This window comes from Microcaecilia unicolor, chromosome 2, assembly GCF_901765095.1.
Source record: "Microcaecilia unicolor chromosome 2, aMicUni1.1, whole genome shotgun sequence".
In the NCBI taxonomy this organism is placed as follows: domain Eukaryota; kingdom Metazoa; phylum Chordata; class Amphibia; order Gymnophiona; family Siphonopidae; genus Microcaecilia; species Microcaecilia unicolor.
In genome coordinates this window covers 254,105,697-254,228,171 of record NC_044032.1, presented here as the reverse complement: position 1 = coordinate 254,228,171, position 122,475 = coordinate 254,105,697, and the positions used below count along the sequence as shown (strand labels likewise).

At 44.8% G+C, this 122,475-nt stretch overlaps 1 protein-coding gene across 2 annotated transcripts; it reads left to right on the top strand.

Annotated features, from left to right (window-relative positions):
* The first annotated feature begins 18,335 nt into the window (after positions 1 to 18,335).
* LOC115463444 (NACHT, LRR and PYD domains-containing protein 3-like) lies at positions 18,336 to 113,946 on the top strand. 2 transcript variants are annotated; one of them, XM_030193939.1, is made up of 11 exons: positions 18,336 to 18,371; positions 32,797 to 33,082; positions 41,959 to 42,000; positions 48,187 to 49,909; positions 79,128 to 79,292; positions 80,658 to 80,828; positions 94,295 to 94,468; positions 95,954 to 96,124; positions 96,826 to 96,993; positions 109,621 to 109,668; positions 112,328 to 113,946. In XM_030193939.1, exons 2-11 carry the CDS (start codon positions 32,806 to 32,808, stop codon positions 112,401 to 112,403), a joined length of 3,015 nt encoding a protein of 1,004 aa, XP_030049799.1. In that variant the 5' UTR covers positions 18,336 to 18,371; positions 32,797 to 32,805; the 3' UTR covers positions 112,404 to 113,946. The 2 variants fall into 2 exon arrangements, with proteins under 2 accessions (XP_030049799.1, XP_030049800.1); XM_030193940.1 differs by lacking the exon at positions 18,336 to 18,371 and having other exon boundaries at positions 32,835 to 33,024.
* The last annotated feature ends 8,529 nt before the right edge of the window (positions 113,947 to 122,475 follow it).

The following is a 122,475-nucleotide window of genomic DNA, read 5'->3' as shown; positions in this document are numbered from 1 at the left end:
TTCCATTACCGTTTTCATCTCCACCACCTCCCACGGGAGGGCATTCCACATATCCACCACCCTCTGTGTGAAAAAATACTTCCTTAGTCTGCCCCCCTTCAACCTCGATTCATGTCCTCTAGTTCTACTGCCTTCCCGTCTCCGGAAAAGGTTTGTTTGCGGATTAATACCTTTCAAATATTTGAACGTCTGGATCATATCACCCCTGTTTCTCCTTTCCTCCAAGGTATACATGTTCAGGTCAGCAAGTCTCTCCTCCTATGGTTTGCAACGCAAATCCCATAAAATTTTCGTAGCTTTTCTTTGCACCGCTTCCAGTCTTTTTACATCTTTAGCAAGATACGGCCTCCAAAACTGAACACAATACTCCAAGTGGGGCCTCAACAACGACTTGTAGAGGGGCCTCAACACTTCCTCTCTTCTGCTGGTTATGCCCCTCTCTATGCAGCCTAGCATATACACACTCCAGCTCATTTTCGAAGGAGATCGCCGGCCATCTTCCGACACAAATCGGGAGATGGCTGGCGATCTCCTGAACCCGGCCAAATCGGTATAATCGAAAGCCGATTTTGGCTGGCGCCAACTGCTTTCCATCGCGGAGCCGGCCAAACTTCAAGGGGGTGTATTAGTAGGGTAGCGAAGGCGGGATGGGGGCATGCTTGGAGATGGCCGGCTTCGCCTGATAATGGAAAAAAGAAAGCCGGCCTTGACGAGCATTTCGCCGGCTTTACTTGGTCCCTTTTTTTAAGGACCAAGCTTTAAAAAGGTGCCCCAACTGACCACATGACCACCGGAGGGAATCAGGGATGACCTCCCCTTACTCCCCCAGTGGTCAACAACCAAACCCCTCTCACCCAAAAAAAAAAAAAAAGAAAAATATTTTTTTGCTAGCCTCAAATGTCATACCCATCTCCCTGACAGCAGTATGCAGGTCCATGGAGCAGTTTTTTGTGGGTGCAGTGCACTTCAGGCAGGTGGGCCCAGGCCCATCCCCCCCTACCTGTTACATTTGTGGTGGTAAATGGGAGCCCTCCAACCCCCCCAAAACCCACTGTACCCACATGTAGATGCCCCCCTTCACCCATAAGGGCTATGGTAGGGATGTAGATTTGTGGGTAGTGGGTTTTGGGGTGGTTTTGGGGGGCTCAGCACCCAAGGTAAGGGAGCTATGCACCTGGGAGCTATTTTTGAAGTCTACTGCAGTGCCCCCTAGGGTGCCCGGTTGGTGTCCTGGCATGTCAGAGGGACCAGTGCACTACAAATGCTGGCTCCTCCCACGACCAAATGCCTTGGATTTGGCCGGGTCTGAGATCGCCGGCATTAGTTTCCATTATCGGTGAAAACCGATGCCGGCCATCTCAAACCCGGCCATCTCTGACATTTGGCCGGCCCGAACCGTATTATTGAAAGGAAAGATGGCTTGCCATCTTTTTCGATAATACGGTTCAGAACTGCTGTTTGTGGCGCCGGCCAAATAGATGGCCGGCGCCGTTCGATTATGCCCCTCACTGTGCCATAAAAAAGTGAGCCCCTAAATATGTCACAATAACAACCGCAAACCTACACCGAATTAATTTTATGCATATTTATTCATTGTGGATATCCTGAAAACCAGACTGGCAAGGGATACTCCAGGACTGAACTTGGGAAACACTGCCCTAAGGTATGTGGATGAACTGACCAACTTCCGCAAACTACTAAAAACCCATCTCTTCGACAAGATATACCACAAAGATCAAAACATGTAAAACTCCCACATATATCCAGAAATGTTAAGAATGCCTTTTGTTATATCACTATCATGTATTCCATTACCATGTAACCCAAAATCCTTCTGTAATACCAAATGTCTATTCTCTTCTCATTTCCACTATCCATGATGTATTGTAAGCCACATTGAGCCTGCAAAGAGGTGGGATAATGTGGGATACAAATGCAATAAATAAAATAATAAATAAATAAATAATAATCACAAGGCACTGAGAGCATAGTTCCCTTTAAGAGCTAGGCTCAAATGAGCAAAAGTTTTTTTTGTATGCAAAAATTTCATTTACATTTCCCTGTTAGTGTTACTTACTATTATGCAATATGGTAATTCATTAAAGAATGCATTAGATAATATATTTATTGAACTGGCGTATATATTTTAACTACTGAAGCCCCACAAGAGTGTGAAGTAGAAATGTTACCTGTTTATATGATAATGCAAATGTAAACTTCTATGATGACATATTTGATGTTGGTATTCTGTGTAATATTAAAAGGTAAAAATAAACAAACAAATGGAAAATAATCTAAATGATATTTTCTGTTTGAATATCTGATTTATTATTAAACTGTTGAAAATAATTTAAAATGGATTATGATGATCCCTGGATGTGTTTTATGCTGACATTACATGAGTAAACGTTCCATTTCCTTTAAATAAATTACATCCAGGGTCCAATACTGTAACGATACTAAGAAGACAGAGAGTCAGAGTGAAAGTTAAACTTAAAGGCAACTGGCAAGAAAGAGAGTTATGGGGCTCATAATGGAAACCATTTTACCTTGATTTGTTGGCATTCTCTCCTCATTTTTAGCTCAACTAAACGTACAGCTATGCTTAATAAACAGCTCTTCCCCACCAACCCAGGACAAAATCAATCATAGGGTACATTTAGAAGAAATCATTAATGCTGTTATTATGACAAAGCTTTCTATTTTAAAAATCCTACTTTGGAGCCTGCATATGATATGCATATTTATTACCAGCCATGGGCTTTCATCTACACTTATGAAATGAACTGTTTATATAACCAGTGATATCTTGCATCCAAGTACAATTTAGGCTGGAAGAGCTTTGTAGAGCTCTTGAGAGACAAGGCTTTGCAAATTAGTAATCAGTCCTTTTATTGTTAACGCTGTCATGGCCATGCTGAAGGAGCTGCAATAGGCCCATCTGCTTATTTGAAACCTTTTGCCTCTGCCTCTACCTCAACAGCTAGTAACTCCACACCAGGGGCGTGACCAGACTTTGGCAGGGGGGGTTCCAGAGCCCAAGGTGAGGGGGCACATTTTAGCCCCCCCAGCACAGCTGACCCCCCCCCCCCCCCCGCCGCCACCACCACCTTTGACCCCCCCCCCCTGGCGCCAACCCTTTCAACCCCCTCTTCACGCCGCTGCCGTCGGGTACCTTTGCTTGCAGGGGTCCCCAACCCCTGCCAGCCGAAGTCCTCTTCTCCGGTCCGGCCGCGTTGCTGATCTGCAAGGGCAGGCTTCTGTTTCTGTGAGTCTGACGTCCTGCACGTCCTCTGGTGTTGATTGTTAAGGGTTCGCATCGGAGAAGAGGACTTCGGCCCCTGCCAGCAAAGGTAGCCGACGGTGATGGCGGTGAGGGAGGGTTGGCGGCAGGAGGGGGGTCAAGGGGGTTGGCGGCGGGGGGACCAGGGTCAAATCTATGGAGGCCCATGCCCCCGTGGCCCCACGTAGCTATGCCCCTGCTCCACACACATTCTCTCCATCATTTTCAGAAACAATTTAAAAACTGGTATTGAAGGTGGTGTCAAATAGGAAGGGAGGGAGTCCAATCAAAGTGCAGATTGAAGTTTTCATTTGCCCCGCAAATGCTGCTACTGACACTCACTTAGATGTCACATATCCACATTTTGTGTATGACTTTTTGAAATAGCTTTGGTCTCTCCTCATCCATTTGATTTGTAATACTTTTATTTAATCTTTCCAATGTCAGCCAACATCTACCGCAGCTGAACAAACAGTGCCTGAATTAGAACCGTATTTGCAGGAGAGACCAAAAAACAGATCCAAGATGGCGGCGAATAGTGAACACCAGGAAGTGACACTGTGGGTGCCACCATCTTGCTAACTGTAAGGTAGAGAAATCATTAACACAGCGTTTGTGTTGGTATAGATTGAGTCTGGACATGTTCCTGTATCTAAATAGAATTATATTTGGTTATTCAGCTTTAGTATCAATTTCTAGGTTCCACAGGTGAAACAGATTGTAATGTCCATCTTCATCCTGCTTCATCTTATTAGTTTTACAAAGGAATGAAATTGATGGAACTATTTCATGTAAACACATCTATGCTTTCAGTTCATTAAGAGCAGGCTTGTCCAACCCGTGGCCCATGGGCCAGAACTCGACCCACCAACCTAATTTTCTTGGTCTGCAGAAGCTCCGGATGGTCATCCGATAGGATTTATTTCTCTGCTGCAGCTGGTTTCACCACGAGGTTGCGAGCTGCACGACACCGGAAGTTGAGGCTGTTCCTGTGGTATGCCTGAACTTCTGCTGTCGCATGGCTCAACCTCATGGTGAAACCAATTGTGGCAAAGAAGTGGATCCTGTGGGAGGACTTTGTTTGGAGCTTCTATGGGCCACTCACGGTAGGGAAGGAAGTCTCCATCTAAGGTGAGTGGTACGAGACAGGGTGAAGGTGGTGTCTGGCAGGGTGTTAGTTATGTCCCCATTGGGATTTGGAATTTGCTGCAAAGATAAGTGCTCAGCATTTTGATATCATCATGATCCTCATAAAAATACTTATCATTATCCACTCACTCGCTACCATTCACGCAACACTCAACTTCCCCCCAACGGATATTAACATTATACCAGTTCTTCAACATCACATAAGATCACCTAAATATATCACAACCCCATGGACCAACAATAATCATAGAAACCCTCCAACTTCCAGGCATTCATCCTCAAAATCAGGAGCAAGTTCATCTAAAGCTAAATCACCTAAAATAAGACATCTTATTAAAATTTGCCCTTCATCTTCATCAGGGCCGTGCCTAGGGTCTCTGGCGCCCCCCTGCAGACTATCAGTTGGCGCCCCCCCCCCCCCCGTGTGGCACAAGATGCAAAGGAAATAGGAGCTGAAAGATGGAGTGCATCTTTGTGGGACTGCTCAACAAATAGATCACAAATAATTTTTTATGATTTTTAACCGTGAAAATGATCGCTCACCACTTGCCACATTGACAGGAATTGTCAGCAATATTCTTAGAAACAAATTGCTATACATTGCAAAATAAGATAGCAGATGTAAATTCTCAAAGTGGACATATTCCAAACGCTAAAATGAAAATAAAATGATTTTTTTCTACCTTTGTTGTCTGGTGACTTTCTTTTTCCGATCATGCTGGCCCAGTATCTGATTCTGCTGCTATCTGTCCTCTTAACTCCGTTTCCAGGGCTTCCTTTCCATTTATTTCTTTACTTTCCTCCTTTCTTCTTCATTTCTTGCTCTATATCCATTTCCAGCAATTTCTCCTCTCTCCCTGGGTCCTGTCCTTCCATCCATGTCCATCCATGTCCATCCTTGTCCCTCTCTGCCCTTCCCTCCTCCATCCATAGCCAGCAATTCTTCTCTCTCCCTCCCCTCCATTTCCAGCAATTTCTCCTTTCCCTGGGCCCTGCCCTCCCATCCATGTCCCTCTCTGCCCTTCCTTCCTCCATCCATAGCCAGCAAACCTCCTCTCTCCCCTCCCCTCCATTTCCAGCAATTTGTCCTCTCCCTGGGCCCTGCCCTCCCATCCATGTCCATCCTTGTCCCTCTCTGCCCTTCCCTCCTTCATCCATAGCCAGCAATCCTCCTCTCTCCCCTTCCCTCCATTTCCAGCAATTTGTCCTCTCCCTGGGCCCTGCCCTCCCATCCATGCCTCTCTGCCCTTCCCTTACCTCAGCTCCGTGCCCTGGGGCCTTTAAATCTTTTACCTCCGGTCACAGCAGCATGAGTGAAAGCGCTGCTGACGTCTCCCTTCCCTTCGCGCTCATTGGTTCCCTCAGTGTCCCGCCTTCTTCTGACATCAGAAGAAGGCGGGACACTGAGGGAACCAACAAGCGCGAAGGGAAGGGAGACGTCAGCAGCGCTTTCACTCACGCTGCTGCAACCGTCGAGCCTCAGAGGTAAAAGGTTTAAAGGCCTCAGCGACGTGGAGCTCAGGTAAGCGGCGAGGGTAAGCACCGCGGTGGCGCCCTCCAGAGGTCGACGCCCCCTGCGGTGCTTACCCTGCTTACCGTATCGGCACAGCCCTGATCTTCATATGCCTGTCCGAATTGGATACACCACCGCTAGATCAGTAGTTAATAAAACTGAAACCTTCATAGACTGGATTACATCAGACAACTTGAATCTACTGTTCATAACAGAAACCTGGGTCTGTGATTCTAAAGACCCCATCATACTTGACTTATTTCCCCCCCCCCCCCAGTTATAAAATATCTTATTGGCCTAGAAAGGACAAAAGAGGGGGAGGCATTGCACTCATCCATAGAACTAACTTCTCCGCAGAACCCATCTCAGAGTCCATCTCACCAGAAATAGAAATTGCTTCAATTAAACTCTTTAACTCCATATTATGTGACCACCTAACCTGCATACTGTTTTATAGGCCTTCCAACAACTGGAACATTAGCCAAACTACATTCATGGACTTTATTTCTAACGCATGCATTAGCAGTTCCAATATATTATTAATTGGAGACTTGAACCTTCATCTAGAAGACTCCAACTTTGTCCATACTTGAGAATGTATTGACTTCCTTCAATTATGTGACTTTAATCTACCCCCTATGCAACCTACCCACATCAAAGGCCACTCACTTGACATCATCTCCTTTAAACACTCTTCAGACCAAAACTTCCTCATCTCAGACATACATTGGTCTGCTTCACCTTGGTCTGATCATTACAGAGCAACCCTATCCTTATACTGGCATAAAAAGGACCAAATTTTAACATGCGAACCCTTAACAATCAACACCAGAGGACGGATCAACAAAGAAACCTTCTGGCACCAAATCTATAATAACAACTGGTTAACACATCCCAATTCAAGTCATTTCCTCACAGAATGGGATAGCAGGTGCAAACTCATTCTGGATAAAATAGCACCTTTACACTCCAAAACTCTACATAGAAGCAATCCTTCTCTTTGGTTTAACAACATTTTAAAAAACCTCAAGTCGCAAACCAGGAAACTCGAAAAGATTTGGAGTAAATAAAAAAACAACCTTACCTTCAATGCATGGAAGCAATCACAAAAAAACTACAAGAAAGTCATTAAGAAAGCCAAAAGATCCTATTACACAAAGAAGATTACAGCCACTGGAACAGACATAAGAAAACAATTTCAACTTATAAAAAATCTTCTTAACACCGATCCAGTTACAACATCATCCTCAAACTGTCCATCTGCCGACCAATTAGCCAATTATTTTAAAGATAAAATCATCAACCTTTGCAATGCAATCCACCAAGACAATGCCATTATTGATAGCTTTCTTGACAAACTAGATCCAGACATGGACGGGATTCCGGCTGACCGATCCTGGACAAACTTCACCCTTCTTACCACTGAGGAAATTTCCACAACAATATCATCTTAAGTAGAGAGGTGTGGTAGCCGTGTTAGTCCACTCTTAAGGTTCTCAATAGAAATCAAACAAAATAAAACACGGAAAAGAAAATAAGATGATACCTTTTTTATTGGACATAACTTAATACATTTCTTGGTTAGCTTTCGAAGGTTGCCCTTCGATCTGACGAAGAAGGGCAACCTTCGAAAGCTAATCAAGAAATGTATTAAGTTATGTCCAATAAAAAAGGTATCATCTTATTTTCTTTTCCATGTTTTATTTTGTTTGATTTCTATTGATAACCACAACAATATCCAAACTCTCTAAGTCCCATTGCTACCTTGACCCTTGCCCTAACTACCTAATGGAAAACCCTCCATCACGTTTCATTACAGACAGTGGTGTGCTGGTAAATTTTTAACAACAGGCTCTCTCTCCGGGCATAGCCAGCCCTGCAATTTGGGTGGGGGGGGGGCAACACACTTCTCTCCCCACTCCCCCGTGCAGGCACGCTAGGCATTCATTTGCTGGCAGGGATGCTGAGCCCTGCAAACTAATAAATGGACTGCCACTGCTCCCCACTGCTTGTTTCTGGCTCTATGCAGCATGCCAGGACTTATTGCGTATTCTCAGAGCAAGCACAAGAAGTCCCGGCATGTTGCTCTGAGCAGGAAACAAGCAGCGGGGAGTAGCAGAAGTCTATTTATTTGGGTGGCGGGACTTGGCAAAAACAAAAAACTGTATATTATGTAAAAAATAATTCTTCAAAACCAGCTTTTTTGCTTTAGTTTTTCTGGGTTTGATCCCTCAGGTTTAGAATGATATTTATTATATCTACATAAGGGAAGCTTTCAAATAAAATTAAAAAGCTGTCCAATAAGTAAAACAAAAAAAATCTTTTGTCCTCCACCTTTTGAGGCACTGCCTATCCAACTAAAACTGCTTTAGACTTGTTACAGATGGACCAACAATAAAAAAAACGACAACAGATTTGCTTGGTTTGTTTTAAGTGTACTGGATGACGGCTGCACGGGGGGGGGGGGGGGGGGGGGGGGTGGAAACAAAGATTGAGTAAATTGCTTCCTTGCTTACAGTGGACTAGATAGGATCACTTCCGCTCCTGTCTATTAAACCTCCATGCAGCAGCTCATAGGTTTGATTGCTTAGTTTTGAATGAATGGCAATGATGGCTGCGCAGGGGCATAGAAACAGAGATTAAGCAAATTGGGTTCCTTGCTTACAGAAGTGGACTAGATAGGATCACTTCCACTCCTGTCTATTAAACCTCCTCAGAGCAGGTCAAAGGTTTGCTTGCCTTCTTTTGAGTATACTGGATGACGGCTGCACGGAGTAGAAACAGCGATTAACCTAACTAACTGGCTTCCTTGCTTACAGTGTGTGTGGACTAGATAGCCTCACTTCCATTCCTGTCTATTAAACCTCCTTGCCCTGAGGCCCAAAGTCTGGAAGACTGGGGGAAGGGGAGAGGTTTGAGGGAGGAAGCAGATGCAGGGAGGATAAGAAAGGACAAAGTTGAACAGGGAAGAAGGAGGAGACAGAGAGATCAGAATGATACTGGAACGCGCAGGGGAGAGAGAATCAGGCACTCCGTGCAGCAGTGTTTGTGGAGGCAATGCTCCCCTTCACCCTCCAAACCATTCACTCGTCCTCCCCCTCGGGCCCAGCCCCAAAGCCTTTTATTATCTAACTGCTTCTTTCTGTCTTACCGGTAAGACGAAGTGTGCCTCTTCTTCAGCAAGGTCTCTGGCTGTGCCAGCCCAGGGCTCTCCTCTCAACCTCTCAGATCGCGGGGAGGGTTGCAGATGGCTGAAATCTATCAGCACAGCAGTATCAGGACAGCAGCTGGGCAGCTAAGCTGAGGTTGTTGGGTTGCCGTGGACCATGGGGCTGCTATCAGGAATGCTGCAGATTGAGGTGAGCACACTGAACCTCCTGCCTGCAGTACACGTGCAGCACGAGGCAGGGTAAGGTTGCCAGACACCACGCATGCACGCACGAATATCAAAAGTCACCTGATGTTGTGTTCTTTGGGCATGCGTGCCTCCCAGGCGTCCCAGCTGCAATTTATGAAAAAGAAAAAAAAAAGTCCCGGCTGACAGCACAACAACCGGCTCGCAAAATTGTTCTACATTTAACAACAGGCTCTGCAGAGCCGGTGCGAGCCGGCTCCAGCACACCACTGATACAGACCTTACCACTCACTTAAACTTCCTCCTTCAACAGGGATCCTTCCTCACCAAACATGGTGACATACTACTTACACCAATACCTAAAAACATTAAGAAACCAGCAGATGACATCACCAATTACCGCCCTGTGGCCTCCATCCCTCTACTGACTAAACTGATGGAAAACAGAGTAACCTCCCAACTTAACGAATTCATTCAAAAATTCTCCATCCTACATGAGTCGCAATCGGGATTTCAACCTGCCCTCAGCACAGAAATGGTATTACTCATCTTAATGTCTAAATTCAAACTTGAAATTTCATTTGGAAACAGCATCCTCCTTCTGCAGTTCGACCTATCTAGCGCATTTGACATGGTAAATCATGATATTCTTACAAAATTACTTGATAAACTAGGGATTGGCAGTAACATCATTAAATGGATAAAGGGTTTCATCACCACTAGATCCTACCGTGTCAAATCTTCCTCATCAATCTTGTCTCCTTGGTCATCAGAAAGCGGGGTACCCCAAGGATCGCCTCTATCCCCGATCCTTTTTAACCTTATGATAATCCCTCTGGCCAAGTCCCTATCTAAATCAGGACTCAATCCCTTCATTTATGCAGATGATGTCACTATATTCATCCCCTTCAAATCCAACTTAGCAGAAATGTCCGATAAAATAATCAAAGGAATGAACATTCTAACCTCCTGGGCCATCGCTTTCAAGATGAAATTGAATAAGGAGAAAACTCAATGTCTAATCCTCTCATCCCAGTATTCTACACTCATCCCAACCACACTCAACATCCCAGATGTCAATATTCCCATATCTGACAACCTAAAAATGTTGGGAGTAGTTTTAGACAATCATCTAACTCTGGAAAATCATGCAAAAACTACGATAAGGAAAATGTTCAATATGATGTGGATGCTGAAACGAGTGAAATAATTTCTTCCCCTGAATACCTTCCGTAATTTGGTTCAATCCACTGTACTTACCCACGCTGATTATTTCAACAGTATTTTTATCGGATCCAAGGCCCAAATCCTGAAAAAACTTCAAACCGCCCAAAATACTGCAGCCAGACTTATTTTTGGTAAATCACGATTTGAGAGCACAACACCTCTCCATGAAAAGCTCCACTGGCTCCCTATTACTGAACGAATATATTTCAAGGTCCACACGTTGATTCACAAGATTATCTATGGAGAAGCCCCAGGTTACATGTATAATTTGATTGACCTTCTGGCAAGAAATGGTTCAAAATCTTCTCAAACTTATCTCAATCTTCACCTCCCCAATTGCAAAGGACTAAAGTACAAAACATATTATGCATCCAACTCAGTCTTGGGCAGCCAACTCTGGAATGCCTTACCAAGATCCATCCGATTAGTCAATGACCATCTACCTTTTCGGAAGCTGCTGAAAACTTACCTCTTCAAGCAAGCCTACAATAAGACCTGACTTAAACTGCGAGTCCATCTACACTACCTAGGTCAGACTACGAAGACTAAATCTGGAACATATCCCCCGTATAATTCTTCTAGTACAGTCCTCTTCCTACACCTCCCTATACATTACTACTACTACTATAAATCATTTTTATAGCGCTACTAGTCATACATTATAGTACATCCCTCTTCTTCCCTCCCTTTCATTCTCCCATTATAAACAACACGCTAACCCCATTACACACCCATCTCCCATTCCCTACCTCTTCCATCCTCCTTCCTGCCCATCTCACCTAGCCACATCTAACGATCACTTCTTTATTTACTATATTATATTTACTATGTAAGCCGCATTGAACCTGCTAATGAGTGGGAAAGCGCGGGGTATAAATGTTACAAATAATAATAGTTGCAATTTTGACTTTTTCATATAGACCACTGATAACTTTCTTTTTGAAAAAAAAATGATATCTAGTTGGGAATGGAAGGGGCAGGGGAGGGTGGCTCCATGTTTCTATCCAGCTGCAGTGGGTATTGGAAGCAAGTTCAATAAAGCTTCTGGGCCAGTATGACCTGCAGAAAATTGCCAGTGGCTTCAATTTTTTTTCTGTTGAACTCCTGGTATGTGGGTTAAAAGTATGGCACCCATATCAAACTTCATTTCTTGACTGAGGTCAGATGCTGCATATCAAATACATAACCTCATCATAGGAGCCAACTTTTCAAAATTATTGGGGGTGCTAAGCCCGGTGGAAATAACCCCTCCCTGGACACATACAAGGAATTTTCTCAATATTGGGGGTGCTCAAGCACCCACAGAGTCAGCTCCTATGAACCTCATAACTGCCTTATTGACTGCCAAGTTGCCCCTCTTTATTGTGTCACCACAGACCCTACTTGCTGTACTCTGAAAATTGGGTAGTGTGTCAGCATTCCTTCCCATTACTCATTGCTAGCTGAAAATATTAGCTTAGGGTCTTATTTATTCTGTGTTTGTAGGGAAATCATTTGATAAATAAGGTCCTTAGTGTTTATAACAAAACTGAATGCATTACTGTATGAGTTACTGTTAATAGATTTTCTAGTCAATGTATTATATCTATCAAAAAACACCCAATGAGTGATATAACTTCTGAGGAACAGTGTACAAAGAGAAAGTCACTCTTAGATGGGGATTTTGTTTTTGTCAATTTTATTGATAATTATAACACCATCCATTGTGTAATTAGATTACATGGGGTAATCTGACCCCATGTATAAGCGGGATATAAGACCGAGAGGGGGGAGCAGGGGGGGGGGCAAAATTCCTTGGGCCCTGGGTCTCTCTTTCTCTCCTGCTCCTGATGAGACCCGGGTGATCGCGTTCCGACAGGAGAGGAGAGAGACAACTCTGGTGCTGGTCCCCCCCTTGCATTGCCTGCATCAGGCCATACATGCTCAGTTTTGAGACCGAGCATGTGTGACCTGAGGAAAGCAGCTGCAGGGGCAGGCAATGCTGAGCAGAGGAAGGAGCCATGCTGCCTGCAGCTGGCAGGGCCAGCCAAGGTACTTTGGGTGGGCGGGCAGGGGCGATGATAATTCTGTGTGGGGAGGGGCAGCGGTGGCGATCCTGGGGGAGCGGCGGCCCTGCCCCAGGCCCGGCTCACTGCCGCGGCGGCCCTGGCTGGCAGGTATCCTCAAGTCCCACCAGCTGAAGAAATCCAAAGTAGACCTGATCACTTAAAGCCCAGCTGTCAGTGGCTTAAAGTTCCACTGCTGTCGCCAGCACCTTGTGCAAGAACGGAGCATGCATTCTCATTGGGCCTGAGTCAGTGGCAGAATTTTGAACTGCTGACAGCTATGCTTTAATTGATTGGAGTGGCTCTGGATTTCTTCCGCTGGCAGAGGTTTGAGATCCACGCCTCCCATCAGCTAAGGTGGTAGTATACATTTTAATTGGGGGGGGGGGGGGGAGCCAAGGAAACAGAAGTGGAATGCCTGTAGTAGCCACCCAGAATTTTGGTTTTGGCTGTGCCACTGGGAGATGTGTAGTTGTTATTGGCAATTCAGTCATCAGGGATGTAGATAACTAGGTAGCTAGTAGACATGAGAATTTCCTGCTAGTGAAGTAGTGGACCAAATGCGTTATCTAAATAGGATTGTCGGGAGGGGCCAGCTGTTATGGTACATATGGGTACCAGTGACATAGAAAAGTGCAGGAGAGAGGTTATGAAAGTCAAAGTTAGTTATTTTAGATAAGAAATAAAAATCCAGACCTTCCAAAGTAGCATTCTCAGAAATGCTTCCGATTCGAAGGGAAAGACCCTAGATGCAGGTTGAGCTCCAGTGTCTCATTCTATCTGTAGCGCCCCCTTACAGGGCGCTCCTGGATCTGGGTCCCAACTTAGCTGGAACCTCCTGAAGGCAGTCTCCATCAGTCCCTTACTCACTTGGCGCATGGTGCCTCCACCTGGGGAAGAAAAGCATTGGTGAGATTATGCTCTTCTCACACCCCTTATACCAGCCATGGCGCATATAAACAGACATCATTGAAAATATTATACTAGTATAGAAGAAAAAAAATAACATGATTTTTTTCATTATAAATAATTTCTGTAAGCTCTTTCAGCTCCAGTATACCCAATGCAAAATAAGACAGCAGATGTAAATTCTCAAATTGGACTTATTTCAAACACTAAAATGAAAATAAAATGATTTTTTCTACCTTTGTTGTCTGGTGACTTTGTTTTTCTATCCATATTGGTCCCAGTCTCTGATTCTGCTGCTCTCTATCTGTTCTCTTAACTCCGTTTCCAGGGCTTCCTTTCCATTTATTTCTTTACTTTCCTCCTTTCTTCTTCATTTCTTGCCCTGCATCCATAAGTAAAAGCTGGGTCCTCCTCCGTGGAATTGACTGGAGTAGGTATAACATGGATCCAGCTTTTGCCTATTTTCTCCATCCATGTGCAGTTTTTCTCCTCTTCCCTTTCACTCATCTCCATCCATGTGCATCTTCTTCTTTTTTCTTTCCTCCCCTCCATCCATGACCAGCACTTCTCCTCTCTCCTCCCCTCCATCCATGTCCAGCACTTCTCCTCTCTCTTCCCTCCCCTGTATCCATATAAAGCAATAATTCTCTTTCCCCTCTCCTCCATCCAAGTCCAGCAATTCTCCTCTATCTCCTGCTCTCCTTCTCCATCCATTTCCAGCATTTCTCCTCTCTTCCCTGCTCTCCCATCCATGTGCATCTCCTTCCTCTCTTCCCTCCCCTGCATCAATGTCCAGCATGTCTCCTCTCTCCCCTGCCCTCCCATGTCCAGCGATTCTCCTCTGTCCCATCCTCCCCTGCCATCCATTTCCAGCGATTCTTCTCTGCCTCCTGCCATCCACATCCAGCGATTCTCTCATCCCTGCCCTCCCCTCCCATCCATGTCAGCAATTCTCTCTTCTCATTCCTGCCCTCCCTTCCCATTGATGTCCAGCAGTTCTCTTCCCTGCCCTCCCCTCCCATGTCCAGCAATTCTCTCTAACCTTCCCTCCCCTCCCATGTCCAGCAATTCTCTGTTCCCTTCCCTGCCTTCCCCTCCTATGTCCAGCAATTCTGTTCCCTTCCCTGCCCTCCCATGCCCAGCAATTCTCTGTTCCCTGCTCTCCCCTCCCAGCAATGTCCAGCAATTCTCTGTTCTCTTCCCTGCCCTCCCATGTCCAACAATTCTGTTCCCTTCCCTGCCCTCCCATGCCCAGCAATTCTCTGTTCCCTGCTCTCCCCTCCTTGCAATGTCCAGCAATTCTCTGTTCCCTCCCAGCGATGTCCAGCAATTCTCCATTCCCCCCCCTCCCAGCGGTCCAGCAATTCTCCGTTCCCTGCCCTCCCCTCCCAGCAATATCCAGCAATTCTCTGTTCCCTCCCCTCCCAGCCATGTCCAGCAATTCTCCGTTCCCTGCCCTCCCAGCGATGTCCATCAATTCTCCATTCCCTTCCCTCCCCTTCCAGCAATGTCCAGCAATTCTCTGTTCCCTCCCCTCCCAGCCATGTCCAGCAATTCTCCGTTCCCTGCCCTCCCAGCGATGTCCATCAATTCTCCGTTCCCTTCCCTCCCCTCCCCTCCCAGCAATGTCCAGCAATTCTCCGTTCCCTGCCCTCCCCTCCCCTCCCAGCAATGTCTAACAATTCTCTGTCCCCTCCCAGCGATGTCCAGCAATTCTCCATTCCCTGCCCTCCCCTGCCAGCGATGTCCAGCAATTCTCCATTCCCTGTCCTCCCCTCTCCCATGTACAGGAATTCATCTCGGACTCAGCAGCGCGAACGATGCAGGCAGCGATTGAAAGAGGCTGTCTGCATCGGAGCTTCCCTCTGCGAGTCCCGCCTACGTTGTTACAACTTCTTGTTTCCGCATAGGCGGGACTCGCAGAGGGAAGCTCCGACGCAGACAGCCTCTTTCAATTGCTGCCTGCATCGTTCGCGCCTCTGAGTCTTAAAAAAAATTAAGTGCAGGACTCGCCGGGAGGGTCGCCGGGGCGGGGGTGCAAAAAAGGTGCTGGTACGCCGTACCGTTGTGTACTGGCACAAAAAAATCACTGGCGCTGAGACATCCAGGCAGCAATGTCAGACAGGCAGGCTGATACTTTGGCCTGGATTCCTGCTGAGATTTCTGGTGTGGAGAGGTAGATCTGGGAGTCATCAGCGTAAAGATGATACTGAAAACCATGGGATGAGATCAGAGTACCAAGGGAAGAAGTATAGATGGAGAAAAGAAGAGGTCCCAGGACAGATCCTTAAGGTACACCAACTGACAGTGGGATAGCCTATAACTCAGATCTTTAGAACCAGTAATTTATAGTCTTTCACACCTTTAAAACCTTTTCTGTCTTGCTTGCCATGGTAATAGCTGTAAGCTCTTCCCTGCTGCTTAGTTAAATCATTGTGTAGGCATGGCTAATGTTGCCTAGGTCCCTCCTCTCCTTAACTTGCAAGTTCACCCTCTCCCAGTCCCCTCATTCCACTAGAGACTTCTTGGGCTGGTGGATGCTGTGCTGGACTTCCAGGCTGGATATGCCTGTTTCTTCTGCTTCTTCCTGGAAACTTTCACTGGGCTCTGAGGACTGGCAGTCCTCCTGAGAATTGTCCTCCTCCACTGGGCTCCTAGTGCTCCGCTGGGCTCCTGGTGCTGGCTACAACCAGGGAGCCTCCTCCCTTGCTGGGCCCCTAGTACCAACTGTACCACAGAGTCTTTGTCGCTCGCTGGTCCTTTCTTCAAGATGAACCTCTAGGGTTCTCCCTACTGGGGTTCAGGCTTACCAGCCCTTAACAGAGCTCTGCAATCACCAGTACCAGGATTCTCACTAGTGGGCTACCGCTGCTCTTCTTGGCCCTAGGCACCGATAATGTCTCTGCAGGTCATTTTATTCTGTTCTGAGCTTCTCCCAAAGGCCTCCTTGCCTGCAGGTCTTTGAGCAAACCTCTGAAAATCCCAACTTCACTTGAATTAGCCATTGCTTCTGTTCAGCTCCCGATTTGGTTCAGAGATTTGTTCGATGACCGGCAGTTGTGTTAACCACAGAGTTATTCATGGACATGCACACTGATTTATATACCACTTCTAAATGCTAAGACTTTGCAATGATAGGACTTGAAAAGGAGAGTGGATTTTCCACACAAATAAATGACACTCTAGTGAATGAAAAGTGCATTCTTAGCAGGAATAATGTATTTGTGAAAAATTTCAGTATTACAGTTATTTCATTATTCAGGTCGGATAGAGCGTAAAGTCATTTTTAAAACGGTGTAATACATGTATAATTTTAAGATGGTTGTGTGATTTGGCAACAGTTGGAGTGATGATGGTGTGAGTAATACAGTGAGGGGAGGTAATTCCTTTGTTACGGGTTATTCAAGTTTTATGTAAAGATGTTGTCTTTCAATAAAGAGTTATAAGGGATTGAGATGGTAGCTCAGAGGAGCATGCATATTTATTGAGGACAAGCAAAAAAGCCTGTTTCTCCAAAAATGAAACAGGCCCTAGGACGGCTATCATCGAAGCGATTTCTCCTCTCTCCCCTGCCCAGCGATTCTCCCCTGCCCTCCCCTGCCATCCCATCCCATCCATGTCCAGTGATTCTCCTCTGCCCTCCCACCCCATCCATGTCCAGTGATTCACCCCAGTCCCCACCTGCCTCTCTTTTAAGCACCCGAGTTCCTGTTCAACCCCAGCCCTCACCTGCCTGCCCTCTTCTCCCACAACAGCCCTCCTTTCCTTCCTGCCGCTCTTCCTTTAAAACTTTTATACCTGAAGTCGCAGCGGCGTCAGTGAAAGCGGCAGGCTCGGCTTGGCTTGCCTCCAGCCTTCCCTTCCCTCTCAGTGTCCCACCTTCCTCTGACGTAATTTCCTCTTTCCGCGAGGGCGGGACACAGAGGGGAGGGAAGGGAAGGTTGGAGGTGAGCCAATTACGTAGTAACTCATTTGCATACGGTTACAAACCCAGACAGCCAGCCATCCAGGGACACAAATTGACAAATTATTATATAGAAGATATCCTGAAAATCTGGCTGGCAAGGTATGTCCCAAGGACTGGGTTGAGAACCCCTGCTGTAAGGTGAGTGCAACAATTACTTAGTTATTTTATTTATTTATTAGGATTTATTTACTGCCTTTTTGACGGAATTCACTCAAGGCGGTGTACAGTAAGAATAGATCAAACGTGAGCAATAGGCAATTACAGCAGTAAAATTATTCAAAAACAATACAAAGTATGGCATGGTATACTATTTACAATGTCAACACAATACGTAATAGAACATTATAGGTGATAGTGAAGGGTAAAGCAAAGATGTAACATATAGAAGGGTTAGAAAGTAAGGTGATTGATTTAAAAGAAAGTTGTACATGAGATCAGAGAAATGGTTAAATGTTATCTCAGCTAGGGTAGGAGTGGATAAACATGTCCTGCTGCAGTATGTGCAGCCTGAGTACTCCTTGTGTGTGTGTTTGAGTGAGACTAATGAGTTAGTTACTGTCTTGTGTCTGCATCAAGAGCCCCCCCATTTCCTCAAGCAGTTTATTCCAGGAGTATAATCTTTCATTTCACCAAAACCCCTGGGGGGGGGGGAGGGGGGGGATCAAATGGAACTTTATTAAGGGACTGTGTCAGTGCTGGCTAAGAGAGAAGAGTACCCACACTCCATGCAAGGCTACTGGGCTAAAGTCTAATTATAAAGAAACATTGTTCTTCCACATTTCACTGCTGTACACAGAAACAGGGATCGGAGCCAAAGCCATCAGTCAGCACTTCCGCATTTTATTCTTCAGACTTATGTAAGTATATTTCATTTACATTCAGCAGAAAAAGAGCAGTGCTGCAGGACCTCTTCTAACCTGTAGGTAAGTTGCCAGCATAGGATATGGCACCTCAGAACAGGCACAGAAGCAGTTCAAGCTGGACACAAAAATGTACTGCAGAATCTGCATGATAGAAATTCCATGGGAGGAGGAGGGAGAATAGTGGTGGGGGTAGACTACCAGTATACTAGACGGCCAGACTGAACAGACAGATGATGAAATGCCAACAGAAATAAGGGAAACTAACAACATTTGCAATATAATAATAATAATGGATTATTTCAATTACTCCAGTACTGACTAGGTAAATGTCAGAAGAATGAAGAATTGTAATAGTGGGTCAGACCAAAGATCCATATTCTAGCTCAGTATCCTGTTTTCAACAGTGGCCAGTCCAGGTCACGGGTACTTGGCAGAATCCTAAAAAGTAGCCAGATTTCTTGCTACATACCCCAAGGCATAAGCAATAGCTTCCCCCAGGTCTACCTTAAGAAGGGTTTAAGGACTTTTCTTACAGGAATTTGTTCAAATCTCTTTTAAACTCAGCTACGCTAATTGCTGTTACCACATCCTCCAGCAACAGGTTCCAGAGCTTAACTATATGTTGAGTGAAATTTTATGTTCTGCTATTTGTTTTAAATGCACTGCTTAGTGACTTCAAGATGTGTCCCCTAGTCTTTGTTCTATTTAAAAGAGTAATATTAGATGGAAGCACACAGAACAACCAAACCTATATGATTCAGTCAGTTTTCACAGTACAATTAACCCAACAAAGAAGCTGAAATATAGATCAGAATGATTAAAAATACATCCCCTAAGGGACAGAGAATTATTTTACAACCCTTGTATGTGTGTGCCTATGGTATGTACGTGTGCATCTGTATACCAGTATTGTGTGTTGTGTTTGTGCCGTGCACGTGTTGTATCTGTAGGGAGGTAGCTGTAGGGGGCTGAGGGTAGTTGCAGGGTGGTAGTTTTGGGAGTGGGGCAGTTTAGGGGATGAGGTACTTGCAGGAGGTAGTTGGGGTAGTGGAGTAATTGTAGGGGGTGGGGGCAGTTTGGAAGGTGTGTGCTAGTTGTAGGGGTGTGTAGCTTTAGAGAGTGGTGGCAATTTAGGAGTGGTGGAGCAGTTGTAAGGGTGAGGTTTTGGGAAGTGGGCTAGTTTGGGGGTTGTTTTTTTAGTGGCGCGGCAGTTAGAGGTGCTACTTTTGAAAACTGGGCACCGTTTATTTTATTTATTTATTATGTATTTATTTCATTTATATCCCACATTATCCCAATAGATCAGGTTCAATGCGGCTAACAACTTATTGTGAATAACATTACAAAAAGTGATGTGGGATAGTATACATTAAGTAGTAATAACAAAATAAATGAGGATTGAGTATTACAATATGTAATATGGAAACAAATGCTAGACGCAAAAAGGAAACAATTTATAGTCATTCATGTATAGTAACAATTATAATGGAACTGAGAAATTGAATAATTATACAATTAGGGGTTTAAATTAATTCTGATCATCCATGAGAAATTGCTTAAACAGAGAGGCTTTGAGGTATTTCCGAAATATCAATTAATTAGGTTCCCATCTGATGAATTTCGGGAAGGAATTCCACCATTTGGTACAGTGGTAAGGGAAGCCTGGCATGTAGATTGACATGTAGATCACATTTTTGCAACTGGGATAATGGAGGGTTAGATAATCTCCTGAACCAGGGAGGGCATTGCGCAGGAGGTGATCAATTAACGGTTGCATATAATCACGGGTTAAGCCATATAGAGTTTTGAAAGCAAATGTACATAGTTTGAATGTTATTCTGGCTTTGATTTATTTAGACTTTGCACACACCTTTTTCAGTAGTAGCTCAAGGTGAGTTACATTTAGGTACATTGGATATTTCTGTGTCCCAGTAGGGCTCACAATCTAAGTTTGTACTTGAGACAATGGAGGGTTAAGTGACTTGCTCAAGATCACAAGGAGCAGCAGTGGGATGTGAACTGGCCACCTCTGGATTGTAAGACCAGTGCTCTAACCACTAGGCCACTCCTCCACTTATTGATGTGTGGGTTTATGTATTTTGATTCATATTCTGTAATGACTTCTTTTTAGTTTATTAACCACATTGAACTCAAACTTGTGTGGAAAAATGTGCGGTACAAATGTCAGAAATAAATAAATAAGGGTGCTCCTCCCATGGCCATTGGTAGCCAGTGTAACTTTATAAGCAAAGGGGCTGTACTTTCAAATCTTGCAGCTTTATAGACTAATCTGGATGCTGTATTTTCAGTCGTCCACAGTTTTTTCCAAGGAAGATTCCTTACAGCCAGCATAAATGCCATCGCAATAATCAAAAGTGTGATAATACTAATGTTTGTACTAAGGTTCTAAACATACCATTAGGGAAGAGATGTCTGATTCTTTTTAGTTTCCACATTGCTTTAAAGGTTTTTGTGATGATTGCTTGGACTTGGATGTCGAATAATATATAGGAATCAATTATTATGCCAATGTATCTTTAGTTGGGACTCCAGTGGATAAGCAACATTGTCAATTGTGAAGCTGTGACCGTTTATGACACGGTGAGAGTTAGAGAATAACAGAAATTTTGTTTTCTCTCTGTTCAATTTTAGTTTAAAGGTGGAGCCCAACTCTCCATCAGGTCTAGATGGATAGCATTTCTCCAATAGAATTTATAACCATGGGCATCAAGCACCTTTCCTAAGGCGGACATCATAATATTTATTTATTTTTATTTATTTACGGTAATTTGATATACCGCCTGAACTAACAGGCAGACCTAAGCAGTTTACAATACTAATAAATAGCAACAAATATGATAGATATGAGAAATGAACTACAGATGGGAAAGTAAATAGCGCACACACACTAAGAAGGAGTAATACATATCCATACAGGGATGGTGCAAACAAGGGTAGAGAAGTGAGAGGAGCAGGGGATGAATCTGAATCGACAGCTGTGATCACAATCAGCTAACTTGGAGGATCAAATATTGGGATGCGCTGGGTGGGGCTTAACTACCATTCTTCCTCAATGCCCTGGCAAACCCTAATGCCAGCTTTGAGCTGGCATAGGGTTTGTCGTGGGAGGAACACCCTTTATTTATTTATTTATGACATTTGTACCCCACACAATTTTGAGTTCAATGTGGCTAATAAGCTAAAAAGAAGTCATTACAGAATATGGATCAAAATACAAAAACCCACATATCAATAAGGAAAGAATCATAAACACATAAAGAATTCAATATTAAAGCATAATGGGGAGGAATGGAAGTGGGAGATTAGGCACCAGGATCAAAATATTTTGAAAAGGAAAGACTTCAAAAACATACATAAAACCAAGTAATCATGTTGGGATATTATAGTTTTTGGCATGGAATTCCACCATTTAATCCCTTGGTATGAAAAAAGTAGCTGAATATATAGATTTGTAAACAACTTTCTTACAGATAGGAAAATGAAGATGCAGGTAGACTCTTGTACCAAGGATTAAATTGCGAGAAGGCAAAGTAACAAGGGGCAACATATAGTCAGGGGCAATACCATACAAAATCTGAAATATGAGAGCACAGAGTTTGAATACAATCTTGGCCCTAATGGGAAGCCAATGCAAATGTACCAGCAAAGGAGTAGCCCTCTAAAAGCATGGCAGTTTGCAGTTTCCTTATGATACATTCTGCATAGATAAAATTACAATAATCAAATTGGGTCAAGACAAGAGACTGGACAAGTAATCTGAAAATATCAATTGAAAAAAGGGTCTAATACGCTTTAGCTTCCAAAGAAATTTAAAAGATTTAGTAACCACCGAGGACACCTGAGATTCGAAGGTTAAGTGCCAATTGCTAAAATTGCTGCAGGGATCATGGTTGTCAGGTAAAATGAGTTTTAAGAGGTAGGGCAGGTGATGCTCAGAAGTCAGATTAAATTCCAAAGCACACTTAAAAATCTAAAAGAAAGAAAAAAAGCTTGTACCCTTAGCTTAAGGTTCAGGTTTTAACCAATTCTCTCTGCAAAGTTTCCTCAGCAAAGTGCTGTTGAAAACTGCCAGATCCCAACATGCAAATTACAGATACCCTTTGCCTTAGAACATTTACAGCTTAGAATGCAGCAGTGCAAGCTTCCTCTCCCCTACTCCAAAGGAACTCTCTGTCCTACAGATTCCAGGCTCTGCATCCCTGTGTTCAGCCCTAGCAAGCAAATTCCTACATCACACCCCCCCCCCCCCCCCCCCCCCCGACCTCTTCCTCCATCTTAAACCCAGAGATCATTGCATATTGAATAGCTTGTGCATGAAGATGGAATTTGAATTTCTTTTCATGTGAGGATTTCAAGATCTTTTCAAGATTTCAGTGAGGATATCCTGTTTCCTGATAAGTTTATCTTAACTGTTGTTGTACTCTGCCTTGGGAAGCTGGTGTAATAAAGATGATAGAATATATTGAAATTAAATGGAAGTAAAATTAAACTCACCTTTCATTGGGGCACATGGAATCACATTTTCACATCATCTCATTTGTAGGAATTTACATTTTAGATACACAAATGGATTATTCTGTTTAGTGGTTTTATAGGTCAAAATAAAAATAAATATTTTCTTAATGCAGATCTCTTTTGTTTAAACATAACTAAATGGGCTATAAGCCCCTAATGCAGTTCATTGGCTTTCTTATATTCTGTTTTAGTGGCCTTTACCAGGAGAAAAAAAAAATCTCCGCACGAATATAACACGTGCTAGAGTGCCTCTATAACTAGCCCCTCCAAATGACACACTGATTACGATTTACAACAAATTACTACTCTACCTATATTCCGTTCCGTTGTTATTCGTTTTCTGTGTACATCCGTATACTGCACAAATTGGCATGTTTGAAAATATAAGTGAGATTAAATACAAATGCTACCAACAATAAAGAGTGACAACATGGATGCAGCAGCTCATAGGTTTGCTTACTTTGTTTTGAGAGTATGGCGATGATGGTTTCACTGGGAAGGGAAAACTGAGATTGGATAGAGACATAGAGGGGCACTACTGGAAAGGGGGGAGGAGATAGGGACACAGAGGGCACTATTGGAAAGGGGAGAAGGAGATAGGGACGTGAAAAAAGGATGAGATGGGAGACAAAGAGGTAATTTTGGAAAAGGGGAAAGATGGTAGCACAGATCAGTGCCAAATAGATGTAGAGAAGGAAAGGAAGAAGACAAGAGGAGAGAGAAGAAATGGAAAGGCCAGCTTGGAAAAGAATTTGTAAGGCTGACTCATGGAACATGGAAAAAAAAGACTGGGACCAGCCAAATTCCCAAACAACAAAGGTAGAAAAAAAAAAACCATTATTTTTATTTAATACTTTGTAAGGATTGAGATGTACCTGCTTTGTAAAATGTATATTTTTCTATGTTTATTTTGCAAAGTACAGGAGAAAATGCTTTTCTGTTTCTTTTTACCAGTATTGCACTGTTTATAGAGTCTGGTTTTCTTGGGCAGAGAGGAGGGGGGTCTCTATTTCAACTTTTGTTGTTGTTTTTTGTGGCTCCCTATTCTGTATTAGATTGGTAGGATGGAATGTTGTCACAGTTTGGGTTTCTGCCAGGTGCTTGTGACCTGGGTTGGCCACTGTTGGAAGCAGGATACTGGGCTAGATGGACCTTTGGTCTGACCCAGTATGGCTACTCATATTATATAGATGAGGGTCTGTTCATGTTCTGCATGTGCAACTGAGGTGAAGAATTCTGCTAGCATGTAGTGTCTGTGTAGGAATGTGTAACAGTGCAGCTTGTTCCAGTTTCCCAATAGTAGGTATATTGGTGCTCGAGAACCCAGTGTAATATATATTGCATTGTCTTTTCATAGGTGGGTTTGGGCTGTTATGGGGTGGTAAGTTTTGTGTTCTAGGGCAGTGTTTCCCAAGTTGGTCTTGGAGTACCCCCTTGCCAGTCAGGTTTTCAGGATATCCACATTAAATATGCATGAAACTGATTTGCATATGCTGCCTCCATTACATGCTAATCTTTTTCATGCAGATTCATTGTGGATAGCCTGAAAACCTGAATGGCAAAGTGCCTAGCCCTATTTGAAAGTGGGCTCAGCCACTCTGGGGCAAGGGTCGCCTTTGGTGGTCCTTGTCAACCAAATTAAAAATCCTGAAGACTAGTGGTCTCCACATCCTGTAGAGTCACCACACAAAAGCCCATCTGATTTAAACAAGGTGTCTAGCACTGGAAGGAATGTGTGTGCTATTCCTGAGGTGATGGTCACAATTTGAATATTTTTACTTTGTAGTTAAGAAGACAGGTTGCCTGCTCTGGCCACTCCAGGGACCTCTTCTGCATCCTGCCTCCTGATGTAACTTACTGATTCCTTGTAGGCAGGACGCAACAGAGACAGCCCATATTAATCAGTGCCCGCCACAGTCCTTGAGCAACAACACAGACACTGCTGTCTAGCTGCCACCAACCGGCGCCTATTTTATAAAAGTCTGCTCCCCCTGAGATCAAAACCTGGCTACGCCTCTGGTCCCCGCGCTCATATATATTTTGCACCCCCACCTTCACATGTTTTCGTGGCTGTTACTTTCATTCCTGACCGTGCTGCTTTTGGCCTATTCACTATCAGAATACTGTACCAATTTCCCTAGTTTTAGCATTTCGCGACCACAATATGCTATCCCTGTATGCTATCCCTGTACTAGTCGGTAATCATCCTGCTGGCTCTTCGATACTGTTCACCGTTGCTTCCTCGGGTTCTCTCCTATGTTCATCCACTTTGTTTTGCTCCTTGTGTCAAGAGCTTGATATGGTTGGCCTACTAAATTGCAGATCCTTACGCACAAAAACCTCTCTCATTCATAACTTTTTATTATTTCTTCTGGGCTTGACATACTCTGTCTTACAGAAACCTGGATCCGAAATGGTAAGGAAAGCTACTTATTTGAATGTCTACCGGGTGATTTTGATATCCTTTCCCTGGGTGGAGTGGCTTAGCAATTCTCTACTAAATTCCAGTTAATCGAGTTAGCACCTACATTTCCTATTCTAAGGCCTTAGTAGCTAGAGTCTGCATTCCTAATCATTTTATTTTTGTTCTATGCTATTGCCCACCGTCTCTGACCCATGCTTCATGGGATTCCTTTTACCAGTTTCTTGTTGACACTTCCGTCTGTTACTCAGATGTCCTGATCTTAGGATATTTTAATATCCAAGTTGATATTCCGCAGAATCCCCAATCGAGGCATTTTCTTTCCCTGCTATCCAACCTGAATCTCAGTCAACTAGTTCATTTCCCCACCCATCAGAAGGGCCATATGTTGGATCTTGTTGTGTGTTCTCCAGATTCCTCTCCTATGCTTGATTCCTTCAGCTTCAGCACCATTCCATGGACTGACCTCTTGGCAGTCTATTTCACTATTAAACCCTCTCTTCAGATACCTGAGCCATCTTCCTCTTCTCATTGGTATAGGCACCTTTCCCAGGTTGGCCCACAGGCAATCCCCTCATTGCTCTTTTCTTTTCCTCCGGACTTTACCACCCAAGATCTTGACTGTTATGATCCTACTGGGACAAGCATGGTAGCAACAGGGTCTTGATCCTGATTGGCTATGTCAGGGATTGGGCTAATGACTGAGGAGGATGATGTCAGATGCAAGACGCTATTTAAGCCTACTTCTGTTTGTGTAAGACGCTCTAACATTAATTCCTTCAGCTGTGAGCTTATCTTCTGATCCTCCTGTGTCTGTGCTTGTAGTGCAGCGTGGGTTCTTTCTTTGTGTGGTTAGCCTTTAACCCTTTACTTTCTGTATCTGCTGTTTGAGTTTGTGAGAGCTTGCTCCTCTGTTTAGCTGTGATTGTTAGCTCAGCTGTGAGCTGTTCTTTTCTGTGGGCTTGCTCTTCCATTTAGCTGTAGGTTCCAGCACAGCCCTGAGCTGCCTCTCTGTGTGGTTAGCCTTTAATTCTTTACTTTCTGTATTTTCTGTTTGAGTCTGTGAGAGCTTGCTCCTCCGTTTAGCTATACTTGTTAGCTCAGCTGTGAGCTGTTCTTTTGTGTGGACTTGCTCTTCCGTTTAGCTGTGGGTTCTAGCACAGCCCTGAGCTGCCTCTCTGTGTGGTTAGCCTTTAACCCTTTACATTCTGTCTCTGCTGTTTGAATCTGTGTGGCTTGCTCTTCCGTTTAGCTGTGGATTCTAGCACAGCCCTGAGCTGCCTCTCTGTGTGGTTTCCCGTTAACCCTTTACTTGATTAATCTGTTGTTTGCATCTGTGTGGCTTGCTCTTCTGTTTAGCTGTGGCTTCTAGCACAGCCCTGAGCTGCCTCTCTGGGTGGTTTCCCGTTAACCCTTTAGTTATTGTTTGTGCCTGTGTGCATGGTCTTTTGACCTTTCGTTGTGGCTGTATTTTGTGCAGCATGTGCTGCCTGGTTAGTATTCTCTTAGGGGACCTTGTTCTGTTTCTTTCCCCTTTCTTCCTGTGTGTTTGGTTTCCAGTTCAGCCTTGTGGCCCATGCGCTTGGACTCTGTTACGTGTGGGTTCCAGTTCAGCCTTGTGGCCTGTATGAGTGTTCTATCTTTCCTTCCTGGTGGTGCTATCTGGTTTCCCTGAGCATGCTGGGATTTATAGCCTTTGTGTCTCTGTGCTAGCATAGGCTCAGTTTACCCTAGGCCTCAGCCTAGGTCCAAGGGCTCACGTCCAAACACAACATTGACGATCAGGTTAACTGTCTTCACTCTATCCTGCCTTTTGTACTTGATCAGATTGCTCCACTTAAACCATCCAGGGCTGTGGCCTCTCGTCATAAGCAACCATGGTACCATAGTGGACTTTCAAGCTCATTTTCAAAGCACTTAGCCTCCCAAAGTTCCATAGAAACCTATGGAACTTAGCCTCCCAAAGTGCTTTGAAAATATGCCTCAGTGTCTTCTTAAAAAGCAACTACACAGATATGAACGTTCCTGGAAAAAGACTAAATTACCCTCCTACCTACAACTCTATAGATCTAAACTGAAGGATTATAATTTTCATCTGCGCAAATCCAAAGTGCTTTACTTTGCAGAATGCATTAGGAAAGCCCCTAATCTTACTAGAGAGATATTCTCCATTTTTCATGGACTAACTTCACCTCCTAAGGAGCCTAGTAGCACCTCCCTGCTCCCCACCGCGAACTGCCTTTCACAATATTTCTCTACCAAGGTTCAGAATTTAAAGAACTTACTTTCTGCTCCTCCCCCACCCCTCCCCCACTACAGTATCACCTTCTCTCTCCGGCACTGCCCCCTGGTCTATATTCCAACTGCAGTCCCTGTATTCCCTCTTGGTGGCCCTTACTGGTACCAAATCCATTTTCTGCGAGTTAGATCCTTTTCCCTCCTCTTGGCTAAAAATTCCAGATTTAAATCTTTTACCTTACATCCTCCTACATGTGACCAATGCCAGTCTTTCCTCAGGGCAGGTCTCACAAAGTTGGAAGTCTGCCATAGTAAGGCCTATCCTTAAGAAGCCCACCCTTGATCCACAAGCCCCTGCTCATTATTGCCTATACACTATTATCCATTTTCTCCAGTCCTTCCCCCTCCTCCTCAGCCTATGTACAGTTTCTCTCTTTCTATTCTACCCTACCTTTATTCTTTGAGCATGGTGTGTGAATTCATTTCCTATCAATATATTGTAGTTGCTTTCTTTTTCTATGCTTTTAAAAAAATATTTGTACACCACTACGATCTGTGAGTTAGTCTTACTGGTATAGCATATTTTAATAAACTCTAAACTAAAACCAAAGGCACAATTCACGCACTAGATCCAGCAATGGAGTCCCTGCTGTGTTGTGTGCGCTAGTAGGGAGCAGGTGCTGGGAAGGCCTGTCTTGCGAGCTGCCATGAACTCTACCTTTGGTCACGGGGCCTGCAATGCCGAGGCGTAGTACTTAGTAAGATCCACTGCTTTTACCTTACAGGACATACTCTCACACTGACAAGATAAATAAGTTTTTGGTTGCTAATAATAGAGGGTTCAATTGCTCAGTTGATGGGTTAGATTCCTAGCTGATTAGAAACGGGGAGTGAGGATCTGAGATCTCAAGCAGCCATCGCTGATGATGATGTCACTTCCTCCCAGATATTCTTTTAATGAAATATTGTAAGGTGGTTCTATGTATCAAATTTCTCAATGTACTCAACTAGAGGATGTGAGGGAGAGCCTTTGATTCCCTAGAGGGAGATAGCATGAATTTAACAAACTTTCTTGAGAATTTTTCAAATATTGTTAATTCTAGACCTATTCTCCTTGTCATGTTCTCTGCCAAGAAACATAAAAAATGTGATTTTGAAAGTTGTTTTTTTTTTAAAGGAAATAAATTTTATTTTGTAGCCAGAAGGTACAAATATTCTTTGATGTAGCTTGTGCCACGCAGCTGAGAAAAAAATTATTTTTTGAGTTGAAATCTAAGGGGCTTTTTTACTGACCTGAGCTTAAAAATTGAACTGCACTATTACTAGCGTGTGGGTTTCCCTTGCGCCGAGACCACTTTTAGCGCTGCTGTAAAAGGGTTGCATTTTCTATTTCCCCATTTGCGTGTGGCCATTAGTGCATGAGCACTTTCTGACACCTATTTTCTAGGTGGTAAGGGCTCCTGCACTAATCGTGCCAATTGGTTAGCACGCAGTGATGTATCTGCACTAACAGATTAGCGCTGGGCACTTCTACTCTCCGCCCCTGTGTTAAGTGTGTGCAGATGCCAAAACTACCATGGAAAGCCTGAGCGTGGCCCATGGTAGAGCACATATTAGTACTTACCGCAGCTTAGTTAAAAGAACCCTGAAGTTTCAGCAGTAAGGGGAACTTTATTTTTTGAGGTTCACCTACAGATGTTTGGTTACTTGGCAAGGGAGACAATTTGTCTTTTTTGAGCCTATTCAATTAGAAGGTTTCCATCTTTGTAAAGTATTTTCCCAGTAAACTCCATTGTTCTCTCCTTAATGTGGGCTAAATCGATGTATTTTCTTTCATTTTTATGGAATTTATAAATTTCAAAATCTTAATAAAAATAAATTTCAAAATAGAGACTATGATAAATTGAGGAAAATGGTTAGGAAAAAAAATAAAAAGATGTGTGGAAGAGGTTAAGGGTTTACATTATACGACAGAGGCCTATAAAATAATGTGTAGAGTAGAACATGTAAATGCAAAATCAGTTGTTTCCTCTTTCAAAAGTACAAGACTAGGGGATATGCCATGAAGTTCCTAAGTAAAACATATAAAAGAAATTGAAGACAAATATGTTTTCACTCAATATATAATTAAGCTCTGGAGTTTGTTGCTGGAGGTTGAGATCCGTTTTGGGTTTGGGCAGGACAAGCGATTTTTGTTGATCTCATTAGATGTAGTGGCTGCATTTGATACTGTTAGTCATGAGCTTTGTTAGAGTGGCTTCACTTTTTTGGTATTGAAAGGCAATGTGTTGACCTAGTTTTGGACTTTTTTGGCAGACCGTTCTTTTCAGGTAGTTCAGCATTCATGTGTTTCTTGATGGGTGCCTGTGATGTCTAGTGTGCTGCCAGGTTCCTGCTTGTCATCTTGCTGTTTAACCTGTTCATGCATCCTATGTGTCAGGTGTTAGCTGACCTGGGAGTCAGTTATTGCCTTTACACAGATAATTTGCAATTTTATTTTGCTGTTCCTCCGTCCTGTAGAGGAGAATATTGTTGCGTTGGTGCAGAATTATTTTTGACCGTGTAGTCCTGGATGTGTGAGAATGGGTTGACTTTGAACATGGCGAAGACACAGATCTTATGGCTCTCTTGATTTGGTGAGCCATGTCCAGTTATGGGGTTTACCTTGGATTCTGTTTTTGTTCTAGTGGTTACTTTGCTTTGTAGTTTGGGTACACTTTTGGATACTAAGCTGTCTTTTAAGCAACAAATGGCCTCAATGGTTAGGATTGTCTTTTTTAAACTGCAATTGGTATCTTGGCTTTGGAATTTTTTCTCCTCGGAGAATTTTTGTACGGTGCTGCAGAGTTATGAGCTACCTCATTTTGATTATTGTAATGCCCTATTGTGTGGTCTCTGGAACTCTGCAGCATGGCTTCTCTTGGGTTTGAGTCGGGAGGTGCATATTACGCTGCAATTGAAGATGTTATCTTGGTTACCTGTGGCACAGCGTATTGAGTTTAAGATTTTGTTATTGGTATTCCAGGCACATCAGGGTGTTGCTCTGTTGGCTTTAGTGCAGTGTTTGCAGATTTACTGCCCTCCCAGAGTGTTGTGATCTCAAGGTTTGAGCTTGCTGGTTGTCCATTTCATCAAGTTCGTTTAGAGGAAATTCGAACTGGCCCTTCTTTGTCGAATTCTCTTCCTTTGGCATGTGCTAGCTCTCTTCTGTGTCTCAGTTTAAAATGCAGTTGAAAACCTGGTTGTTCTGTAAAGTGTTTGTTTGAGCCTAGGGGAGGGGTTTCAGGTGTTTCTGGGGCATTGACTGTTTTGTATGTTTTTTAAAAAAATATGTTTTTATCTGTTTTTTTTAAATGAGTGTTATGTTGTACCCGCCTAGATGGCTGCATAGGTCGGTTATAAATCTTTTAAATAAATAAATAAATAAATAAATAAAGAAATAAAGAAATAAATAAAAGCAGTTAGTGTAGCTGGGTTTAAAACCAGTTTGAACAAGTTCCTGTAAGAATAGTCCATAAGTCATTACTAAGGTGGTCTTGGGGAAATTCACTGTTTTTCCCTAGGATAAACTCATGGAACCTAACTACCACATTTTGGGATCTTTATCTCTCCACACCAGACATCACTGCGGAAACCCAGGCCAAAGTATTGGCCTGCTTATCCGACATTGCTGCCTGGATGTCCAACCGCCACCAGAAACTGAACATGGCCAAGACAGAGCGTATTGTCTTTCCACCCAAACCCACTTCTCCTCTCCATCCACTCTCTATCTCAGTCGATGGCATCCTCATCCTCCCCATCTCATCTGCACGCAACCTCGGAGTCATCTTCGACTCCTCCCTCTCCTTCTCTGCGCATATCCAGCAGATAGCCAAGACCTGTCGCTTCTTTCTCTATAACATCAGCAAAATTCGCCCTTTCCTCTCTGAGCACACCACCTGAACTCTCGTCCACTCTCTCATTACCTCTCGCCTTGACTACTGCAACCTACTCCTCGCAGGCCTCCCACTTAGCCATCTATCCCCCCTTCAATCCGTTCAGAACTCTGCCGCACGCCTTATCTTCTGCATGGACCGTTATGCTCATATCACCCCTCTCCTCAAGTCACTTCACTGGCTTCCGATCAGGTACCGCATACAGTTCAATCTTCTCCTACTAACCTACAAATGCACTCAATCTGCAGCCCCTCATTACCTCTCTACCCTTATCTCCCCTTACGCTCCTACCCGAAACCTCCGCTCACATGACAAATCCCTCCTCTCAGTACCCTTCTCCACCACCGCCAACTCCAGGCTCCGCCCTTTCTGCCTCGCCTCTCCCTATGCTTGGAATGAACTTCCTGAGCCCATACGCCAAGCCCCCTCCCTGCCCATCTTCAAATCCTTGCTCAAAGCCCACCTCTTCAATGTCGCCTTCGGCCTCTAACCATTTTACCTCTATTCAGGAAATTTAGACTGCCCCAATTTGATTGACGGCACATTTTGTAAGCTCCTTTAAGCAGGGACTGTCCTTCTTTGTTAAACTGTACTGCGCTGCGTAACCTTAGTAGCGCTTTAGAAGTGTTAAGTAGTAGTAGTAGTAGTTAGGCACTTGCGACCTGGATCATCTACTGTTGGGAATAGGATACTGGGCTTGATGAACCTTTGGTCTGACCCAATACCAGTATAGCAATTATTTTGTTCTTAAGCTTCCTTCAGGCGTGCAGCCCCACCACAGAACAGGAGCGGCACAGACAGCAGCAGTACAAGTTTCTTGCCAAGGCCTAAAGTCCTGGTACAGCATTATTGTGAACAGCATTTGTAGTTTATTCATAATCATGAGAAAAGAGTATAAACTGTTCACAAAATATCCTTATGGGATTTGGCTGCATACATACAAGTGTGGTTACTAGCTAGTATTTTCCATTGTCATAATGAATAATCCCCCTTCTCCTAAAAAAAAAATCCTTATCACCTTCCTGCCCTATATAGTGTGCAAAGACCACCATGAAAAATATGACAGGCTATTACCAGTCACCCTGGAACAGTTAGCTAGAAAAAAAAAATAGGAGGAAAAAGAAAAGAAACTAACTTTTGTACTTCACAGTATCTCCGAACAATGCCCCCCCCCCTCCCCTCACACACATTACTACACCACTAAAGAACAGGTACCGCACACTCACTCTGCCTCACACTGGCTAAGTGCAGCACACTAGCAGTTCTGGTGTTGGTCAGCCCTGTTTTCCTCCACTCCTGGTACTCTCATTTATTTTTGCTGCATATTCTCCATCCTGTACCTTTTCCCTAACAGCTCAGCAGCATGGCTCTGAGTGCCCGGGACTTCCTGACCTCCGTGCTGGAAGATCTCCTGGAAGCTGAGCTGAAGAGGTTCAGGCTCAAGCTGTGTGAGGTGCAGCAGATGGAGGGTGCCCCATGCAGCATCCCTCGGGGCCACCTGGAGAAGGCGGATGCCATGGACATCGCAGGCCTCATGCTGAGCTACTGTGGAGACGGCCCTGCCCTAGCTTTGGCTGCACAGGTACTCAATCTCATCAACAAGAAGGACCTAGCTGCCAATCTGGAGATACGTGCAAGAGGTAGGGTGAGCCAAGTGACTTCTAGAAATAATACATGGCCATTGCAAGAGTGCACTCACTTTAAACTGGAGGTTGTAATTATTCAAATACATTAACAGGTGTTAATAAAAAGGCCCCATCAAGATTAACGGGACAGATAGCCTGTTAGACTCTGAGGGCCCCTTTTTCTAAGCTGCATACGCGCCTAGGCACGCCATATTGGAGTTACTGCCAAGTTACTGCATGGCCCTTGCAGTAATTTCAATTTTGGCGCGCATCCGCTACGCGCATCTGAAAAATATTTTTTCTTTTCTGGCACGTGTAACGGATGTGCGCCAAGTGGCATTTGATGCATGTAGGTCATTACTGCCCAGATTCTTTACCGCTAAGTCTATGGCTGGCAGTAAGGTCTCAGACCCCAAATGAACACGTGGCAATTTTGATTTTGCCACACGTCCATTTTCAGCAAAAAAAAAGAGGCCTTTTTTACAGGCGCGCTAAAAGATGGATCAGCACGCGCCTAAAACCCGCACCTACATTACTGCATGCCATTTTTCAAAGCGCCTTTGTAAAAAGACTCCTGTTTCCCTATTTTGGTACTGGAATAATCCTTCTAGGCTCTGACCTCCCTCATCCTACACTATTTCTCTATTTCTCCTTTGACTGTACTATGTATATTGTAGTTCCTTTTCCAATTGTGACTCTCCATTTATTGACTTTGTGAACCGCTATGTTGATATGTTTCGTTAAAAAGAAACTTGAAACTACAAATTCATTGTGGGTATCCTGAAAACCTGACTAGTTGAGTGTGTTTGCCACCTTCTAACATCAGTAATAGAATTTTGTTAAAGGGAGGGAGCTAACAGCTTCGGAAGCATTTGTATGTTAAGTAAAGGGTCATGAATTTATTCATTTACCACCTTTATGAAGGAATTCACTCAAGGTGGTGTACAATAAGAATAAACCAAACATGAGCAGAAGAGACAATTACAGCACTAAAAATATTCAAATAACAATACTAAGTATGGCATAGTATACTACTTACAATGTCAACACAATACATAATAGAACATTTTAATTGACAGTGAAGGGTATAAGCAAAGATGGAACATATATGTAGGTAAGAGAGTAAGAGTACCTTTCGATGGTACAGCCAAAGAAGTTTACATGCATTAATATATGCAGCTACTTTCTCTGTCCCTAGCGGGCTCACAGTCTTAAGATATGTTGATTGCTTTGGTTGCCGGCTGCCAGTATTCACCAGCACTTAACTGGTTAGTGTGGCTGAGTATCACTGCTAACTGGCCATCCCCTAACCAAGCAGGTCAAGGGTGGGCTGGGGCGGAATTAGTCAGCTTAGCCGGTTACTGGTTATATTCAGTCTGCTAAACAGTGATGATCCTAGGTCGGCTGCCACCTGGGGCGGATCACCGATGCGCACCCCCCCCTCGGGTGACAACATCCACCCCCTGGCGCATCAACCTCCCCCCCCCGGGTGCATTCTTAGCTGCTGGGAGCAGCCGCGCGGCTCTCAGCTCCGCTGGCTCCCTGCTCCCTCTGCCTCGGAACAAGAAGTAACCTGTTCCGGGGCAGAGGGAGCAGGGAACCAGCAGAGCCGACAGGCGCGCAGCTGTTCTCTGCACCCCTCCAGCAGCGTGCACCCGGGGCAGACCGCCCCCACCGCCCCACCCTTGGTACGCCACTGCTGCTAAACTATGTAAGCGCATTAAGGGGCCCTTTTACTAAGCCATGGTAAAAAGTGGCCTGCACTAGTTTTGGTGCGTGAAATTGGCGCGCGTTGGCCCATGGTTTACAGTGGCGGGATAAAGGCCTTTTTCAAAATGGGGCACTCAATGGCTGTGCATTAATATTAAAATTAGCGTGCGGCTATTTACTGCCTGAGCCCTTGCCGTCACCTGTTTAGAAGGTGGTAAGGGCTCACGCGCTACTTGTGCAATAATCAGGCAATGTGGCCGTGCTGCCAATTACCACCAGAACGCCTCCCATGGTAGAAAATAGAAAATTATTTTCTACCACAGCAAAATGCATACGCCAACTTCGGAACGACTGCCCTCATGGTAGCATCAATTTGGTGCACACTACCCACATGGTAGCTGTATCGCAGCTTAGTAAAAGGGCCCCTAAGGACAACAAAACAGTTGTCTGAACTTTATGAGCCAAGCTAACCATGTCCCTATCCCACCATTGCCCCTGTGTGTCCCTGTCCCTATACTACCTCCATGGCCTGTATCTCTTCTCTGTGTCCCTGTCCCTTCCTCCTGCACAACTCACCCTGGGGCCATCATCTCTCCCTTGTTCCCTCCCCGTCCCATGGTCTGGCATCTCTCCCTCTCTCCATGGGTCCAGTGTCTCTCCCTTCTTTAGCCCCTCCCTGAGCCAGTCTCTCTCTCTCTTCCCCTCTTATGCTCTTATGTATCCCTTCCCTGGGTCCAGCATCTCTCCCCAGCTCTCCCCCTACCCCAGTCTGTTTTCTCTCTCTCCCACAAATGAGGGAAGACCCTGGATTGGGCCAGTAGCCGCCTGTCTGAATCACTGCAGCTGCCGAACATGTATCATGGCATGTTTTCAGGACCCAGGGGGTCGGGGGAGATGCTGGATAGACCCGGGAGGTGGGGAGAGACACTATCCAGCTCATAATCAAAAGTGATCGCCGGCCATTTCCCGACACAAATCGGGAGATGGCCGGCGATCTCGGAAAAGCGGCAAAATCGGTATAATTGAAAGCTGCTTTTTTAGACAGCATCGCCGCTTTCCCGTCGCCTCACTGGCGAAAGTTCAAAGGGGCGTGTCGGCGGTGAAGCGAAGGTGGGACATGGGCGAGTATGGGCATGGCTACCAGATAGCCGGCTTTCGCCGATAATGGAAAAAAAATACGGCGTTAAGCAGTATTTCGCCGGGCTTACTTGGTTCTTTTATTTTCACGACCAAGCCTCAAAAAGGTGCCCAAACTGACCACATGACCACCGGTAGGAAGCGGAGATGACTTCCCCGTACTCCCCCAGTGGTCACTAACCCCCTCCCACCCAAAAACCCCACTTTAAACACTTTTTTTCCAGCCTGTATGCCAGCCTCAAATGCCATACCCACCTCCATGACAGCAGAATGTGTTCTCCGACAGCCTTTTCCTGCTTGTGATGTGGCTCTCGGGTGAGTGTGACACCTTTTCTGTTATTTGCACTGCAGAGTCACATCAGCAATGCATTGTGGTGGGTATAGGTATTGGTAGTTGGTAGGCTCTACTCCCCTGGTGCTTTCCCCCTGCTTACTGGGTCAGAGTGTGCCCTGTTTTGTTTCCTGTTGTAGTCCATGCGGTAGTGGCCATTTTTGTAAGCCAGTTTTAGTTCCCTTTCCTGTGCTACTCATGTTAGAGAACATAGTTCTTACCTTGAATGGTGCTGAAAGAGGGCATTGTACACCATTGTGCCAGCTCTGACCTACTGCTTATCTTAGTACCAGGGGACTCTTTGCCAGTGGGGCACAACCTCTGATTTGCAGTTAACTGTGAGTAAACTAGTTTTGGTGCGTGGATCTTCCTCCACTCCCATCCCGCTCTCTGTTGGAGTTCCCCAGGGATCTGTCCTTGGACCCCTTCTCTTCTCTATCTACACCTCTTCCCTAGGCTCACTGATCTCATCTCATGGTTTCCAGTATCATCTTTATGCTGATGACACCCAGCTCTATCTCTCCACACCAGACATCACCGCACAGACCCAGGCCAAGGTATTGGCCTGCCTATCCGACATTGCTGCCTGGATGTCCAACCGCCATCTGAAGCTGAACATGTCCAAGACCGAGCTCCTCCTCTTTCCACCTAAACCCACTTCTCCTCTTCCTCCACTCTCTATCTCAGTTGATAACACCCTCATCCTCCCCGTCTCATCTGCCCGCAACCTCGGAGTCATCTTCGACTCCTCCCTCTCCTTCTCTGCGCATATCCAGCAGACTGCCAAAACCTGTCGCTTCTTCCTCTTCAACATCAACAAAATTCGCCCTTTCCTCACTGAGCACACCACCCGAACTCTCGTCCACGCTCTCATTATCTCTCGCCTCGACTACTGCAACTTACTCCTCACTGGCCTCCCACTCAGTCATCTATCCCCCCTTCAATCCGTTCAGAACTCTGCTGCACGTCTTATATTCTGTCAAAACCGTTATTCTCATATCACCCCTCTCCTCAGGTCACTTCACTGGCTTCCGATCTGATACCGCATACAATTCAAGCTTCTCCTCCTTACTTACAAATGCACTCAGTCTGCTGCTCCTCACTACCTCTCTACCCTCATCGCCCCCTATGTTCCTGCCCGTAACCTCCACTCACATGACAAATCCCTTCTCTCGGTACCCTTCTCCACCACTGCCAACTCCAGGCTCCGCTCATTTTGCCTTGCATCACCCTATGCCTGGAACAATCTTCCTGAATCCCTACGCCAAACCCCTCCCTACCCATCTTCAAATCCTTGCTTAAAGCTCACCTCTTCAATGCTGCTTTCGGAACCTAACCTTTCGAACATATAGGCTGCCCCAATCTGTCTGACCTATCAGATTGACTGTACATTTGTCTTTTAGATTGTAAGCTCCTTGAGCAGGGACTGTCCTTCCATGTTAAATTGTACAGCGCTGCGTAACCCTAGTAGCGCTTTAGAAATGTTAAGTAATAGTAGTAGTAAACGTGCTTATTCAAATAAAGGACTTTTTCAAAGAGATTAGTCTTCAGGTGTCAACTGGTGTGCCAAAGTTATACAGCAGCAATAAGTCCTAGAGACTGTATGCAGGTCCCTGGAGCAGTTTTAGTGGGTGCAGTACATTTGTGGGTAGCGGGTTTTGGGGGGGGGGGGTGTTGGGGGGCTCAGCTCCCAAAGTAAGGGAGCTATGCACGTGGGAGCTTTTCTGAAGTCCACCGCAGTGACCCCTAGGGAGCCCGGTTGGTGTCCTGCCATGTCAGGGGGGTCAGTGCACTAAAAATGCTGGCTCCTCCCACGGCCAAATGCCTTGGATTTGGCCGGGGTTTGAGATGGCCGACATAACTTTCCATTATCGCTAAAAAACGACACCGGCCATCTCAAACCCCGGCCAAATCCAAGGCATTTGGCTGGCCGGAACCGTATTATCAAAACAAAAGATGGCCGGCCATCTTTTTCGAAAATACGGGTCTGGCCAGCTGTTTGCGGCACTGGTAAAATACATCGCCAGCCATGTATTTCGCCGGCACCGTTCGATTATTCCCCTCCACATGAACCCAGGGAAGAGAATGAGGCAGTGGGATGGATCCGGGAGGAGGGATAGAGAAAAGCTGGACTAGAATGGGGGGGGGGGGAGGGAGATGCACCCCCCACATTTTCTGCACCAGGGGTGGAACACCCCCACTGCACTGTTCTTGGTAAGCCACTGACCCCAACCTATATATTACCTCACCCAGTGGCTGTAGACAAATATCTCATGAGAGTGATTGATTCCTGGGGAAACCCAGTCTTACTGGGCTCCCTGGAGGAGCAATCTCCTCATATCTCCACTCTCAAGCAAAAATGAAGAGATCCATTTTAAAACTTCTCCCCCTAATCCTACTTGTCCACATCTTAGTTTAAGCATCTCATGTAGTATGAAATTAAAGGCTACTAAAAGATCTAATACCAGCAACATGTCTGCCCCCCCTCCAGCCAACAATGTAAAATACCTTATAGAATCTTCAACAGTAACTGATACTGACTCGTGTCCTCTTCCAAAATCTGAATGGACTTAATCCAATCTTCCATAATCTTCTAAAAATTTGAGAACAAACAACTCTATCAAGCAACTTTACCAACCAAGGTTGATTCGCCATGGGTCTATAACTTGCACAATACTGAGGGCCCCGTTTACTAAGCCGTGCTAGAGGCGCATTAGTTCTTTTAGTGCGCGCTAACTGTGTAGGCGCCTACAATATTCCTATGGGCGCCTAAACAGTGTGCGCTAATTTTGTGCACGCAGTAAAAACGCTAGCGCACCTTAGTAAACAGGGGTCTGAGTCTCTAACTTCGCTTTTCAAAACTGGCTTGACAATTGACTTTTCCCAAGAGTCATGAGGCCATCCCCATCAAGATTTTTAATTATCAACAAAGTGTAATTATCAAGATCATATGCGGCAGACTTAAGCCTTCCAAAAAAAAAGATTGTACCTGTTACACTGAAACTGGAATAAACTCATCTATTCTCTCCTTTTCTCCTGAAAATATATACTGTATTTCTTCTTTTTAATCTCCCCTCTAGCCTGTACTACTATCCCCCTTTTCAGGTCTAATACCTTTTGCATGAAAAATTCTCACTGCTAGGCATATCTATCTCGTTTATATTCCTTTTCTCAATTCCCAAAAGCCTATGAACTATGTAAAACAATTTTTAGAGACATTAATTGATGCAGATGCTTTTGTTGAAAGAAAATCTTTTAAAAAATTTGTTATGTTTATGAATATTTACAATTAACAGCATATCACAGTTTCCTCATTGCCTCTTCTTTCCTCTTCCTCCACTTCCTCTCCAATTGCCTTTTAACCATCTTAAGCTCTCTAACACTGCAGATGACAGTTTCAATTCCCCTTTCCTCTTGGATTTTCTCCAAACTCATTTCCTGTAGAGGAACACTTCTAAAACACTGTTCAAAAGCTTCCTTACAGTTCACCTTATCTGCAAAATCTTTGTCCATCTTATTATTTTCTTTATGTTGTTTTAATAACAGACATCTTACTACTACTACTAATTTTTTCTATAGCGCTACTAGATGTACTCAGCGCTGTACACATTATGGGCCTCTTTTACTAAGGCACTCTAGTGTTTTTAGCGCATGCTAATATTTAAGGTGCGCTAAACGTTAGACATGTCCATATATTCCTATGGGCATCTCAAATGTTTAGCGTGCCCTAAATATTAGCACATGCTAAAAATGCTAGCGTGCCTCAGAAAAAGACCCTCTATATGCAGGTACTTTCTCTGTCCCTAGTGGGCTCTCAATCTAAGGGGACCTTTTACTAAGCTGCGGTAAAAAGTGGCCTGCGGTAGTCTGAATGCGTGAATTTGGCGCATGCTGGGCCCTTTTTTTTACCATGGCTGGGAAAAGGGGCTTTTTTTTTTAGTGGGGTGGTAAATGGCCGTGCACCAAAAATAAAAGTAAAACACAAAAAAAAAACAGAAACAAAAAGGCGGAAGACAACCCAAAACAGACCAAAAACAAGGGAGTTAGAGCGCTTCAGGTGCTGCTCTCCTCAGGCTCTCTAGCTAGAGAGCCTGGGGAGAGCAGCACCTGAAGACCCCTGAGGAAGGCCTGCTGGCCGAAACACGGACCGTGTAGGGTCCTATTAAACTTTTCTGCCGCTCTAACTCCCTTGTTTTTGGTCTGTTTTGGGTTGTCTTCCGCCTTTTTTTTGTGTTTTGTTTTGTCTTTACGGGAGATTTGGACTTCTCTTTTTGTATGCTCTCCAAAAATAAAAGTAGCATGTGGCTATTTACTGCCTGAGCCCTTACTGCCACCCATCGACCTAGCGATAAGGGCTCGCTCACTACTCGTACGGTAATTAGTCAGCGTGCGCCGATGTGGCCGCGCTGCCGACTACCGCCGGAATCCTCCCACAGTAGAAAATAGAAACATATTTTCTACCACGGGAAACAGCACGCGCCAAATTCAAAATTACCGCCAGGTGCTCACGCTAGCCCAGCGGTAGTGTCAATTTGGCACTTGCTACCCGTGCATTAACTCTACTGTGTCTTAGTAAAAGGGACCCTAAATTGTTGGACCTGGGGCAATCCTGTTGATCAAATAATGATCTGTTCACTTCATGGCAAGTCTATCTTAAAGCAAAAAAAAAAACAAAAAACAAAAGAGGCTGCTGCACTATAACAATATGAAAAAAAAGGGCGCCCTAAAAAGACGAAACAAATAGAGTTCTGTGTTTCTGAATTTAAAAAAATCCTTTATTCATGCATCAGACTTTCATATTCATACATCAAATGACTCGACATGTCTCACCATCAGGCTGCTTGAGGGGTTGATATAATGCATATCTATTCGGGAACATATAAAAACATAATACAATTACAACCATTAAATTAATCATAAAAACATAATTTTCATAAGAAACAGAGCCAGATAACTAATAGGAAAACATTTTCCCATTATAAAAGCCCTTAGCAATGAATACCCAGTGGATCGAACCTGGTCAAACTTCGCTCTCCTCACCGTCGAAACAGTTACCCAGGTGATTAATAGGTTCTCCAATACTCACTGTAAATTGGATACCTGTCCAGCTAACTGATAAAATCCACCCCCCACTGCTTCATAGCAGACCTTACATCCCACTTAAACTACATGCTTCAACAAGGTCTCTTCCCTATTAATCTGTTGTCATACAATTTACTAATTTTAGGCAAGCTTCTTTATGTCTTTCCCCTACTAAAATAATATTCTTGTCCAACTGCCTTCTTATATAAGATATTCTCTCTCCCATTAAATCTTTCCTTGCTGTCTCCCAGAACAGCACAGGTGCAACTAACAGCTACATAACTTTCCCATTTAAATAGCAAACATTCTGAGTCAGATTTTATACCCGTTGACATGCGCCACAGGTTGCTTCTCTCCAGCCTACCACATTGAAAGGCTGTAGAAACTGGGGCATGATCTGAAATAACCAAAGGACCAGTCAAATTGTTTGAGAAAATTCTCTCTGACGTTAAATATAATCCAGCCTGCTTTGCAAAAGTGAGCTCTCAAAAGTGAGTATACTCCATTTTGGCTGAATGCAGCAGTGTCCAGACATACAAAAGAAAAAAAGATTTTTGTACACCCTAATGAAGACTCAGCCTAACAGCTCTAGTTACTGATGACCAACCCTCTACCTCTTCTTTTGTTTTAGGACTAACAGTTCCAGTAAAACCTGTGAAGGAACCAGAGATCAGTAAGTGTTTGTCACCATGGTATTAGGGGAAACTGTCCTGATCAGTTCAAGGCTCTTTATCTGTGTGTTCAATCAGGTGGTGGAGTGTAGTAGGGTTTCTGAAGCCAGTCCTAGAGTACCTACTAGCCAGTCTGGTTTTCAGGATATCCACAATGAACATAAAATTTGTTTCATGCATATTCATTGTGAATATCCTGAAAACTAGACTGGCTAGGGTGGTACTCCAGGACTCGCTTGAGAAACACTGGTCCAGTAGACTACAAGTGGAACACCAATAACTCTGGAGGATGACAAGTCCTCTCTGTGGTACTACATAACTCCTGGGTCAGACTCCATGTCGGTCTGTTGGCTTCTACAGTATAGCATCTCCTCTCTGAATTCCTTCTTCTTCCTCTGGCTTTGAACTCATTCAGGCCCCGATGATCAAAGGTAAATGTGGCTAATAGCACCAGACTAGCACTCACATTTACCTTCTCACCTATGATCAGAGGGGTCTGGCACTGCAAACAGTGCCAGTACCAGGAAATAGCGCAGAGCTCATTTAAATTTGAGCTCTGTGGTATTCCTATGATCAGAGAACAGTGCTCCAAAATAGGGGCAGAATAGTGCCTTAACCCTATGCCAGCTCAGAGCTGGCATTAGGGTTAAGGTTCCCTCTATTCCCGCCTCCCACCTCCCCATCAGGGTCAGGCAGCCCGGGCTGCCATAATGTCCTGGGGGTCCATTGGAACCCCGGAACCCCCAATCGCTGAGGCTCTGGTGGTGTAGTGCCCCCCTGCCTCAAACAGCAACATGGGGCTGGAGGTCCAGTGGAACTCCAGTCCCCCCGAGCCCCCTCACACCCAAAAAGAAATCCCTGGTGGCCAGGGGGCTGCAAACCCACCCGCCACCATGGCTCCCTCCCCCTGTACCTCTGTTAAGAGCACTGGAAGAGGAGGGAGTGCTACTCTCTCCTCCATCATGGAGGAACAGGGGGGAGGGGCGCTTGACCACCAGGGTGGGTGGCGGGTTGGTTTGCAGCCCACTGGGTCACCAGGGATTTCTTTTTGGGTGTGGGGGGGTTAGGAGACCTGGAGATCTGGTGGATTTCCAGCCCCCCATGTCCTTGTGTCTGAGGGAGATCAGGGGGACACTCGGCAGTGGCGTTCCTAGCCTGGATGGCACCCGGGGCGGATCACTGATGCGCCTCCCCGGGTGCAGCGTGCCCCCCCCCTGCGAAATGACACCCCCCCGGGTGCACGCCGCTGGGGGGGGGGGTGCCGCGGTGCACCTGTCAGCTCCAAGTTCGCTAACTTCCGGGGCAGAGGGAGCTGCAGCGAACGAGCGAAGTTAGCGAACTCACAGCCGACAGGCACGCGCCGTGGCACCCCCCAGCGGCGTGCACCCGGGGCGGACTGCCCACACTGCCCCCCCCCTTGGTACAGAAGGGAGAAGCTGGACAGGACGTATTGGGACACAGAGGGAAAATGGATGGTGGACATGGAGAGAGAGGAAATGTGAAATGGACAGAAGACCCTGTAAAGACAATTAAAAACATAGAAAAGCAGAAAAGAGACAATAAAATTATCAAATAACAAAGGTAGAAAAAGTATTTTGTTCTGAATTTATTAATTGGAATATGTCAACTTTTGGAAATTTGCATCTCTGATATTTTGCATTTTAGTTTTTATTTCTCTAGTATTGCTATATATGCAAGTCTGACTTTTTGAGGTTTCCAGATCAGTTTTTTGTTTTCATATCTCCATTACTGATCTGTGGTCCCTTGTTTGATATTTGTTGAGTGTCTGTCTATGTTTTTTGTGTGTGACCAAGGTGCTATTCTGTTAGCTTGTGGTGTCTATGTAGATATCTTATTGCAGTCCTGTTTGTTTTGTGTTTTGTTTTTTTTACTAGATGGTGTATTGGAGTTTTAGAGCCCGGTGTAATATTTACAGTGCTGCCTTTTTATGCATAAAGTTGTTGTTCTTTGAGCCCTGGAAGTTAATGCTGTTATGGTATGGTATGGTTCTGAGTGTGTTTTTACACAAGTTTGTACATGGTGTATTGCGGTGGATTGTTTTTGTGTTAGCCTTACTAAGGTAGGAGCACCAAAACAGGAGAAGCCTCTACGACGAATCCACACAGCACAAGAGAAGTAAAGGCTGACCACAGACTAAACCAACTTGGGAGGTGGTGGTGAGAAAACCCCTTATTGATTATTCAAAGGACCCGACACGGTCCGTGTTTCGACGCACCAAGGCATCTGCCTCAGGGGTCACAACTGAAATTCACAGAGTACACACGCTAAATAGAATTGCTATCAAAAGTGCTCTGTGCAATTCAAATCAAGTTTTCTCTACATACAGACACGAAGGAAAAAGAAATCACACAGCATACTGGCAAGGAAATGCACTGGAGGGCGCCTCAAGCCATGCTTACTGCCTCCCGGGTGGCTCACCTGCAGGCAACTGTCGGATCGCACCTGCTTGCCCTCAGCTCCCTGACAGCCCTCCTTTCCATTCAGCAGAAGGTGGGGCACTGAGAGGGAAGGGAAGGCTAGAGACGAGCCTGTTGCTTTCATTGCTGTCGGTGCCGCTGCAACTTCAGGTAAAATAAAAGATTTAAACCCTGCAGGAACGAAAAGGGGGGATGTTGGGGGAGGAGGGCGGGCAGGTAGGGCTGGGGTTGGAACCGGAACTCAAGGACTGAAAAGGGGGGCAGGTGGGGCTGGGGCGAGTCACTGAACATGGATGGGAGGAGAGGGCAGGGAAGAGAGAAGAAATCGCTGGACATGGAGGGGAGGGCAGAGGAAAATTGCTGGACATGGATGGGAGGGGAAAGGGACAGGAGAAATTCCTGGACATCGATGGGAGGGCAGAGGAGAATCACGGGACATGAATGGAAGGGGAGGGCAGGGGAGAGAGGAGAAATCGCTGGACATGGATGGGATGGGAGGGGAGGGCAGAGGAGAATTGCTGGACATGGATGGGAGGGCAGGTCCCAGGGAGAGAGGAGAGTTGCTGGGATATGGATGGATGGAGGGGAGGTCAGGGGATTGGAGAGTTGTTGGAAATGGATGGAAGGAGGGGAGGGCAGGGGAGAGAGAGGAGAGTTGCTGGATATGGATGGAAGGAGGGGAGGGCAGGGGAGAGAGAGGAGAGTTGCTGGACATGGATGGAAGGAGGGGAGGGCAGGGGAGAGAGAGGAGAGTTGCTGGACATGGATGGATAGGAGGGAAGAAGAAATTCTGGACATGGATGGAGGGAAGGGAAGACAGGAAGGAGATGCACATGGAGGGGAGCGGAGAGGAGAAATGCTGTGCATCGATGGAGGGGAGGTAAGACAGAGGAGGAGATGCACATGGATGGAGGGGAGGAGAGGAGAAATTCTGGACATGAATGGAGGGGAGGGAAGACAGAGGAAGGAGATGCACATGGATGGAGGGGAGGGGAGAGAGGAGAAATGCTGGGCATGGATGGAGGAAGGAGATGCATATGGATGGAGGGGAGGGAAGAGAGAGGAAGCAGATGTATAGTGATGGAGATGAGGGAAAAGGAAGAGAAAGGAAAAAAACTGCACATGGATGGAGAAAATAGGCAGAAGCTGGATACATTTTATACGTCCTGCAGTCAAGTCTGCAGAGGATGCAGCTTTTATTTATGGATGTAAGGGAAGAAATGGAGAAGAAAGGAGGAAAGTAAAGAAATAAATGGAAAGGAAGCCCTGGAAATGAAGTTAAGAGAACAGATAGAGAGCAGCAGAATCACAAACTGGGACCAGCATGATCAGAAAAACAAAGTCACCAGACAACAAAGGTAGAAAAAATAATTTTATTTTCATTTTAGTGTTTGGAATATGTCCACTTTGAGAATTTACATCTGCTGTCTTATTTTGCAATGTATAGCAATGTGTTTCTTTCTGTTTTTCTGGTATTGTGCTGCATGCAGAGTCTAACTTCTTAGGATTTCAGGTTAATTTTTGAAGAATTAAGAGGGGCTTTCGCTGTTCTGCAAGTGTGACTGCAAGGCCAAGTGTCTGAATAGGGATCTGTTCGTTAGGCTCTGAGATTTTGATAACACATTGTTTTTCAGAGTTGGCAAGACTGTCTGTTCTCCTAATTCCTGGTCCGTATGCTAATTTGGTTTGTGTCATTTTGGGTATACTGGAGCTGTAACAGCTTACAAAAATTATTTTTAATGAAAACAAAAAAACATACACATTATTTTTCTTCTCCTATACTGGTGTAATATTTCCAGTGATGCTTGTTTATATGTGCCATGGCTGGTAAAAGGGGTGTGGCTACTGTGGGTGTGACTACTGTAGGGGTGGAGTCATAGTGATCTCACCCCTGGATGGGTAGGGGCACCGACTAATAGGCTGCAGGACGGCACCAGAAACCCTTGCACCGGCCCTGGTTTCCATAGGTGTGTATGTGGTTTAGTGTTGGTAAGTGCTTGAAATAAATGAGTTTAAAATATGTAACGGTATCCACGATAACAGAAATCCATTATTATGGGCACATGAAGGCATTGTTTGTCAGTAAGAGAGATTAAACAACCATGATGAAAGTAGTGGAAAAGGTACAGTATAAGTAAGTGATGTGAATTGAAAGATCATGGGGCTGAAGGGTATAGAGAGACAAGAAGGAAGTCATAGAAAAACCAATGTCAGTGTAAGAAAAGAAGAAGAGGAAAAAAATGAGAATGATAAATGATGAGCAAGAGAGCCTGGTGAAGAAGGTAGAAGACAGAGGAAACTAAAGTGGGATCAATCTTCAGTTCTCTTTACAATATTGTAACTGCATAATCAAGTTCTAGGAGGCCAAATATATTTCTGTGAACCTACTCTATTTTGCTGTGTGATAAAACGTGTTTGCTCAAACTGTCTCCTGCTCAGGTTGTTGCTGCAGCTGCAAAATAAGTTAATATCCTTGGATTGCATTGGTGTATATATGTTCATTTTTCTCTTGCAGTATTTAGCATTGACATTAGTCTCCCCTGATTTTGTGAACTATCAAGGAGATTAGCTGAAAAGTTTGTTTCCTTTTCTTTGGAAATGAATAAATAATTTTAAAAATGTGATGCCTAGATGAGGAGAATACATAATACGAAGTGATTTTTGTGGTTGAAATTGGAATGTGCGTCTCTTCTCTCGTATTTTGCACAGTACAGGAGGAAATGTATTTCTGTTTCTATTTGTCCAGCGTTCCACTGCATACAGATTATGCCTTCTTGGGATTTCCAGTTCAGTTTTTGTCTGCATATTTGTATTTCTAATTTGTGGTTACTTATTCTGTATTTGTTGAGGATCTATGTTCTGTGTGTGACTGAGATCTCCAGCCATGCGCATGCCTAACTGGAAGTACACACCATCAAAATATGGTTCATACATTTCTGCTGGTTGGTGTTCTGTAAGAGGTGATTTATGTGCATTCCTGCTGTGTAAAACTAGGCGATTCCTTATAGAATGTGTGCCAAATTGAGCACCCCCCAATCATCTTGAAAAGTCAGCTCCTACGGTCCACAGACACACCCAGCCAGAATATTGAACATGCATAGAAAGATCTGCATGCACTACCTCCACTGTTTGCAATTATGTCTCATGTATATTCATTGTGGATATCCAGAAAACCCAATTTGTGTCCAAAGGACTGGGTTAAGAACACTATACTAAGCTCTACTGCAGGGATCTATTCTTATAGGGTCTCCTATACATCATATGGGGGCAACATGTTTTTCCCTGTATGGGACTGAAGCATCTGGAGCATAATCATCATATAATGAGAGTTTTATAAGGAAAATGTTCTTGTAAAAGGGATGACTTCTGTAGCAAAGTAATACCTGTGAAATGTTATATTTATAAAGCAGTTTATTTACTTTCAGTCCTCAAGTAATACATATGATTCAGGTGTTCGGGATATCCCTAATGAATATGCATGATAGAAATTTGCATACAGTGGAGGTAGTCTGCATGTAGACATCATGCAGATTTATTAGTGATACCCTGAAAATGCAAAGAGCAAAATATTCTCTAGAATATGAGTTCTGCAAGTGAAGTGTTCTTTGTAAAAGACATTCTATTAGTAGAATTTTTGTTACAATCAAAGTTTTGTGGAGAGGATATTGTTATAAGACTTCTTTTAAATGAGGTTGCCCTATGAGCACTCAGAGTGTAGGTTGGAAATAATAATTGTGTCCTCATCCTTAGGTTGCCAGGTGCTGTATAAAGCAGCCATCAAGCAGAAATTTGAGAAACTGAAAGACTACAACTCCCTCCCAGGGGACTGGGTGTACCTACAAGAGCGATACATTGACCTGCTCATTATCAAGAAGCACTGTACTGCTGCAGAAAAAGAGGAAGCCTTGCTATGCTATGGTCAGACTCACCTAGAAATGCTGAACAAATTCCATGAGGGAGGCTCAGCCCGTGCTCAACTAGAGACATTTCTGGACACTGAAAGGGGGAGAGCCCCCCTGGTGGTCATCCTACAGGGGGCTGCTGGCATTGGGAAGACATACACTGTGCGTAAGATGATGCTGGACTGGGCTTCAGACCAACTCTACCAAGATAGATTTGATTATGTCTTCCATCTGAACCTCAAGGAACTGGGCTGTGAGAAGAGGCTCGTTAGCCTACGTGATCTGATGCTGGCCAACTGGCAGGGCCTCCAACCCTTCTTGGACCAAATTCTCACCCAGCCTCAAAGGCTTCTGTTCCTTCTGGATGGATATGATGAACTGAAGTCTCTTTTGTCAGAGGAGGAGGAAGAGGTCCAGGCAGTGTGCATGAGCTCACAGTATCCTGCTGTGGTCATTGTGAATCTCATTTTGAAGAGGCAGCTGGTCCCAGGCTCCTGCCTGCTTATCACTACCCGTCCCACTGCCCTAGACAGACTTGAGAGCTATATTCAAGCTGACTGCTATTTGGAAGTCCTTGGCTTCCTGGAGGAAGAGAGACAGGCCTTCTTCTATAGCTACTTCAGAGATGACCAACAGGCCTTAGAGGCCTATCAGGCCATCAAAGGCAATAACACCATTTCTACTATGTGCTTTGTGCCCCTAGTGTGCTGGATCGTCTGTACTGTCCTGAAGCAGCAGATGAAGAAGGATCGCAGACTTGACGATCTTCATACCACCACTCAAATCTTCCTATACTTTATCCAGATCTTGTTACGGTATCATCACTACTACTCCCTGAAGAACTCAACTCAGGCTTCTGCCAGGGTTCTCTTTCAAAAACTTGGTTCCTTGGCACTCCATGGCATTTTGAGTCAGAAGGTCATTTTTGAAAAGGAAGATCTAGAGGCCCACTTCTTGGAGGGAGTCGAGATTCCTACCATCTTCTTGAACACAATGCTCCGGCAAAACCTCCTGGTGGAGACACTCTACAGTTTTGGCCATGTGACACTGCAGGAATTCTTTTCTGCCATGTTTTTCTTTGTTACTAGTGAGAAGACCCAAAAGCTCAACCAACTACTGGAAGAGGGACTAAAGGCAGAGAGTGGCCACTTGCTCCTCACCATTCGGTTTCTATTTGGCTTGAGCAACCCCCGCTCCTACCGAATGCTGGAGCAGTTGGTCTTTTTCCAACAATCATCTGCTACTGCTTCCTCCACCATCTCTGAAGAGGAGCTTCTCAGCTGGATTCAGAAAGCAGCTTGTTCTCCAAGAATCAATGACCCCCACTTCCATTTGGAACTCCTGCACTGCCTCTACGAACTTCACCAGGACAGCTTTGTGAGGCGGGCTATGCTTTCATTGGACAATCTTTCATTCTTGATGTTCCCCTTGAAGAGAAGCGACTGTTTAGTGCTGGCCTATTGCATCCAATGTTGTGAAACTGTTCAGAACCTGAACCTCTATGGTTGCAGCCTTGGGGTAGAAGAGGTGAGGCACCTGCTGCCGGTGCTGAAAAAATGTCTTTTGCTACAGTAAGTCCTGCTTGTTCCTTTTCCAAGGGAATTGGGGTTCCCAAACAGTTCCAGGCTATCAGGGAAAGGGTGAACCAGTCCAGGCATTACTCCCTATTGGCTATATGGATTTTTAGTTCCAGATTCTCAAGGAAAGAATTACTAATTCAAAGATGCAATAGAGACAAACTTGGGACTGATACAACCTCTCCAGATGACATGGATTGAGTTGGTTAACCATATTTACTTACTGCAAAGAGTAGCCAGTTCTCTGGGTGAAACATACTTCATGTTGGTTCAAAGTGGCCCCTTCCTTAACTCTGTCCTGCAAAACACATTTCATGAGGTTTAGTATCCATCATTCTAGAATAGGGGTTCTCAACCCAGTCCTCGGGACACACCTAACCAGTCAGGTTTTCAGGATACCCACAATGAATATGAATGAGATAAATTTACATGCACTACCCCATTTTGTGCAAATCTTTCTCATGCATATTCATTGTGGGTATCCTGAAAACCTGACTGGCTAGGTGTGTCCTGAGGACTGGGTTGAGAACCCATGTTCTAGAAAGTGGCAGCTAAGATTTAATGGTATAAAAATGCAGAATAATGCATCTGGGCTTCAAAAACTCAAGGAAGCGGTACAGTAAAGGGGATGACGTTCTTCTATGCGCAAAAGAAGCATGGGATCTGGTGTTGATTGTATCTGATGATCTTAAGAAGGCAGACAAATAGATCAGGGGCGTAGCCAGACACCCAATTTTGGGTGGGCCTGGGCCCAAGATGGGTGGGCAGAAGAATGTGATTTGGTCTCTCCCTCTCTTGCCTGCATGGTGGCAGTAATATTTGTGAGTGAGTGGGAGGATCCTGCAAGCACATGCCTCTAATGGAGAGGCTTAAGGTTAGAGCTGAAGAGATGCCAAGTTAAAATCAAGGAATACTATATTCATACCACACAGTATCACTCTGAATGATAAACACTAACCAACTTCAAAAATAGTGGAGAAGAAAGACCTCAGTTCAAGCCGTAGTTCATATAAACTGCAAAAAGAACTTTAGTGATGTACAACCATCATAGGTCTTAATAAACTCCACTTCATTACAGAAAATCAAACAGAGTGAAAAACTGCATTAGTAGCAACAGGAAAACAAACAAAAGGACAAGCAGTATAGTAATATATTCAAATTCACTGTATGTTCATTACTTATCTTCAAATGTCACCAAAAATCAAAAACTGCTCAGCTTGTCCAACAACACCCAACAGGGAATACTGGTTTCGCTTGTAGCTGCTTCAGGGGAAACCAATCCTGTATGCTGGCTGCAGCTCAAAAATAGCTATATTTAATAATAATCATCATAATAGTATAATGTAATATCCTATATAATAATTCTCACCTCCAACGTTCTGACTTGCTGCCTGGGACCGTGGCTCATTCCGAGTTGGTCTGCTAGGCTCCGTAGATCAGGCTGACATCACCGTAGCCATTATGATGTCAACTTCAGAACCTGGGGGGAAAAAAACATGCCTCACAGCTGATCCATGTCCAGAAGAGGGTTGCTGGAAATGGGTGGCTGGAGGGGGGGCAGGGGAGAGAGGAGGGTCGCTGGACATGGGTGGCTAGAAAGGGGGTAGGGGAGAGAGGAGGGTCGCTGGACATGGGTGGCTGCAGGGGGGCAGGGGTTCGCTGGACATGGGTGGCTGGAGGGGGGCAGGGGAGAGAGGAGGGTCACTGGACATGGGTGGCAGGAGGGGAGGCAGGGGAGAGAGGAGGTTCGCTGGACATGGGTGGCTGCAGTGGGCACAGGGGGAGAGGAGGGTCGCTGGACATGGGTGGCTGCAGGGGGAGAGGAGGGTCGCTGGACAGGGTGGCTGTAGGGGAGCCGAGGAAAACCTTGCTAGCACCCGTTTCATTTGTGTCAGAAATGGGCCTTTTTTATTAGTAATATAATATTTTCCAACTATCTTCATTTTTCATTTTCATAATAAGTAGACTTTAAAATAAATTTGTACAAGCATTTAGCTTAAGTATCAAGATCTCGGCAGAAATGCTGATGCAGGCCCAGGAACAGGAACGCTATCAACCAGAGAATGTGCCCACAGTGTCACCCATGGTCCCTCTCTTTCCCATCCTTTATTCAGAAGACCAAAGCAAAGGCAAACAGTCTCAAAGAGCACTTTATGCCAAGACGGAGGAAAACCAAAGGGAAGGCAAACCAGGTCATACTGATTAACTACTACTACTACTGTTATTTATCATTTCTATAGCGCTACAAGGCATACGCAGCGCTGTACACCATACACAAAAAGAGACAGTCCCTGCTCAAAGAGCTTACAATCTAGATAAGACAGGAAAACAGACAGAACAATTAAGGGTAAGGGAACAAAGAGGTGAGGATAAAGGACAGGACAAGTGAGTAATGGTTAGGAGTCAAAAGCAGTGGTAAAGAGGTGGGTTTTAAGTCTGGACTTGAAAACGGCTAAAGACGGGGCTAGATGTACAGGCTCGGGAAGTCTATTCCAGGCATGAGGTGCAGCAAGACAAAAGGAACGGAGTCTAGAATTAGCAGTAGGGGAGAAGGGGACGGATAAGAGAGATTTTTCTACAGAACGGAGTACTTGAGGGGGGGGCGTAGGGAGAGACGAGAGTGGAGAGGTACTGGGGAGCTGCAGAGTGAATGCACTTATAGGTTAATAGGAGAAGTTTGAATTGAATACGGAAACGGATAGGGAGCCAGTGGAGTGACTTAAGGAGAGGGCTAATGTGGGCATAGCGACTTTGGCGGAAGATGAGTCACGCCACTGTAAAGTCCATTCAGCAAAAAGCCCCAAAGTTCTTTCACCCAAAAGTTCCCCAAAGTTCATTCAGCAAAAAGGTTCTGCTGCACGCTTCACACTCACCCTAGCAAACCCTCACCTCAGAGCAACCTGAGGAAAGGGCCCCCTCCCATTCATACCAGCCATGAACTACTGGTATCCTCCCCACGGGTCATGCTTGAGCCCAGGGCCATGTGGAAGCTACTTCCCCAGGGGACCCGCTCAGATACTTCTCTGGGCTTTTCTCTCAATGAAATGAATTAACCGGTTCATCAAGTTTGCTAGCGGGCCCTGAGATTGCCCCTTTTCCACCCGGGCTAAGGCAGAAATATCCATGGGCTCTACCTGCATGTTGTAGTCTGGTTCACCTTCTCTAAGGGAGTCTAGTGGCCTCCTCTGGGAGTCAGGGGCATTGCAGCACTGGTTGGCCTTTCTAGAGGGTTCAGGTGATCCTTCCCAAGGATGCTGGGATTGGTAGTCCCTCCATTGTTCCCACCCAAACTGGCCCTTCCAGCGCCCTGGTCCGGAGTTCCGGCTCCTGGACCTATCTAACCCTTCACAAATGTCACAATATTCATTGCTGGATATCCTAAAAACCAGATCTGTTTACAGCTCAAGACCCACAACCTTAAATCTTCAGCTGTCAATCTTTATGTCCTTATCAGCACTAATAATGGAAAGTTGCAGGTACAACTGGCTACAAAAATAATCTATGAATCCCAAGACACATACTGCACAACCTATCTCCAGCTGATGTTTTGACACATTTTTTTCTTCTGTTCTGAAACCTCTTGCCCATTCTGTCTGGAAAACAAAATAGGGTTGTGGTGTACCAAACTGAAAAAGGACTTTACACTACATTCTGAAGGGATGCAGTGTCTACAATGTAGACTCTACATACGGTTTCAAAAGTAGGATTCAACCAAGGATTATGTAACACATTCTAAGATACTGAGCGTAACAAAATGAGTACACTGCCAGTGGGGGCAGCTTGCAATCACTGAACCACTACACGTGTAAAGAACAGTCAAAAAGAAGTGACAAGGAGTTAAAAGAATAATTTATTTTCCCTGGTATATCAATAGTGACTGAAAATCCACAAATCAGTCCCTTCCCTTTTTTTTCCTGGAAACAAGAAGAAACCTCCCCCCCAACTTATCTTCCATAGCGCTTGCCCCCTTCCCTCCAAGATCTCTTACACTCCCCTTTTCCCTAACCCCTTCCCCTCCATTTCCTTATTCTCTTGAAGACTGTTTTTCTCCCTCCGCCTTCCTGCCTTTCCTTCCCTCCCCCCCAGGGGCCTATCTACCTTACTGTCTCCCCCCTCCTCCCCCATCTCATCCATCACTCCTCCGTGCCTTTTTTCCCTACCTGCTCTTTTTTCTTCTTCTTGGCAGCTTCCTCAGACTCCAACTCCCCGTTCACATGAACCTTCTCAGGTAGGCCCACCGGTACTTGAGATTCCTCTTCCTATTCCTCCTTTCTGGACACTGCTGGGGGCGGCCGCTGCAGGTCCACCATCTTTCCCGAGAGAGGAAGCGAGATGAAGTCGACTGTGTCAGCTGTATTGAGAGCCGTTGCTCAGAGGCATGCTGGAATAGCAGGGGCTCTGGAACCTGACTGCCCATCTCTCCAATACCTCAGCTGAGTTGGCTCCATGACTAATGCAGGGCCATGGCCGAACAGGTCATGGGGTGCTGGCAAGAGGGAAGGGAAGGGAGCTAGAGCTGTGTGGCTTGATTGTTTCATAGAGCCTGGAGAAGGGGGGCTCAGTCAGGCCCTGTAAGCAGGGAGTTCCTGACTCCCACTGCACTGGAGGTGGGGGAAGGGGGTTGCAATGCATTGCAGCCTCTAGATCAGGGCAATCACACGGTATAGAAGGAGAGGGGGACAACCATGCACTCTCTCCATTGCAGCTGGCATTTGGCCCCAGCCCTGACCCCTAATAGCCTTGTCTCTGGTTGCTAAGGGTGCGGGAGACTCACCATGAGGCGTGGCCGGTGGCACCTCAGCCAGCAGTTACTAAGAGAGTGAGAAGACGATGAGAGACAATAAGTCAGAGCCAAACGAGATGATGACTCTTGCGAGGGGGGGGGGGGCGCGGGCAAGCATTTAAAAAGTTGGTTGGATCCCACCTCCCTCACCCTCCTATTAGTCAAATTTGACCTATAGGAGGGTGAGGGAAAACTGTACCAATTCACAGGTCCCAGCAATGAAAACCGCACAAAAGGTATCTACCCGTAACTTTTGAAAAATTCCCACAAGGGCTGGCCCAATTTTGCGGTTTTCCCGCAGACATGGCAACTTTGGCTCAGTCCCGCCTTCCTGTCACTAGAAGCCTCCCCATTGGCTGGATTCTACCACAGTCTCTGCACTGCAAGGAGGGGAGGGGGGGGGGGAGATTGGAGAGCCAAAAAGGGCTAATCTGTGAAAAAATCCAGCCACTTTAGCCACTATTCTGACTTTGAGCCCAATAATTTACAAAATGGTAGAATACTAAAAAATCCAAACAGCTGGCAATCCAAGGCTCCTGAGTCCTCAGCACATCTGATAGGACACCCCCCTGCCCCTAATCCTTTGAAGGCCTGACTACATTCCACTGAGGCGGGATTACTGCTTTGCACCAATCATGCTGTATGCTCTGTTGCTGTCAAGGGAAGGGACCAAGTAGATAAAAGGTAAACAAAAAAAATAGGATGTTCCTAGCAGGGCTGACTGGGTGACTGCATGCCACTGTGGGAATGGAGGATTTGTAGGGATGGGTGAGGATGGAAAGGATCTTAGCGAGTACAGGTGGATATGGGTTAAATTAAATTGCTGACCCCATGCAACTCAAATAGATATGCCTGAGGTTATACTCTTAAAAATATTAGGTAATTGTTAAACATGGAATTATGAAGATAAGGAGGAGGGTATGAGTGTGGGCAACATCAGGGTGGAATTAATAAATATCGCTCACTGAAATCTAAAGTCTATACAGTTAATGATCTGATTGCGGATAGTACTATTTATTAAAGAAGGTTGTTTTATCCTTATAGTTGAGCCTTATGTGGTTACTTCTGGGGATTCAGGTGGAAAAGAAGCATTTTGTTCTATTTGTTCTATTGTAATATTGTTCTCTATTAACTTTCATGTTGATATATTGGGAACTGGTTAATGAACGGAATTTTGTATTATTATTAAAATCCCCGCAGTGTTTCTCTCAGTTAGTGAACAAGGGCACGCTTTGGATCATTTTTATCTGTATAAGCAAGTAGCTCTTCATTGGAGCATTCAGAATTTAAAATGTTGTGACGTTCCTTAGATTGATAATTTCCTTTGAGCTTTTATATGATATGGGCAGGGGGCCTTTGAAATTAGACCTATTCAGACAGTATGAATGCACCATTCTACGCAAGATCTGATATCACTTAGATTTTTTGAAGTGTTTGACGAGGTAGTGCTGACAGATACAATGTTGGGGTCCCTTTTACAAAGGTGTGCTGAAAAGCAGCCTGCGGTAGTGTAGACACGTGTTTTAGGGCGCGAGCAGAATCATTTTTCAGCCTTTTAAAAATTTTTTGCCGAAAATGGACATGCGGCAAAATGAAAATTGCCACGCGTCCGTTTTGGGTCTGAGACCTTACTGCCAGCCGTTGACCTAGCGGTAAAGTGTCATGCGGTAACTGGGTGGTAATGACCTATGCGCGTCAAATGCCACTTGGCGTGCGCTCAATACACACGTCCGAAAATAAATTCTTCGGATGCGCGCCAAGCATGAAATTACCACAAGATCCACGCGGTAGCCGGGAGGTAACTCTATTTTGGTGCATGTTAGGCACGCGTAGACACTTACACGGCTTAATAAAAGGGCCCCTTGGCTAGTACTTGGTGGATACGTGGTACTAGACCAAAAGATTGGATTACTTCTATGAGGGCATCTACCTTTGGAATACAATAAAGTGAGAACACTTTGGTTTACAGTTCATCAACATATACTGATACAAAAATATTCTATAAGATGTACATGGAAATATATCATGCCAAAATAAGAGAAAAGGTATGCTGCTAGGAAACTTCCCTTGGAAGGAAATCAACCAAAAATGCATTTTAAGGTTGTTCAAGAGCTGTAGAATGCTGGTAGTGTGGAATGCCCTCAAAAAAGAATTACTTTTAAGGCTGCAGATTTTGCTGATGTTTTAAAATTAAAAGCGAGCATATTGCACAATCAGTTTATTGAGAAAGAGAAGGGTTTGGGTTGAAATATGTTATTTCCTGTGGTGGACGTGCCTAACAGCCTTGTGAAGAAGGTTGCGCTCCCATGGTCAGACTTTATACCAATAGCGATTAGAGAGGGTATTGTGAAATCTCTAATCCTGTTAGCTGTATGTCAGAGCCCATAGCCTCCTGGTTAATGAGGGGATGTAGTCATGAATTTGGTCCCTCTAGAGTTCTGCTGGTAAAACTTAAAAGGGAACCGATTCTACACATCTTTGAAAAAGGGAAAGGGAATGGGACTTGATATATCACTTTTCAGTGTTTTTTGTAACTACATTCAAAGTGGTTTACATGGTATATACAGGTACTTATTTATACCTGAGGTAATGCTACTACTACTACTTAACATTTCTAGAGCGCTGTATTTAACAAAGAAGGACAGTCCCTGCTCGAAGGAGCTTACAATCTAAAGGACAAAATGTCAAGTTGGGGCAGTCAAGATTTCCTGAATAGAGGTGTAGTGGTTAGGTGCCGAAGGCGACATTGGTGGGCTTTGAGCAAGGATTTGAAGATGGGCAGGGAGGGGGCCTGGTGTATGGGCTCAGGGAGTTTATTCCAAGCATGGGGTGAGGCGAGGCAGAAGGGGCGGAGCCTGGAGTTGGCGGTGGTGGAGAAGGGTACTGAGAGGAGGGATTTGTCTTGAGAGCGGAGGTTAGGGGTAGGAACGTAAGGGGAGATGAGGGTAGAGAGGTAATGAGGGGCTGCAGATCGAGTGCATTTGTAGGTAAGTAGAAGAAGCTTGAACTGTATGCTGTACCTGATCGGAAGCCAGTGAAGTGATTTGAGAAGAGGGGTGATATGAGTCTATCGGTCCAGGCGGAAGATAAGGCGTGCAGCCGAGTTCTGAACGGACTGAAGGGGGGATAGATGGCTAAGTGGGAGGCCAGGGAGGAGCAGGTTGCAGTAGTCAAGGCGAGAGGTAATGAGAGAGTGGACGAAAGTTCGGGTGGTGTGCTCAGAGAGGAAAGGGCGAATTTTGCTAATGTTATAGAGGAAGAAGTGACAGGTCTTGGCTATCTGCTGGATATGCGCAGAGAAGGAGAGGGAGGAGTTGAAGATGACTCCGAGGTTGCGGGCAGATGAGACGGGGACGATGAGGGTGTTATCAACTGAGATAGAGAGTGGAGGGAGAGGGGAAGTGGGTTTGGGTGGGAAGACAATAAGCTCGATCTTGGCCATGTTCAGTTTCAGGTGGCGGTTGGACATCCAGGCAGCAATGTCGGATAAGCAAGCCAATACTTTGGCCTGGGTTTCGGCAGTGATGTCTGGTGTGGAGAGATAATGGTGGTTAAGTGACTTGGAGGTAATGGAGGGTTATTTGACTTGTTCAGAGTCACAAGGAGCTGTAGTGGGAATTGAACTTACTTCCCCAGGATCAAAGTCTACTGTACTAACCACTAGGATACCTCTCCACTCCAATAAAATAGATATCACACTTCTATCAAAGTATAGACCAGGGGTTTTCAACCCAGTCCTTGGGACACACCCAGCCAGTTGGGGGTTTTTAGGCTATTCCCATTGAATTTAATGGGGATGTCCTGAAAATCCCACCTAGCTGGGTGTGCCCTGACAAGGACTAGGTTGAAAACCTCTGGTAAAGACATATTTCTAATCTTACATTTGTGGAAACTTACTGAATGTGTAACATTCTTACAATGTAGTCAATAATTTAAAAAGAACAGTTATTCCATTCATTTGGGTACTGTGCAGCTCAGGGGGGAAGTTGCATTCCCTTTATCATTTTGGTCACTCTTCTTTGAACCATTTCTAATTCCACTATATCTTTTTTGAGATACGGCGACCAGAGCTGAATGCAATAATCTAGGTGAGGTTGCACTATGGAGCAATACAGAGGCATTATAGTATTCTCGGTCTTATTTATCATCCCTTTCCCAATAATTCCTAGCATCCTGCTTGCCTTTTTAGTCGCCACTACACATTGGGCAGATTTCAGTGTATTGTCTACAATGACACTTAGATCTTTTTCTTGGGTGCTGACCCCCAAGGTGGACCCTAGCATCAGGTAACTGTGATTTGGATTATTCTTCCCAATGTGCATCACTTTGCATTTGTCCACATTAAATTTCATCTGCTATTTGGATGCCCAATCTTCTAGTTTCCTAGTTTTTCCACAGTCCACATGTTTTAACAACCTTGAATAGTTTTGTGTCATCTGCAAATTTAATCACCTCACTTGTCATTTGGATTTACAAAAAAAGAGACAAAAGTGGGAAAATGACCATGGACTACAAAGATGAAAAGGATAACCTTGATACCAGTCCCAGTACAGATCCCTACGGCACTCCACTATTCATCCTCTTCCATTGAGAGAAATGGCCATTTAACCCTACCCTCTGTTTTCTGTCCAATATCCAATTCCTAATCCACAATAGAACATTGTCTCCTATCCCACGACTCTTTAATTTTCTCAGGAGTCTCTCATGAGGAAATTTCCTTGAAAGCGTGGATAAACATGTGGATAAAGGTGAGACACTTGATGTACAGTGGGGGAAATAAGTATTTGATCCCTTGCTGATTTTGTAAGTTTGCCCACTGACAAAGACATGAGCAGCCCATAATTGAAGGGTAGGTTATTGGTAACAGTGAGAGATAGCACATCACAAATTAAATCCGGAAAATCACATTGTGGAAAGTATATGAATTTATTTGCATTCTGCAGAGGGAAATAAGTATTTAATCCCTCTGGCAAACAAGACCTAATACTTGGTGGCAAAACCCTTGTTGGCAAGCACAGCGGTCAGACGTCTTCTGTAGTTGATGATGAGGTTTGCACACATGTCAGGAGGAATTTTGGTCCACTCCTCTTTGCAGATCATCTCTAAATCATTAAGAGTTCTGGGCTGTCGCTTGGCAACTCGCAGCTTCAGCTCCCTCCATAAGTTTTCAATGGGATTAAGGTCTGGTGACTGGCTAGGCCACTCCATGACCCTAATGTGCTTCTTCCTGAGCCACTCCTTTGTTGCCTTGGCTGTATGTTTTGGGTCATTGTCGTGCTGGAAGACCCAGCCACGACCCATTTTTAAGGCCTTGGCGGAGGGAAGGAGGTTGTCACTCAGAATTGTACGGTACATGGCCCCATCCATTCTCCCATTGATGCGGTGAAGTAGTCCTGTGCCCTTAGCAGAGAAACACCCCCAAAACATAACATTTCCACCTCCATGCTTGACAGTGGGGACGGTGTTCTTTGGGTCATAGGCAGCATTTCTCTTCTTCCAAACACGGCGAGTTGAGTTCATGCCAAAGAGCTCAATTTTTGTCTCATCTGACCACAGCACCTTCTCCCAATCACTCTTGGCATCATCCAGGTGTTCACTGGCAAACTTCAGACGGGCCGTCACATGTGCCTTCTGGAGCAGGGGGACCTTGCGGGCACTGCAGGATTGCAATCCGTTATGTCGTAATGTGTTACCAATGGTTTTCGTGGTGACAGTGGTCCCAGCTGCCTTGAGATCATTGACAAGTTCCCCCCTTGTAGTTGTAGGCTGATTTCTAACCTTCCTCATGATCAAGGATACCCCACGAGGTGAGATTTTGCGTGGAGCCCCAGATCTTTGTCGATTGACAGTCATTTTGTACTTCTTCCATTTTCTTACTATGGCACCAACAGTTGTCTCCTTCTCGCCCAGCGTCTTACTGATGGTTTTGTAGCCCATTCCAGCCTTGTGCAGGTGTATGATCTTGTCCCTGACATCCTTAGACAGCTCCTTGCTCTTGGCCATTTTGTAGAGGTTAGAGTCTGACTGATTCACTGAGTCTGTGGACAGGTGTCTTTCATACAGGTGACCATTGCCGACAGCTGTCTGTCATGCAGGTAACGAGTTGATTTGGAGCATCTACCTGGTCTGTAGGGGCCAGATCTCTTACTGGTTGGTGGGGGATCAAATACTTATTTCCCTCTGCAGAATGCAAATAAATTCATATACTTTCCACAATGTGATTTTCCGGATTTAATTTGTGATGTGCTATCTCTCACTGTTACCAATAACCTACCCTTCAATTATGGGCTGCTCATGTCTTTGTCAGTGGGCAAACTTACAAAATCAGCAAGGGATCAAATACTTATTTCCCCCACTGTAGTAAATCTAGCTTTGCAGGTGTGGCACTGAATATTGGACCAACACCCACATAACTTTTTTTTTATTTAAAAGGTTCCCCTGAGCCCCCTCCTGCCCCCCCCCCCAGCAATGCCTCCTTCCCACCTCCCCAAGCCCACAGACAAAAAGCCCCTCCCCCCGGAACCCCCTGAACTATCCAGAGAGGCCTCCCCCAGGCCTACATATATCCCTGGTGGTCGAGCAGTGGTTGTTGGGGGCAGGAGTGCATCTCCCTCACTCCTACCTCTTGCAGCGCCACTCCAAGGTAGCTACTGCAACCTCTCGCTGACAAATAATTTCAATATTTACCCTCTTCTGTAAGCCTTAAAGGCATCCTAAATTATTGTGCAATCCATACCATCCATCTCATTTATATTGAAGTATTCCTCAGTCCATACTTTCAGATTTCTACAAAAGGATTCATCCTGTAAAAGAGAGGTGTTATATCTCCAGGACTTAGATTCCACAGAAGATGTCCATGCCTTAGAAATATTTGCCACCAGAGATTTAGAGAAAAAGATATAATCCAATCTAAAAAATTATGAGGTACAGAGTAAAACGTGAAATCGGATGAAGTATATGCCAAGAGTTCAGAAGATTCCACTCTTGTAAAAGGTATTGTAAAGCTATGGTGGCTTTCAATGGTCTAGCTTTTGCACAGGATTTTCTGTCGAAATGAATGTCCAGAGGAATGTTCATGTCACCACTCATTAAAATATAATCAGTACCAGTTAATGTTATTTGTTATGAAGTTGTTTTAAAGAATTATGGATCATCCAGATTTGGAGCATAGATACTAATAAAAGCAATTCTTTTCATATCCATCTGAAGAACTAGAATTATCCATCTTCCATCACCATCAAATAATATGGGAGAGAACGGAATATTGTAAATTCTTCGCCAGAAGCATAACCACTCCATTCTTTTTGTCCTTTGAAGTGAAAAGACCTTAAGTGAAGAAGACATACATCAATGGAAAGCTGAATGAGAGAAAGGGAGAACTCAATCCATCCAGAAAAAGTACATTGATAGCTGATGAGTACACATGTTCATCTGAGAACATTTTAAAAAATGGCCATGAACATAACTAGAGTGGAGGAGTGGCCTAGTGGTTAGGGTGGTGGACTTTGGTCCTGAGGAACTGAGTTTAATTCCCACTTCAGGCACAGGCAGCTCCTTGTGACTCTGGGCAAGTTACTTAACCCTCCATTGCCCCAGGTACAAATAAGTACCTGTATACAATATGTAAGCCGCATTGAGCCTGCCATGAGTGGGAAAGCGCGGGATACAAATGTAACAAAAATAGACAAATAACTCTCACAAACAAAATACCCTCACAATGAGGGTGTCAAGAAGAAGGGATGAGTATAAAAAGTGTATTCACCCAGGCACTTAGATACAAGTCATAGCAATCACAATACCAGGTGATTGGGAAGCATAATACATAGGCATTGTGAAAATATAATATCAGTCACCATTTGAAATGTTTCCTGAGCTTCCAAATACTGTTCAAGAAGTTTTGAATTGGAGTATAATTTAGTATAATTCAAATGAGACACTTTCATGATTGCTGCTGCAAAAAGATCATATTTAGCATCTATGGCTTTAAGGAGCTGGCGCAAATTCAAAAAGAGCTTGTGTTTATCTACAGTTCATGTGGCAAAATCTGCCATGATAGAGACACAGTGGTCATTGGGTTTTTGCGCCATGTAAGAATTGTTATACTTGAGGAAAATGCAATAATTTGCAGCTATTGGGCGTGGCAATTTCTGTTTAGGAGATGCACCTGCAGGTATTCTGTGAGCCCGTTCAAATTCAAGCAGTTTATAAAATTTAAGATCCAAATTTTTTGATATAAATTGGTCAAGAAAAGCAGTAATATGCCTCAGGTATATGCCAATGATTCTGATATTATTTCTTCTGTTCTTGTTACTTATGTCCTCCAAAGTATTTTCTATTGGCAGTATTTGCTTAAAATTAGAGCGACTGAGAGCTAAGCCATCTTCTAAGGCACTGATACTTGATTCTGCGTTGGATAGGTGAGACTCAAAGTAATTGAAACAATCCTTTAATTGTGAAACAGCTTTTATTTCTTTAATCGCAGAGTTATTCTCAGAATGGCCATTATGTGATTTGAGTGGTCTGTAATATCAATGTGCGTGCTAGCACCAACTCCATCTTTATTCAGGGGGCCACTCTTTCCCCCATTCCTCTCCCAGCCCAACAGACCCTGACCCCACTTCCTACTCAGCAGACCCTCAGACGTCTCTTTTCCTTCACCCCCTCTCTCAGCCCAGCAAACTCCTGACTTCTCTCTCCTCCAAACTTCTCCCTGAGCCTCCTTCCTCAGCAGACCCCATAAGACCCATTCTACTCCCATCTCTGCAGTCCACTGATCCCCAACCCCTTTCTGACCAACAGACCCCGGACCCTTCTCTCCCCCATCACCTTCCTACCTAGTAGCACCCAAGTTTTTAGGCTAGCAGAGAAAGAGCAAGAAGCAGCAGGAGGAAGAGAGGAGAGTTCTCATATTCAGCTGGTAGTTAATGCAGTGGTGACACTCTCCCTCATGCTGCCTCTAACTTCTGGGCCCCCATACAGTGAAGCCAGCACTCCCACTGTCACTTTTGTGTCCAAATTGAAGATTTATACTGCAACTTACTCAGTAAAATTAACAGAGGGTTTACTCATGTTTCTTTCTCCATACAAGAAGACTTTCCTAACTCATGGAAACAGACTCATCCCCTGAATGCTACCACAATGGTCACCCCTAGAGGGCAGCATCACACCAAAAGGTTCATTTCACTCTACACCCTGTCCTCCCCTCAGTCTTCCTTATGCTACCCAGTGGAAAAGCATAGGCTCTTCATGAAGGGATCTGAAAATCCCTTTTCATACATATAACTGTTTTATCATTTATTTTACTTTTGCTGTACTGCCAAATCTAATCTAAGTCAGGGCAGTTTATAATAGTCAATAAGTGTTTGTGGAGAGTCTTAGGGGGTCTTTTACTAAGGCGTGCTGGCATTTTTAGTGCGCATTAAAAATAGGCATGTGCTAAACGCTAAAGACACCCATAGGAATACATCAGTATCTTCAGCGTTTAGCGCGTGCCTATTTTTAACGCATGCTAAAAACGCCAGCGCACCTTAGTAAAAGACCCCCTTAAAGATCTCAATATGTATACTTTGGAAGGTGGGAAAGGGGAGATATTTATTTATTAGGTATATTTATACCCCGCATTATCCCACAAGAGCGGGCTCAATGTGGCTTACAAATTTACAAACAGGTACAATGCAGTGAAGGAACGGATACAATAAAGTCAAAGGTAGGGGAATGAGCATGTGGATAAGCGGGGTAGGCATTCTTGAATAACAATGTCTTTAAGGATGACTTGAAGAGCTGGTGGTCCTCAGTCTCTTTCAGCTGCTGTGGGAGAACATTCCAGGATTTTGGACTGATGTATGAGAAGCTTGATGCAAAAAGTAATTTATATTTAACATTCCTGCAACTAGGGTAGTGTAAATTGAGGTAGGAGCGAGCCGCCACAGAAGCATTTCTAGAAGGTAGATGTATCAAATCCAGCATATAAGTAGGTGCTTCCCCATAGATAATCTTGTGGGTCAACGAACAGATTTTGAAGGTAATACAGCCTTTAATGGGAAGCCAGTGCAGATTAAAACGAAGTGGGGAAGCATGGTCAAAGCGTGACTTGCCCAGTATTAGCCTAGCAGCAGTGTTTTGAGCTGTCTGGAGTTTCTTGAGGATGCAATCTCGGCAACCTGCATAGATTCCACTGCAATAATCAATATGCGATAGGACCAATCAATGAATAAGGGTTCTAAAGAGCTCTCTTGGGAGAAACTGCCTGATACGCTTCAACCTCCACATTAAATGGAACATTCTTTTTGTGATGAGTTTGACCTGGTTGTCTAGAACCAGGTGAGTATCCAACAAGACACCAAGGACTTTCAGACAGTTGGAGATAGGAAGAATGTGATCCTTAGTGATGAGGGAGGTCGGGAATCAGATATGATTGAGATACTGAAATATCTCTGTGGCTTAAATGAACAGGAGGTGAGTCTCTTTCAATTGAAAGAAGCTCTGGAATGAAGGACATAGGATGACATTGAAAGGAGACAGACTCAGGAGTAATCTGATGAAATACTACTTCATAGAAAGGGTGGTGGATGCAAGGAAAGGCCTCCCAGAGGAGGTGATGAAGATGAAGACAGTATCTGAATTCAAGAAAACATGAGACAACACATAGGATCTCTAAGAGAGAGGAAGGGATAGTAGCTGGTATAAATGGGAAGACTGGATAGGTCCTATGGTCTTTATCTGCCATCATTTTCTATGCTTCTATGTTTCAGTCTAAAAGGAATGCCAATATCTATATAGGAAAGCAAACAACATTCTTTCAGTCAGATTACCACATAAAATACCTATACACAATCATTCAGATCCATCAATAATTTTCTATATAGAGACAACAACAATTACAGTTAAAATTCATTGCTGTGCCCACTCGTCCTGATCTGATTCCACTGTTTGCTGCTTCCTGCCCTCTCTTTCTCTGCTAGCCTGAAAACTTGGGTGCTGCTAGGCAGGGATGTGGTAGAGGAGAGAAAGGTCAGGGGTCTCTTGGTCAAAAAGGCGTTGGGGATCAGGGGGATGTGGGATAGGATTTTTTGGGTCTGCTGAGCAGGAGGAAGGCTGAAGGAGAAGTTGGAGGAGAGAAGAGTCAGGGTTCAGCTGGGCTGGGAGAGGAGGTAAATAAAAATAGAAGTCTGAGGTCTGCTGCAAAGGAAGTGGGGTCAGGGTCTATTGGGGTGGGAGAGGAATGGGGAGAGTGGTCATGGTCAGAGGTCTGCTGAGCAGGAAGGGGGATTCAGGGTCTTCTAGGAATGGAAGGAGTCAGGAGAGATATAAACTGCCCTTTAAAGCACAAGTCAAGAACCTTGGGATACAACTAGACTCAACACTTATGCTGATCCCCCAAATCCAGACAACCTTTTAAGAGCTGCTTCTATAATCTACGGCAATTACACAACCTATCTCCATACATTGAGACCTTGATTTGTATCTGCCAGTTTCATGGCACAGACTGTAGAAGTCTGCCCAGCAGTAGCACCGCCTCCCAACCACTAGCCCCGCCCCCACTGGCTCTGCCACCCAATCTTCGCTAAGCTTCTGAGGATCCATTCCTTCCGAACAGGATTCCTTTATGTTTATCCCACACATTTTTGAATTCCGTTACCGTTTTCATCTCCACCACCTCCTGCGGTAGGACATTCCAAGTATCCACCACTCTCTCCATGAAAAAATACATCCTGACATTTTTCTTGAGTCTGCCCCCCTTCAATCTCATTTCATGTCCTCTAGTTCTACCGCCTTCCCATCTGTGGAAAAGGTTCATTTGCGGATTAATACCTTTTAAATATTTGAGCGTCTGTATTATATCACCCCTGTTTCTTCTTTCCTCCAGGATATACATGTTCAGGTCAGCAAGTCTCTCCTAATACATCTTGTAACGCAAATCCCATACCTTTTTTGTAGCTTTTCTTTGCACCGCTTCAATTCTTTCTACATCCTTAGCAAGATACGGCCTCCAAAACTGAACACAATACTCCAAGTGGGGCCTCACCAACGACTCATACAGGGGCATCAACACCTCCTTTCTTCTGCTGGTCACACCTCTCTCTATACAGCCTAGCAACCTTCTAGCTATGGCCACCGCCTTGTCACACTGTTTCGTTGCCTTCAGATCCTCAGATACTATCACCCCAAGATCCCTCTCCCCGTCCATACATATCAGACTCTCACCGCCTAACACAAACATCTCCCATGGATTTCTACTCCCTAAATGCATCACTTTGCATTTCTTCGCATTGAATTTTAATTGCCAAACCTTAGACCATTCTTCTAGCTTCCGCAGATCCTTTTCCATGTTTTCCTTTCCCTCCCGGGTGTCCACTCTGTTACAAATCTTAGTATCGTCCGCAAAAAGGCAAACTTTACCTTCTAACCCTTTGGCAATGTCACTCACAAATATATTGAACAGAATTGGCCCCAGCACCAATCCCTGAGGCACTCCAATTACTCACCTTTCCCTCATCCAAGTGAATTCCATTAACCACCACCCTCTGGTGGTCCCCTTTGTGATCCCCTTTGTGCATCGCTAGATGTTAGCGAGTCACTAAATTTTATCAATTGTGCATCGGGCCTTAAGTGTACTGAATAGCAAAGATTTCAAGTAAAGGCTTGTGTAGAATTGGTGGGACTGGATATGGGCATAAGCACCGAGGCCTGAAAAGTCTTCATCCCAAACAAGTCTAATGTCTGAGCCGAATTCCTAGCTCGTTTGAGGGCAAATTCGACAACCAGAGAGTGGTGAGACAGTTGTGCCCTCTTGAATCCAGGAGCCTTCTGGATATTATAATGCATATCCACCTTCTTAGGTGTTACCTGCACTGAGAGGGGAGATTCCCAGTTCTAGCATAGTAGAACCTGCTCATCCACGCCTACCCTAGCTGAGATTATTTTCATACACCTTTCTGGCTCCACATGCAACTTTCTTTGTTAGTCCCCTTATTCATTATTACACTCTCGTTACTCTGTTATCTGTCTATATTCTCCACCTTTGCCTACACCCTATGTTGTTTATTAAGATGTTTTATTGTGTATTGTGCTGATATTATAAGTAACATACTATGCCATAATATTTTCTATTATTGGATAGTTGAGATTGTCTATTGCCTATGTTCATATTGATCCTATTTTACATCACCTTGGGTGAATTTCTTCAAAAAGGTGGGAAATAAATCCTAATAAATAAATTAATGAATTAAATTAAATTAAAGTGCATGCAAATAAATGGGCTTTCGATGTGGCCAAAATTTCTTGTAAGTTAGTTTCTAAATTGGCCTTAGAAGGTGGAGGCCCTACCAATTTATGCACAGACATAAACCTTAATGATCTGGTAGGAGTATATGGAATTGTTAAGCTGCTAATTACAATGGATTTTGTTCACAGAAGGCCTTGTAAGCTAAACCTAATATCTTAAAATTCTGTAATGTACTGGTAACTAATGATAATGCAGATAAAGGGGGGGGGGGGGCGATATGATCAAACCTCCAAACTTCCCCCCAAAATTGAAGCGCAGCATTCTGTAATGTTTGCATTCTTTTCAAATTAGCTTTCTTAATTCCTGCATATACAACATTACAATAATCCAACCTGGAAATGATCAACAGGTGGAGTAAAAATGCAATATGGAAGTATCAAACAGATATTAAATTGCACGCATCTGTCGGAGGACATAAAATTCTTTTTTTACTACTTTAGAAATGTATTCAGTAAAGGACAATTGATAATCTATTACTATCTCCAAATATTGAAAATGAATCAACAATTTTCAGAGGCTGCCCAATTAGCTTTGGCAGCAAGGGAGAACGAGTTGATCGATCAACGGTCCAATAAACTGGTTTTATCCATTTAAAGGATAGAATTAAACGATGTTTCAGAAGCCATTGAGAAACAGCGACCAAGATGTGTTGCAATGGTCCAAGGTCTGGATTATGTAACAATATATATATAATAAACAGGATATCATCTGCATAAAAAGAACATAATAGGAACATAGCATTGGACCTGGATTACAAATTGCAAGTGCATCAAGTAATTTAGGAGGCTGGTAGTTCTAAAGATTCACAGTCCAGATATAAGGCTTCTCAGGTCTATAATGCAGTCTGGGGTCTAGGCACACAGGACATCAGTTCTTTAGATACTCGCAAATATATGCATAGGCTCACAAGGCTTTTTAGCCTCTCGGGTTCTCTCTTAGGGGCAGATGCAGCAACCAAACGTAAAAAAATCTAAATCGTTAAAGTCCCTAACGATTTTAAAATAACGAAAAATGCACCAAAAAAAAAAGTCACACATGCTGAGATCGGTATTGAAACGTACAATGTATCAAAGAATCACAATACCCATCGTTAATCGGCCCCCAAATCATGCGCAGAGCAGCCAAGCGTTATGTTAGCTGCTCTGCGCATGCCACAAACAGTCAAAACACAGTCAAATCACAAGCACATGACTCCCAAATCAAAACAAAAATTAAAAAAAAGGGTCGGGAGGGGGCAAGGGCGCTCATCAGGAGCGTCCTGTACGGATGGCCTTGCCCCCCCCCCCCGCTGCTCCCCACTTTCCGCCGCTCCCCCCACCCCGAAAAAGCAAAATTCAAGCAGCCCCTGCCCCCCTCCCTTCCTCACTACTCTCTCACCTCAGCTCCGCCTCCCGACATCCTCCGTCCTGTGCCCCGCCCCCTTTTGGGGTCGTCGCCGCCATTCCCCTCCTCCATCAGGCCCCCCTCCCTCATACCGGGCCCGTGCAGCGCCTCTCTCCTCTGTCCGAAGGCGCTGCACGGGCAAGAAGAAAGCTGATGCCTGCCTTCGCCCAGCTTCGATGGCGCGTCTTTCTCCTGCTGGGCCCGCCCCTGTCTGACGTCAGTAACCTACGTGGGTTACCGACGTCAGACAGGGGCGGGCCCAGCAGGAGAAAGACGCGCCATCGAAGCTGGGCGAAGGCAGGCATCAGCTTTCTTCTTGCCCGTGCAGCGCCTTCGGACAGAGGAGAGAGGCGCTGCACGGGCCCGGTAAGAGGGAGGGGGGCCCGATGGAGGAGGGGAATGGCGGCGACAACCCCAAAAGGGGGCGGGGCACAGGACGGAGGATGTCGGGAGGCGGAGCTGAGGTGAGAGAGTAGTGAGGAAGGGAGGGGGGCAGGGGCTGCTTGAATTTTGCTTTTTCGGGGTGGGGGGAGCGGCGGAAAGTGGGGAGCAGCGGGGGGGGGGGGGGGCAAGGCCGTCCGTACAGGACGCTCCTGATGAGCGCCCTTGCCCCCTCCCGATCCTTTTTTTATTTTATTTATTTATGTGTTTTCTGACGTCCTTTGGACCAATCACAGCGCTTTAGCTCTGCTAATGCGCTGGGATTGGCTCAAAGTTTGTTTATTTTTTCACTTAATGATTTTTCCTGGCACAGAGCTGTCCTAACGAGTGGTCCAGACCTCTCGTTAGATTTCCTGCCTTTTTCCTGCGTAAAGGCAATCGGAAAAGGTTAGTGCATGTCGTTTCAATGGGGTTTTCACACTAATTGCTCATCTCCATTCCGTTTTCGTTAGCTGCTGGCTTCCTCGGTAAAAGCCCTTTGATGCATGCAACGGATCAAATTTTCCTCGTTGGAGAGTCATTAAAGGCTCATTTAGCTTTAGTGCATCTGCCCCTTAGTTATCTAATTGCTCAGAACACTGAAGTGTTTCCAGAGGTCACGACTGGATTTCAGATAAGGTTCAGTGCAGACACTCCTAGCCTGTTTGAGCTTGTATCAATCTAAGCTTTTCTGTGACTCAAAAAATAGAACATTGGCTCCTAAAGAGTACAGACTCTGGTCCAAGGTTGGGTAATGCGTATTTTTGTCCTGACACAATAAGAGCAACCAGGATCATCTCCTTTGCAAAGAAGTAGCTCAACAGAGTTGCTGCTGACCAGGAGCTCTCAACTCAGTCCTCGGGACTCACCCAGCCAGTCAGATTCCAGGATATAAACAATGAATAAGCATGAGATAGATTTGCATATGGTGGAAGTAAATTTATCTCATGCATATTGTAAAGTGGATCCTCTTTTCTCAGCGGTTGCAGCTCTCCACAGCCTGAAGAACACCTTCCAGTACTGCTCCTTTTTCCCTCAGAACAATGAAGCTTTTTATTGCCTAGGAGGGGCTTCCCTCCTTCCCTCAGTTGTGGCACCAAAACACAAAACAAAGCACAGTTATCATTCACCTTTCTCAATCCGGTTAGTTTCCCAGTCCAGGCTTCCACAGCTGCTTCCTCTCCCTCCCTCCTGGGGAAGAGTGGCAGCAAATAATAATAAAAAAAGAAAAAAATACCCTGTTCAGTATAGCAGGGGTTTGCCAAAACACAGTTCACTTTTAGCCAAGCTTTACCCCACTGCTCAGTTTAGCCAGGCTTTCAAAATACAATTCAGTTTAGCCAGGCTTTTAAAACACAGTTCAGGTGTAGCCAAGCTTGCAAAACACAGCTCAGTTTAGCCAGGCTTTCAAAACACAGTTCATTCCTAGCCAAGCTTCAAAATACAGTTCAGTTCTAGCCAAGCTTTCCAAAACACAGCTCAATTTAGCCAGGCTTTCAAAACACAGTTCAGGTCTAGCCAAGCTTTCAAAACACAGCTCAATTTAGCCAGGCTTTTAAAACACAGTTCAGGTGTAGCCAAGCTTGCAAAACACAGCTCAGTTTAGCCAGGCTTTCAAAACACAGTTCAGGTCTAGCCAAGCTTTCAAAACACAGCTCAGTTTAGCCAGGCTTTCAAAAACACAGTGGCTCTGCGCGGGCTCAAAGCCTAGGGTCCCACCCTCTTGGTCAGTCATACTCCTACCTGACCTCCTCCCGCTTGACCCGGCTTGGCCCCGCTACTTCCTTGGCTTTCGCTGAGCCAGAGCTGAAAAGTCCATCGGCTCTTCCAGGGTGTTCTCCGGTTCAGTCAACTCCATAGGGCAAGGCTCACTCTCTGCCTCTCTCTCCTCAGGAGCCCAATCCATATTCTCCTCGCCCCGCCCTTCTCCCAGCTGCTCACCCTTTCTTTCATTAAAGCTCTTTGGTGGCTCTTCTTTCTCCACCCACCTGTTCCACCACCTCTTCCACCAGGTTGGAGAATCAGCCTTATTCCTTCCCCTGCGGCCCTCCTCTGGAGACTCCTGGGAATGCAGATAGTTTCTCTTATCCCCGATCTCCCTTGGGGCATGCTGGGAGTTGTAGTTCTTTATTTCTAGTTTTTTCCTGGGAAATGCCTGCCTATAACGGGGGTATTCTGGCCTATCCCAGAGTTCCTTTGGGGCCTGTCCTACATACTCTTTACATACCCCCCCCTTAAATTTCCACCCCCGCATTCTTTTTCCTCCTCCTCCTCCTCCTCCACCCGGGACAGGGCATCAACATTTCCTAAACATCGCCCGGGACGATGCTCCACCGAATATTGGAAAGGCTGCAATGCTAAGTACCATCGCATTAGTCTCCCATTATTATTCTTCATTACATTCAACCATTTTAGGGGAGCATGGTCCGTTACCAACTTAAATTTTCTCCCTTCTAAATAGACACTACACTCCTGCACTGCCCATCGTATGGCTAAACACTCCTTTTCTATGGTGGAGTAATGTTCCTCATGAGGCAGGAGCTTCCGGCTTAAATAAAGCACCGGGTGTTCCTCCCCTTCATGCTCTTGGGACAGCACTGCGCCTAACCCTCTCCCTGAAGCATCTGTTTGAAGGACAAAGGGCTTTTCAAAATCAACTGCTTTCAGCACAGGTTCCTGGCACAGGGCCCTCTGCATCTGTTCAAATGCCCTCAACTCCTCCCCTCCCCACCTCAAGTGGTCCGGATTCTTCCCTCTCAGCATGTCAGTTAAGGGAGTGGCCATTGCGGAAAAATGAGGGATGAACCTGCGGTAATACCCTACCATCCCCAGGAATCTACGCAATTGTTTCTTGGTGTTTGGTCTGGGAAACTCTTGGATGCTTTTAACCTTATTCAATAAGGGCCGGACCTCTCCCCTTCCCACATTATACCCTAAATACTTCACCCTGTACTGCGCAAAATAACATTTTTTTGGGTTCAGGGTGAGACCTGCCTCCCTAAAAGCCTGCAGCACTGCCTCTACCTGGTTTAAATGGGTGTTCCAGTCTCCACTATGTATTACCACATCATCCATATATGCGGCGGCATATGCCTGATGTGGTCGGAGAACCCTGTCCAGCAACCTCTGGCAGCTTGCAGCTGCTGAATTAAGGCCAAAGGGCAATCTTTTGAACTGGTACAGGCCTATGGGCGTACTAAAGGCGGTCTTAGCTTGTGCCCCTGACGTAAGGGGAATCTGCCAGTACCCTTTTGTCAAGTCCAGGGTGGTGAGATATTGTGCAGATCCTAGCCTGTCCACCAGCTCCTCAATATAGGGCATAGGATATGCATCTGCTTGAGAAATATTATTAAGCTGGCGGAAATCTATGCAGAATCTCCACTCCCCTTCGGGTTTTGGTACTAACACCACTGGGCTTGACCAGGGGCTATTTGACTCTTCGATCACCCCGAAGTCTAACATTTCCTGGACCTGTTTTATCACCTCCCTCCTTTTCATGGGGGACAGCCTATATGGCTTTTGCCGAACTACTTTACCCCTTTCCGTTATGATGTCATGCTCCACTAGGTGAGTATTTCCAGGGCAGGCCGTCAACACATCATCAAACCCTTTCAAGAGCCTTCCTATCTCTTTCTTTTGTACTTGTGTCAACCGGGGATTAACCCCTGGTTCACCGGGCTTGAAAATATCTCTTATTTGCGGTCCCAACTCCTCTCCCTCCTTTTCATCTCCCCGGGTCTGAAAGCCTACCCTTGCTACCCAGGGTTTCATCAGGTTAACGTGGAAGGTTTGGACCCGCCCCTTTTCGTTCGCCACCTCATATGTAAGAGGCCCAAGTCTCCTCCTCACCACCCAGGGACCCTTCCACCTAGAGGCAAACTTATGAGGATCCTCCGAGATTAGGATAAGGACCCTATCTCCTATTACAAACTCCCTCTCCCGAGTACCCTTATCATAATATTCCTTTTGCCGATTTTGGCTCTCTTCAAGCCTTTCCTGGGAATATTCCTGTAACTTATCTAATCTGGTCCTCAGATCCTGTAGGTATTCGACCACTGACTGATCGGAGGTGTCCGGGGGTACCCAGTGTTCCTGTAAAATATCTAAAATTCCCCTGGGCCTCCGTCCAAACATCAATTCATAAGGCGCAACTCCTAATGAGTCTTGCACCTTCTCCCTGTAGGCATATAGCACGAAGGGTAACAGTTGGTCCCAACCTGTCCTATCCTCGCCTAACGCTTTTTTTAACATACCCTTTAAAGTTCTATTAAAACGTTCCACCATCCCATTAGTTTGAGGATGGTAGGCCGCTGTACGGATATGTTGTATCCCAAAAGCCTCCCACACTTGCCTTAAGGTACATGACATAAAGTTGGACCCCCTGTCGGTCAAAACTTCTTGGGGGAATCCCACCTCACAAAAGATTTTTATCAGTTCCCTGGCAATGACCTTCGCTGATATGCTTCTCAACGGAATGGCCCAGGGATACCTAGTGGCCATATCCATAACCACTAAAACGTAGAGGAAGCCTCTCTGAGATTTTGTTACTGGGCCAATAATATCCATGGCTATTCTCCTCCCCGGTTGTTCCACTCTAGCAAGGGGTTTTAACGGTGCCTTAGGCAGTAGCCGGTCTGTCACCTTCTGACAGTTGGGGCAGGACTTGCAATACCTCTCCACCTCCCCATAAACTCCTGGCCAATAAAACCGGCCCAATATCTGAGTCAGGGTAGCTTGGGAGCCCTTATGCCCCCCCAAAGGGTGATCATGCGCGAGCCTTACTACTAGGGGACGGAAAGCTTGGGGGACTACTAGCTGTCTCCCCGCTTCAGAGTTCTCCCAATTGGGTACCCTGCGATATAGAATGTCCCCCTCTATCATGAACCCCGGGGCTTCCTGGCCCTCCCCCTGTCGGGCCCGTTCCCAGGCATATTCTAAAGTAGGGTCCGTGGCCTGCTCCCTATGAAACTGGGGAAACTGCTCGCTCAATTATTTCGGGGCCACTGGCAGATAACTTTCTTTTCTTGCCTGCTCCAAGGCCTCCCGTCTGCCCCTCTGCTCCTTTTTTTTCAAAGCTTTCCCCTTTCTCTCTTTTCCCGGCTCCCCTAAAACCTCCCCTTGAAAAGGAAAAATACCTCCTATTCCCTCTTCCTCAGCCTCAGGGTCTCGCCGAGCCTGAGAGCGGGTAGTGACCAACACTCTTTTTTCACTAATACACTCGGTAAAGGGGGGCCAGTCCCTTCCCAAAATCATCTCCTGTGGCAGTCTGGGCAGAACGGCAACGGCTATCTCTATCTCCCCTGTAGGCCCCTTCACGTGAACCCTATGGAGGGTATAACGAGTACTGGCCCCATGTATACATTGAATAGCCACTGCTCCCTCATAGGTATCCTTACCTCCTGTCCTCCTCTTTCTTATTTGTCCCCATAACCTCCTGGAGATCATGGACTGGTCTGCCCCGGAGTCTAACATGGCTACAATCGGTAAACCCTCAACCTCCACCTTAGCAGTATACCGAGGCCTAAACCCTTGGGCAACCTGTGAGGTCCATCCCTCTCGACCTGGGCAATCCCTCCGGAAGTGCCCAGTCTTCCCACACTTATAACAGATTTTTCCTTCATACGAGGGAGCCTTTCTTTCAGGGCCTGAGGGCACTACGGGCTTTTTACCACCCCAGCCGTAATCAGGTTTCCCCCCCTGGGGATCTGTCTTAAAGAGGGAGCTTTTGGAACCCCAGCCTCCCCCAGGTCTGGGCTTACCCCCCTCTAGGTCGGGTTCTCCCCAATGTTGGGCTTCCAAATAACACTCCAACCCGGCTGTCATGGCTTCCACCGTCTTACAGCCCCTTTTGACCAATCCTGCCCTAATCTCCCTGGGAAGGCCCTGCAGGAACTGCTCCACTACTAATTCTTGAAGAATCTCTCCCGTGGTGTGGCGATCAGGTTCCAACCATTTTTTTATCAAGTCCATCAGTCTAGTGGCCAGCGCTTTAGGGGTTTCTCCCTTTTCCCATTTAGTGGACCGAAACATACGCCTATAAGCCTGGGTACTCAGTCCATACCGGTCTTTAATGGCCTCTCTCAACCTCCCATAGTTGGCAGCGTCCCCAGGAGCCAAGTCTCTAAAGGCTCCTAGAGCCTCCCCAGATAATGAAGGCACTAACCGCATGGCCCACTGCTCTTGGGGCCACCCTGCGGCCACTGCCACCCTCTCGAAGGCGGTCAGGAAATCATCTACATTATCCTGCTCAGACAACTTTCCCCATGTAAGTGAGTTCAGGGATAAAGGTCCTACCGCACCGCTTCCTCCTGGCCCCTGTCCAGTTGCTCCGGCTCCACCGCCCCTGGGAGCCTCGATCCCTCGCTGAAAAAAGTCCTGGAGCATATTCAGCACCGGTTGTTGCTGCTCTTGTGCCACCGTCAAGGCGTCTTCCACCATCTTCCCCGTCAGTTCTTGCTGTTTCTGGAACTGCATCGTCATCCAAGCGAAGATCTCCTTGGGGTCCATCCTTGCTCCGGAACAGCGACTCCTGGTGGGGGAAAAAAAAACAGAGGACACCTCCAAGTGCGGTTTCACTACTTATGTTTCCCCTTTTACTAGGATCCCTTTATTTCCCCCAATCTAGGCCCCGCTTACCGGAACCCCAGACGGGTCTGCGCCTTTCTCAGCGTTGGCCCCTCCATCGGGCTTTTCTGTCCTGCTGGTCTTGGCCTCCTCGAGCGACAGGTCCGCGAAGCGATCCCACTCCTGACACCAATTGTAAAGTGGATCCTCTTTTCTCAGCGGTTGCAGCTCTCCACAGCCTGAAGAACACCTTCCAGTACTGCTCCTTTTTCCCTCAGAACAATGAAGCTTTTTATTGCCTAGGAGGGGCTTCCCTCCTTCCCTCAGTTGTGGCACCAAAACACAAAACAAAGCACAGTTATCATTCACCTTTCTCAATCCGGTTAGTTTCCCAGTCCAGGCTTCCACAGCTGCTTCCTCTCCCTCCCTCCTGGGGAAGAGTGGCAGCAAATAATAAAAAAAAAGAAAAAAATACCCTGTTCAGTATAGCAGGGGTTTGCCAAAACACAGTTCACTTTTAGCCAAGCTTTACCCCACTGCTCAGTTTAGCCAGGCTTTCAAAATACAATTCAGTTTAGCCAGGCTTTTAAAACACAGTTCAGGTGTAGCCAAGCTTGCAAAACACAGCTCAGTTTAGCCAGGCTTTCAAAACACAGTTCATTCCTAGCCAAGCTTCAAAATACAGTTCAGTTCTAGCCAAGCTTTCCAAAACACAGCTCAATTTAGCCAGGCTTTCAAAACACAGTTCAGGTCTAGCCAAGCTTTCAAACACAGCTCAATTTAGCCAGGCTTTTAAAACACAGTTCAGGTGTAGCCAAGCTTGCAAAACACAGCTCAGTTTAGCCAGGCTTTCAAAACACAGTTCAGGTCTAGCCAAGCTTTCAAAACACAGCTCAGTTTAGCCAGGCTTTCAAAAACACAGTGGCTCTGCGCGGGCTCAAAGCCTAGGGTCCCACCCTCTTGGTCAGTCATACTCCTACCTGACCTCCTCCCGCTTGACCCGGCTTGGCCCCGCTACTTCCTTGGCTTTCGCTGAGCCAGAGCTGAAAAGTCCATCGGCTCTTCCAGGGTGTTCTCCGGTTCAGTCAACTCCATAGGGCAAGGCTCACTCTCTGCCTCTCTCTCCTCAGGAGCCCAATCCATATTCTCCTCGCCCCGCCCTTCTCCCAGCTGCTCACCCTTTCTTTCATTAAAGCTCTTTGGTGGCTCTTCTTTCTCCACCCACCTGTTCCACCACCTCTTCCACCAGGTTGGAGAATCAGCCTTATTCCTTTTCCTGCGGCCCTCCTCTGGAGACTCCTGGGAATGCAGATAGTTTCTCTTATCCCCGATCTCCCTTGGGGCATGCTGGGAGTTGTAGTTCTTTATTTCTAGTTTTTTCCTGGGAAATGCCTGCCTATAACGGGGGTATTCTGGCCTATCCCAGGGTTCCTTTGGGGCCTGTCCTACATACTCTTTACAATATTCATTGTGAATATCCTGAAAACCTGATTGGCTGGGTGTGTCCCCAACCACCGCTGTAGACACTGGGAAGGTCAATGGAGAGATTCTTTCCAACGCATCAGCACTCTCACTCATTCCCTGTTCATATTCCCGTCTTCTTCTGTCTCTTGAGTCAGAATGGAATACAAATCAGTCAGACAAGCTATTCTATATTTTTAGGGTGTGCTTATTATCCCCTGGACAGTGGTAATGCCATCCACGAAATAATATAGCACCCCAAGGCTGCACTAGTAAGTTTTTACCTCGTATTATGCAGAGCAGAGTTGTGTACTTTACTCTGAATAGTTAAGGAGAAAACAATCAGGGGAGAACAGTAGATATGAGATATCAATTAGATACTTTTATTTCTTAACCACCAAGTATAATTACAATTAGTCACTGTTCTGTAAGTGCAGTTTACAGAACACCATTTGTGATGAGAAGTTACTGAGAATACAGAATACTGCCATATAGAATTACCTCTATCTGAGACTCCAAAGACTATACAAGTAACATATACAATCAATTGGTTATGGGAATATATTACCCCAGCTACACATAGGTGTTCTCTGGGTCTGAGTCACTTGTTACTCAAAGCCAATTAGTAGACATAAAAGACACAAAACTATTTATTAGAAAGCAATTATGTCTTTGCCAATTCAAATACAATTGGTTTCTCATAGAGAGAGAGCAGCTCTGTGGCTGTCTCTCTAGCTTGAAGTAGGAAGCACACTCACTTTTATATGTCCACTCAGGATAGAAGTAATATGACAGTAAGCACACCTGATTGGATCTATGTTAATGTCATAGTTAACACTGATTGGCTATGGTAATAAGTTGGTTAATATTTACTGGAAAGTCTCTGAGAAGCCATTTTGTTGTTTTTCAAGACCATCTGTAACCACACAGTTGCTAAACGATGTTACTCTGTTCTTTCCCACCCAGGCCCGTTCCTCATTCTGTTGCATGAGGATGTCATAACAGATCATGAGTTCTGTATTTTTGAACATCTGTTACCACCATATTGCTACATCTATGCCACTCTTTTAGTTAGACCCCCACCCTTGCATGTTCCTTCTTGCTCTACAGTGTTTCAACACTAAAGTTCAAGTTAGAGACACAGGCCTATAAGCTTCACTGCCATTCTTACATCCTGAACCAAAGTCAGGCCTGGGACCCCAATAATAATATTATTCATTATCCACAGACGTTCCAAGTTAGTGCTGCACAGATGCCTCTCCTGCCACTTTTGCAATGATGTTTTTCTCTCTTTGTGTCTTTATTTCCCTCTGTAGACTAGAGATGAGCAACCTGCCGAATATAGTCTTGAGAGAGATCTGCTCCAGTTTCTCACCACAGCAGAGTGTGACCTGTATTCTTGTCACTGGCAGCATTTCCCCTAGCGGCAAGAGAGAGACGATGTTCAAGTGTTCTGCAAAGCAGGGGTCAGAGACGTGTAGGTGAGGTGGAGGCTGCCCTGTTCTAATCAGACCCATACCCACTGATCCCCTTATCAAGATACAGATTTGGTTCCTGGCAGACCTTCATGTGAAAGGTGAAGGAAGGTCATTCCCAGTGCAGTCTCCCAAATTATCGGCTGCAGCACAGGGTCATGACGTGTAGAAACCACTGGCATATAAATCCTATAAATCCAAGATAGGTTGGATTGACCTGTCAAAGCCTCATTCAGAGGGCAAGGAGGGGGGATGTTGCGATATAAGTGGAAAGTAAGGGGTTTCTGAGATAGTGTGTGTCAGTGGATATCGACGGTAGGAGTGTGGGGGATGGAGTTATGATTTGTTGGGCAGGGGGTACTTGTGGGGTGTGTAGGGTAGTATCTAAGACAGTAGGGATGTATGGTAGTGTCTGCTGTGGGTGAGATGTCTATGCAGGGAAAGTGGGGATTTGTATAGGGTGCACAATGGAGAAATGAAATAACTGGGGCAGTGGGGGAGGGGTGAGCTAGGAAATGAGGCACTTAAGCACTTTACCTATAGGGAGAGGGGGGTTGAAGAATGTGATTACAGGCAGTGCAATCCCATTCTTCTAGAACCAAGAGCAATATGTGCCACACCCACCTCCTTCCAGCACCATCACTGCTGATCTTGGTTTTTAGTTTCCAAATCCAAAGTAAGGTTCCTCCGGCGGCAGGCAGTCCTACTAGTAACAGCCTCCAACTTTGTGTCCAGCTTGCTCAGTGGTAACTACGCCCCTGATAGAAACCCAGGTTCAAATTCCACCCCTCCCCTATGACTTTCTGCCAGTTACTAAAATCCTTTGAGGCCTTCTGGCTGAAATTCAAAGCAATTTAAGTGGGCAGGAGCCTAAATCTCTTAGTGCCACCTAAGTGGTGATATTCAGCAGCCTTTAACTGGAGAGTACCGCTGAATATCACCACAGACCACCTAACAAAAAGCAGGCAGGTGGGGCAGCACTGGGGGCGATGGTGACCATTTATGTTTAAATATATTTTATTGAAGAGACAGCTTTTGCATCAAGCATGTAAGAAAACAACATTTTCTCTCCAGAAACGTTTTACATTTCCATCCCCATCCCTTCCTCCTCCCCTTTCCCCTGCGATGGTGACCATTAAAAAAACTGCTGACCACCGCCAGCTGAATATCAGCCGGCTTGTGTCTGTGGGCTGGGGTGTGGCTTAATAGACTACAAAATTGTCAACCCCCTATCCTCCACTTCTTATATGACCTGGAGAAAGCCACTTAACTTCACCATCTACTCTATGGGCACACATAGTGCCAGGGCTACATAAAAATCCTGTACTGATGCATAATTTATTCTCTGTTATTGCTGTCCTGGTTCTTTAGATTACAAATCCGCTTCCTACCAGAGGAAGACACTGTGGCTTGTTGTTCCTGGATCATTCCGAAACACTGCCCCCAGGAGATCATCCTTAAGGACACCCAGCTTTCCAACCATGGCCTCTGGCAAATCTGTATGGCTTTGAGTGCCAACAAGTGTCCTGTCTACACTCTCAGGTGAGGAGATAGGATACTAAAACATGAGCTGATGCACCCAAGAGTGTGTGTGTGGGGGGGGGGGGGGGGGGGGGAGAGAAAGAGAGTGAGAGAGAGAGAGAGAGAGAGAGAGAGAGAGAGAGAGAGAGCGAGCAGTGTGGATGTTCCAAGTTACAATCTCATTGACTGGTGGGAAGATTCTGTCTTCTGTGATGTCACACCTTCCTTGCTCTCCAAGTAAAATTCTAAAGTAAGAAAAAATGAATACCCCAAAAAGGACCTACTATAGGCACAAAATAATATTTATGAAAAAAATAAGGATCCTCAAACTAGGAGTTCAGGACATTAGCTCTCATAAAATATAGCACGTTGATTCATTAACTCTATATCACTACTTCTCTGTGTCCATCATAGGATCATTCAAATCGCAGAATGAAATTTCCATATATTAAAATACAAGAATCCAAATATATCAGACATAATAAAAATCAAAATATTTGTGGCATGCAGTTCATATTCCTATCCTTCTTTTTCACTTCCCCTTAACAAATCTTTTCCAATGATGGGTGTGGTAGAACTAGAGAACATGAATTGAGGTTACAGGGTGGTCAACTTATGAGTAACGTCAGTAAGCACTTTTTCACAGAGAGGGTGATAAATGCATGGAATAGCCTCCAGGTGGAAGTGGTAGAGACAAAGACAATGATGGAGTTAAAAACGTGTAGGATAAACACAAAGGGGCCCCAGTCGGCAGCAAGACCAGATATTCAATGCTGGGCTGTTTCCGACTGGCCCATCCAATATTCAACACTGGCCAGTTAAGTTGAAACTGGCCAACAATAGGCCTGCTATTTTGGCAGCCCAGTCTAGCCACCAAACTTAGCCGGCGATGTGTTGAATATTAGCGGACAGATAGCCAGTTATATTGTGCAGTAAAACCAGTTATCTGCTAAGCACTTATCATGAATATTCAGTGGGAGATAACTGGCTATTGTCATGATTGTGGTCAGAACCCCTCTCAAACTTACCTTATTTCTGGTGGCCAGCTTCTTAGCTGGCTTCTGTTTCTTCTGTCTGTCCTTTCTGAGCTAGCTCTGTCTCTCTGTGCTGGCTGCTTCCAGCAGCATGACTCTAATTGCTTTACTATACTGCAGCTGTGTGTGTTACCTGAGCTAGCTGCCTCTGTGTGCTGGTTGCTTCCAGCGTGGCTCTAATTGCTCTGCTATACTGCAGCTGTGGGGGTTAAGCCTGAGTTAGCTCTAGCTCTGTTTCAGTATGCTGCCTGCCGGTGTCTGGTAGTGGTGACATCATCAGGCAGGGCCTTGATAAGGAAGTGGTGTTCTTCCCTTCAGGGTCTTTGCAACGTTTGCTTAGTCGTTTGCTTTATGTCCAGGTTAGTGGCAGTGCAGTGTGCACTTTTGATCTGTGTTAGCTTCCCTGCTTTTCCCTTGTGGCTCCCCTGCTTTCCCTTTTGGTGCTTTAGTAGCACTTCTGTATTTGGTGCTTTAGAAGCATTTCTGTGTTTTGGTGCTTTAGAAGCACTTCTGTGTTTAGGGCTTTGGAAGCTCTGTGGTGTTTAGTGCTTTGAAAGCACTGCTGACTTCTGAGTTTAGCTTCCCTGTTTTTTCCCTTTTGGCTCCCCTGTCTTCCCTTTTAGTGCTAGGAGCTCTGCTGGTAGTTTGGTGCTCAGAGCACCTATGTTAGGTTAGTGCTGTAGAGCACTGCTGAAGTTTGGTGCTTAGGAAGCATCTTTGTTAGCTTGCGTGTTTAGGTTCCCTGCTCTTTCCCTGTGGCTCCCCTGCTTCCCCTAGTAGTGCTTAGGAGCACTCCTATTAGTATAGGGCTTTGGAAGTCCTTCTGTTTGTGTAGTGCTTAGTAGCACTGCTGTTAGTGTAGCGCTTAGTAGCGCTGCTGTTAGTTTAGTGCTTAGGTCTGTTAGTTTACTGTTAGGAACACTTAGTTTAGGATTTAGGAGCACTTCTGTTGCAAGCTTGTTTGAGTATCCTGGTCCCTGTGTTATCCGGTAAGTCCTGCCGGCCACTCAAACCCAAGGGCTCAACCCTTGGGGGGCAGTGGCTAAGTGCAGGTGAAGCTGTACGGACCAGTCCAGGGTGCTCCAGTCCAGTGTGTTCCAGTCCAGTGTGTTCCAGTCCGGTGTGTTCCAGTCCAGTGTTCCAGTCCTGTGTCCTCCAGTCTGGGGGATTTCAGTCCAGTGTTCCAGTCCAGTGTTTCAGTCCTGTGTCCTCCAGTCTGGGGGATTCCAGTCCAGTGTTCCAGTCCTGTGCCCTCCAGTCTGGGAGATTCCAGTCCGTGTGTTCCGGCTCACTGGGCGGTGCCTGCAGTCTCTGCCGGTGCCGGTGTGCTTGCCCAATGTTGGTTGGTGGGTTTTGCCTGCTGCTGCTGCTCCTTGTCAGCAGCCCAAGGGCTCACGTTTGCTCCAGAGCCCGGCCCCGCGGGCTCTGAACCTGAGAACCTGACAGCTATCTCTTGCTGAATATTTGCGGATAGCCAGTTAAGCACTATTTAACCGGCCAGGAGTCGTTCCTGGCTGGTTAAACAGCTGTATTGAAAGAGGATGTCATCAAAACAGGAGGGAAATGGGTCCATGCCTGGGACAGGTGGGAGAATGGGTCTGGGGCTGAAAAGGGGGGATGCAAGGCATGTGGTGGATGAAGGGGGCTGGAACTGGGGGCTGAAAAGGAGGGTAGTTGGGATAAGGTGGCTAGTACTGGAACTGGGGGCTGAAAAGGGGCAGGGGCTGAAACTGTGGGGACTTGGGGCTTTAAAGGGAACAGGGAGAACTGGCTGGGGCTGAAGCTCGGGACTGGTGAGAGAAAAGGGCTGGGGTTGAAACTAGGGGCTGAAAAGGGGACAGGGAGAAGTGGCTGGGGGCTGAAGCTCGGGACTGATGGGAGAAAAGGGCTGGGGACTGGTGGGATAGTGAGGCTGAAAAAGGGGGCAGGTGGGAGATGTGGGCTGGGGCTGGAACTAGGGGCAGGTGGAATAAGGGGGCTAGAACTGGGGGCTGAAAAGAGGGGGCAGAGAGAGAAGGGACAGACCCTGGATGGAAGGGGGGAGCGTGAAAGAGGGCAGACCTTGGATGGATGGGAGAGGGAGGGCAGATGGATTGAAGGGGCAGAGAGAAAGGGCAGATGGTGGGTGGAAGGGGGAGAGAGAAAGAGGGCAGACTGGGGCAAATGGTGGATGGAAGGGGGAGAGATAGAGGGCAGATGTGGATGGAAGGGAGAGAGAGGGCAGATGTTGATGGAAGCTGGAGAGATGGCAGACTGGGGCAGATGGTGGATGGAAGGGGCAGAAATTGTAACAGCACTCTACTGTATTGACCTGAGGAAGGAGATTTTGGCCTCTGGAAGCTAAATGTATTAGTCCAATAAAATGGTATTATTTTATTTTCTGTATTTGTTTTATTTCTATTTGTTAATTTGTAAAGTGGTGATTGGTATTTGTTAGTTTTTTCAAATTTACATCTGCTGTCTTTATATTTTGCACAGTACTAGGGGACATTTTCTGTTTCTGTGGTGTTGCATTGTATGCAGAGTCTGGCATCGGGGGTTCAGTTTAATTTTTGTCTAAATAGAAAGTTTATGATTACTTATTCTATAGTGGATTAGGGTGTATCTGTGTTTGTGAAAAAGACATGGCTTTCGGTTGGCATTGACTGTGCAGGATCGACGATCTGTACTAATCTGTCTATTTTCGTTTTACAATAGGTGAATTGATGTTCTAGTGTTCACTGTAGTGTTTAAGATGCTTTCCTTTTCCTTGTGTGACTCATACAAATTATTGCTTATGGTACAGTAGAATTGCTCTATAGGCCCTGAGTGTTTTGTATTCTCGGTATGCCTAGTACTGGATTTGGGAGGGGGGTGTTAAAAAATGACCGGCTCCGGGTGTCAACTACCCTAGCTACGCCACTGGTGGTACCTAGACAGCAATTCCAGTAGTTGAGAAGTAAGGTCAGTGCTGGGCAAACTTCTATGGTATGTGCCCAGTTAGTGCCAGAGCCGGTGGTGGGAGGCGGGGCTGGTGGTTGGGAGGCGGGGATAGTGCTGGGCAGACTTACACAATCTGTGCCCTGAAAAGGACAGGTACAAATCAAGGTAAGGTATACACAAAAAGTAGCACATATGAGTTTATCTTGTTGGGCAGACTGGATGGACCATGCAGGTCTTTTTCTGCCATCATCTACTGTGTTACTATGTTCTACAGTGTTTGTCCAGATTATGGAAAGACAGATCTGGATGGGCTGGCATGAGCTTCAATGGCAACTCTAGCAGTTGGGAAGTAAGGCCAGTGTTGGACAGACTTCTACAGTCTGTGACCTGAAAATAGCAAGGACAGATCAAGAAAAAGTATGTGGGGAAGTGACGTCATGTGTTGAATAGCTGCCTAGATCCTCTGCTCCTGCACTAGTCCCACGATATTCGCAGCAATCCTAAGCCATCTGATGCTTTTTTTCTCACCTGAAGTCTTGGTCTTGGTTCTTTTGATCTGCCAGACAATGAGCTAACCATCATCTTCAGCCTGGAAGGATGAAGACCGACTGTCTGGTCGACCAGTGGGTAAAGGAGTTTGCCACCATGCTTCACCGGCTTTTGCTTTCTCCATCTGACTCCGACTTAGCTTTGTCAATTGCTGATCCTCGCTCATCTGGAATGAAACATGGTGTTCCTAAAGAACTCAAAGACTATCTTGAAGAGATTCATGGTGAGATTGAAACGTCCAAGGAGGAAATTTTGGATAAGATTGATGTTCTCAGCGTGGATCTTTGCAAGTTGGGAGGTAGGGATGAACAGGAGACTTGGGTGGAGGAGCAGGGTGAGCTGTTGTCTACATTAGAGGCCTGTGTTCTCCAACTTTCCTCTCAATATGATGATTTACTGAATAAAATGGACAATTTCGAAAAACGCAGCTGGTGCAAGAATCTCCACTTTTGGGGGGGTCCCTGAAGGTGGGCCTACTGAGGATGCTCCTGCCATTGTGCGTGCCATCTGCATTCCAGTTTTGGGCAGTGAAGGGGACTCCTCGTCAGTTGAATGGGAGCGGGTTCACTGTTCGCTCGATTAACCTCAGGACAATCGCCCATGTGATATTATTGCCAGTTTCACCCAGTTTTTGGAGAAGGTTTTGCAGCATGCACGACAGGCCCCATGCCCAGATTATAATGGAGCTTTCGTGTCGATCAGGACCTGTCCTTGCATACCATGGTCAGCGGAGGAACATGAAACCAGTTATCAAGGTTCTGCTTCAGGAGAAAATTAGTTATCAGTGGCTTTTCTCTTTGCCCTCTGTTTTGCGGCAACTGGAAAGTTACATTGGGTTTGATCTGTTGTGGCTGCTTGGAAGATATTGCACGAGGCCAATTTAACCAACTCTGCCACCAAGTGCAAGTCTTCAGTAGTAGCAGGGGAGCCTACTAAGTATAAAAGAGCTCTGAAGTCTTCTTTGCCATCTGTTTCTGAATGGCTCTTGTACTCTGACTGCTGATTTGCCCCTATATTGTGGACTTGGTTCTGTTTAGTCCTTGCTGCGGACTCTGGATCTTGTGCTACTTATCACTTATCTTGTTGAGTTCTGAGTGCATTTTATGGGTATGAATTGTCTGTGTGGTAGTGTGGGTTTAGGATTATATGATTTTTGTATGTTTGGGTTTTGTGTGAGTGGAGGTGGGGTATGCTGTTTGGTGTGGTGAGTTAGTCCATTAGTTCCCATTCAGGGTCCCTTTTGTTCGGGCGTCTGCTTGGTGTGTGCTGTGGGGGGTGGCGGAGTTAGTGGGGGGTGGATAGTGGTGCATTGTGGGGAAGGTTGGGTTGGAGTGGATAGGCTGGTTGGGGGGTAGTGTGTTGGGTTCGGTGTTTAATTGCAGTGAGGAGGGGGGATTTGGTAATTGGCAGGGCTGGGAGGGGGTTCTGTTCTGTGGTTGTGGCTGTTGCACTGTTTATTCTCCATGTGTGCTGATGTAAAGGTATTAATGTTAAGGACCTGATTGTTATTTAAAGAGATTCTTCATTTCAAACCTCATGTTTTACTTTTGCAGGAGATACACTTCAACCAAGATCTTGGATGATATTTGTCTCATCCTTAATATCCTCATGTTTTTTGTGCTTCTGCAGCTGATGCTTCGAAAACACATGGTGTGGCCATTTTGATCAACCAGTCAGTGCAGGTGTAGGTTTTGCGTCTTAAGAGAGCCCCCAATGACGCTTTCTTTTACTTATCATATGGTAGATCATTCTGAGGTTACTTTGGCATCCATTTATGCTCCAAATGAACACCAAGAACACTTTTTTGTCTGCTTTCGGGAAGGGCATCAAGTTTTCATTAAGGGCAAGTTGATCCTGGCTGGGGACTTTAACACTATCTTGCACCTGATTTTTGACCGAACGGGGAGGGGGGAGGGTGTCTGAGTCTGATGGTAAATTGCCGCGGACCTTGGGAGCTGTGGTTGATGATTTAGGCCTGTCTGATGTGTGGCATTTGACCCATCCCATGGTCCATGATTATACTTTCTTTTCTCATACCCACAGGATGGATTATATCTTTTTGGATAAAACATTGCCAGACAGGATGGGCTTGAAGGAAATTGGTCCTATTACTATCTCTGGCCATGCTCTTGTGTGGGCTTTGATTTCTTCTCTTCGGGGGGGAGGAACGGTCTACTCAGTGGACCTTGAATACCCTCTTGTAACAGGATGTGGAAATCATTGCTGATTATAGACAGACTTTACGAGATTATTTGGATACTAATTTGCAATTGGGTCCTCAGTTGGGTATCATTTGGGGTGCTATACAGGCAGTCACTAGAGGGTATTTTCTTCGCTGGGCTTGGGTACAGTGTGTTCAAGTCGCTCGTTGCCTTTCTCAAAGTTCTTTATTGGATGAGTGTCATAAAGCTTCAGAGGACATGTTTCTACTGGGGGAATTTCAAGCTGCTAAGTTACAGCTGGATAGTATATACTCTGAACAGCTTCAGTTTTTGAAACTCAAACATAAACATCTTCATTATGAATCTACCAATAAACCTGGCCGGTCGCTGGCTTATAAGTTGCAAAGGCTTCAGTCTCATTGGACCATTTTAAAGGTGGGTAATTGGGCGGGGAATGTTTAGGTAAAATCCTCTTTGATTAGGGATCGGTTTTAGGACTACTATCACACTTTGTACACTAGAGATTTGGCTATTCAGGATGATGCTATTGATGCGTATTTGACTGCTCAAACTTTCCCTGCTTTATTGGATGCTCAGAGAGCATGTTTGGAAAGTCCTTTCATGCCACAGGAGGTCCACCAAGTTATTAAGGATTTGCCTATGGGCAAGGCTCCATGCTTTGATGGTTTTCCCAATGAGTTTTATAAACATTTTGAGGGGGATTTTGCCTCCTTGTTGGCGGACTTCCTTAATGGGGTGCAGTTTGGGGCTGCCTTGCCGCCTTCTATGATTGAGGCTAGGATAGCCATTTTGCCTAAACCTGGTAAGGATAAGTCTGAATGTGTCAATGTCAATATCAATGAGATACTTCTTAACCACTGCTTACCCAAAGTTAGGGTAACGCGGTGTACAGTAAAAGAAAATGTTTCAGAACTTACAAGAATGACAATTACTATCTCATACATTATGTAGTAAATTACAAGTCAGAAGGGTAAATTAACAGTGTTCAAAGAGATATGTTTCCAACATCTTGTGGAATTTCAAATAATTCTGCTCTACTCAAATAACTAATGGAAGAGAATTCCATTCAGGAATGGTAACAACAGAGTAAATGGTGCTAATAATTCTCAGAGAATGTAGTTTACTAAAGGAAGGAGGGCATAGAATGAGTTCATTCCATAACCTGGGAGAATGTCCAAAGTTTTAGAAACCATATTAATTAATAACTGGGAAGTAGAGCCACAAATAATCTGGAACAGTAAGCAAAGCGCCTTAAAATATGTTCAATTACTGGAAGCCAATGTATCTTTGCCATGTGGTTCTTATCATCCTATTTTGGTACTTAATTCCGATTGTAAGGAAGGCATCAAGGAACTGGGTTAGGCAGTTAGAAATGGAAGCCTGGGTGAGACCCGTGTTCACAGATAGGACAGACTGGAAACTCCACTGGCCAGAAAAGATAGAGAAGCAGTGATCTTTAGGTGCACAGGGATGGGGTTGTTCCTAAGGGTCCTGGGCTGCAGGAGGGGTTTGAGCTGGTTAGAAAGGTGCTTAATGGCAGCCCTACCAAAGCGGTACCTAGTGAGACACTGCAGGTCAGTGAGGTCTAGGAACCTGCTATGGGGCTTGAGTACCTCCTGTGGTGCCTCCCCTCTTCCTCCAACATGTAAGCCACCTGTGCAATTAGTGCCTCCATTTCTCCACACTACAGGTGCAATGCAGTGCCACCAGTGTTCACCTCTCCCTACCAACTTGGTGAAACACAGCAGCAACAAACAGAAGCTGACACTCACTCTCCCACCACTGACAAACAATGTGGTCACACTGCATTGCCACACTGCAAGCACTGTCTGACCCACTACAAACTCTCCTGCCACACCCTCTAGCCACTCAATCTCCAAGCAGTCTTCACAAACACGCTGCAGCAGTACACAGGACAAAGAGACAAACAGAGACTACAAACAGGTAAGGGAATGAAATATGAACTCGGGGACAGTGAATGGAGAGGGATAGGGGAAGTGGATGGGGGAGATAGAGGAAGGAGTAGTGGTGTCAGGGTTTGGGGGCTAGAAGGGGTAGGGAAAGCTGAAAAGGCAAAACACAAATGAGGCAGGTGAGGGTGAAAATGTTCAGACTATGGCACACAGTCAAAATTAACAGGTACCCAACAAACTCTCAGCTTTCTCTCCCAACAACTCTCTCGCCACTCTCCAACTCCACAAAATCGCTAATGGGTCTAAAGACAACTTCCCCCTTACCATGGTCACTTTTATTTCAGGTCTAACTAAGGACGCCCATGTTCCGACCCATGCGAAACCATTTCGCTAGCCGTTATACGCTGGGGGCGCCCATCTCGTAACGCCGCCCATAACACGCCACTAACACGCACCCTGTGGGGACAACCATAGATGGGCGTCCTTGTGCTGAGGACGCCCTTATGGCCTTGCTTCAATTATTGGATTTGGGCGACCTTCTTTCATGGGGACACCCATGTGCCTTTTGTGTCGCTTTTTGGACGCCCTTTTCTTTAGAAAATGAGCTTGTTAGTAAAAATGTTTTTTAGGTATATTAAAAGCAGGAAGCTGGCAAAAGAATCAGTTGGACAGCTAGATGACCGAGGAGTAAAAGGGGCGATCAGGGAAGACAAAGTCGTAGCGGAGAGATTAAATGAATTCTTTGCTTCGGTCTTCACCGATGAAGATTTGGGTGCCAGAAATGGAATTCGAAGCTGACAAGTCGGAGAAACTTAATGAATTCTCTGTAAACCTGGAGGATGTAATGGGGCAGTTCTACAAACTGAAGAGTAGCAAATATCCTGGACCAGATGGTATTCATCCCAGAGTACTGATAGAACTGAAAAATGAACTTGTGGAGCTATTGTTAGTAATATCTAATTTATCCTTAAAATAGAGCATGGTACCGGAAGATTGGAAGGTGGCCAATGTAACGGCGATTTTTAAAAAGGTTCCAGAGGAGATCCGGGAAATTATAGACCGGTGAGTCTGACGTCGGTGCTGGGCAAAATGGTAGAGACTATTATAAAGAACAAAATTACAGAGCATATTCAAAAGCATGGATTAATGAGACAAAGTCAACATGGATTTAGTGAAGGAAAATCTTGCCTCACCAATCTACTACATTTCTTTGAAGGGGTGAACAAACATGTGGATAAAGGTGAGCCGGTTGATATTGATTGTGTATCTGGATTTTCAGAAGGCGTTTGACAAAGTGCCTCATGAAAGACTCCAGAGGAAATTGGAGAGTCATGAGATAGCAGGTAGTGTTCTATTGTGGATTAAAAACTGGTTAAAAGATAGAAAACAGAGAGTAGGGTTAAATGGTCAGTATTCTCAATGGATAAGGGTAGTTAGTGGGGTTCCCCAGGGGTCTGTGCTGGGACCGCTGCTTTTTATCATATTTATAAATGATCTAGAGATGGGAGTAACTAGTGAGGTAATTAAATTTGCTGATGACACAAAGTTATTCAAAGTCGTTAAATTGCAGGAGCATTGTGAAAAATTACAAGAAGACCTTACGAGACTGGGCGTCTAAATGGCAGATGATGTTTAATGTGAGCAAGTGCAAAGTGATGCATGTGGGAAATAGGAACCCAAATTATAGCTACGTCATGCAAGGTTCCACGTTAGGAGTAACCGAACAAGAAAGGGATCTAGGTGTCATCGTTGATGATACGTTGAAACCTTCTGCTCAGTGTGCTGCTGCGGCTAAGAAAGCAAATAGAATGTTAGGTATTATTAGGAAAGGAATGGAAAACAAAAATGAGGACGTTATAATGCCTTTGTATTGCTCCATGGTGCGACCGCACCTTGAATATTGTGTACAATTCTGGTTGCCGCATCTCAAAAAAGATATAGTGGAATTAGAAAAGTTGCAGAGAAGGGCGACGAAAATGATAAAGGGGATGGGACGACTTCCCTGTGAGGAAAGGCTAAAACGGCTAGGGCTCTTCAGCTTGGAGAAAAGGTGGCTGAGGGGAGACATGATAGAGGTCTATAAAATAATGAGTGGAGTTGAACAGGTAGATGTGAAGTGTCTGTTTACGGTTACCAAAAATACTAGAACTAGGGGGCATGCGATGAAACTACAATGTAGTAAATTTAAAATGAATCGGAGAAAATATTCTGTCGGGTCTGTCAGGTTCTCAGGTTCAGAGCCCACGGGGCCGGGCTCTGGAGCAAACGTGAGCCCTTGGGCTGCTGCCGAGGAGCGACAGCAGCAGGCAAAACCCCCCAACCAACACTGGGCTAGCACACTGGCACCGGCAGTTCCGGAACACATGGACTGGACCCCCCTGGACTGGAGGACACCGGACTGGTCTGCACTGGACCGGAACACACTGGACCGGTCCACAATGGACTGGACCACATTGGACTGGAACCCACCGGACTGGAGCACACAGGACCGGAACACTCTGGACTGGAGTACATTGGACTGGTCTGCACAGCTTCACCTGCACTTAGCCACTGACCCCCCAGGAGTTGAGCTCCCGAGTTTGAGTGGCCGGCAGGACTTACCGGATACAGGATAACACAGGGACTAGGATACTCGAACAAGTGTGCCACAGAAGTGCCCCAACAGTAAACTAACAGACCTAAGCCCTAACCTACCATGGGTGCTCCTAAGCCCTGCACAACAAAGGGACTTCCTAAGCCCTAAACTAACAGAGCAGGGAACCTAAACACAAAGCTAACACAGGTGCTACTAAGCACCAAGCTGCCAGCAGTGCTCTACAACTCTAAACTAACTAAGGTGCCCCCACACACCAAACAACCAGAAGAGTTCCTAGCACTAAAAGGGAAGACAGGGGAGCCACAAGGGAAAAACAGGGAAGCTAAACATGTAAGCCAAAAGTGCTTCCCAAGCACCAAACACCAACAGCAAAGACTACAATGCTCCTAACAGCACAAATACCAGAAGTACTTCTAACAGCAAAATCTGCAGTGTTCCTAACAACACTAAACCCTGAAGTACTTCTATCAGCAACAGAGCTTCCAAAGCCCTACACACAGCAGTGCTTCCAAAGCACCAAGAGGGAAAAGCAGGGGAACCACAAGGGAAAAGCAGGAAAGCTAAACACACAGTCACAGTGCACACTGCACTAACACTAACCTGGACCTTTAGCAAAAGCAAGCAGGGAAACTAGACACAAAGTCAGAAGTGCACACTGCACTACCTTACCTAAAGCAAACGTTGCAAAGCAAACACAACCGTTGCAAAGGCCCTGAAGGAAAGAACACCACTTCCTTATCAAGGCCCTGCCTGGTGATGTCACAACTACCAGACCCAGGCAGCCAGCATGCTGAAACACAGAGAGGCTTAACCCACACAGCTGCAGTATAGTGAAGCAATTAGAGTCATGCTGCTGGAAGCAGCCAGCACAGAGAGACAGAGCTAGCTCAGAAAGGCCAGACAGAAGAAACAGAAGCCAGCTAAGAAGCTGACCACCAGAAACAAGGTACGTCTGGGAGAGGTCACGGCCACAATCATGACATTTTCCTTCACTCAATGTGTAATTAAACTCTGGAGTTCATTGCCAGAGAATGTGGTAAAGGCGGTTAGCTTAGCGGAATTTAAAAAAGGTTTGTACGGCTTCCTAAAGGAAAAGTCCATAGGCCATTATTAAATGGACTTGGGGAAAATCCACTATTTCTAGGATAAGCAGTACAGAATGTTTTGTACTTTTTTGGGATCTTGCCAGATATTTGTGACCTGGATTGGCCACTGTTGGAAACAGGATGCTGGGCTTGATAGACCTTTGGTCTTTCCGAGTATGGCAATACTTATGTACTTATGTACTTGTTGGGAGCTGGTTTCTCTATTTTTTTTTAGGGTGTATTTATCCCTCCCAATATGGTGGTCCACCCACCAATACCTAGGAAGAAATAAATCACCCAAGGCTGCATCTCTTTAGGAATTTAATTAGATACCTTATTTCTTATCAAGTATTTGTACAATTAGCAGATCAGTCATATCTCACTGGGAGTACAGAACATTGCTATACAAAAGTACTGCTATATCTGAGACTCCAAAGAATATATAAGCAATAAAAATACTTTTATTTATTATTCTCTGAGTATATGTACAATCAATTGCTTATGGGAATACAGTACCACAGCTACACATAGGTGTTCTCTGTGTCTGAGTCTCTAATGTTTTTATTTTAGGGTCTTTTTCGCCCTCACCCCAAATTACCAGCTAAAGCCAATTTGCAGATATAAAAGACTCAAGACTACTTATGAGAAAGCAATAGAATTTATTCCAATTGATTGGTTTCTCATGGGAGCGCAGCCCTGCTTGCACAAAGGTACTGGCTATGACTGTCTCTCCCCATTGAAGTAGGAAGTACAGTCACTTATATACGTTCATTAACATAACAGGTCATACATAGATAATTTGACAACAATCCCATTTATTGGATATACGCTAATATTATAGTTAACACTGATTGGCCATGGTAATGAGTTGGTTAGTTCTTCTTGGAAATGCTAATAATGGACTAGCTCTTCCTGGAAGACTATTAAGTCATCTTCCTGAGGAGTTATCTTGTTCTGTTTTTCACTAAAACATCTGTGACCACCATGTTGCTAAACGATGTTACTCTGTTTTTCCACTTACGCCCGTTCTTCTTTCTGCTACATGAATGTCACAACAGATCATGAGTTCTGCACTGCAGTCACGCTGAAGTTCATGGAATGGCAATACAAATCTTTCATCAAATCTCATCAAGGAAATGAACAGAAAATGCTTATTTTCTGAAATTCCATTAGCTTCCCTTTGGTTTCTTTTTCATTACCTGCAGGATCTCAGGGAACCAGTTTACCAAATCCTGTATCCCTGACTTCTCCTCCTTCCTGGTAACCAACCCATATCTGGCACAGCTGGACCTCAGTGGCAATCAGCTTCAGGATGAAGCTGTGATTTTGCTATGCTCAGCACTGCAGGCCGCCGAGATGGGAAGTCTTCAATACCTGAGGTAAAAATAAACTATTAACTGGGGGGGGGGGGGGGGGGGGGGGGGCTTGGTGGGAGACTTGTTGGTGATCTAGGATCAGACTTGGTTTAATTTATAGCACCCCCTGTTGTTCCTGTATGGAGACACTCCAGCTGCCACTCTCTCCGTTTGTTCTTTGTATGCTTGTGCCAGAGCTGCGTGCACCCCTGGCTGAAGGCAAGGAGAAAGGTGTGACCCCTAGTACATGGATGCTGCTATTGCTAAGGAGCAGTGGGAGGGAGGAGAGGAAGATACAAATGATGGTGGTGGAGAGGAAGACAGAGGGGGATTTGGATGCTGTTGGGGCATGAATGGGGCTGGGGGGGGGAGAGAAAGACAAGGGAATGCTCTTAGTGCTGGGTCATTCTTAGGAGATGCATGCCTGAAGATTAATCTTAGGGCAGTGTTTCTTAACACCCACCCGCCGATATTCAAAGCCATTTAACCATCCAAGAACAGCACCTGGCTGGTTAAATGGTACTTAGCCAGCTATCCAGAGATATTCAGCAAGAGATAGCCAGCTGTCTCCTACTCAATATTCCCAGTTAGCGCTTAGTGGATAAGCGGCTATCCGCCATTTCCAGTTGAGTTTGGCAGCCAAATCTGGCTGCATCAATAGCTGGAATATCTTTGGTCATTTCAGTTCATTTGAGTATTTATATTTACAGTTTCACTTTACAGGTACTGGGTCTGTCCCTATTGGCTCACAATCTAGGTAGTACATTGTACTACTGTTGTACCTGGGGCAACAGAGGGTTATGTGACTTGCCCAGGGTCACACAGAGCTGCAGAGGGAATTAAACCTGGTTCCCCAGGATCTCAACCCACTGCTGACCATCAGGCAGCAGTGGGAACAAAACCCAGTTCCCCAGGTCCGCAACCCGCTGCACTAACCATTAGGCCACTCCTCCAGCTAAATATTGGCTTGGCCGATTAAGTTCAAATTGGCCAAAAATAAAATGAATATTCAATGCTGGCTACCTCCCGCTGTCTGAATATCAGGCCCTTAGCCAGTAAGGTTTTGGGATTACCACAGTGATTATGCATGAAACATATTTTTCCAAGATATACAAAGTTATTTTATGAAAATGCATTATGGTAATCTGGAAAACCCAACTGGATAGGTGTGCCTTCAGGAGAGGGTTGACAAGCATTGACCTAGGACAGGGGTGGACAACCATGGTCCTCAAAGGCCACAACCCAGTTGGCTTTTCAAGATTTGCACAATGAATACGCATGAGATCTATTTTCATACAATGGAACAATAAATGCAAATCAATCTCATGCATATTCATTGTGAAAATCTTGAAAACTCAACTGGGTTGCCCATCCCTAACCTAGGGCATCCAGTAACATTGATACCAGCCCTGTCCCTTGTTATTCCCAACCACTTACCACTCCTTCAGCCAAAGGGAACTAAGCTTCACGAGGCCTGCTAGTTTAACCTCATCTAATGCATCTCTTTAGTTTGGAAGAGAATGGTCTCACTGAAGCCTGTATCCCTGAGGTTTCTTGCCTGCTGACAGCCACATCCTCACTCTCCTATGTGAAACTGGGTTTTAACAAGCTGGGAGATAAGGGGGCCCAAAGGTTCTGGCCTGTTCTGAGTGACCCACTGTGCCAGCTGGAGAAACTGGGGTGAGTAAGCAGCCTTTCCAATTATCCTTGAATCTAACAATGCTCAAAGCCTGAGATGTGCTGAAGTCACATATTAGGCAAGTCCTTCTCTAATAATATATCCGATCCCAGTCACAGAAGGGTCCTTTTACTAATCTCCGGTAAAAAGTGGCCTTAGCGTGCCCTTACATCGGTCTTTCCTGTGCACCAAGGCCATTTGTACCACAGATGGAAAATGGCTGATTTTCCCAATTAATGGCCAGATGCTAATGTTGCTATTTGCGTGCATCCATTAACAAAATTTTCATGTGAGCCCTTAACTGCCACTCATTTTGTAGCTGGTAAGGTCCCACGCACTATTCCCATACTAATCCGTTAGTGTGCAGTAGCGTGGCTGCACTAACTGATTCACACTGTCATGCCTACTTTCCACCTTAAGATACACCCCCGTCCAAGAAAAATTCTGAAACATTTTTTAGCAAGTGGTTTGCACGCGCACATTGGAATTTTACCGCAGGACGCCTCAGCATGTCCCGTGGTAAACTCTTTTAATTTTCAGTAAACACATGCTAGTACTTACTGCAGCTTAGTAAAGGACCCCAGAGCTCTCTAAAAGTCACAGACTCCCTCCAGTCATGAAAGACTAAACATCACAGGTTCCAGTCACAGACTTCTCAAACACTATTCCTCTGCTTTTTTCTTCTGGCTTCTTCTGGTGGCAGGATGGAAGCCAATGAACTCACTGATGCCTGTGTCGACTCCCTGGTCATATGTCTCCTTCACAACCAGAGTCTATGCAACCTATACCTCGACCATAACTCATTGACCATGCAGAGCGTCCCCTCCCTGGATGTCATCTGGAAGGAGTGCAGCATGTTGCATACACTCAGGTACAAAGCCTCACAATGCTGCAAAAAGCTGCAGCAGCCAGTTCCAAGGGACTGCCTAAGATGAATTTTCAGAGGCAAACTTATGCTGCTAGGTTTGGCTGAAAATAGGACACAATTTTAGGGAAGAGAAAGGGAAATGGGACTTGATATACCGCTTTTCTGAGGTTTTTGCAACTACATTCAAAATGGTTTACATATATTCAGGTACTTATTTTTGTACCAGGGGCAATGGAGGGTTAAGTGACTTGCCCAGAGTCACAAGGAGCTGTAGTGGGAATTGAACTCCGTTCCCCAGGATCAAAGTCCACTGCACTAACCACTAGGCTACTCCTCCACAGGACCATAAATTTTAGGAGCTGTTTAAATCACTTGTCTGGGGATAACCAGGTATATTGAGGCACACTTAACCAAATAGTACTGCAGAATATACCCAGTTAGTGCCTAAGCCAAAACCAGCTATTTTGTGGGCAGTCTGGGGGCAGAGTCAGTGGCGGCCCTACCATTGGGCCAACTGAAGCGGGGGACTCAGGTGGCACTCTCCAGGGAGTGGCACTTTCCCTTTCCCTCCTCAACCTTCTTCCCCACATTTACCTTATTTTTTTTTTTTCATTTCCAAAAGGCAGCAGTGGCAGCAATTCCCATAGGCTGCCCTGCCGCTGGCACTGGCCTTACTGCTGTGGCCCACCTTTTGATGTAACTTCCTGTTTCCTCAGAGGCGGGATGCAGTACAGCAAAGAGGCACAGTGCTGGTGGCACCGCAACAGTGCAACCCATGGGAATCACTGCCACCTTTTGGAAAAAAAAATAAGGTAAACATGGGGAAGAGGGTTGAGTAGGGAAGGGGGGAGATGCCAGACCGGGCGGGGGTGGGGACAGCATTTCATCCCTGCCTTGCCTTGGGCCGCCCCTGGACAGAGTCAGCACTTATCTGGATAAGTTAACCAGATAAATAGGGCTACATAAAACACGGTCCTGTCTTTATCAGGTTAAGTGCTAAATATTTCACTCAACTATATAAGTGTTATCCAGCATTCAGTGCCGGGGTGCCTGGATATGCCCCCCCCCCCCCCCCCCCCCCCCCCCCCCACATTGAACAGCAGGGGATACTGCCACCAGCAGCCAAAGAACCATTGACTACTGCTGGCTGAATATCGACCCACTCAGCTTTCTTTCAATATTGGGTCCTCTGTGATTTATTCTTTTACCTCTGTTTCTGTGCAGTTATTCTGTAGAATCCACTGCTACAGGACAATGTAGAGACACATTCAGAGAAACAGATGTCATGGCTATTTCAAACAGGATCTGGGTTCAGTGACTGCTCAAAAGTGAGGTGCAGGGATAGGGTAAAAAGCCTCTCTACCAGTGGCATAGCCACAGGTGGGCCGGGGCCCACCCACTTAGGGCTCAGGCTCATCCAACAGTAGCACATGGTAATGAAAATGCTGCTCTCTACAATACTGGCACCTTCGCATGCTCAGTTTTCAGCACATGCCTGCTGCAGACTACCAAGGTGGAGACTAGAGAGAAGCATTTTCCCACCAGCTGAGATATTTTTTTGATGTGGGGTTGGGGGAGAGAACATTTGGTGCCCACCCACTTCTTGCCTAGGCCCATCCAAAATCTGCTGCCTGGCTACTCCCCTGCGTCTCTACCCCTGCCCTGTTTCTCTCACATTGCCTCTCAGGCAGCTACTGTTCCTGAATAGGGACAGCATATTGAGTGAAACTGAGCTTTGCTCTGAGCCAGTGAGTGGCCTAGTGGTAAAAGTCTGGTCTTGCTAGCCAGAAGTACCTGGTTCAATTCCCACTGTGCCTCCTTGTGATCTTGGGCAAGTCACTTAACTCTCCTTTGCCTCAGGAACAAACTTAGGGGTATGTTTACTAAAGTGCATTAGCATTTCTAATGCACTGTTAAAGTTAAGGCATGCTAAGCACCTTAGTAAACATAGGCATTAGATTGTGAGCCCTCCAGGCACAGGGAAATACCCAGTGTAGCTGAATGTAACTCACCTTGAACTACTACTGGAAAAGATGTGAGCAAAATCCAAATAAATAAGTAAATCACTGGCTTTTAAAAGCTGCTTGAATCAAGCTTAAAGTTCTTTGTATTACATGGGTTGGGCCCTTATTAGTTGACCTCTTACTTGAAGTTAAAAACCATGATCTATTCTTGTCATAATCTTCAGTTAAATACAGTTGAGCATGCTACCACTACAGATTTTAGACTATTGTCTATACATAGAAGAATGCTGCAAGGGGTCACCCCTTTCACTTGGAACTCTTGTTCTTAAGCATGAACCAGATTATTTACCATTTTGTAAATGTCTGAAAAGATGTGTAACCCTAGATTAGTGTGACATCTAGGCAGTTGCTTGGTTTGTGCCCTGAGTGGTGGGAACCCAGTACATAAACAGATTTATTTATTGTCGGGACCAGAGCCAGGGCTGGAATTCACTAGAAAGCCACATAAGCAGTTCTCAGATTTTTAGAATAATCCATTAAAAAACTCAGCCAACTCCAGATATTGTATCCTCAACCAATGAAATACTAAGGTGCTCATTTTCAAAGCACTTAGACTTACATATGGAACTTTGTAAGTCTAAGGTGCCGATGATCAGTAGCCTTGTGCTGTTCCAAGCAGCGCTCTAAAAATAGTGCTGGAACAGCACGGGGCTATAACGCCCCTATGATCAGAGCTAATAGCATGCAAATTTAGGCACGCTATTAGCTCTGATCATAGGGGTAATGTGTGGGTATATTGTGCCTCGGCATGTGCTGTAAACCCCCCCCCCCCCCCCGGTTGTCTAATGGCCCCCTCTCCCCGTACCTCTGCGATGGAGGAAATAGCATACTCCAGCGCTGCCTTCAAAATGGCAGCACCCTGCCCAGCGCATCCTGGGATGTGCTGGGCAGGGCTTCCTAACAATATAAGGGAGAAACAGCAGTAACAGTGTGCTTCTGGATGGAAGTGGGGGGAGAGAAGTACCAGACTCTGGATGGAAGTGGGGGGGGGGGAGAGAAAGGTCAGATGCTGAATAGAGGTTGAGCCAAAGAGGACAGATGCTGGATGGAAGGGGGAGAGAGAGGGGGCAGATGCTGGATGGAGAGAGAGGAGAGAAAGAGGGCACACAGAAAGAAGGCACACACTGGAAGAAAAGGGGGAGAGAAAAGGGACACATGCTGGATGGAAGTGGGAGAGAAAGGGGGCAAATGCTGGATGGTGGGTGGAGAGGAAGAAAGAGGATAGAGTTAGTGAGAGACTGGGAAATAAGAAGTGAAATAGGAGAGCCAGAGTGAGGGAAAGAAATGGCAAGCTGTAGGTAGATATAGTAAAAAAAGAAAGGAGGGGGATTGAAGACTGTATACTAGGAATGAATTAAATCTGGACAGAGGCAGAAAGAAAGCTGAAATGAAAAGGAGAAGAAAAGAGAGAAAAATGGCAAACGGACTGGAAATCTTGGTGAGAGAGTTAAGAAGATAACAGGGAAAGCAGAAACAAGAGACTGGGATCAACACAATTAGAAAAAGTAAATGGCCAGACAACAAAGATAGGAAAAAATTATTTTAGTTTTAGTTTAGGATAAAGTAATATGGTAGCTGTGTTAATAAAGTTAATAAATATAGAAAATGGAACTAAAGCAATATCTTTGGGCCCTGTTTACTAAGCCGTACTAGAGGCGCACTAGTGTTTTTAGTATGTGCTAAACTGTAGCTCACGCTAACAATGTACATGACCATAATATTCCTATGGCGTCTACACGGTTAGTGCTACTAATTTTTAGCATGTGCTAAAAACACTAGAGCACCTTAGTAAACAGGGACCATAATCTTTATTGGACTAATTTTAATACATTTTTTGACTAATATTTGGAGACCAAACCCTCCTTTCTCATGTCAGAACATGATACCATAACAGCAGTCTACTGTCCTGACCTGAGGAAAGAGGTTTTGGCCTCGGAAAGCTAATTAAAAAGTACATGCCACACTGGGAAAAGCAGAGAAGGCAAAAGTAGAGACTAATAGACGATTCACCACTGGAGACGTGAGTCCAACAACAGTCTTTATTATATCAGAGATAACGACCCGACACAGGCCGTGTTTCGACGCTAAAAAGCGTCTGCATCAGGGGTCAATAAATACACCAAGTAATGAATGCAAAGCGAAGAGTCCTACTTGTATATGTGTTGTCAACTCACTGATCACATAGCACCAAACAGAATATGCTGGATACAAACTATCAGATACAAACTTGGGAAAAGACCAAGGGTCCATCGAGCCCAGCATCCTGTCCACGACAGCGGCCAATCCAGGCCAAGGGCACCTGGCTCCAGTCCAAAAAAAATGGTACCATCATTGTATTTTTCATTTTTTTGTTTTATTTGTATTTGTTAACTTATAATGTAGTGATTGCACAGTATAGGGAATATGCATCACTTTTTCTCTTTCTCTGGAGTTGCATTGTGGCTTTTTGGGAGTTCAGTTTAATATTTGTCTGCATATTTTTAGTTTGAATTTGTGGTTAATTATTTTATACTGTGTGAGGGTGTTCTGTATATATGAAACAGACATGGTTTTCTCTTAGCATTAACTGTGCAGGATGAATCTGTACTAATCAGCTTTTTTAGTTCTCCAATAGGGTTTATTGATGTTCTAGTACCTATTGCAGTATTTGTGGTGCTGTGTTTTCCTAAGTAGGTGCTTGTGATGTGACTCGTGGAAATTATGCTGCTATTATGGTACGATAGACTTGATCTTTAGGTTCCGAGTGACATTTGTAGTGTTTAGTAGTACTTTAAGGTATGCCTGGTATTGGATTTTGGACTTGAATTTAAATCGCAGCTTTCTCAGTAATAGCTCAAGGCAAGTTACATTCAAATATTTTCCTGTCCCTGGAGGACTTAAAATTTAAGTTTTGTACTTGATTCAATGGAGGGTTAAGGGCCTCTTTTATCAAGCCACGCTAGTGGCTCCCGGTGTGACTTCGAAAAAAAGATGGCGTTGGAGGCCAAATCACATAGTAAAAACTTTTTTAGGTTTATTAAAAGCAGGAAGCCGGCAAAAGAATTGGTTGGACCGCTAGATGACCGAGGAGTAAAAGGGGCGATCAGGGAAGACAAAGTCGTAGCGGAGAGATTAAATGAATTCTTTGCTTCAGTCTTCACCGAGGAAGATTTGGGTGGGATACCGGTGCCAGAAATGGAATTCGAAGCTGACGAGTCAGAGAAACTTAATGAATTCTCTGTAAACCTGGAGAATGTAATGGGGCAGTTCTAAAAACTGAAGAGTAGCAAATCTACTGGACTGGATGGTATTCATCCCAGAGTACTGATAGAACTGAAAAATGAACTTGCGGAGCTATTGTTAGTAATATGTAATTTATCCTTAAAATAGAGCATGGTACCAGAAGATTGGAGGGTGGCCAATGTAACGCCGATTTTTTAAAAAGGTTCCAGAGGAGATCCGGGAAATTATAGACCGGTGAGTCTAACGTCAGTGCCGGGCAAAATGGTAGAGACTATTATAAAGAACAAAATTACAGAGCATATTCAAAAGCATGGATTAATGAGACAAAGTCAACATAGATTTAGTGAAGGGAAATCTTGCCTCACCAATCTACTACATTTCTTTGAAGGGGTGAACAAACATGTGGATAAAGGTGAGCTGGTTGATATTGTGTATCTGGATTTTCAGAAGGTGTTTGACAAAGTGCCTCATGAAAGACTCCAGAGGAAATTGGAGAGTCATGAGATAGCAGGTAGTGTTCTATTGTGGATTAAAAACTGGTTAAAAGATAGAAAACAGAGAGTAGGGTAAAATGGTCAGTATTCTCAATGGAGAAGGGTAGTTAGTGGAGTTCCCCAGGGGTCTGTGCTGGGACTGCTGCTTTTTAATATATTTATAAATGACCTAGAGATGGGAGTAACTAGTGAGGTAATTAAATTTGCTGATGACACAAAGTTATTCAAAGTCGTTAAATCGTGGGAGGATTGTGAAAAATTACAAGAGGACCTTACGAGACTGGGAGACTGGGCAACTGGGCGTCTAAATGGCAGATGACGTTTAAATGTGAGCAAGTGCAAAGTGATGCATGTGGGAAAGAGGAACCCGAATTATAGCTATGTCATGCAAAGTTCCACGTTAGGAGTCACAGACCAAGAATGGATCTAGGTGTCGTCGTTTATGATACGTCGAAACCTTCTGCTCAGTGTGCTGCTGCGGCTAAGAAAGCAAATAGAATGTTAGGTATTCCCCTCCGAAGGGACACCACCTTGTAAGTGGTGGAGGGGCTTCCGTGTTTCAATGACTCAGAGGGCTATGCTGTAGGGTTACCCATATCAGACAGGCCTCTGAGGAGAAACCAGACAAAGAGTGTCCAAACTTGGAGGATCCAAGATGGTGTTGAGGGAGGACGTATGCTAGTTGAGTTCCTGTTTTACACCAGAATGCCTGAAGAAGAGGGCGCACTCCCCAGAGAATGGGGAAGAGAAAAGGCAAAGCCGTGGTGCTGTCCTCCTCGAACACGGCTGGGGTTCCCACCACTTCTCAGTCTATTTTGGAGAGATTCGGGGTCATAACATCGGGGATATCGGTTCTTGCTTCGGGGAACAGCAAGGCTTTATTGCCAAATCTCGGTGGAGGGAGTGACTTTGAGTCCTCCTGTTGGCATGACCCCTTCAAGACACGGAAATAGTAATGCTTCGCTATGGAGGTCAATAATGGAAACGCCCGAAGTGGGTTAGGATTTTCATGTGACCCGAGGAGGTCCTGGCGCAGCATCGACTCGGATAATAAACCAACTGGGGGATTGGAGAGTGAGCTCTTCCCCCGAAGATATCTGGAGTGGTTTCTGTGGAGAAATTGGACTTGGTGAAGCCAATAATGTCATAATGGACGTACTATAGGAACTGCAGCAGAATGTGAATAACTCTCTTCTTCAGATGTTTAAAATTTTTCACTATGTGAGTTAAAGAATTTATATTAATACTTATCTAACAAAGTGGAAGTCCAAGATATGAAAATAGAGACTTTGATTACGGAAATGGCTTCTCTATGAAAATCAGATAATTTGGTAATGAAGAATAGTTATCTTTCTTGTAAAAATTGGAATTTCTGGAGAACCAATTAAGGGAAAATAACTTGAGAATGATAAATTTACCTATAATATCCTATATACAGTGGTGGAAATAAGTATTTGATCCCTTGCTGATTTTGTAAGTTTGCCCACTGACAAAGACATGAGCAGCCCATAATTGAAGGGTAGGTTATTGGTAACAGTGAGAGATAGCACATCACAAATTAAATCCGGAAAATCACATTGTGGAAAGTATATGAATTTATTTGCATTCTGCAGAGGGAAATAAGTATTTAATCCCTCTGGCAAACAAGACCTAATACTTGGTGGCAAAACCCTTGTTGGCAAGCACAGCGGTCAGACGTCTTCTGTAGTTGATGATGAGGTTTGCACACATGTCAGGAGGAATTTTGGTCCACTCCTCTTTGCAGATCATCTCTAAATCATTAAGAGTTCTGGGCTGTCGCTTGGCAACTCGCAGCTTCAGCTCCCTCCATAAGTTTTCAATGGGATTAAGGTCTGGTGACTGGCTAGGCCACTCCATGACCCTAATGTGCTTCTTCCTGAGCCACTCCTTTGTTGCCTTGGCTGTATGTTTTGGGTCATTGTCGTGCTGGAAGACCCAGCCACGACCCATTTTTAAGGCCCTGGCGGAGGGAAGGAGGTTGTCACTCAGAATTGTACGGTACATGGCCCCATCCATTCTCCCATTGATGCGGTGAAGTAGTCCTGTGCCCTTAGCAGAGAAACACCCCCAAAACATAACATTTCCACCTCCATGCTTGACAGTGGGGACGGTGTTCTTTGGGTCATAGGCAGCATTTCTCTTCCTCCAAACACGGCGAGTTGAGTTCATGCCAAAGAGCTCAATTTTTGTCTCATCTGACCACAGCACCTTCTCCCAATCACTCTCGACATCATCCAGGTGTTCACTGGCAAACTTCAGACGGGCCGTCACATGTGCCTTCCGGAGCAGGGGGACCTTGCGGGCACTGCAGGATTGCAATCCGTTATGTCGTAATGTGTTACCAATGGTTTTCGTGGTGACAGTGGTCCCAGCTGCCTTGAGATCATTGACAAGTTCCCCCCTTGTAGTTGTAGGCTGATTTCTAACCTTCCTCATGATCAAGGATACCCCACGAGGTGAGATTTTGCGTGGAGCCCCAGATCTTTGTCGATTGACAGTCATTTTGTACTTCTTCCATTTTCTTACTATGGCACCAACAGTTGTCTCCTTCTCGCCCAGCGTCTTACTGATGGTTTTGTAGCCCATTCCAGCCTTGTGCAGGTGTATGATCTTGTCCCTGACATCCTTAGACAGCTCCTTGCTCTTGGCCATTTTGTAGAGGTTAGAGTCTGACTGATTCACTGAGTCTGTGGACAGGTGTCTTTCTTACAGGTGACCATTGCCGACAGCTGTCTGTCATGCAGGTAACGAGTTGATTTGGAGCATCTACCTGGTCTGTAGGGGCCAGATCTCTTACTGGTTGGTGGGGGATCAAATACTTATTTCCCTCTGCAGAATGCAAATAAATTCATATACTTTCCACAATGTGATTTTCCGGATTTAATTTGTGATGTGCTATCTCTCACTGTTACCAATAACCTACCCTTCAATTATGGGCTGCTCATGTCTTTGTCAGTGGGCAAACTTATAAAATCAGCAAGGGATCAAATACTTATTTCCACCACTGTATCAGCTACTGAATTCTTGAAGAAATATTTCTCTGATACTTTGCTAATACCTTCTGATAGCCACCTTTTGGTGACTAAAATTATATTTTCTTTAAAATCTTCTTTATCAGAGAAAAGAGATGTAAGTTTAACTGACATTTTGGAAAATTCAGAAGTTATAGATAGAGTTATTATTAGTGACTTTCGTCTTTGATTTAGATAGGAACAATGTTTTGAAATTGTATTTCCGATACATGGTTGATAGTTTTTTGGGTTCAAAGATGCATATATTTCCTGACACATCAAGGGAATCGCAGACTGGGAGGTGTGAGGTCTTGGCTTTTAAGCCAGGAATCATTGCCCTAGGTGGGACCTTCCTAGCGTGATTCCCTTGTAAGTGTTTTATTTCCTTATTACTTATTTGTTTGAACCTAAGAAATTATAACAGTTTGTGGAAACAGATGAAGAATCCTCTGCAGCAACTTCCTTCAGTTACCACTGAACCGGCTGCAATAACCGATTAACCTTCCTCCCTCAGAAAATGTGAAGAGTAAGATTAACCATTTTGAGTTTTTCTTATTTTCTTTAAGATTGCTTTCCTGATCTTGGATCTTCCAATTGTGGACAATTATGTAAATATATATTGTTGAGAGAAAATGTTTTCCTTTTTATATTAATTTCTGTATTTCCTTACATTTATGTGATAAATGTGAATGTAATTAAGTAAAATGATAAATAAAATAAAAAAAGAATGTTAGGTATTATTAGGAAAGGAATGGAAAACAAAAATGAGGATGTTATAATGCCTTTGTATCACACCATGGTGCGACCACACCTCGAATATTGTGTTCAATTCTGGTTGCCGCATCTAAAAAAAGGTATAGTGGAATTAGAAAAAGTGCAGAGAAGGGCAACGAAAATGATAAAGGGGATGGGACAACTTCCCTATGAGGAAAGGCTAAAGCGGCTAGGGCTCTTCAGCTTGGAGAAAAGGCGGCTGAGGGGAGATATGATAGAGGTCTATAAAATAATGAGTGGTTGAACAGGTAGATGTGAAGCGTCTGTTTACGCTTTCCAAAAATACTAGAACTAGAACTAGGGGGCATGCAATGAAGCTACAATGTAGTAAATTTAAAACGAATCAGAGAAAATTTTTCTTCACTCAACGTGTAATTAAACTCTGGAATTTGTTGCCAGAGAATGTGGTAAAGGCGGTTATCTTAGCGGAGTTTAAAAAAGGTTTGGACGGCTTCCTAAAGAAAAAGTCCATAGACCATTATTAAATGGACTTGGGGAAAATTCACTATTTTTAGGATAAGCAGTATAGAATGTTTTTTGGGATCTTGCCAGGTATTTGTGACCTGGATTGGCCACTGTTGGAAACAGGATGCTGGGCTCGATGGACCTTTGGTCTTTCCCAGTATGGCAATAATTATGTAAAGCCCATTCGCTTTGAAAGGACTCCGTCATCATTGCTGCATGGGAAAAAGAGGCCCTAAGGGGCCCTTTTACTAAGCGGTGGTAAGCCCAATGTGGGCTTACTGGTCGCTAAACAGAAAGTACCGCCGGGCTACTGCAGCAGCCCGGCGCTGGGTTACCATGGGAGCCCTTATTGCCACCTCAATGGTGGCAGTAAGGGCTCCCCCCCCAAACGGCCGCTCGGCAAGTGCTTTACTTGCAGCCCGGCCATTTTCTGCAGGAAAGAGAGACTTCCCTTTTACCCGCTGTGGTAAAAAGGGGCCACGACACAGGTGATAAACACGCACCGATACCATCGCAGGCCCCCTTTTCCTGCAGCTTGTCAAAAGGGGCCCTAAGTGACTTGTCCAAGATTTCAAGGAGCAGCAGTGGCCTCCCCATCTCTCAGCTTGCAGCTCTATTAGGTACAGCTAATACAGAGAGCATATATTATCTATATTAACTGTACCTACTCTTAGGTAGCTTAACCACTTACTAAAGGTTAGCTGAGCTGGAGGCTGGTGGCCATTTGGCAACTTTGCAAAAACATTGATAGGTAAATTAATTTATGGTTACCAGTAAACTCAGGATTTCTGTTATAGTGCTGCTAAATATCACTGTTCACATGGCCAGTGAGCAGTTGCTGGATGGGTGTGTGTTATCTGTAAAAAATGCTCACAATGTAATGTAACAGAAAATTTATTCTCTTGTCATCTTCAGTCCTTAGAGGGAACATTGCTCCAACTTCTCCATCTTCCTTGTCCCCCACAACAAGTTTAGTACTTTGCCTCCCTTCTCCAGGGCACCTCGGGGTGGCGATAGTCCAAATGGCACAGCACCAAAAGCATTGAGTCTAGCAAGTCCGGGGCCTTGAGCATGAACTAGGAAGTTTGGAAGGGGAAGGAGCAAGGACCTGTGCCTGCTGTCTTCTGTGCTTTTGGTGCTGTGCCAGTTGGAGTATCGCCACCTCAAGGAAGGAAGGTAAGGCATGCTCTCTTATGCAGGGAGGTGGAGAGAAGTGCTGGAGACTACAGGGAAGACTACAGGGAAGAGGAGGAGAAAAATGCTGGGCACCATGGAGGGGGGGGGGGGGGATTCAAAGGTATGGAAGGATGCTGGATGCAGTGGGAGGAGGGTGACTTTGGGATGGTAGGTGATGGGAGGTTTTGAAGCTGGGGGTGGAGCATGGATGGGGTTGGGGGCAGAGCTTGCCCCCCCCCAAGCAAAAAGGCATTGTGAAACCATACGGATGTCGAGGGGTCCCCAAACCCTCTGTCATCCAAATAGGTCAGTAACTTTATAGTTTCTAGTTCCTATGGGCTTCAGACTCATTCCTTATGCCTTGGTTATGCTACTCTGAGTGATATAGCATATAGACTTCTATTGATGGGTCGTATATTGCCAAGGTACTTGCTACAAGGCTTTTCCCTGAAGATAAAAGGTCAGAAGCCGGGGAGGATCTAGAGCAGGAATGGGCAACCTTTATACACAGAGGGCCACATGAATGTTAGTACTATCCCTGGCAGGCCGCAACATTACATAATGTTAGAACTGATAATGCATAGAGCTCCATAGACCTGTGATAAATAAATACAGTAAAAATTTAAATGATGAAAACAAACTGCAAGAGTGGCTATTTTGAAAATATTTGCAAAATATAGTATTTAAACTTACCAACACACTGGTTTATGACATTTTCTCTGTATACTTCCCATGGTCTGCAGGCTGCAAGTTGCCCAACCCTGTCTAGAACCTAAGACGTGGTTTCAACTTTGGGTCAAGGATTTAAAGTGAAAGGGAGTTTCTCTCTATGCTAGCTCCTCCCACTAGTGCACTCGCAGCTTCTCCTAACACAGTGGTTCCCAAACCTGGTCCTGGAGGCACCCCAGCCAGTCAGGTTTTCAGGACATCCACAATGAATATTCATGAGAGAGATTTGCATGCAGTAGAATCAGTGCATGCAAATCTCTCTCATGAATATTCATTGTGGATGTCCTGAAAACCTGACTGGCTGCGGTGCCTCCAGGACCAGGTTTGGGAACCACTGTCCTAATGTATTCTTCTTTCTAGTAGAGGTTGGAATGTTCATTTGGTCAACTAGAAATCTGACTGCATGCTACTGAAGTCAGACTAAATTTTATTCTGTTTGTCAGGTAGTGGCACTGTGAATTTCCAAGCAAGCTTTCACTCCTGCTGGATTCTTGTGGCTTTTATGCAGTGTTATTCATTAAATATTTGGGTGAATCTTTTTATTTTTCTTTTATTGATTTTTATTGTAACTGTTAATTGTAATTATTTTGTTTTCTTTTATTGTATTATTTATTGTATTTGGGGTTTTTTTTTTTATCACAAGGAGGTATATAAATACTAATTGTTATTGTTATTATTAACCACACTCTAACTCTGGATACTTTCTCTCCTCAGCCTTTCAAAGAACCAGATTCCTAAACAGACTCTGAGGAATTATTCCATGTAAGTTTGCCAGTATAGTGCAATTATCTCATCACAGAGGGGTATTCGGTGGAACATCTACATTCAGACAGGGACAAAGAATGCCTCCAAACCAAATCTCAAGCATTCTCATATTTTGAGTGTCAAAATAAAATGTCAATTATTTTGATCATTAGCAAATAAATTCCAGTCTCTGGCTTTTTTAGGGTGTGAAGGCAAAGTCTTGAGCCCTTGGAACAATCCATTTGTGTCCAACCTTGAGCCCTTGGAACAATCCATTTGTGTTTCTGTCACCACAATTGGTGCAGCCTCATTTATGCTCATGTTAATGGCAACAAACATGGGCAATTAGTAGTGTGAAGGAGTGAAGGAGGCAGCCTGTGTGCTCATCCTTTGCATGCCCCCTGTCAGGTGAAACTGCTGAATCATGACCCTCCTTCACACTGTAAGTAATGCCCAAGGAGGTTTAATGACAGGAGGCAGCATGAGTCTGTCTGGCCCATTATGTGGACTGAAACCAGTAGGCGGAGCTTGTCACCCCATCAGTTACATTGTTATGGGTGTACCAAGATGGCAGCAACTGAATTGGGGAGAACCTCCTTGGGTGGAGTGGGTGGAGACCGGCTTCAGTTTTGTGACATCATGTCGTTTCTGTCATTAAACCTCCCTGGTAATGCCATCAAGGTCCTCTCAACCTCCATGACACCACAGTGCACTATGACTCAAACTAACCCTACCACTTCCCCTCCCTCTGGCTGATATAGAATATTGATCTACCCTGCCCCTTCTTTCCTCTCTCCCTCCCATTAGTATAGACTAATCTTCCCATGTGCCTACTTCTGACACCATATACGCTGCTCTAGATACTCTGATTAGCTTTTCCCCCACAGTGATGCTTCTAAATACTGCTTCCTCTCCTGTGATGTCTCACATCCAAATCCTATGCCATTTCCCTTAGTGTAGTTTAGCTACCAATATGATACTGTATATCATCCTGTGACAAGGCGATTCACACAACTTTCCCTCTGGACAGGTCTTACTCTTCTTGTCTCCACTTTTTTACCCTGCTCTCTATGACTCCTTGAACTCTTTTACTCATCCCCTTAAATCTACCTTATTGCCCAGCCTCATCCCTAAGTGACACTCTGCATCTTCATCTCTCACTCATAATGCCTTCAATTCCTCGCCCCTTCAACTTAGGAGCTCTCTATATTTCACCCAGGGATTTCTGGAATTTGTATCAATTGCCCAGTCTCTGGGGAAATAGCTGAAATCTCTTGACACAGGCCTGGTTGTTTACTGCTCCAGGCCCTCTCCCTCAGGCAGCATACAGGGAACAGGAGAAGGGCTGGTGAAGGGAGCAGAGTAGTTGTTCCGGGGCAGAGGGAGCATGAAAACCAAGAGCCGGCAGGCGCGCGGCACCCTCCCCCAGCGGCGTGCACCCGGGGGGTTCTTTCGCCGGGGGGGCGTCGCGCTGTTCCGGGGGGCGGGGCGCATCGGCGATCCGCCCCGGGTGTCAGCCCCCCCCCCCAGGAACACCACTGACACCTGGTTTGACAGGCGTAAACGCAGACGCCTTAAGTTAGGCGCAGATTAGGCAGGTGCTATTCTGTAAAGTGCAGATACCCTCAATAGAATAGCGCTCGCTGCATCATTGTTTCTGCACTGATTTTTCTGTGCAGTATACTGATTCTAGTCCATAACTTCTAAACGTATCTACTAATAAAGTATTTTAAACTAGTGATTGTAACAGAATCCTCCCAATTCCGCCACCTAAAGTAAAATAGAGAAAACAGAACGTTTTAAGTTTAAAAAAAAAAAAGAATGGCAAAATTCTTCCTTTAGAGCACTGTTTTTTATTTGCAGTGGCAAAAGGCAAAAAAAACCCTGTTCTAGCACTTCATTAAAAAATATATACTTTTAGTGCTAATAAAAAGCAAATATCCTGTTCTTCACAGTTCTACTTATTTTCTTTTTAATGCAGTAGTATGTATCACTTCCATTTTAGCATAGAGGTGAAGTTTATTTCAATTTTTCCATAATGGAGGAGTGACCTAGTGGTTAGGGTGGTGGACTTTGGTCCTGAGGAACTGAGTTCAATTCCCACTTCAAGCACAGGCAGGTCCTTGTGGCTCTGGGCAAGTCACTTAACCCTCCATTGCCCCATGTAAGCCGCATTGAGCCTACCATGAGTGGGAAAGCGTGGGGTACAAATGTAACAAAAAAAACAATTCCCAGGTCAGCATGGCTTTTTTTTTAAAAATCTCCTGTGTGCTATGTTTCTCATTACTTTACTATATCCAAAGGAAAGTTAAACACAGAAGTAAAAAATGTAACGCAGAGTTTTTTTTTCACATTCTCATTGTGTAGGCCTATTTCGAAGTAAAATACTGATACAGCCCGAGTCAAGTTATCCCTAACACTGATCCTCATCTGGTTTCACCTGCATGAATGGGGCATTGCAACTGTACAGTCCCTCCACTACTGGCATAACAACTCCCAACATGTAATGGGGGTGGGGGTGGGGGTGGGGGTGGGGAGGAAAAAAAAACCTAAAATTGTCTAAGCCTGATCCAGAGGACTCGGAGCTGTTTGATCATCTAAACAATGCCTTGCTTTGAGTTTTGACCTCTAAAATCTAAAATGAGTACACATGACCCCCTCTCAATTTTATCTGCAGGTTTTACAATGGGAAAAGTAAAAAAAAAAAATTCAACAGCAGCCCCTTACCCATAGCACTGCAGCTGCAGGAATGACAACATGGTGCTGAAGACCTTCCCTAAGGAAATGGAGACTAGATAACACTCGAAAGCATCAAACCCACCAGAACCTTTGCTGGAGGGAGAGAGGACATCATTTTTTCTGTTTTTTTTGCAGACTGTGATAGTTTTTAATGAGCCAGTGGAAGAATTTCTGATGTGTAACAGTTTTCCAGACCCAGAAATGCAGGAGTACAGTCACCCCTTTTTATTCAACACATCTTTGAGCAGATGGATACCAATTGTAAAATATTTAAATGTGATCCTGGAAACAGGATGCAATTATAATGTATAAATACACTTTGATGTCTGCTGCTGTGTAAAATAAAGTCATTTTCTTTATGAGTTTGCTGCATAATGGCCCAGTCCTGGAAGAGGAAGAGAGGGGAAATCCAGGGCTGGATTAAGAATGCCCATTTACTACCCTCTGGTGTGCTCTGCTAGCTGGAATGTTGATTTCCAAGGGCAAAGGTTTTCAAGTCCAAGCAATGTACTAGGTGGATGAGATAAGATATAAAGCCTAGACTGGTCTGAAAATCTCCTTTCAGGAAGCAGGGTCATGTAGAAGGGTGCCTTGATACAGCTTCTTCACAAGAAATCTTCATATAGCCCATCAACACCCTAAGCCCAGTTCTCAAGGGCCCTTAAGAGGTCAGATTTTCAGGATTACCTTTGAATACAATGGAGGGAGGTAGTATGTATTAAGGATATGCAACTGCTGTTTCCTAAAAGTTCATTTGGTGTCTGTTCTGGCCCTATTTGTATGTTATTTATGAATATTTGTATGAAGGTAGGCTGTTTGTTGTTCATGAATACATGTTAAGCATTGTCTGTAATAGATTACTCCTGCCAGAATTCTGCGTGACTGCAGAGTGCAGAATTTGTGCTCTCCCCCTGCCTGATGCTGCTGCTCGACCCCTACACCGCTACATGCCTTATAAAGTTTGAGGGAGTGCAGTATCTTTTGTATGATCCTTTGCAGTTTGAGATTTATAGAAGGGAAGACATGTGTGCTGGCTAATCCTTCATAGCTGAAGTCAGGGATGGTTTTTCACTCTCAAATTTCAAGTTTATTCAGTTTGATATACTGCAAATCAATAAAATCAGCTAAGCGGTTTACAATAGTAAAAAATGGGAAATGAGAGTGACATACAATAGAATAGAAAGAATATGAAATACAGATGAGAACAGTAAAGGTTATAATTCATAATACGGAGTTAAGAAAGGAGAAAGGTCAGGCTGTATCCTGCTGTGTATCTCAAGCCCTCCACCTCCTCTTCACCTGGCATGCAGTGGTGGGATCAGATCTCAAGATGAATAGCACAACGAAAAGAGATGAGTCTTAAGGGCATCTTGAAATCTCTGATAAGATGATTGTAGATGCAAAAGCAAAGGCAAGTGGTTCCACAGAGAAGATCCACACACGCCAACAAAAAAGTACAATTCCTTATGAACCAAATTCAAAGAAGTCCAAAGAATAACGAAGGGACGTTGGCCAACCAGAAAAACAATACAGTCCAGAAGTAAATTGGAACAGTTTTATTGGACAGATATCAAAGACAATACAGACTTTACATGAAACCATGCATTGGCAACAAGGTACCTGCCTCAGGAGTCAATGTATCTGATGTGAGATATCTGTATGTATCAATGAAACGTTTAAGCAGAAATCGATTAAAAACTTTCTTGTGAGCTGAAAATAGAGGGTTCGTTTAATGCTAACATTTTAAGCTCATGGATTTCTGCTTAAACGTTTCATTGTTGATACATAAAGATATCTCACATCAGATACATTGACCCCTGAGGCAGGCATCTTGTTGCCAATGCATGGTTTCATGTAAAGTCTGTATTGTCTTTGATATCTGTCCAATAAAACTGTTGCAATTTACCTCTGGACTATATTGTTTTTCTGGTTGGCCAACGTCCCTTCCCTACTCTTTAGACTTCTTTTTCACAGAGAAGGTACCATAACAGTAAAGATAAAGGTCTGAACAGTATCTGGTCCAATTTGGCAGAAGGAGGGAACCACCAAAAGATGATGATGAGAATAAAGGGTCCGGGGGAAAGCACAGGAGATTAGCAAATGTGAGAGGACAATGGAAGACTGGATAAGTGAATTTTCTTCCTCATTCTATAACAAGTAGTCTAACATTAGGTGCCAGGTCCACATGTATGTTACAGAATACAAGCACTTACATGTGAGAATGCTACAGTTACGTGTGTATGTACTAGCTACATGCTCAGAGGTATTCTATAATTTATGTACACAAGTGATATAGGACTAGCTTCTATATATGTTGCCTGAAAAATCAGCACCAAAAATATTTCTGCCTAGGCGTATTCTGTAAACCGTGCCTAGATTTAGGCACAGTTTATAGAATACGCCGAGCCGGATTATAGAATATGCCTAGTGGCTATGCCTGCACCTAACTCTAGGCGCTTCCATTTATGCCAAGTCAAACTTGGTGTAAATACTTGTGCCTAAGTTAGGCATAGAGCAGGTGTATTCTATAATCGTGCAGGTAGATTTTTCAAAACACCCACGGGCTGCCGACTCCACACCCATGGCCACGCCCCCTTTGTGGCAGTGCGCACCACTTTACAGAATATGCCTAGCAAGTTATGCACATAAATTCTACGGAATGCCAATTAGTATCAATAATTGCTTGTTAAGTGTCAATTATCAACTCTGATTAGCTTGTTAAGTAATTAAATTGTGCATGCAAATCCAAAATATGACCGGATTTGTGCACACAATTTTAGTTGTGCTATATAGAATCCAGGGAATAGTGCTTAAATACAAGGGGCATTCACAGAGGGAGAAGCATGGGCGTATCCAACATTTATGCTTGTGATTTACAGAATACTGTACATGCTAAAGCTCTGCATTTGCATGCTCCCACTTATGCCTGCTATTGGCACAGTTTAAGTGGACGCACCTAAATGTTGATGCATAACTGCTGACTTACACTAGTATTTTTTAAGAAAGCATGTGAGTTAGTGTCCTTATAGAATGGGCTCATAGCCTGTGTAATTTGGGTGCCTAAATTGTACTGGCCAGTTATAGAATTGCCCCTTTTGTGCACCAATGTTAGAATCTTGAATGGAAATAGGTAGCCAGTGTTCTTGAAGGAGAGGGGTAACAGGATCTGGTTTACAAGCTCCGGTTAGAAGTTTAACTGCTATGTTTTGAATGATCTGGAGTCACTGAGGACTAGATTATATATATGGCACCGAAAAAAAATAAGCAAACGTCACTTCAAGTTGAGCGCCGTTTATAGAATAACGCTTAGTGCCGATCAGTGGCATAGCTACGGGGGGGGGGGGGGGGGCATGGGGGCCCAACTGGATCTGTGCCCCTGGCTTGGCTGGCGGGGGTCCCCAACCCCTACCAGCTGAAGCGTTTTTTTTCCAGCGCTGGTCTCTGGTACCGCCACATTTCCTGCCCTGCTCTATCTTCCCCTCACATACAGAACGCTCGTTTAAGTGAAACTGAGCATGCACACATGCTCAATTTCATTAAAACAAGCATGCCGGACATAACATGAGGGGAAGAGAAAGCAGGGCAGGAAATGCAGCAGTGCTAGAGACCAGCACTGGAAAATGCACTTCAGCTGGCGGGGGTTGCAGACCCCTGCCAGCCAAGGCATGTGCGTCAGTGGCAGCAGCAGCGACAGCGGTGCTTCAGCTGGCAGGGGGGTGGGGATTCCCATCAGCCAAGATATGTGCAGCAGCAGCGGTGGGTGGGTGGGTGGGTGGCCACAGGGCGGCGGTGGGGGGTGGCGGGGAGGCAGTCCAAAATGTGCTCCCTCACTTTGACTCTGGCCCCCTCCCACCTCGAAATCCGGCTACGCCCCTGGTGCCGAGATCCATGCCTAACTTTTAGGTGTGAGCTTTTACACCAATTGAAACCTGGTGTAAATCCCTGCACCTAAATTATGCGCGGATCAGGCATATTCTGTAACAGTGCATGCAAATTCTTAACGCCCATGCCCCTCCTGTGGCCAAGCCTTCTTTTCAGATCTGTGCACAAGAATTTCCATGCACATCTTTATAGAGTATGCCTAGCAAGATGCATGCATAAATTTTAATTGTTGCCAATTAGTGCTGTTAATTGATTATTAGCACCCAGTTATCAGTGCTAATTGGTTTGTTGTTCAATTAAATTTCACACAGAACTTGGCATCCCGTGGGATGTGCTGAGACATCCTGTGGTAATTCTGGGATATATGCGTTCTACCCACGTGCTGTGGGGCGGTGTCTGAGGGCAGAGAGTGGGTGTGTTCTTTGCTAATTGGTTAGCGCAGCTACACAAGGGTGGAGTTAAGGGCTCATGCACCAATCTGTTTTAATGGCTACATGCTAATGGCTAAATTTAGTGTGTGGCCATTAATACAAAAAAAAAAAGGGTAATTTCACCATTTTACCCCGGTGGTAAAAATGGCCTTAGCATGTGGGAAAGACCCACATAAGGTGAACTAAAACCACGTTTTACCGCTGTTTGGTAAAAGTGCCCCAGTGTGTTTATGTCTGTCCACAACTGTTTCCTGGACATACAATTTATAATTTTTTTTCTTTTCTTTCCTCTCCCCTGCATTTTATTGGGCTTGAAATTACCATGTTGGAAGACTGTTGATTTCTGTATGTTGGATTGCTTCTGACTTTATGTCAATGTTAGGTTGATTTGCTATATGGAATTATTAATCTGTATGCTCATATTAATATATTTCTATAAAGAACTAATAAAAAATATATTGGACCCCAGTGTCTGTATTATATGGGGTCTACAGTGTATATCCTATTTGTCCATTACGGCTATCCTTCACTCTTATTAAGGTTTCGATTAAGATCTAACCATATTTTCAGTATACATTTTGCTAAAATGCAAACTCTTTCTCAGCACTGTAGCTGAGATACTGCACTTGGATCTTAGCTGAGAAGCAGTTACTACTTCCTCAACTCCCAGTGATTTACATCCAGGTGCAGAGGTGTCGTAACCCATTATGAGCTCCCTGGGTACCACAAGGACCTGTGCTTCTCCACATGGCAGTACAAGATTAATAGAGGTGTAGTGAGAGCAGATAGTTTCTGGTTTGAATCATTAGGTGGATCAGGAGCATCATTAGCTATGAGCACCTGAGAACTATACTCTGAATCTGCTCATTAGTACTCCAGATCTCAAACACCATGTCCCTACATCCTCCTGTGCCCTGACTGGCAGGCCAACTGAGGATGAGGTGAAGTGTAGCTAAGCACAGTTTTTCTTTGCACTGCCCTCCTCCCTCAGTCTCTGACCCTGATCAGCAGAAGTTGCAGCTTTACAAAACTACAGTTTCCTGTGCCACATAGAGCCAGCCTTGTGGTATGAGCTATGATATTTATAGAGCTCTGTGTGGCTCATACTGCAAGACTGGTCTGACTTGGCAGAGGATCTGAATAGGTGTCGCCCCTTCTGCTAGAAAACACCAGTGTGCAAGCTCTGTCCCCACTGTGCATATATGGGGCACACTGGGATTAAATTGTAAAATCCATCCTTTGAATTCTCTTGACAGACAGCCTCATCTAATGATGAAATATATGATCATACTTATTGTCCTTTCTGAACCAAAGGAATGTTTGGGAACATCCATTCAAACCATCCCACCCCTCTCACTTCCAGACTAGAGACAACAGAACAACAGAGATAATTCCCCCCCCCCTCCCCCCCCCCCCCACACACATACATGGGTTGGAAAGACTTCCAAGAGCCAAGCTGCTCTACATGATTTTTCCTCTTGTTTCTTACACAAACTAAACTTACTGATAAAAAAATATATATATCAATTTGGAAAGTATTAGACATAATACAAATACAACAAAGGGAAGTTTTTACCCCTGCCCACATACACACCATAAAGAGGGGCAAGGGTGAAAGATTCACTTCTCTAGGCCCTTCGGATTTTCATTTTTCTAACTCAATGTGATGTTGGAAAAAAATTATACATGGGGGGGGGGGGGGGGGGGGGGGGGGGGGTGAGGATTTTCTGTCCAGCTGTCTGTGTGGAAGCAAAACAACTCTCCAAAACTGTACAAAACAGGAACAACTTTGGCACGGAGGAAAACCAATGGAGTGAACATAGTGGGGAGGTTATATTTGGCAACAAATAGTGGCCCCGACCTGGACCCCCGCCCCCTCAATGAATACATGTTAAATCCTTGCCTAATACTGATCCAGGCAGGAAGTGGTTACAAAAGCAAAGTTTTTAAAAAGTACATTCTATGGGGGTTAGTGGAAAAACAGTTCTTTAAAAAAAACCCCGGAACATTTACTTTTAATAATGGAAACAGTGAAAAGCTTTACATTACAAGGGATTATCAATAGCATGCTGATCAAAAACTCAGTGAAAAGCAGTACATTCAGTATGGTCAATAGAAAGAAGCAGAATCACAGAGAAATACTGAAAAAGGACTTTTCACAAAAGTGTGGGAATGTGGTTTTTCAATGCAGTTTCCAGCACAGAGCTCTTCCTTTGCAGAGTTTTGGTGTTTGAAAATACAGATCAAAGGAGCATGTGCTGCAACCCCTTTCTTACCAGTGTAATCTGAGTCTCTATTGCTTGCCTTGCTAAAAAGAATTGACCCATTTTGCTTTGTAATTAGATTACTTAGGGGTCCTTTTACTAAGCTGCAGTAAAAAGGGCCCTGCTCTAGCAGCGGAGGCTGTTTTTGCTGTATACTGCGGCCCTTTTTACCGCAGTGGGAAAAAGGCTGAAAATAGCCATGGCCATGTGGTAAGATTGCCCCATTGAGATGGCAGTAATGTCTCCTGTGCTAACCCGGTGGTGCATGGTGCTGTCCGATTACTGCTGGCGCTAAAAAATATGGCCCTATTTTCCTTAGCACAGGAAATGGCGTGTGCTGGGTCTGGAACCAGGGGCTTAGCCAGACCGGCAGGAGGGGGATCCAGAGCCCGAGGTATGGGGGCACATTTTAGCCCCCCCGGTGCTGCCGACCCCCCCCTGCCATTTTTGACCACACCCACCGCCACCACCACCACCTTTGACCCCCCTGGTGCCAACCCTTTCGACCCCCCCTTCCCGCCACCGCCAGCCCTCTCCCGTCGCTATCGGGTACCTTTTCTGGCGGTGATCCCCAACCACCACCAGCTGAAGTCCTCTTCTCCGGCATGGCGCACATGCACATGCAGGATGTCAGACTCACAGAAACAGAAGCCTTGCAGATCAGCAACGCGTCCGTGCCGGAGAAGAGGAGACCCCCCCGCCAGCAAAGATACCCGGCAGTGGGGGAGGGTTGTTGGCAGGAGGGGAGGGGTCAAAGGGATTGGCGGAAGGGGGGCCAGGGCCAAATCTACGGGGGCCCATGCCCCCGTGGCCCCACATAGCTACGCCCCTGTCTGGAACTACCGCCTGTGCCTGCGTTGGGCTTACCACAGCTTTGTAAAAGGTCTCCTCAGTGCACAAATACTGCACCGCTATGTCAAACCTTATCCCAGTAGAAATAAAGCAACCTGATTGATGAGAATATGAATGCTGAAATCTTGGACAAATAGGACCACATAAGACCTTGTGCAGCAAGCCCAAGTGGTCTTCCGACCTAAACCGAAAATACTCTAATCTCAGTGTAAGAGACAATACAAAGTACACGAGACCTCAGATTATTTTAGCAAATGAAAGAGTGTACTAGACCCAGAAGGACTGTCAAACTGACCACAAAAACCTGAGAACATTATGAAACAGACAGGGGAAAAAAAACTATGCTGACTACTGCATGGCAGAAAACTGAGCAGGATGGGTGTAACGTTTCAAAATCACACACAGACTTTGATTTCACCATATCAGGCAACTGCAGTCTAGCTACAAGACCACGTCCTACCCATAAAGTATGTCAGCTTCCTAGGATAATATGATAAATATCTTCTAAGAGCCTAGTGGAAAATAACAGCAGAAGAAGCCAGAACAGACCTCATAAAAGAGAATACACCACTGCATTCCAGCTCTACCAGACAAACATCAAAGTTTTCAAATAAAGTCAGCACATTTCAACCTATCCATAGTGAGTGCAACCACTACGAGACTGCATGATGAAGCTGAAACAGCAAGGCTACACACCCTTTTAAATTTTTTGTTAATTATTATTTTTTTTTTAGTAAACAAGGAGCCACCCTGAAGTTAGGACTATGTTTATGTTTATTAACACTTTTTGTACCTAAGCGGTGTACATTATAAAATAAAACCAGAATGAGAAGAAAAGAATGCTATTTATCTGTAACTATCAAAGTTAGCAAAGAGGAACTGTTTTTCAAAGTGGATGGCGTCATCTTCAAATAGGGCAAAAACACTTTTTCATCTCATCGGCCAGGCTACTTCACAGAACACTACAAGACTATCCACTGGCCATCCCCAGACATTCTAGCTTAGTTCTTTATTTCTAAAGTTGACAAGTACATTACATCAGTCTCATTTTTAACCTCCCCATCTTCTTCTGCACCCCTTAAGGACTTTGCTGCCATGGATTCCCCTACCTTGGCAGCTATCACTTGGTCTACTTTCTCCCCTCCTTCTCGTACTTCCTTCACAAAATTCCTGGACTCAGTGTTATAGATATATGCTGGGTTATTAATGTTCATATTTATTTATTTATCTCATTTGTACCCCACAGTTTCCCAACAGTGTCAGGCTCAATGTGGCTTACAACGGAGCACAGAGGCAGACGCCAATGCAGTAAAATGAAGCTAATACAGCAGAAAAACCTACAAGAGATATTGGGGAAGAGTAGGAATGGACGGAAGGATTAGGGAAACCTGGAGGGAAGAGGGAAGGGGAATGTGTCCAAAATATCTCTAGATTGTTGCGCTTCCAACAGTGGAGACACATGCAGAGGCAGTGGGATAAGCCACCAATATTATATTATATTTTGTGCCACCAATTTTATTATTATTTTTGGGGGTAGTTTTCCTTTGGTAATATTTATCTGTTGTTTATGCCCATTTTAAGTGCCTTAGTTTTAGGTATTAGTAGGTATACGGCACATAAAATTGTTTTTTTTTTTTTGTAATAGATATACATTTATTGGTTTTATAAGTTAGTCATTAATTTTTAAAGTATATTCTGGAGGTTTGGTTTTATATCTGCAATTTCATGTACTCATAATACTTGTTCTTACTAATTTTTGTTTTTTGCTCATGGTTCATCCATTTGGTATCTCTAAGCTATAGTATGTCATCATAATAACTAGCCATATTATTCCACAGTTTTCTTCATATGGTTATATTTTTACATTCTTCTGTTTTTAGATATATGTGCAGCACTATTACAATCCATAGCAGTTGGCATGGTATTTCCAATTACCTTTGGGATGAGTTATTCAGCTCACATGCTTTTTTGATGTTGCATTGAAGAATTTGATGGTAATATTATTATTTTATATATTCTTGTTGCATTTTTATATGTTTTTTTACTTTGAATGTTTTTTATATTTTACTTTGGTTGTTGTTAATATATCATTTACTGTATATTTGTAGACCCCTGATGCAGACAGTTGCCGAAATTTGTCCGAGTTGGGCCCCTTAACTATTTTATGCACCATTGATTTGTTCCTTCTTCCTTGGACTACTTCTTCTATTATTCTTCGGCTTGCTGCTTCTGCAGAGGTATTCTATAGACCAGGAAATGATGGAAAGGGGTATGAATGAGAAAGGAGCATGGGGAGGGGCAATGGAAAAAAGGGTGTGAGAAACAGTAGGTGTAGCAAGGGATTTGGGGCAGAACATGGGGTGGGGCAAGGGAGGGGCATAGGGTAGGGCATGTATCAGGTTTTTCTGTTAAAAAGTTGGCAACCGTAAACTCAGCCCCCTCCTCCTGCTCTAGTGCTGGTGTAATGGTATCAGGTGCCCTGTGCAAAACCTTCAGTTTTACCCTCCCAATTCACTTCATGTCCCTGGCTCCTGTCTTGCTGAGAGTTTGATAATTAAATGAACAATCACGATTACCCATCACCCTTCCTAGAACAATCCTGCAGTAAACAGATTTTGTTTTGTATTTGTTTACATAATTAAGACAATCTCTAAAAG

What these genes read in the sequence shown, in the direction of transcription:
- LOC115463444 (XM_030193939.1), top strand. Translation starts at nt 32,806, where the DNA reads ATGGCTCTGAGTGCCCGGGACTTCCTGACCTCCGTGCTGGAAGATCTC. An exon ending in TGCCAGCTGGAGAAACTGGG is followed by an intron (nt 96,125 to 96,825) that starts GTGAGTAAGCAG and finishes TTCTGGTGGCAG; the next exon opens with GATGGAAGCCAATGAACTCA. An exon ending in ACTCTGAGGAATTATTCCAT is followed by an intron (nt 109,669 to 112,327) that starts GTAAGTTTGCCA and finishes TTTTATCTGCAG; the next exon opens with GTTTTACAATGGGAAAAGTA.